Below are 144,179 nucleotides of genomic sequence, written 5' to 3'. Positions count from 1 at the left end.
GGAAGATACAGAGTTATATTTGAGATTTCTCAAGCGGTCGCTGGGCCAGCCACCCACAATCAGTCAGTATCAGGCAGCTGGTGTTCTTGTTTGCTTGTAGCTGTCATGATGTTGGCCTGGGGGTAGGTTTATGACAGTCATAAGTACCTCTTCCCCCCTTTTTCCTCTCTCTACCCTACTGATGTTACATTTGCAAACACCTTGGTTAACATAGAGATTCTGGGAACATCAGAAGGTGGGGGGAAATTAACTATATTCTGGTAATCCGACCAATTGAACATATGCGGTGGTACTTAATGAATATGATGTCAGTTCGGTTGTCATCTGAGACATTCTCATCAATGATAAGATGACATAAACTTATTGGATTCACATGGAATTGTTGTTCAATTTAAATGTTTGAATATGAAATTATTCGTGATGGGATGAAATGTGATTTTAGCTTCTAAAACCGCCCCTGTGAAGGGACATGGGCTATAAAACTTTTCAAACACGCCCTCCTCTCCCTTCCTATATAAAGCCTTGACGATAATATAACCTCCTGTTCCGAGGATGTGAGGACGACGGTCCGATGTCAGAATGGTTCAGATAATAACTACAGAACGAAGTCAACATCAGCGTGAGCTTTGGTTGCGAATGGTATGAACTTTGAACTCTTATTCACTACAGAAGTTATACCTCCTAGCAGTTGAGTTAGCAACAGCAGCTGCAAACGCAGGTTAGGACGGAACAGACAGAGTATCCCGTCTACCACACAACGACGTTACTACAACGTAACCAATTGACCACCAGAGACATTCTTCAAAGGACAAAGGGCTCGGTTGGGCAACACGGCCTTCCATCTACCACCAACCTACCGAAGCGCAGCTCAGAGTAAATATTTATTGCATTTTCCTTTTCCAAATGGGCGGTAATTTAGAATGCATAAGATACTGTATTTACGATAGCAACCTACAAATTAACATTCTTTAAATGCTTTATATATTTGTATATGAGTTTGTATATGAGTTTCTACAATTTAGAGTTGGTTTGAGGTTTTTAAGTAATTGAAATTGGGCTATTGGAATTTTAACATGTATATTGTGTAATTTAACAATGGTCCCTAACTTGCCCCATAGGGATATCCATAGTCAACCCGAATTTACCACAGGCATTACGATTGGGTCGAGTGCAGCTGCACTCCGAATTGATGATAATTTGTGTGCTGCCAGCTGTGGACATGTGGGCAGGATTGAAACAAACCCAAACTTCATTTATGCTGTGATGCCGTCATAAAACTCAGTTTTGGACGAGACTGACTTTATGACCACAATTATCCTACTTACACTTTGTAATAAATGTTTATGGTAGAAATACTCTTTCTGACCCATATCAATGCCACATAGGCTGTTTTCTAAATGAGAAGTTGGTTTGTAAGGACAGTTGCTCTTTGAAGAAGTTTACCACAAGTCCAAACTCAAACACACATTGGCGAGCATCTACACTAGAGGAGTTTATCATTCTACAATACACCTGTCAATCAACTGATCAACCAGTAGTGGTGGGTGGGTAAAAATCCCCCCACGCACTTTTGCTGGTCACCCCCCCCCCCCCAAATGCCATGTCTGCATCTGTCCTCGTGCTCCTAGACCTTAGTGCTGCTTTTGATACCATCGATCACCACATTCTTTTGGAGAGATTGGAAACCCAAATTGGTCTACACGGACAAGTTCTGGCCTGGTTTAGATCTTATCTGTCGGAAAGATATCAGTTTGTCTCTGTGAATGGTTTGTCTTCTGACAAATCAACTGTAAATTTCGGTGTTCCTCAAGGTTCCGTTTTAGGACCACTATTGTTTTCACTATATATTTTACCTCTTGGGGATGTTATTCGAAAACATAATGTTAACTTTCACTGCTATGCGGATGACACACAGCTGTACATTTCAATGAAACATGGTGAAGCCCCAAAATTGACCTTGCTAGAAGCATGTGTTTCAGACATAAGGAAGTGGATAAAGCCCGGATAAAGCACTAAATAAACTTCAGTTAGTGCTAAATACAGCTGCTAGAATCCTGACTAGAACCCCAAAATTTGATCATGTTACTCCAGTGCTAGCCTCTCTACACTGGCTTCCTGTCAAAGCAAGGGCTGATTTCAAGGTTTTACTGCTAACCTACAAAGCATTACATGGGCTTGCTCCTACCTATCTCTCTGATTTGGTCCTGCCGTACATACCTACACGTACGCTATGGTCACAAGACGCAGGCCTCCTAATTGTCCCTAGAATTTCTAAGCAAACAGCTGGAGGCAGGGCTTTCTCCTATAGAGCTCCATTTTTATGGAACGGTCTGCCTACCCATGTCAGAGACGCAAACTCGGTCTCAACCTTTAAGTCTTTACTGAAGACTCATCTCTTCAGTGGGTCATATGATTGAGTGTAGTCTGGCCCAGGAGTGGGAGGGTGAACGGAAAGGCTCTGGAGCAACGAACCGCCCTTGCTGTCTCTACCTGGCCGGTTCCCCTCTTTCCACTGGGATTCTCTGGCTCTAACCCTATTACAGGGGCTGAGTCACTGGCTTACTGGGGCTCTCTCATGCCGTCCCTGGAAGGGGTGCGTCACCTGAGTGGGTTGATTCACTGATGTGGTCACCCTGTCTGGGTTGGCGCCCCCCCTTGGGTTGTGCCATGGCGGAGATCTTTGTGGGCTATACTCAGCCTTGTCTCAGGATGGTAAGTTGGTGGTTGAAGATATCCCTCTAGTGGTGTGGGGGCTGTGCTTTGGCAAAGTGGGTGGGGTTATATCCTTCCTGTTTGGCCCTGTCCGGGGGTGTCCTCTGATGGGGCCACAGTGTCTCCTGACCTCTCCTGCCTCAGCCTCCAGTATTTATGCTGCAGTAGTTTGTGTCGGGGGGCTAGGGTCAGTTTGTTATATCTGGAGTACTTCTCCTGTCCTATTCGGTGTCCTGTGTGAATCTAAGTGTGCGTTCTCTAATTCTCTCCTTCTCTCTTTCTCTCTCTCGGATGACCTGAGCCCTAGGACCATGCCCCAGGACTACCTGACATGATGACTCCTTGCTGTCCCCAGTCCACCTGACCGTGCTGCTGCTCCAGTTTCAACTGTTCTGCCGTATTATTATTCGACCATGCTGGTCATTTATGAACATTTGAACATCTTGGCCATGTTCTGTTATAATCTCCACCCGGCACAGCCAGAAGAGGACTGGCCACCCCACATAGCCTGGTTCCTCTCTAGGTTTCTTCCTAGGTGTTGGCCTTTCTATGGAGTTTTTCCTAGCCACCGTGCTTCTACACCTGCATTGCTTGCTGTTTGGGGTTTTAGGCTGGGTTTCTGTACAGCACTTTGAGATATCAGCTGATGTACGAAGGGCTATATAAATACATTTGATTTGATTTGATATCACAACCTATGTGCTGTGATAATTGCGTTGTTTGCTCTATAACCTGTTAATTCATGATCGTGATATATAGGCCTAAAGGCCAGGACAATAGGAAGACACATTGTCAGAATAAATTCAACCACACCTTTGTTTTAGCACAAAACCGGATAACAACCTCTGTCCAGTGAAGTCAACAAAGCGTGTTGCATGCACAGTAACAGACAGTTAGTTATATGGCCTGAGCATGGTCAAGCAAGTTAATGTTTCTGACATTTTTGGACCACTTAACAACTATTGATTTAGAACCATAGAGAGTTACCACAAGTCACAAAGAAAACAGGAGCTGCCTCCACTATTCCAACCCCATTTACACTTCAACATTTCAACATCATCGAATCCCTTCTGCTTAGTCGAATACAATAATGACTAAAAGATACCAACAACTATTTAGTTAAATATGATGTGGCTGTCCATGGTTCATATTTTTGTGTACGTGTGTGTGTGCGTGCTCATTCGAGCAAGTAGAAAACCATGTTGACTCACCCTATTTGTAGAGAAACGCAAATGTCATCCTCCTCTCTTTCATGTTGACGAAGCGGTCTATCACTCTGTCATACAGTACACGCTTGTATTTTTTGGTTGTCCTAGGATACCTGGCAAAAATGCTTGCTCGATAGCCTAACTTCCATTCATGGGCAACATTAGCTAGTTAACATTAGCCTTCTACATCTAGCTACATATTGAACTTTCATCCTCTTAAGCCAGGGGCACAACAAGGTAAGAATTAATGGTTGGATCAGAATCACTGTTATAATCATTAGCCGGTATGGAGAATTCAGTAAAACCACAAGTCCAAATCCATTTCTCCATCCATGGCTAATTTTGGAAAGGGACAATTTTAGCTAGATGGCTATCTAGCCACAGGAGGACAACAACACAACCAGATGCAACAAATCAAGTTGTTCTGTCAATGATGTATGCTCTCAATGGGACTTGATAGGAGTGACGCCAAATTCAAGCTGGCTTCACTTCACACTTTTCTTTGGTGTGCCAGGACCATTCACAGTTGAGCTCGCTCAGTTTAGCACAACGCTTATTGTCAAATGTGTTACACTTTTTTTGTTAAGGGAGACCAAATGCTCGCTCGTTTGGACCAGACAGCATCAGATAGATGGCCTACACATAGAGAGACAGAGGGGCACTGTTTTGCTCGCTCGGATGCTTTCTCCTGTGAGATACATTCAGCATCTTGCGATTTGAAGGAAAATTATGAAACACAGAGTGACGAAATATCAATTATTTATTTACATTTTTGGGGGGAAGCCTGGCATCCCTGAATACACTCCGCAATTCAGTGCTTTCAGGGAGTGTTAATTGTCATAGTGACAACTGCAAATAATACTTCAAATAATACTATATTAATAATAATTAAAAATAATACAAAAACTCATATTTAAATGTAGGAATTCAACAGCGAATGCCATTTAGCCTGCACATACTGTCATTGCTTGCCTTGTTGCTCAAGTGGTTTGCAAATTATTTTTAAAATATCTAATGCTTGTCAATTCTTTTGGATTTCCCGACAGTTAATTTGACCAATGTTATAGTAGGCCTGTTTTACATACAGCAGGAAACCCAAGCCTGCCTATTTTCCTTCATAGCCTATTACAAGCACAAAACCATATTTGCAAAATCATATTTACGAAACCACATACAGTCGTGGCCAAAAGTTTTGAGAATGTCACAAATATTATTTTTCACAAAGCTTGCTGCTTCAGTGTCTTTAGATATTTTTGTCAGATGTTACTATGGAATACTGAAGTATAATTACAAGCATTTCATAAGTGTCAAAGGCATTTATTGACAATTACATGAAGTTGATGCAAAGAGTCAATATTTGCAGTGTTGACCCTTCTTTTTCAAGACCTCTGCAATCTGCCCTGGCATGCTGTCAATTAACTTCTGGGCCACATCCTGACTGATGGCAGCCCATTCTTGTATAATCAATGCTTGGAGTTTGTCAGGATTTGTGGGTTTTTGTTTGTCCACCCGCCTCTTGAGGATTGACCACAAGTTCTCAATAGGATTAAGGTCTGGGGAGTTTCCTGGCCATGGACCCGAAATATCGATGTTTTGTTCCCCGAGCCACTTAGTTATCACTTTTGCCTTATGGCAAGGTGCTCCATCATGCTGGAAAAGTTATTGTTTGTCACCAAACTGTTCCTGGATGGTTGGGAGAAGTTGCTCTCAAGGATGTGTTGGTACCATTCTTTATTCATGGCTGTGTTCTTGGGCAAAATTGTGAGTTAGTGAGTGAGCTCCCTTGGCTGAGAACCAACCCCACACATGAATGGCCTCAGGATGCTTTACTGTTGGCATGACACAGGACTGATGGTAGCGCTCACCTTGTCTTCTCCGGACAAGCTTTTTTCCGGATGCCCCAAACAATCGGAAAGGGGATTCATCAGAGAAAATGACTTTACCCCAGTCCTCAACAGTCCGATCCCTGTACCTTTTGCAGAATATCAGTCTGTCCCTGATGTTTTTCCTGGAGAGAAGTGGCTTCTTTGCTGCCCTTCTTGACACCAGGCCATCATCCAAAAGTCTTCGTCCCACTGTGCGTGCAGATGCACTCAGACCTGCCTGCTGCCATTCCTGAGCAAGCTCTGTACTGGTGGTGCTCCGATCCCGCAGCTGAATCAACTTTAGGAGACAGACCTGGCGCTTGCTGGACTTTCTTGGGCACCAAGAAAATTAACAAGGCAAGTCAGTTAAGAACAAATTCTTATTTTCAATAACAGCCTAGTGGGTTAACTGCCTGTTCAGGGGCAGAATGACAGATTTGTACCTTGTCATCTCTGGGATTTGAACTTTAAACCTTTCAGTTACAAGTCAAACGCTCTAACCACTAGGCTACCCTGCCGCCCCAAATTGAACTGCTCTCCTTGAATTTCTTGATGATCCGATAAATTATTGATTTAGGTGCAATCTTACTGGCAGCAATATCCTTGCCTGTGAAGCCCTTTTTCTGCAAAGCAATGATGACGGCACGTGTTTCCTTGCATTCAACCATGAGAATCACTGACATGATGTTAGCTGGTCCTTTTGTGGCAGGGCTGAAATGCAGTGGAAATGTTTTGAGGCAAACACTGAGGCAGCAGACTTTGTGAAAATGTATATTTGTGTCATTCTCAAAACTTTTGTCCACGACTGTACATTAGATCACTCATTTCACAAGCCTTGGCCACACTGTAGGCTTAGGCTACCCTTTAAATGTAGGCATACAAATTAGGCCTACACTAATTGTGGTAGTGTGATGTGAAGAGAAGTGCAGGCAAAACCTGTATGAAGATTACGAATACATTTTATGAATAATCGTTGCAACTATAGGATATATTACATAGATTTTAATAATCATCTACTTTGTTACATATGCATTATTGACTTGAGGACTAACAGGGGACTTACCTAAAATAAAAACTTGTGGCCTCCTGAGTGGTGCAGCGATCTAAGGCCCTGCATCGCAGTACTTGAGGCGAGAGACCCGGGTTCGAGCCCGGGCTGTGTTGCAGCCGGCCTTGCCTGGGAGACCCATGAGGTGGTGCACAATCGGCCCAGTGTTGTCCGGGTTAGGGGAGAGTTCGGCCGCATGGGATGTCCTTGTCCCAATGTGCTCTAGCGACTCCGGTTGTGGGCCCGGGCACATGAAAGCTGACATGGTCGACAGTGGTAGGGTGTTTCCTCCAACACATTGGTCCAGCTGGCTTCCAGGTTAAGAGAGCAGTGTGTCGAGAATCAGTGTGGCTTGTCATATTCGTGTTTCGGAGGATGCATGGCTCTCAACCTTTGCCTTTCCCTAATCCGTTCAGGAGTTGCAGTGATGGGACAAGATTGTAACTACCAATTGGATATCATGAAATTGTAGGTAAAAAGTTTAAAAAAATAAAAATAAAGACCTTGCCCCAAGGGGGATTCAAACTTGTGACGTTTCCACCTACTTTCACTTACCGCCGTAATGGATCACGCCACCAATTAGTGATAGCAGTAATGGTAAATTACAGCTTTTTGACAAGACCACATGAATCTTAAACTTTTTTTACGATGTACGAATATAGACATACATGTTGTGTTTTATTTTATTTTAATTTTTAACCTTTATTGAACTAGGCAAGTCAGTTAAGAACAAATTCTTATTTACAATGATGGCCTACCAAAAGGCAAAAGGCCCCCTGATGGCCTGGGATAAAAACAAAAACAAAAAAACAATATAATTATAGGACAAAACACACATCACAACAAGAGAGACAACACTACATAAAGAGAGACCTAAGACAACAACATAGCATGGTAGCAACACAAAATAACAACAACATGGTAGCAACACAACATGGTAGCAGCACAAAACATGGTACAAACATTATTGGGCACAGTCAACAGCACAAAGGTCAAGAAGGTAGAGACAACAATACATCACACAAAGCAGCCAAAACTGTCAGTAAGAGTGTCCATGATTGAGTCTTTGAATGAAGAGATTGAGATAAAACTGTCCAGTTTGAGTGTTTGTTGCAGCTTGTTCCAGTCGCTAGCTGCAGCGAAATGAAAAGAGGAGCGACCCGGTGTGCTTTGGGGACCTTTAACAGAATGTGACTGGCAGAACAGGTGTTGTATGTGGAGGATGAGGGCAGCAGTAGATATCTCAGATAGCGGGGAGTGAGGCCTAAGAGGGTTTTATAGATAAGCATCAACCAGAGGGTCTTGCGACAGGTATACAGAGAGGACCAGTTCACAGAGGAGTATAGAGTGCAGTGATGTGTCCTATAAGGAGCATTGTTGGCAAATCTCATGGCAGAACGGTAAAGAACGTCTAGCTGCTCAAGAGCACCCTTACCTGCCGATCTATAAATTATGTCTCCATAATCTAGCATGGGTAGGATAGTCATCTGAATCAGGGTTAGTTTGGCAGCTGGGGTGAAAGAGGAGCGATTACGATAGAGGAAACCAAGTCTAGATTTAACTTTAGCCTGCAGCTTTGATATGTGCTGTACAGAAGTTTACATACACTTAGGTTTGAGTCAAGAAAACTTGTTATTCAACTACTCTACAGATTTCTTGTTAACAAACTATAGTTCTGGCAAGTCGGTCAGGACATCTACTTTGTGCATGAAACAAGTAATTTTTCCAACAGACAGAGTATTTAACTTATAATTCACTGTATCACAATTCCAGTGGGTCAGAAGTTAACATACACTAAGTTGACTGTGCCTTTAAACAGCTTGGAAAATTCCAGAAAATGATGTCATGGCTTTAGAAGCTTCTGATAGGCTAATTGACATCATTTGAGTCAATTGGAGGTGTACCTGTGAATGTCTTTCAAGGCCTACCTTCAAACTCAGTGCCTCTTTGCTTGACATCATGGGAAAATCTAAAGAAATCAGCCAAGACCTCAGAAAAATTAATTGTAGACCTCCACAATTCTGGTTCATCATTGGGAGCAATTTCCAAACACCTGAAGGTACCACGTGCATCTGTACAAACAATAGTACGCAAAGAAAAACACCATGGGACCACAGAGAAATCATACCGCTCAGGAAGGAGACGCGTTCTGTCTCCTAGAGATTAAAATACTTTTTTGCAAAAAGTGCAAATCAATCCCAGAACAACAGCAAAAGACCTTGTGAAGATGCTGGAGGAAACCGGTACAAAAGTATCTATATCCACAGTAAAATGAGTCCTATATCGACATAACCTGAAAGGCCGCTCAGCAAGGAAGAAGCCACTACAAAACCGCCATAAAAAAGCCAGACTACGGTTTGCAACTGCACATGGGGACAAAGATCGTACTTTTTGGAGAAATGTTCTCTGGTCTGATGAAACAAAAATAGAACCGTTTGGCCATAATCACCATCGTTATGTTTGGAGGAAAAGGGGGCAGAGTTGCAAGCTGAAGAACACCATCCCAACTGTGAAGCATGGGGGTTGGCAGCATCATGTTGTGGGGTTGCTTTGCTGCAGGAGGGACTGGTGCACTTCACAAAATAGATGGCATCATGAGGTAGAAAAATGATGTGGATATATTGAAGCAACATCTCAAGACATCAGTCAGGAAGTTAAAGCTTGGTTGCAAATGGGTCTTCCAAATGGACAATGACCCCAAGCATACTTCCAAAGTTGTGGCAAAATCGCTTAAGGAAAACAAAGTCAAGGTATTGGAGTGGCCATCACAAAGCCCTGACCTCAATCCTATAGAAAAAGCGTGTGCGAGGAAGGAGGCCTACAAACCGGACTCAGTTACACCAGCTCTGTCGAGAGGAATTGGCCAGAATTCACCCAACTTATTGTGGGACGCTTGTGGAAGGCTACCCAAAACATTTGACCTAAGTTAAACATTTTAAAGGCAATGCTACCAAATACTAATTGAGTGTATATAAACTTCTGATCAACTGGGAATGTGATGAAAGAAATAAAAGCTGAAATAAATCACTCTCTCTACTATTATTCTGCCATTTCACATTCTTAAAATAATGTGGTGATCCTAACTGACCTAAAATAGGAAGTTTTTACTAGGATTAAATGTCAAGAATTGTGAAAAACAGAGTTTAAATGTATTTGGCTAAGGTGTATGTAAACGTCCGACTTCAACTGTATATCCACAGCAGCAGCCCAGGGAACTACAGAGACGTACGGATGTAAGGTGGGCTTGCTGATACATGGCATGACATAATCTGAGGGACAGGTTTCCAGCAGTTCTGAAAGAGCTACAGGATATCACAGTTGAAAATAGTAGTGATAGATCAGTGGAGGCAAGGTGCCTTCTTTCTCAGATAGATTTACATTTCATTGGGCTTTTGGTTACTTTTTGTAAAGTGCTTGGTGATGCCAAATGTCTTTCTGACATGCTCCAGTCAAGCTCTCTTGACCTAGCAAGGGCTGTGTATCTAGTAGGTGCCCTTACAGACATATTACAGGACTACAGAAGTGAGGGTAACTTCTTAGAACTATGGAAAGAGGTTGAAGAGATTGCAGAGCACTACAAAATAAGTGTACAAACAGTGTGTAAAAGACAGCCAGCCTAAAATAAGCTTAAGATTTCACGACTCATTGATGATGAGCACTGTAGCACAGAAAAATTGTGACCAGAGTGATGGTAAGAACTTCCAAAGAGCTATCTTTTATCAAGTGCTTGACAGTATCACAGCTGAGCTGCAGGAGATGTTTTTCAAAGAAGAATTGTGAGATAATGCAAGTCTCTAAACCCAAAGAGTACAACATTCTTAAATGAGGAGCCTATGTTTGCCTTTGCTCAGACCTTTGAGTCAGATTTAGAGAACCTCAAACATGAGGTTCTTCAAACCAAGTGGCTTCTTGATAGGAGAGAGAAAAGTTGATTCTGTTGTGTTTCTAGAACCTTATAAAGAGGTCTTCCATAAGCTATTTCGACTTTGTAAGATTTCTGACATCATTCAGCAGTGCTTCTTGCGAGAGAAGCTTTTCAGCTTTAAAACTGTTTAAAACCCACTGTCATGAGGTTGCCCTCTTTGGGTACAGCGAGCACCATCCCCCACTCTCTACAACCAGACTGCTGTGGTCAGAGTGAGGTTGTAAATGAGACCCTGCCTCATGGCCACACAGTATAGAGAGAGAGTGAAGTTTCATAGAGAACATTGGAATTTCTTCCACCTCACAGAACTTGAGGCCACGGTGAAGGAGAGCCCACAGGCTTTGGTAACGGGACGTGTCAGTGGCACTGTGTTGTCCTCAAAGCGAGCAAAGAAGTTGTTTAATTTGTCTGACAGCAAGACGTTGATGTCCGCGACGTGGCTGGTTTTCTTTTTGTAATCCGTGATTGACTGTAGACCCTGCCATATACGTCTCGTGTTTGAGCCGTTGAATTGCGACTCTAGTTTGTCTCTATACTGACGCTTTGCTTGTTTGATTGCCTTGCGGAGGGAATAACTACACTGTTTGTATTCGGCCATGTTTCCAGTCGCCTTGCCATGATTAAAAGCGGTGGTTCACGCTTTCAGTTTTGCGAGAATGCTGCCATCAATCTACGGTTTCTGGTTAAGGAAGGTTTAAATAGTCACAGTGGGTACAACGTCACCAATGCACTTGCTAATAAACCTGCTCACCGAGTCAGCGTTTACGTCAATGTTGTTGTCTGAGGCTACCCGGAACATATCCCAGTCCATTTGATCGAAGCAATCTTGAAGCGTGGAGTCCGATTGGTCAGACCAGAGTTGGATAGACCTGAGCACGGGCGTTTCCTGTTTTAGTTTCTGTCTATAGGCTGGGAGCAACAAAATGGACTCATGGCCAGGGGAGGGCTTTGTATGCATCGCAAAAGTTAGAGTAGTAATGCTCCAGAATGCTACCAATTCGTGTCGCGCATTCTTAATGCTGATAGAATTTAGGAAGCCTTGTTCTCAGATTAGCTTTGTTAAAATCCCCAATTACAATAAATGCAGCCTTAGGATATATGGTTTCCAGTTTATATAGAGTCCAGGGAAGTTCTTTCAGGGCCGTCAAGGTATCTGCTTGGGGGGGATATACACGGCTATGACTATAATCGAAGATAATTATTTTGGTAGAAAATGCAGTCGGCATCTACCCTCGGTGGCGGCTCTGGTTCTGGACGCCGCCCCCCCTTTTTACACTGATCCCTCCGCCTTTGTAGAATCAGGCCGTGGATCATCGCCGGAGGTTATGGACTGCGGATCATCGCCGGAGGCCCCGGACCGGGGACCGTCGCAGGAGGCTCCGGACCGGAGATCGTCGCTGGAGGCTCCGGACTGTGGCCCGTCGTTGGAGGTTCCGGACTGTGAAACGTTGACGGAAGCTCTGGACTGGGAACTGTCGCCGGAAGCTCTGGACTGGGAACTGTCGCCGGAAGCTCTGGACTGGGAACTGTCGCCGGAAGCTCTAGACTGGGAACCGTCGCCGGAAGCTCTGGACTGGGAACCGTCGCCGGGAGCTCTGGACTGGGAACCGTCGCCGGAAGCTCTGGACTGGGAACTGTCGCCGGAAGCTCTGGACTGGGAACTGTCGCCGGAATCTCTGGACTGGGTAATGTCGCCGGAAGCTCTGGACTGCGGAGGCGCACTGGAGGCCTGGTGCCGGCACTGGTGGTACCGGGCTGGGGACACACCTCAGGGCGAGTGCGAGGAGCAGGAACAGGACGTACTGGACTTTGGAGGTGCACTGGAGGCCTGGTGCGTGGTGCCGGCTCTGGTGGTACCGGGCTGATGACACGCATCTCAGGGCAAGTGCGGAGAGGAGGCACAGGACGTACTGGACTGTGGAGGCGCACTGGAGAACTGATGCGTGGGACCGGTACCGGTGGCACCGGGCTGATGACACGCACCTCAGGGCGAGTGCGAGGAACAGGCACAGGGTGTACTGGACTATGGAAGCGCACTTGAGGGAGAGTGCGAGAAGCAAGAACAGGAAACAACGGGTTGTGAAGGTACACTGGAGACCTGATGTGTATAGCCGGCATCAATTGTTCCGGAACTTTAACATACGTTTCAGGACGAGTACGAGGAACTGACACAGGTGGCATCGGACAGCTAACATGCTCCTCAGGGCGAATGCCATGCATACTACGCCAAACCAACAGCTCTCTCTCTTCACTCTCCTCCAATTTGATCAACAGCTCCTCGAAGGTCTCATAATCTCCCCTCCGTTCACTCTCCTCCAATCTGTCCAATAACTCCTTGACAGTCTCTGACTCACCCCTCAGCTTCGCTGACCAACCCTTGTCCCCCCCCCAAAATAAATTGTTGGGGCTGCCTCTCGGGCTTCCGTTGACGTCGTTGCTGTCCTCTCATGCTCCTAGGCGACTCCCGCCAAGAAAGGCGATCCTGTCCTGCTAGGATTTCCTCCCAAGTCCAGGATCCCTTCCCATCCAGAATCTCTTCCCAAGTCCAGGATACTTCCTCCTCCTGGGCACGCGGCTTGGTCTTTTTATGGTGGGTTCTTCTGTCACATTCGTCGTACGAAGGAGACCAAGATGCAGCGTGGTGTGCGTACATTCTTCTTTATTTAAGAATGAACACTGAACAAAATAACAAAACAAACTGTGAAGCTAATATGAGTAGTGCAGACAGGCAACTAAACATAGAACAAGAACCCACAAACACAAAAGGGAAAATGGCTACCTAAATATGATCCTCAATCCGAGACAACAATAAACAGCTGCCTCTGATTGGGAACCATATCAGGCCACCATAGACATTCATATTACCTAGACCTACAAAAAACCCTAGACATACAAAAACCCTAGACAATACAAAAACTAGCATACCCACCCTCGTCACACCCTGACCTAACCAAAATATAAAGAAAACAGAGATATCGAAGGTCAGAGCGTGACAACTTTTTTTGTAAATAAACTATGCAATTTATGTAACACACAAATGCTATCTTATCTACTTGTTGCTTGAGCTGTATTTTCTGAAATATTTTGATGTTCAACACTTATAGACCCAGATTATATATTCATGAAAACAGAGTGACCCAAGTCTCTCCACTATGTGAGTACAGTACTGTGCGTGCGTGCTTGCTTGCGTGTGTGCGTGCGTGCTTGCGTGTGTGCGTGAGAGAGAGAAAGAAAGAAATTGAGCTGCAGTTCTGAGGTAGAGACACTGACTATAAAACTCTAGTTCCGCCACTGGTTACAATGATACGATAATTGTGGATAGTCAGATTAATATAATAGTTTGTTTAAACATTTACATGCTTTACAAAAAAAAAAACGATTTCCCTAATAATCCAGATTAAATAGATGGACACATCTGAAATCAGGCTACTTGATGGGATTTTTGATAAATGCAGAAAATTGTTCTACCACAGTGGCCATGCTATTTTATGAAGACTATTTGATTCTGAGTTCATACATATAACTATTTATAAGATGCATACTTTAAATTGTATTGTAATTTACGCGTAAGAGGGAGGCTTGCGCTAAAGGTGCTGGCACGTGCAGCAGATAAAACACACCGCTGGAATGCCGATTAAAACCAGGTGTTTTAATCGGTGTATGATTACTTCGATTATGACCTTACGAGTAAGGTGTTTACATTACTAATGCTGCAATCGCCTTTCTGCAATAAATCCATTGAATAATGAATTATTAGTCGCGTGTAAACATTCTATCACGTGCAAGTAAATAAACTATTTCAATTGGCTGATGCGCAGTTTGAGACAGAGAAACGGTTTCAATTTAATAGTTTCTATGTTCGCAAGTATGGCCCCTGCATATTTTATCTGGGACGGGATTCAATCCGATTGCGCTTTGTCCGCAATGCAAGTTTTAAAGCCAATGTTCCCATGTTCTCAAAGACCACATTCACGGAAATGCAGCATGATGTAGGCTCAATCTGAAAATACCTTTAAATGACGCATTGTCCAAATCCCGATCAGAGTGGTTACATTTCTCCGGACCCATCCCTCAACTGTTTAACCCAAACATTTGGTGGGGTGACCAATTTGTTTGTACTCCTCTGTTATTTGTCACAAGCTTTCATTGGTAGGACACAGGACAGTCAGTAAGCGAGACAGGAGACGACAGTGTCAAAGATTCGTACCCACACCAACATGGTACATGTGTGCACTGGGGGGCAGTGTTACTAACTGCTAGACCACCACTGACCACATATCCTTATCCCCTCATTTAGATAGGTTAGGCTGTTGCACTTTATAGACAGGATAGAGAAAATAGGACTCTTAATCCTCTGAAATGGCCTTTATCCATGCCCTTTCCTTAATTTCCACAGATTTTTAAAAGATTAGACAGGATTCCAAAACATTGCTTCTTCTGGTCATGTGCTGTCAGATTACTAATCAAGGAGCAGAGGACATGAGGAGGGGAAAGTTTTCAGAACAACCCACCTTTACAGAATTTAGAAATACACTACTAACCATGGTTCTATTCAGTCTACTCAGGGATTGAATTGAAATTCTCTTCATAATTGTTTTATTTGCCTATAATTCTTTTGGAAAATTGTCCATTATATTCTGAGGAATTTTCCATCAGGAAATGAATTTCAATGTTGAATGTCCCCTCTGGAATTCTGAAAACATTAGTGAAATGTTTCGAAAATGTTCTCTTAAACCCTAGCTTTATATTGGAGAATGAGAGATATAGAAGATCAACAACATGTTGTATGGCTTTTGCTATGGCTTTTCCATGCTCAGCCTCAGTCAACTACAGAGAGGTAGGTAGAAAATGACCTTGCATATCACATGGGTGGGATGGCATCAGGTTGCACCAGCGCATACCGCCACCACTTGAGCTTGCTCACACTGACATACTCAAACATGCAGAGAGAATAAACATACGCGTGCACAGCACAGAATTCTCTCTCTCACTCTCTCACACAGACACTCCCTCTTTCTCTATCTCTCACACACAAGTGAGGATTCTTGTGCATTACACACTTTCATTTGACAGGGCACAGATTTCATCTGTGATACAGATCCTTGTCTGTATCACAGACTTTCGTTCTATCAATCCCTCTCCCCAAAACACACACAGCTGGCGCTGTCCTTGCCTGTCACAGATCTGTCCTGCAGTAGCTAGCTTGGTCCACTCACACTGACAGCGTCGTGAAGAAGGCGCAGCAGCGCCTCTTCAACCTCAGGAGGCTGAAGAAATTCGGCTTGTCACCAAAAGCACTCACAAACTTCTACAGATGCACAATCGAGAGCATCCTGGCGGGCTGTATCACCGCCTGGTACGGCAACTGCTCCGCCCTCAACCGTAAGGCTCTCCAGAGGGTAGTGAGGTCTGCACAACGCATCACCGGGGGCAAACTACCTGCCCTCCAGGACACCTACACCACCCGATGTTACAGGAAGGCCATAAAGATCATCAAGGACATCAACCACCCGAACCACTGCCTGTTCACCCCGCTATCATCCAGAAGGCGAGGTCAGTACAGGTGCATCAAAGCTGGGACTGAGAGACTGAAAAACAGCTTCTATCTCAAGGCTATCAGACTGTTAAACAGCCACCATTGAGTGGCTGCTGCCAACACACTGTCATTGACACTGACCCAACTCCAGCCACTTTAATAATGGGAATTGATGGGAAATGATGTAAATATATCACTAGCCACTTTAAACAATGCTACCTTATATAATGTTACTTACCCTACATTATTCATCTCATATGCATACGTATATACTGTACTCTACATCATCGACTGCATCCTTATGTAATACATGTATCACTAGCCACTTTAACTATGCCACTTTGTTTACTTTGTCTACATACTCATCTCATATGTATATACTGTACTCGATACCATCTACTGTATGCTGCTCTGTACCATCACTCACTCATATATCCTTATGTACATATTCTTTATCCCCTTACACTGTGTATAAGACAGTAGTTTTAGAATTGTTAGTTAGATTACTTGTTGGTTATCACTGCATTGTCGGAACTAGAAGCACAAGCATTTCGCTACACTCACATTAACATCTGCTAACCATGTATGTGACAAATAAGATTTGATTTGATTTGATAAATCGGCCCTTTACTAAGCCATGGATGGAGATGGAGATTTGGACTTGTGGTTTTTACTTAATTCTCTGTTCAGGTAAATTATTATGATGGTGATTCTGATCTAATCATAAGTTAATATATTGTGTCACTGGCCTGAGATGATTGAAGTTCAATATGTAGCCTAGATGTTGCCTAGCAGGCAACGTTAACTAGCTAGCTAATTTAGCTGGTTCATTGTTGCCCATGCAAGGAAGTTAGGCTAGCATGCATTTTAGCTCGGTAGTCTTTGACAACAAACATTAAAAGCGTACTGTATGACAGAGCCAAGGACTGTTTTGCCAACATGAAGGAGAGGAGGACGGCATTGACTTTCAACTAGTCTACAAGTAGGATGAGTCCCAAAAAATGTTTTACTTACTGGCGTGAGCACACACACACACACACACACACAAACAGACAGAAATCGGTACCATGGACAGCCACATGATATTTATCAACAATGATCTGTGGTTCTAAATCAATAGTTCTGTGGTTCTAAATCAATAGTTGTGCTAGTAAACTGTTGAAAACCTTATTAACTTGCTTGCCCAGGTTGCAGGTCATTTAACTCTTTTTTTGCCCTTTTTCTCCCCAATTTCTTGATATCCAATTGGTAATTACAGTCTTGTTTCATCGCTGCAACTCCCGTACGGACTCGAGAGAGGCGAAGGTTGAGAGCCGTGTGTACTCCGAAACACAACCCAACCAAGCCGCACTGCTTCTTGACAAAATACCCACTTAACCCGGAAGCCAGCCGCACCAATGTGTCAGAGGAAACACCGTACACCTGGCTACCGTGTCAGCGTGCACTGCTTCCGGACTGCCACAGGAGTTGCTAGTGCACGATGGGACAAGGACATCCCTGCCGGCCAGGCCCTCACCTAGCCCGGACAATGCTGGGCCAATTATGAGCCGCCTCATTGGTCTCCCGGTCACGGTCGGCTGTGACAGAGCCTGGACTCGAACCCAGAATCTCTAGTGGCACAGCTAGCACTGCGATAGACCACTGCGCCACTCGGGAGGCCCGTGTAACTCTTTGTTAGAAACAATATTTGTTTTGTGGACTTTACCTGACAGATGTTGTTCTCCGGTTTTGTGATGAAAGAAACGTATGAGTAGTTCCATTTATTCTGCCACTGTGTGACTGTTGTCTTTTAGTTGTCTCGGCCATATTGTATTTCACCGTGGCGTATGAATAAATGGGTTATAGAGCAAACAACACAATCATCACAACATGGTTGTGATATGGCTTTGTTTTACTGGCTTGGCTTGCCCACTGATTTTACCCACGCACCACTACTGATGCCAACTGGAGCATTGGGCCAGTCGTTCATACATAAATATCACCTGTGCTAGCACAGGTGAAACTAACGACTGACTAACGAGGCGACAAGTGACACACATCCTGACCAACAAGTATGAATCCATTCAGGGCAAGCCACATCCAAACAGAACCAACTTCAAAAACAAAATCGAGCAACACCGCAAAGCCTATAACACATCTGACCATAGCACTGGTTCCAATCCAAGTGTCAATGCCATTTATCAAACTCCAGGGGCCTCATTTATCAACTGTGCGTACATTTCTTAATAAATTCCGCCCTACATGTGCAAAACAAATTATTGGGACTTATCAAACTGTTGCACACACCGTATACGCATGTTTTCATTGATAAATCAGAGCCATACCTTATTTGTGCGCTCGTGAACCCCACCAAGAAAACGCCTTCCATTCACCTATTATCAGACAGCAATACCGTAGCCTACCAATACTCAGTGGCAGCCCATCATTCAGGGCAGGTGGCCCCACCTGTTCTGAGCCCCACATGTTTAGCAAAAAAAATATAATACAGTTGAAGTCGGAGGTTTACATACACCTTAGCCAAATACATTTAAACTCAGTTTTTCACAATTCCTGACATTTAAAGCCGAGTAAAAATTCCCTGCCTTTGTCCCCATGTGCAGTTGCAAACCGTAGTCTGGCTTTTTTATGGCAGTTTTGGAGCAGTGGCTTCTTCTTTTCTGAGCAGCCTTTCAGGTTATGTTGATATAGGACTCATTTTACTGTGGATATAGATACTTTTGTACCCGTTTCCTCCAGCATCTTCACAAGGTCCTTCCTTTGCTGTTGTTCTGGGATTGATTTGCAATTTTCGCACCAAAGTACGTTAATCTCTAGGAGACAGAACATGTCCTGAGTGGTATGACGGCTGTGTGGTCCCATGGTGTTTATACTTGCGTACTATTGTTTGTACAGATGAACATGGTACCTTCAGGTGTTTGGAAATTGCTCCCAAGGATGAACCAGACTTGTGGAGTTCTACAATTATTTTTCTGAGGTCTTGGCTGATTTCTTTTGATTTTCCCATGATGTCAAGCAAAGAGGCACTGAGTTTGAAGTTAGGCCTTGAAATACATCCACAGGTATACCTCCAATTTACTCAAATGATGTCAATTAGCCTATCAGAAGCTTCAAAAGCCATGACATCATTTTCTGAAATGTTCCAAGCTGTTTAAAGGCACACTCAACGGCACACTCAACTTAATGTATGTTAACTTATGACCAACTGGAATTGTGATGCAGTGAATTATAAGTGAAATAATCTGTTTGTAAACAATTGTTGGAAAAATGACTCGTGTCATGCACGAAGTAGATGTCCTAACCGACTTGCAAGAACTATAGTTTGTTAACAAGAAATTTGTGGAGAGGTTGAAAAACTAGTTTTAATGACTCTAACCTAAGTGTATGTAAACTTCCGACTTCAACTGTTTATATACAGTGCCTTCGGAAAGTATTCGACCCCTTGAGTTTTTCCACATTTTGTTGCGTTACAGCATTATTCTAAAATTGATTAAATAAAAAAAATCCTCAGCAATCTATACACAATATCCTATAATAACAAAGCAACAACAGGTTTTTAGAAAACATTTTACAAATGTATTCAACAATAAAAACAGAAATACCTTATTTACATAATTATTCAGACCCTTTGCTATGAGACTTGAATTTGAGCTCAGTTGTCTCCTGTTCTATTGATCATCCTTGAGATTTTTCTACCTGTGGTAAATTCAATTGATTGGACATGATTTGGAAAGGCACAAACCTGTCTATATAAGGTGCCACAGTTGACAGTGCATGTCAGAGGAAAAACCAAGCCATGAGGTCAAAGGTCATCCTGTCTGTGGTCATCCTGTCTGGGTTGCTCCCCCCCCCCCCCTTAGGTTGTGCCGTGGCGGAGATCTTTGTGGGCTATACTCAGCCTTGTCTCAGGATGGTAAGTTGGTGGTTGAAGATATCCCTCTAGTGGTGTGGGGGCTGTGCTTTGGCAAAGTGGGTGGGGTTATATCCTTCCTGTTTGGCCCTGTCCGGGGGTGTCCTCGGATGGGGCCACAGTCTCTCCTGACCCCTCCTGTCTCAGCCTCCAGTATTTATGCTGCAGTGGTTTATGTGTCGGGGGGCTAGGGTCAGTTTGTTATATCAGGAGTACTTCTCCTGTCCTATTCGGTGTCCTGTGTGAATCTAAGTGTGCATTCTCTAATTCTCTCCTTCTCTCTTTCTCTCTTTCTTTCTCTCTCTCGGAGGACCTGAGCCCTAGGACCATGCCCCAGGACTACCTGACATGATGACTCCTTGCTGTCCCCAGTCCACCTGGCCGTGCTGCTGCTCCAGTTTCAACTGTTCTGCCTTATTATTATTCGACCATGCTGGTCATTTATGAACATTTGAACATCTTGGCCATGTTCTGTTATAATCTCCACCCGGCACAGCCAGAAGAGGACTGACCACCCCACATATGCTCTCTCTAATTCTCTCTTTCTTTCTCTCTCTCGGAGGACCTGAGCCCTAGGACCGTGCCCCAGGACTACCTGACATGATGACTCCTTGCTGTCCCCAGTCCACCTGACCGTGCTGCTGCTCCATTTTCAACTGTTCTGCCTTATTATCATTCGACCATGCTGGTCATTTATGAACATTTGAACATCTTGGCCATGTTCTGTTATAATCTCCACCCGGCACAGCCAGAAGAGGACTGGCCACCCCACATAGCCTGGTTCCTCTCTAGGTTTCTTCCTAGGTTTTGGCCTTTCTAGGGAGTTTTTCCTAGCCACCGTGCTTCTACACTTGCAGTGCTTGCTGTTTGGGGTTTTAGGCTGGGTTTCTGTACAGCACTTTGAGATATCAGCTGATGTACGAAGGGCTATATAAATACATTTGATTTGATTTGATTTGAAAGGAATTGTCCGTAGAGCTCCGAGACAGGATTGTGACGAGGCACAGATCTGGGTAAGGGTACCAAAACATTTTTGCAGCATTGAAGGTCCCCAAGAACACAGTGGCCTCCTTCATTCTTAAATGGAAGAAGTTTGGAACCACCAAGACTCTTCTTAGAACTCTAGAGCTCTGTCAGAGTGACCATCGGGTTCTTGGTCACCTCCCTGATCAAGGCCCTTCTCCCCCGATTGCTCAGTTTGGCCTGAATACTTGTGTAAATGTGATGTTTTAAAAAGAAAATCAAAAGATTTCAATTAAATTAGCAAACATTTTTAAAAACCTTTTTTTGCATTGTCATTATGGGGTATTGTGTGTAGATTTATGAGGGGAAAAAACAATTTTATACATTTTAGAATAAGGCTGTAACGTGACAAAATGTGGAAAAAAGTGAAGGGGTCTGAATACTATCCGAAGGCACTGTATATATAGTTGTTGCCTGTTTTACATGTTATTTTGGCATCAATACGTGTCACATATCAGTTTGCAAACAGTAAAATATATATATAATTGAGTTAATAAAGCCTCTTTCTTGAGTAAGGCAACTCCAAAATGCAGGTGTTTCAACCTAACTCAGTGCTTTCTGTGGTGGAGAGGCAGTCAGAGGCAGTCAGTGGAAAATAAAGAGTGTAGGTGTTGGTAATGTTCTCTAGTTGCGCCGTAATTGGCTCAGTGTTCTGTAACTAATGGAGACACTACGTCACTGCAAAATCTATCGAGAGAGCTCAAATTCAAGCCCCCTGGGTGCTGCAATAGAGTAACATTACAAGTGCCCATCCAAGAAGGCTCAAGGTCATTGGCCATAGATAAAATGACGTCAAATCACTTCATATCTACCGTAGCCTTGATTGGACTGATCATGTCAACATCATACTTTCAAAATCTTAGCTATCAAGCTAGACAAGCAGTCATAATCATGAATCAAGTCGACAATCTACTGGCAAATCATTTTCAATCCTTGTCATATGAAGAGAATTTATAGATAAAATGTATCGATGAGCTTCAGCCATTGGACATAAACATTACACAACAAGTTGGAAATTGCAAATTCAACCGTGAGTGGTTTGGAAGGAATCCGTGGCTAACTGCAAGCATTACAAAGCAATCACTAGTGTGCTATTCAGTGGAGTGGGTGTGTGGTCCATGTCTGGGTTTAAGGGTCTCTTCCAAGCATAAAAGGATAAACATTCAAAACCATGGGCCAGAAAAGGATCCAGTATGACTTCTGCCGCATTCAAACACCTGAATATCTCAGACTTCAGTGAATTCACTAGGAAAATACTTTTTGAACGGTCATCCAACTTGGAATTCCAAGTCGGGAACTCGGACCTCTTTCTAGACCTCTGACCTGAAGATCACTGACGTCATGATTCAACCCTGTTTTTTTTCTCCAGAGTTTCCAGTTGTCTTGAAAGCAACATAAATCCAGAGAACGCCAGACTATGATAAAAAAAGTTTGATGACAAAATTTGCCCACAAGAAGGACAGCCGCACCACCTTCCTGTTCATGTGAGCACAGCACAACGAGTCTAAAAATGTATTGTATGCTGCTGCATAAATAATGTAACATGCCACGGAGATATGTATACTGTAGCTAAAAAAGTAATAATAAGTGTATGTTGTGTAGTAAGCTGTTAGTAGCCCAAATAATTTGGTCCCTTTCCCCCTCATAACTTAGCCTACTGTTCTGACTTGGTGATGCACATATAGACTATACATGTTTAGAGAAATGTAATCATCAAACATTTTAAGAGCTGTCATTGTCTGCTTATATGTCCCCTTTATTTATCCGATGGTTCTGACTTGGTGTACAGGTAGAATACTGTAAAAACAGCCCAAGTTCTGAATTCGGTCGCTGAACATTTAAAAAGTGCTGAACAAATAGTTATATTGACTAGGTCTTCCTAGCTAGCTCATAATTGTCTTAATCAAATTACGGATTGCCTCTTATCCACTCGTCGTCTCATTATGCCATAGTTTGTACATCCCAATTGTCAGTAGAAACCACATTTGTTTAAGCAAGTCAGCCATATCAGCTATGTTTTTTTTAAAGGCAGTAAAGGAGGCTGAATGAACTGTGTCGCTGCCAGACAAGGCTCCGCTGATAGCCAGGTGTAGCAGTGGTAAGGATTCACTACATGGTGCTGAAAAGAAAGCTCTGCAGTTGGGAGAGATTTATGTTGGCCTTAACAGTTGGGCACATTTTGTCACCGTTATAGTGCAATTAATGTATTGTTTCAGTTTGTGTTGTGTAGTGGCTTTGCTTGCATACATCAACATTTATTTTTTTGAGTTTGCCCCATCAAGATTTTCATGCTAAAATCGGCAATGTCCATACTGTGAAATATTTTAAATAGGCTACCTACCGGTCTATTTACCTTCGATTATGCTTGGCTATTGAATGAGCGATGTTAGGCTAATATTTTTTTGTGTAGCGGGAATGAACCAGTCATGTCAGAAAAGGAGAGACATATGATTACTTAATAATTACGATATCAACCTATATAATTAAAGTAAACTAAATCTATTAGACTACATGTGACTATGAGATCTCCTTACCAACGTCAAATGCATCCGTTTTTTCATTAGGCCTACATTTTATTATTTTTATTAGCCCACCATTATTAGAATTCCTGTGCATCAAACACTTCCATCCCCCAAAATAACAATATTTGCTTGCAATAGAATTGATCAACCACTAGAAGTTGTGCCGTACGCATGGTCTGATACGCACACTTTCCGTCAAGTTCAGAATTATAAATATCAATCATTGAGGAAGAACTGGAGCATGCAAGATTTAGAGACTTTTTTGTGGGCACGCACTTTTCATATATGAGGCCCCTACATTTTGGCGATTCCACGCCAGGACAGCCCAAAAATATTTTGGTTATCTCAGATAGCCAATTCTCACATATGAACTTAATTGGAAAGAAGTATGTTTGACATGCTTTCTACATTTGTATCACTTTTTTATTTTATCATGATGAAAGTTGCCATTTTAGGTCCTTTTTAGACCTATACATGCTTCCTGTAAAACACTATAATCCATGAACTGTACATGATACTCCTTGTGTAATCCAGTGTGTTCTGAAATATGGAGTATGATTGCAGCAGTGGTGTTTTTCCTGAAGAGACTGATAAAAAAGGTGAAAAAGTTGGAGACCCAGAAAGTAGACATGTTGGCCTCCCGGGTGGCACAGTGGTCTAAGGCATTGCATCGCAGTGCTAGCTGTTCCACCAGAGACTCTGGGTTGGAGCCCAGGCTCTGTCGCAGCCGGCCGCGACCGGGAGGTCCATGGGGCGACGCACAATTGGCCTAGCGTCGTCCGGGTTAGGAAGGGTTTGGCCAGTAGGGATATCCTTGTGTCATCGCGCACTAGCCACTCATTGGTGCGGCTGGCTTCCGGGTTGGATGCGCACTGTGGTAAGAAGCTTGGGTTGTGTTTCGGATGACGCATGGCTCTCGACCTTCGTCTCTCCCGAGCCCCTGTACGGGAGTTGTAGCAATGAGACAAGACAGTAACTACTAATAACTGGATACCACGAAATTGGGGAGAAAAAGGGGGTAAAATAAATAAATAATAAAACAAAGAAAGTGGACATGTTTGTGGAGTGGTTGACTGTTGTGGAGAAGTTCAGGGGGCCTTGGTACCCTGACAACCCCAGCAAAGGACAGGAGTATCCAGAGCTGCTGCAGGCCTGTCAGGAGAGTGGGTTTCAGTACAAGGACCGTGGCCTGCCCAGAAAACTCACTCTGTGGGTGGACCCAGGGGAGGTGTGCTGCAGGTATGAAGAGAAGAACCATGCTTTCACGGTAGCCAGTTTCTTTGGTGATGAGGATGTGACAAAGAAGGTGAACAGCGCAGTGGAGGGTGACATCTCACTACCACTCTGGTTCATCCTCAGATGAGGACAGTGGCATCAGGGAAACCTGTCCTCCCCGTACCTTCCCCCAAAATTGCCACGCATACCAGGTGATCTACCCAGCTGCTCCTTTGTGGCGTCCTCCAGTGCCCCAGCGGCCCTCCACGTCCTCCTCAGTATGTCTTCAGACACCAAGGCAGACCCACCCAGCCCTTCAGACACAACGGCTGGGCTCTGCCTGGCCAGATAGGGGGGCACAGATACTAGTGTGTTACTCCAGGCCTCCAGACCACTGTAGCAAGTGTTGACTTTATTAGAATAAGCATGTTCCAGGTGCCCAGGTTCCCTGAGCTGTTGAGGGTAGCCACTAGAGCAAGCAATAGTTCATGGGCGGCATGTAGCCTAGCGGTTAAGAGTGACATACTCCTATGTTAGAGCACAATATAAGGAGTAAAAAGCATGTTCCCCCCCCAATTAAGTTTCTATGTGAGAATTGCCAGAACAATCTGAGGTACCAAAAATATTTTCAGGCTGTCATGGCATGGAATCGCCTATTTGTTGGTTGCTCTCAATAAAGTTATTTTCTGATAACCATTCAAAAGAGCCTATTGGCATGGAGTTGGCGTCTTATTATAGATTTGGAGACAAGTTATCCATCCGTTGGATTTTTTCTTTGCTTCCCGAACCATCTTCCTCATTGTGCTTGGGAACAAGATACACTTGTGTCCAATACCAGACAAATTTACCACTGTTAAAATGCTTAATTGTTTCCCTAATGTCGAGGTTCCATCTACGATTTACCCCGATATTTTACCCAGAAGGCTCAGAATTTTCTGTTTCCATCTACACGAGCCAGCACCATGTCTCACTGGGACATGGTTCCGGCAGACATGCTCTGACTTGGGGCCAATTCCAGGCCACTGGTACTTTTCAGCTGGCATTTACATGACAAGGGCTAACTGTGAACTTTAATACCTCACAAAGCAACTGTTTTGATGATGCAGAGGTTGTCAATTCTGATCTCCTAAATGGGGGGGGGGGGCTGTCTACAAAAAGTGCTGTAATTTCTAAACGGTTCAATGAAAATTATGAAGATACCCTCAAATTAAAGCTGACAGTCTGCACTTTAACCTCATAGGCATTGTATAATTTCAAATCCAAAGTGCTGGAGTACAGAGGCAAAACCGCTGTCCCATTAGTTTTGGAGCTCACTGTAGCTATCACACACAGAATCAGCCACCCACCCACCCACGCAAACACACTACCAAAAATGGGCAAAGAGGAACTTGCAGCAGAAAAACAACTGTGCAACACCTGGCCTGACATGTCCTCACAATCAAAGTGCCAGGAGTGGAGAACCTGCATGCCCAAACACACCCACACAGTTGAATACTTTTGAATGCTTTGAATTTGTTTTTATCCAGAGTGAAGCATTACTATATGATTAGAAAGGAGCCAAAAATATGTCTGACGTCATGAAGATGCCTTGACTCGTGTGTCAAATAATTAGGCTATGGGGTGAAGTTTCCCCTATGCACAGACCTGGGCACACATCAAGTAAGTGCAGTCCAGTGGCAATAAGATGGAAAAATGTGCATTCTAGATCTGAAAAGTGATCATTCTCGAATCATTCAGGTGTGTCAACATGTCAACCTTGAAAGACTTACGGTCTAATGACTGGTGGAATTCAATCGAAGTACATTGCCAGTTAAAGCCTACTGCATTCTCATTGGCACATGTCCGCACATTTACTTAATTTCATACCCAGGCATGACACAGCCACTGTCAGAATATTGCACAGAATTCCTTAAGATAATGGATCGTTTGTGCCATAGCGTTCAACTGTGGTAAAAACAACAACAACATGGAGTTAGAAGTGGAAATGTACTGAGACGTTTTGGCTTTCGATTCTGCCAGGAATGTGGGTATGTATGGTATGTAAGTTGATTTTACCTATGCTGCAGGTCTAAACTTCACCATAACCCAAGGTGGTGGTGCTACCTGTTGCGGCATGTGCTCAACCCTCTTCGATTGTTCCACTCTTTTTGTTTTAAATCAAGCCTCAAGAGCTACAAATGAAACATAACGATGACTCATGTCCATCAATTTGAAAATAAATATTTTTAAAACGAGAGTGAGTTTGTTATTTTGGGTTATACCCTGCAGACAATTTGCAGTTGCTGGTAGACAATGGAGAGTAGTCTGCCTGTTTGATCAATTTTGAAACGTTTCAGTAATATTACAGCAACATATTCAGAACTTCAGCGGGACACTCTTGAGCTGAAATAAAAGATCCCAGACATTTTTCAAAAGCACAAAAAGTGTATTTCTCAAAAAAAAAATTGCACACATTTGTTTACATCCCTGTTAGTGAGCATTTCTCCTTTGTCAAGACAATCCATCTACCTGACAGTTGTGGCACATGATCATTACACAGGTGCAGCTTGTGCTGGGGACAATAAAGGGCCACTAAAATGTGCAGTTTTGTAACACAACACAACTTCACAGATGTCTCATGTTTTGAGGGAGCGTGCAATGGTTATGCTGCCTGCACGAATGTCCAGAGTTGTTGCTAGAGAATTTAATGTTAATTTCTCTACCATAAACTACCTCCAACATTGTTTTAGAGAATTTGGCAGTACGTCCAAACAGCCTCACAACCGCAGACCATGTGTAACCACACTAGACCAGGACCTCCACATCTGGTTTCTTCACCTGCGGGATCGTGAGACAGCCACCCCGACAGCTGATTAAACGGAGGAGTATTTCTGCCTGTAATAAAGCCCTTTTGTGAGGAAAAACTTATTCTGATTGGTTGGACCTGGCTCCCCAGTGGGTGGGCCAGGCCCACCCATAGCTGCACCACTGCCCCTGCCCTAATGAATTTGTTTCAATTGACTGATTTCCTTATATGAACTTTAAAGCAATTAAATCGTTGAAATTGTTGAATATTGCGTTTATATTTTTGTTCAGTATAATATTTTATATTATAAAAAAATCACAGATTTGTTTTCCCACCACACAAGCATGCATGTTTCCCCAGAAAATCAAACTGTTTCCATCTCTTTGTTGCGCCAGTGTTTACACTCCGTGCCTACCTCAGGCAGCAGAGTGTGGGGGACAGGCTATGCCGCAGTGCCTAGGGCAAGCTCCTGTACTGGCCAAGCCCCTCATCCAATTTAGCCAGCCAGCGCACCATGGCTGGGTGCCCTGCTTTGCTCCAGCCCGTGGTGCCAGCTGCAGCCTGCATGCCCAAGCGTGCCAGCTTATAGCCCAGTAAGGAGAGTTTATGTGTGTGGGTATGTGTTATGTTTGTATGTGTGTGTATGGAGAGGGGGAGGAAGGGGCAAGGGCTTAGCCCCACATCCTGCAACCCAGCTGCCACCACAGTCGGCTGGTCGAAAAGACAGACACACACAATCAGGGTATACATGTGTATAAAACAACAATCTATTCTAGGGGATTTTGTACCTTTCTATTTTGCATGAATTTCTTTCACAAGGTTAGGTATATGACCTTGAAGTATAAACCACTCGTGTAGTGTGTCAAGCAACAGACATGCCCCGCCCACCTGAGGATCTGTCTTTTTGAGCCATCTATTTCCTGTGTTCGAGGGGTGCAAAATTACTCATGTGACTCTTTCATACTCTTGAATGTGCCTGTCGTTTTTCCCCATTAATGTTACAACTGCAGAAATGTTTGTAATGACCTGTCAAACACAAACTGGAAATGGGCTCAATGGAATACATTGTCTTTCATCTATAAGAACGCTAAAGCTTAGTCTGAGATTTATTGCATCATCTCGACGGTTACATCACAAAAAAGAGAGGAAATAAAACTTTATTTTGATGGGTGTTCATTTTTTGTAGACTTGAAAATAGTTATTAATTAATACAGTTGAAATGTTTACAAATTAAACCAACTTCCGATAATGAACACAAAGTGGAGTCGCAATTCAACGGCCACGTATGTGGCAGGGTCTAGAGACAGTCACGGACTACAAAAAATAAAAACTGCCACATCGTGGACACCAATGTCTTTCTGCCGGACAAGCTAAACACCTTCTTCACCCGCTTTGAGGATGACACAGTGCCAACGACGCAGCCCGCTACCCTCCTCCTCTGACGTGAGTAGAACATTTAAACGTGTTAACCCTCGCAAGGTTGCTGGCCCAGACGGCATCCAGAGCCGCGTCCTCAGAGCATGCGCAGACCAGCTTGCTGGAGTGTTTACGGACATATTCAATCTCTCCCTATGTCAGCCTGCTGTCCCCACATGCTTCAAGATGGCCACCATTGTTCCTGTACCCAAGAAAGCAAAGGTAACTGAACTAAACGACTATCGCCCCATAGCACTCACTTCTGTTATCATGAAGATCTTTGAGAGACTAGTCAAGGATCATATCACCTCCACCTTACTTGTCAACAAAAACCCACTTCAATTTGCAATAGCCATTGTACTGCACACTGCCCTGTCCCATCTGGACAAGAGGAATACCTATGTAAGAATGCTGTTCAGCATTCAACACCATAGTATAGCTCCATAGCTCAGCATTCAACACCATAGTACCCTCCAAGCTCATCATTAAGCTCTGGGTCTGAACCCCGCCCTGTGCAACTGGGTCAAGGACTTCCTGACAGGCCGCCCCAGGTGGTGAAGGTAAGAAACAACACCTCCCCTTCACTGATCCTCAACACTGGGGCCCCACAAGGGTGCGTGCTCAGCCCCCTCCTGTACTCCCTGTTCACCCATGCCTGTGTGGCCACGCACGCCTTGAACTCAATCATGAATTTTGCAGGCGACACAACAGTAGTAGGCTTGATTACCAACAATGACGAGACAGCTTACAAGGAGGAGTGTCAACAAAACAAAGGAGCTGATCGTGGACTTCCCAAAACAGCAGAGGGAGCACCCCCCCCCCCCCCCCCCCCCCCCATCCACATTGACAGGACCACAGTGGAGAAGGTGGAAAGCTTCAAGTTCCTCGGCCTACACATCAATGAAAAACTGAAATGGTCCAACTACACAGACAGTGTGATGAAGAAGGCGCAACAGTGCCTCTTCAACTTCAGCAGGCTGAAGAAATTTGGCTTAGCACCTAAAACCCTCAAACTTTTAAAGAAGCACAATTGAGAGCATCCTGTTGGGCTGCATTACCGCCTGGTACGGCAACTGCAGCACCCGCAACCGCAAGGCTTTCCAGAGGGTGGTGCGGTTTGCCCAATGCATCACAGGGGGCAAACTACCTGCCCTCCAGGACATTTACAGCACCTGATGTCACAGGAAGACCAAAAAGATTATAAAGGACAACAACCACCCAGCCACTTCCGGTGTACGCCGCTATCACCCAGAAGGCGAGGTCAGTACAGGTGCATCAAAGCGGAGACCTAGAGACTGAAAATCAGCTTCTATCTCCATCAGACTGTTAAATAGCCATCACTAGCACAGAGGCTGCTGCCTACAGTATGTACCTAGACTTGAAATCACTGGCAACTTTAATAATGGAACACTAGTCACTTAAAATGTTTACATATTTTGCATTGTATATACTGTATTCTATTCTACTGTGTTAATCTATGCCGCTCTGACATTGCTCATCCATATATTCTAGATTCCATTCCTTTACCTAGATTTGTGTGTATTGTTGTGAAATTGTTAGATTTTACTGCAATGTTGGAGCTAGCAACACAAGCATTTCACTACACTCGCAATTACATCTGCTAAACACGTGTATGTGACCAATAACATTTGATTTGATCAGTCATTGTAAGTGTTTGCACCAAGCACTGATCTGAGGACAGTGAAGAGAAGAAAGGAGTGGCTAGAGGGCCTAGGGTCTGAAACCATTGTTAGATCAGTTTGACTCATGTTAAATAATAGTTTGGGGTAGGCACCGATGATTTCAGATCTGTGGTTTGGGGAAACATTGTACCTGGTGTCTATGTCTGACTAAAGTGTGTGTGCCTGACGTTTTCAGTGTGGGACGGACCCTCTGTGTGTTCATAAACGCATGCTGCTCAGACACTCTTGACTGCAGGGAGCCACTCCTCTAAGGAATCCGGTGTCCGCTTTCAACTGCAGTCTGGGATATGGAGACAAGGAGTGCCAACGCATCACACATCTCATCCTGCATGTGGGTCAGGGATGTTCTAAGATTCCAATATTCTAAGATAGGGAATTCATTTACGACTAAGATGTTACTTATAGCCGCAATCAGCATTAGAAATGTATAGCCGCAATCAGCATTAGAAACAAAGGGTGCTTACTGTTTTGGTGAAAAGCTGAGGGATGGGGCTGGATAAATTTAGCCACTCTCAAATTCAGAGCTACAGTGAAGGAAAAAAGTATTTGATCCCCTGCTGATTTTGTACGTTTGCCCACTGACAAAGAAATGATCTGTCTATAATTTTAATGGTAGGTTTATTTGAACAGTGAGACAGAATAACACAAAAATCCAGAAAAACACATGTAAAAAATGTTATAAATTGATTTGCATTTTAATGAGGGAAATAAGTATTCGACCCCCTCTCAATCAGAAAGATTTCTGGCTCCCAGGTGTCTTTTATACAGGTAACGAGCTGAGATTAGGAGCACACTCTTAAAAGGTGTGCTCCTAATCTCAATTTGTTACCTGTATAAAAGACACGTTTCCACAGAAGCAATCAATCAGATTCCAAACTCTCCACCATGGCCAAGACCAAAGAGCTCTCCAAGGATGTCAGGGACAAGATTGTAGTCCTACACAAGGCTGGAATGGGCTACAAGACCATCACCAAGCAGCTTGGTGAGAAGGTGACAACAGTTGGTGCGATTATTCGCAAATGGAAGAAACACAAAAGAACTGTCAATCTCCCTCGGCCTGGGGCTCCATGCAAGATCTCACCTAGTGGAGTTGCAATGATCATGAGAACGGTGAGGAATCATCCCAGAACTACACGGGATGATCTTGTCAATGATCTCAAGGCAGCTGGGACCATAGTCACCAAGAAAACAATTGGAAAGACACTATGCCGTGAAGGACTGAAACCCTGCAGCGCCCGCGAGGTCCCCCTGCTCAAGAAAGCACATACACATGCCCGTCTGAAGTTTGCCAATGAACATCTGAATGATTCAGAGGACAACTGGGTGAAAGTATTGTGGTCAGATGAGACCAAAATGGAGCTCTTTGGCATCAACTCAACTCGCAGTGTTTGGAGGAGGAGGAATGCTGCCTATGACCCCAAGAACACCATCCCCACCATCAAATATGGAGGTGGAAACATTATGCTTTGGGGGTGTTTTTCTGCTAAGGGGACAGGACAACTTCACAGCATCAAAGGGACGCTGGATGGGGCCATGTACCGTCAAATCTTGGGTGAGAACCTCCTTCCCTCAGCCAGGGCATTGAAAATGGGTCGTGGATGGGTATTCCAGCATGACAATGACCCAAAACACACGGCCAAGGCAACAAAGGAGTGGCTCAAGAAGAAACACATTAAGGTCCTGGAGTGGCCTAGCCAGTCTCCAGAACTTAATCCCATAGAAAATCTGTGGAGGGAGCTGAAGGATCGAGTTGCCAAACGTCAGCCTCGAAACCTCCGATACAATTATACGATACAAGGTGTTAAAATTGACCATCATTCATATACTGCTATTTCCACATGCTGTACACAAGGAAATGGATTCATTTATTTGCAAAGAGGAGTGGGACAAAATCCCTCCTGAGATGTGTGCAAACCTGGTGGCCAACTACAAGAAACGTCTGATCTCTGTGATTGCCAACAAGGGTTTTGCCACCAAGTACTAAGTCATGTTTTGCAGAGGGGTCAAATACTTATTTCCCTCATTAAAATGCAAATCAATTTATAACATTTTTGACATGCGCTTTTCTGGATTTTTTTGTTATTCTGTCTCTCACTGTTCAAATAAACCTACCATTAAAATGATAGACTGATCATTTCTTTGTCAGTGGGCAAACGTACAAAATCAGCAGGGGATCAAATACTTTTTTCCCTCACTGTATGGATGCAAGAACTTACCCTCCATGACATCAGCATAGTTTAAAACATGTTTTGGGGCTACAGTATAAGTGTGTTTACATTTACTTTGTTCACAAACATTGAAGTAAAACAATATTATATTTTGGATTCTGATGGGATACGACTGTTGAACTAACATGCTGACCAAACCGGCTCCACACATGCATCTGCGTGCGCATGGTGATTTTGTCTATCCCCACCAGACATGTTCACGACACACAGTGGTCTAAGGCACTGCATCTCAGTGCTTGAGGCGTCACTACAGACACCCTGGTTCGAATCCAGGCTGTATTACAACTGGCAGTGACTGAGAGTCCCATAGGGCGGCGCACAATTGGCCCAGTGTCGTCCGGCTTTGGCCGGTCATTGTAAATAATAATTTGTTCTTAACTGACTTGCCTAGTTAAACAAAAGTTTAAATAAAAAATCAATAATAATAATACCAAAACCAACTGTGAACCCATTATATTAATTTGGGGATAGGTTGAAACACACATGAAACATTCATTGACATTTAGCTAGCTTGCTGTTGCTAGATCATTTGTCTGGGGAGATAAACATTGCTAAATTATTTCAGGTAAAATAACAACCCAGACAGTTTTATGCAAAGTGGCTTAGAGATGGATATTGGATAACACATATATTCAGTATTCTGTAATGTTACTATAGATGACTATCCAAATAAACACTATCAACAAACTACCAACTGCAACTATTTTAATATGCAACCGTTTGCTAGGGGTTAGGTTTAGAGTAAGGGTTAAGTTTAGTAGATGGATGGATAGCTGAAATGTAGACAGGTAGGTGAACATCACTGAACCATCACTGTGGAACTAGCCAAATAAAGTGAGAGGGAGTTTGCAACACTACACCCGCTCAAATAAGACAAGTGATGTGCATGACGGGGAAATTGGTTTCAAAGCACATTTGACTGGAAATCATAATGACCAAACTGACTGGAGATCAGATGTAACTGCATTCCCCAAGTCACTGATGGAATAGGGAGCAGTGAGCATTACTCAACATAGTAAGTTAACCCATGTAAAGATCAACAAAATCGTCATATTGACAGATACACAGCATCAACATTGATTGAAACTTGAGATGTTTTAAAGGTAGACTCAGCGATGCACAAAGTAAACCGCAATATCGGGCCGACTTCCGCAACAACTAAGAGCTTGATTCAATCTCTAGCGCTGAAGATCAATTGGAAATTACCTTCACATTTTGATTGCGCATTAACGCTGAACTTTGGCAATACGAATTTAATCCAGCCCTAAGAGCGCTGAAGCGAGGCTAAACTTCTCTGCCGTTTTGGTCCGGTAGTTACTGACAAAGTTGTAGGAGCATGAAGCGCACCGGTGCACATGCACAAAGAACATGCATTGGCACTCATCTCTATGGCCATGTTCGAGAACATGAAAACATGACGTAACATGGGCAAATTGTGACTGATTAATCTACAAATAACATTGAATAGTTATTTATAATACAAGGTGTCTAGTATGTCGAACGTGCCATCGCCAAAAGGCTGAGTCTACCTTTAATGGCAATATGGCCCTTACACCTGTGTAACAATTCTATTGCTCATCGCTTACGATCATAACTGTCATCCTTCATTTTACTATTGTTTATCCTTACCACCCCTTTCTTCATCAATCCCATTATCACCATCGTTCGAACCCAAAATCATTTTACCAGTCATCACACTCATCTATCGTTCAAGAACCCGACCATCAACATCACTCAATTATATTTTAACTACCGTCATCATCACCACTACCAGGAATACTCATTCATCTTTTTATTTTATTTTTTACAACATTCATTGTCTTTAGCAACATCAACGTTGGCCCTTCTCCATCGTTCATCTGTTGCTGGCCGGAAAAGCCTCCTGCGGCTGGGGCTCGGGCACTTCCTTCCTGGGGTGTAAGCCGATCCAGACTTCCCTCCACAAGAGCGAGGGATGGTCCCATTAACCTCGGGCAGACAGGGCACCCACGGGAGATGGGAATAGCACTGCCCCCCCCCACTCACAGCCCATGAACGATGGGATGGAAACGCCAGCCTCCCATTGGTGGAGCCTCGATCGGCTGAGAACTGGAGACCACGCGCCATTGGTGTGTAGGAGGCAGGGTGGCGTGATCGAGTGGGGCAGTATTGTATCGATCTAGACTCATCCTCAGCCCTTGGCTGAAGCAAGGGCAAACATTACTCCATTTCTTACCTTTGTCATTGATATATTTGCTCAGTTAGGCCCCCAAATGAGACGGTTTGACTTATGTAGGTATTGGAATGGTAGAGCTAGTGAATTCCAGTTGTCCAATTATGGAGCTAATGGGGAACTGAAATCACTTAATGTTGATCCTCATATTTATTAACAAAAGACAGAATTTGATTAACATTCAGCTGTGGAAGACATACTTCTATGAATGCCATGTCAGCGCTGGTCGGAAAAACTTCTGATTCATTCTCCCCTCTTGCATACCAGTAGTGTATAAAATGCTTTAAACCAATGAGTACCACCACAATGCTGGCGCAATTGTACCTTTTTTAAACATTGTGTTTGTCCTACAGACTTCTGGGTAAAACCTCTTGAGGCTAAATATAAGGGCTGGACATGCAGAAAAATGAAAGTCAGATAAATGAAAATACTATTTTTGCGGAGGTCTCGGGACTGAGAAAATAAATCCAAATAATTTATTAACCAATCATTTTTAACAAATAACAAAATTATCCAAATAACTTTTCCAAGAGCAACCCTTTTTAAAAATTTTGTACAAAAAAAAAGAAAGTCAACCTACCCTCCCCCCTTCCATTTGCCACAATCCTCACCATTATTAAGCATACCCAACATTCACTTTACCAGGTAGGAGTTTTAAATTCTTTATTTTGCTGTGTGCCATGAGGAAACATGGCTGTTTGAGACGTTAACATGAATTTGAAGGGCAAAAGAGAACAGAAAAACAAAAGAAAACATCTGTAATTTGCCAACTTCTGAGGTAAATCCTTTTGGATTGAGTTGGTACCTCAAAACACAACTGCATTATAAAAGCAAAATGTGTTCCCTTCATTGAAGCCTTGAACCAGAGCAGGCTAAAAGCAGATGCGAACAACACAGTATTTTTCACATGGTTTGACAAACTAGTCTTGCCACAGGTTAGGAACGTCCATTGCTATTTTCCCAGAAAACTCCATTGACAGCAGAGTGAAACAGGGAAGAGAGAGCTTTACTGAGGCGAACAAAACACGCCACGATACACCACACAATTTTTAAGAGATACTTTCCTTAATAAACAAACCAACAAAAAGATGACCGTTGATTAGATAAATATAACTTTACATTAAGGAACCCTCTATAAAGGCTTTACAACTTGGGGAGTTTTTACACTAGTATACAAACGGGCAGTATTGAATACCAAAATATCGTTCATAAATCATTGTGATAGTGTTCGCCAAATAGAGGGCTGTTATCAATCCTTCACACAGACCCTGGTTCCCATCAGACATTATCTAGAACCCTGGTCATCACAGTTACATTTCCCCGGATGATTTGGTGGCACCCGTAATAATCAGGAGCAGATCTGGGTATATTATGATTTCACCCATTTGCTCACTATCCGGCAAGCACTAAAACAACAGTCACCATTCAATACATTACAACCACTACCCTGTAAATGTGGATTGAGGATGTATAACATATGTTTAAAAGGAAATAACAAGAGTTAATGAACTACTTGCAACCCGTCATAAGTCCTTTATAAGGGGCACCTTAATGCAAATGCTCTTGACTGTGGGACGCTGTATATTCTCCTTTGAACTGGCATAAATAAAAGGAATGGCATTGTAAAAAAAAATAAAAAAGTGAATTGTCTTTAAGTTACTAAATTCAAATATACACAGCGACTCCTTTATTATATACACCTATGTACAGATTTCTAGTTTTTTTAATCGAATACCTTTGAAATGGTGTTGCTATGAGGGCGGACTCTCTGGATACACACCTATCCCTTTGAGTGGTAATCATTGGGGTCAAACTGGGCAGCGAGACTCGGGAACCTCGGCTGTAGTATGGAGTATTACAGAGCTCATAGAAAGGCACTTGCTACCAACTCAAATACTGCAATGCTTTAAACAGAGCTTTCAGCCTAGAAAACCAAGAGATGTGAAAACCGAAAAAATGTGAAGGCCACATAGTAGGCACAGGGGTTTCTTTCCCCCGAGGCTGTGCTCTTGGTAAGGCTGGCGTGGGACGGCTGCAGACGGGCACGCCGGGCAAAGAAAGAGATGGGTGGGTTGCCGCAGTAACCTCTGTTGCAGTGGTCAACCGAGTCCCCCGAAAAGCCCTCCCCCCCAGTCTCGGTCACAACCAAAAGGGCCCACTCACAATTAAACAAAATCACAATCAACAAACAGAAAAAGTCTTTATACAGGTTATTCCCCCCCCCCCCTCCATTTTGGACTTTATCTTCGCTCATTTTAACAGTACAATTCAAACAAAGGCGAGGCCTCACTTTTCCTCGTTCAAAAGTAATACAATTATGCTTCATCTGTACATAAAAAAGAAACGCCCTCCTCGCGTTACCATCCCCCCCAAAAAAAACAAATCATTACAGACGACAGCAAAATAACTGAAAAGCCGCTCTTTTAATAGTACAATATATAGGATCCTCCCCATCTTTCCTCGGTCGGGGCTGTGGAGTGAGTCCGTTTCAGAGTCCTGTTTGTTCATACAAAATGGTCTTTGACGTCTTGGCCAGCCAGGGAGGCGTTGACATTTTTCCAGAGGTTGTCTTTGGTGGTGGTCCGGATGGGTGTTTTTAAGGGCAAACTCCGCAAAGTGCAGATCACATCCCCTTTGGACTGCACTCCGGTTTTAGAGTACTTACAGACGGGCCCCTTGCCTGCTTCCGCTTCTACGTCCTCCTCCTCGAACTCCATCTCTCCCTCTGTCTCCTCCTCCTCTTCCTCCCCTCCATCACGCATCCTGTAGGGGGAGCCCATGAGCTTTTTGCGCTCCTGTTGGGCCTCATTGTTGTCTTTGAGCTGCGGTTGTTGTTGACGTCCTCCAACGGGCCGCAGGGGCTCCCACTGGTTGTTGACGCTCTCGTCGATGGGCACCCTCCTCTCGCGCTCTTTTCTCCGCTTGCGTGTCCACCACACGCACACAATGATGCAGAAGAGCCAGAGTACACAGAAGACCACACACAGAATGGGCACAAGGTAGTCTACGCCACCAAGAGAAAGAGGGAAATACAGAAAGAGAGAAAAGAAACTGGGTTCAAATCGATTGCTCAACATAAAACACAGCAAAATTATAAAGCTGCAATATGTAACGCTTTGGGCAACTCGACCAAATTCATATAGAAATGTGAGTTATAGATCTGTCACTCATTAAAGGAAGTCTATGAATTGGTAGACGTGATTTATTTATATGCTTCCCGTGCTCAAGTTTTGTTTTTGAGTCTTTCACTTTCAGTTCAAACAGCTGCAAATACAATATTTTTGCAGTGGTTTAGATGGTACAATGATGCTTTAACCAATACTTTCTTGTTTTGTCACGTCAACTGAAATTAAGCAAATTATTCAAATTTTAGCAAACAGAAAATAGCAGAGCGATTTCTGAATAATACATCTTTAAGTAGAGCTGAGGCAGCCAAGTTAGAATGCAAGGATGAAATACCATTCTCCCTACATGCAGTTGGTCATCTTAAAGACCCATGACATTTAATACTGTACATGGATGCACTACACGTTGAAGTGTGCAGACTGAGGTTGTTAGTGAGTCACCCCATTAAGGTAACACGCAGGGGTTTTTAAGCCCTGTTTTTGAGACGTGGGGTGACGGCCACTGACACGGTTTATGACCGCGGCTATAAAATCAATTGGCTTCAGCAGGTAAACTTAGTGCCTTTAGGAAGACAGCGCCTCAAATGAGGAATTGAAGGACTACAACAACACAGCCCTGGGGGTCAACCTCAGGCATTTTACTTACCCACTGTGGGGGGCATGACCTGCGTTTCCACTTTGACCTCAATGACAGCCAGCATGACTGTGCTGTTGTGACGCTTAGACAGCGTGCCCACAATGGTGCTGGCCGCCTCTTGGATCAGACTGTGGTCAGGCTGCTCATCCGGCTGGAACGACTGGAAAACAGTAAAGAAAGGGGGAAGGGGTGAGAAAAGGAAAGAGGAAGTGTGTGTGGCATTTCATTTACAGGATTAAACTCCTTGAGTGGAATCATACTGTATCTGTGCGTGTGTCATTAAGTCTACGAAGCTGTGTGTGTGCACACGTGTAATGGGTAGTGAAACTAATCATTTAATGCAAGGCACATTAAAATCACCCCAAAACGGTAACGTGGTTAATGATCATAAGAACCTCTTACACAAACCACATGCCCCCAATTTCATTAATAATAAACCCCTCACCTTAACAGTAACCCCACCAACACACATTTCCATGCATACAGCTCCAGGCAGCACAGTTGTTACCAGACAATGCCCACTCTTTATCCCAATACAATCAGAGAATTGTTCCATGGCCTTTAAGCTCAAATTAAATACAATAGACAACCATCAGAATCAGTTACAACAACCCCAGACCCAACTCATTGGAATACCCCCAACCCAACTAGCAATTCAGACCAGTTCGAATGGTGGCGCCAACGATGCGGGAAAAAGGGGTCCGGGGGGTGGCAGGACTCTTAATATTAGGATGGTATTTTTGAATGGGCGCATCTCTCTGCCTGTCCTGTGCGTTCAGAGCAACAATGTATTGATTGATTCATCACCAGCCACTGAACACACCATCACACTGGGCCGATGTGGGTGGGCATCTATTTTAATAAATCCTCTGAATATACACCATCAAAGAAAAGCCTTTTTTACTTCATATTAGGCAGGTTCTAAGAAACATTGTAAAGAATAGAATATTGAGTTCAGTTATGTTACTGGTCTATGCCTATAGGCTACATGGCCGCGCCATGCAAATTAAATCAGAAGTTTAAGTGATATTTTTAAAACAGAAAAAAAGTGATTCTCAAACAGAGCCCAAGCCCTCTCCTTTTTGAGAGCTTGTAGGCACCTGCATGTGCTTTAGAAACCTTAAACACAAAATGGGGATATATTTGCATATATTATGGTGTTGTGATGGCTGGCTGAATTCTGGCAAAGACTATGTTCTTTTATCTCAGCATGTCTACAGATTGTCCCGGTTTTTGTATGCTTGGAAATGTTGATACTGGAGACTTATCAGAAGAAACTGTAACCTAGCATTCATAGTGGCTAAGAAATGCTTTGCCATTAAGTGTAAGGTTGGTTATCCTCCCACAATGTATAGCAGAAATGTCAAGTTATTTATCACTAGATTTGATTGATTAAAATATTAAGTGTATACTGTGCAACTTTCATAAGGTCTGATGCTTTATATGCAATACTGTACAACAAAGGGAGTCTATTGAAAACATGCCAATGTCAGGGAAGACAGCTATTTAGGCAATCCCTAGCTTCTGTGCTGCTCAGTCCTGGCTCTGGGGATCTTCTGTACTGATTGTAGTCACTCTGGCCTTGGCCTAACACACCTGAAACCAATAATTCATGTTTCACTAATATCCTAGAGCTAAATGGGGTTGGGGTGCTGCAGGGCCGTGGACCCCTAGGGGCAGGACGGGGTGACCCAGCTATAGTGTGTGCAATTAAAAGAGCTTTACAGTATTATTAAGGTCTATGATATGAATTATATGGAGGATATACTGTTTGTGTGTTAATGTGTGTTTTTATTAAACTTATGATTTCCAAACCCTTCCCTTGATACAGCCCCAAAAAAGACTAAGGAAGTTGTTGGGGAGAGAGTCGAGTTATTGACTAGACTGGTGAGGGTCGGCGTGCACGCGGCTCGGGTTGGCTGAAATTTGATAGAGGATGTCATAAAGACAATCAAAAGTTAGGTCTTCATACTTTATTTGTAAGAACTGTTCACTTGTGATGCAATTGGTTAAAGGAGCAACACAATACTGATTATTGAATTATCATTGATCTAGTTCAGTTTAATTACTTAAAAAATATATTTTTTGATGTTTTTATTTCACCTTTAACCAGGTAAGCTAGCTGAGAACAAGTTCTCATTTACAACTGCATCCTGGCCAAGATAAAGCAAAGCAGTGTGACAGAAACAATAGAGTTACAAATGGAATAAACAAGCTTACAGTCAATAACACAATAGATAAAAAGAGTCTGTATACAGTATGTGCAAACGGCATGAGGTGTTACGGCAATAAATAGGCCATAGTAGCAAAGGAATTACAATTTAGCAGATTAACACTGGAGTGATAGATGAGCAGATGGTGTGTAAGTAGTGATACTGGTGTGCAAAAGAGCAGCAAAGTAAATAAAAACAATATGGGGGATGAGGTAGGTAGATTGGGTGGGCTATTTACAGATGGACTACGTACAGCGATCGGTTAGCTGCTCAGATAGCTGATGTTTAAAGTTAGTGAGGGAAATTGTAAGTCTTCAGCGATTCTTGCAATTCGTTCCAGTCACTGGCAGCAGAGAACTGGAAGGTGGCCAAAGTAGGTATTGGCTTTAGGGATGACCAGTGAGAAAAACCTGCTGGAGCGCGTGCTACAGGTGGGTGTTGTTATCGTGATCAGTGAGCTGAGAAGGCAGAGCTTTACCTAGCATAGACTTATAGATGACCTGGAGCCAGTGGGTCTGGCGACGAATATGTAGCGAGGGCCAACCGACTAGAGCATACAGGTGGGAGGTAGAAGGAGCTTTGGTACAGATGGCACTGTGATAGACCACATCCAATTTGATTTTACTAGCGTTTAAGAGCAGTTGGAGGCCACGGAAGGAGTGTTGTATGGTATTGAAGCTCGTTTGGAGGTTAGTTAAGTGTCCAAAGGGCCAGACGAAAACAGAATGGTGTCGTCTGCATAGAGGTGGATCAGGGAATCCACCGCAGCAAGAGCGACATTGTTGATATACACAGAGAAAAGAGTCGGCCTAAGAATTTAACCCTGTGGTATCCCCATAGAGACTGCCAGAGGTCCGGACAACAGGCCCTCCGATTTGACACACTGAACTCTATCAGAGAAGTAGTTGGTAAACCAGGCGAGGCAGTCATTTGAGAAACCAAGGCTATTGAGTCTGCCGATAAGAATACGGTGATTGACAGAGTCGAAAGCCTTGGCCAGGTCGATGAAGACTGCTGAGCAGACTGGTAAATAGGGATTGCAACAATGGCGGCGGATCATTTTAAAAAGAGAGGGTCCAGATTGTCTAGCCCAGCTGATTTGTACGGGTCCAGGTTTTGCAGCTCTTTCAGAACATCTTCTATCTGGATTTGAGTGACGTAGAAGCTGGGGAGGCTCGGACAAGTAGCTGCTGGGGGTGTGGAGCTGTTGGCCGGGGTTGGGGTAGCCAGGAGGAAAGCATGGCCAGCCGTAGAGGAATGCTTATTGAAATTTTCGATCAACATGGATTTATCAGTGGTAACTGTGTTACCTAGCCTCAGTGCAGTGGGCAGCTGGGGGGAGGTGCTCGTGATCTCTACGGACTTTACGGTGTCCAAAAACTTTTTGGAGTTAGAGCTACAGGAAGCAAATTTCTGTTTGGAAAAGCTAGCCTTGGATTTCCTGACTGACTGTGTGTTTTCCTGACTTCCCTGAACAGTTGCATATCGGGGGGACTATTCAATGTTATTGGAGTCCGCCACAGGATGTTTTAAATAACTTTTAAAAAGCGACCAGGCATCCTCGACTGACGGGATGAGGTCAATTAGAAAGGCCTGCTCGCAGAAGTGTTTTAGGGAGCGTTTGACAGTGATGAGGGGTGGTCATTTGACCGCAGACCCATAGCGGATGCAGGCAATGAGGCAGTGATCACTGAGATCCTGATTGAAAACAGCAGAGGTGTATTTGGAGGGCAAGTTGGTCAGGATAATATCTATGAGAGTGCCCATGTTTACAGATTTAGGGTTGTACCTGGTAGGTTCCTTCATAATTTATTTGAGATTGAGGGCATCTTGCTTGGGGTGTTAAGCATATCCCTGTTTAGGTCACCTAACAGAACGAACTCTGAAGATAGATGGGGGGCAATCAATTCACATATGGTGTCCAGGGCACAGCTGGGAGCTGAGGGGGGTCTATAACAGGCAGCAGCAGTGAGAGACATTTCTGGAGAGATTCATTTTTAAAATTAGAAGCTCGAACCGTTTGGACATAGACCTGGAAAGTATAACAGCACTTTGCAAGCGCTCTCTGCTCTCTCTCATATTTAATAATGGTCTCTCATCTAGCTTGATGACTGTGGCATTTCTGCTTTTTTGTTCTAAATAGAGATGGCTAGAAGGACCATGCATCATAATAGATCGCATAGAAATTCAGGAAATGAGCATTAGATGCCACAAAAACTGGGAGGACCATCAGACCAAGCCAAGTTGTCCCCCTCACTTCAAAAACCAAAGTTGCGCGCCCGGCATGAATCTTCTATTGACATCAATGCATGATTTACCAGAATGTCGGAAAAGAACAACAACCTGCAGTCAGTTGTCCCTAATGGCGGAAGTCCGAGATGAGGAATTGATTTCGATTGGCTAGCCAGAGGAGCGGACTTACTATGGCAACTTCTACAGCATCCTGATTGGTGTAGGAGAGGTCACAGAGCACAAGGAGGGCGTGGTCTTTGGCCAGGGATCGGGTGGCAGGCAGGTATCTCAGCTCTGAACAGATGTTCTCCACCGTCGTGCCCTGGAGATTACACATAGATACAGTTTGTGAATGTAGGAGGAAAGCAACTTGCTTGTGATAACATCAAACATCGGTGTGTACAAAGACAAGACACTCACCACTGGCACTTTGGCCCGGTTGAAGATGAGCGTGATGCGGGCACAGCTGTTGTCCAGGTGCCCACTGTTGGGCTGGCACTTGGTGTGGTCATGGGGTGCGGGCTCACCACTGCCGGAGGAGGATGAGCACACCCCCCAACGATGGCAGGGGGGCGAGAAGCAGGCGAGGTAGCTGTGCTCCTGGCACTCATGCCCACCTGGGCCCGCCTGGGCACATTCCTCACCCGTTGACTTTGATGACCCTGGGAGAAGGCACAGCCGCCGTCCGCAGAGGACCTGTGGGGGTCAAAGGTCAGAGGGAGGGGTCAACCACAAGCCTCTGGACCAATAAGAGGCCCCGTTTCAGTGTTGTACGCTCCAGGTATTGAAGTCCCAATTAGTTTAATTTATTACGAGTGAGTGTGTGGACGAGCGATATGCATGTGTGAATTAGGTGCGAGAGTGTACACTCACCTTTGTACACTCCACTTTGCCATCGACACAGTGGCAGTTGTTGCACTCCTCTTCCCATCGACTGCCATGAAGGAACTGCAGGCCGGCATAGTGGCAGCTCTTCCCGATACCAATAACTACAAACGCGCACACACACACACACACACACAGTAACATACTGCTGTCAATCAACTGAAACCTCAGAGGCTAAGGTCAATTGTGTCTAGGCAGACAGTAAGAGCATGTTGCCATAACAAGACATGAAGGTCTTGATTCTCTAATGAAGTGACACTCATCCTCGTGCGCGCATGTGTGTGCATCACGAGGGGGGAGTGAGACTCACACTCTTGGCACTGTGGGCCCGTTCGCCCCAGTGGGCAGACGCAGCGGAAGCCGTTGATCTCATCCACGCAGGTGGCACCGTACGCGCAGGGAGACGACTGGCACTCATCTATATCTGAACGAGAAGAGAGAAGATGAGAGGAAGGGAGATTATAATAATAATAGAAGTAATTATTTGGGGGATTTTCCTCCCCTTTTTGTTGATATGCAATTGTGATCCAATTATCATCTTGTGTATCTTTGCTGCAACTCCCCAACGGGCTCGGGAGAGGCGAAGCGCGAGTCATTTGTCCTCCAAAACATGACCAGCGAAACGGGGCTTTTTAAACACTCGCCCACTAAACCCGGAAGCCAGCTGCACCAATGTGTCGGAGGAAACAACGTTCTCCTGCTGACCGAAATCAGCCTGCAGGCGCCCGGACTGCCACAAGGAGTCATTAGAGCACGATGAGCCAAGTAAAGCCTCCCCAGCCAAACCCTCCACTAACCCGGACGAAGCTTGGCCAATTGTGCGCAACCCTGTGTCCAGGTTACGGCCGGGTGTGACACAGCCTGGGATCGAACCCGGGTCTATAGTGACACCTCAAGCCCTGCCTCAGATCACTGTGCCACTAGGGAGGCTTTACAGAAGTGTTTTTATGCTTACTTAGACAGGCATGAAACAGATGGGAAGAAGGATGGAGAACGATTGAACCATGGTATCCGGTGGGGAGGTATGTACAGTGGGGCAAAAAAGTATTTAGTCAGCCACCAATTGTGAAAGTTCTCCCACTTAAAAAGATGAGGCCTGTAATTTTCATCATAGGGACACTTCAACTATGACGGACAAAATGAGGGGAAAAAAAAATCCAGAAAATCACATTGTAGGATTTTTTATGAATTTATTTGCAAATCATGGTGGAAAATAAGTATTGCTCCTAGCTAGCAGAACACATTCATATTTTCAATGACTGCCTAGGAACGGTGGGTTAACTGCCTTGTTCAGGGGCAGAACGACAGAATTACCTTTTACCTTGTCAGCTCAGGGATTCAGTCTTGCAACCTTGCGGTTAACAAGTCCAACGCTCTAACCACCTGCCTCACGAGGAGCATGCTTGTTACGCGAATGCAGTAAGAATTCAAGGTAAGTTGCTAGCTAGCATTAAACATATCTTATAAAAACAATCAACCATAACTACACATGGATGATGATATTACTAGTTTATCGAGTGTCCTGCGCTGTATATAATCGATGCGGTGCGCATTCGCGAAAAAGGACTGTCGTTGCTCGAACGTGTATCTAACCATAGACATCAATGCCTTTCTTAGAAGTATATATTTTAAACCTGCATATTTAGCTAAAAGAAAAATTAGCAGGCGATATTAACTGTTTATGACTTCAAGCCTATCAACTCCCGATATAACGCTGGTGTTAGAGTGCGCGCTAATAGCGTTTCAAACGTCACTCGCTCTGAGACTTGGAGTGGTTGTTCCCCTTGCTCTGCATGGGTAACGCTGCTTTGAGGGTGGCTGTTGTCAATGTATTCCTGGTTCGAGCCCAGGTAGCGGCGAGGAGAGGGATGAAAGCTATACTGTTACACTGGCAACACTAAAGTGCCTAAATGAACATCCAATAGTCAAAGGTATATGAAATACAGATCGTATAGAGAGCAATATTCCTATCATAACTACAACCTAAAACTTCTTACCTGGGAATATTGAAGACTCATGTTAAAAGGAACCACCAGCTTTCATATGTTCTCATGTTCTGAGCAAGGAACTTAAACGTTAGCTTTCTTACATGGCACATATGCATTTTTACTTTCTACTCCAACACTTTGTTTTTGCATTATTTAAACCAAATTGAACGCGTTTCATTATTTGAGGCTAAATTGATTTTATTGATGTACAAGTGAGGGGAAAAAGTATCTGATCCCCTGCTGATTTTGTACGTTTGCCCACTGACAAAGAAATGATCCGTCTATCATTTTAATGGTAGGTTTATTTGAACAGTGAGACACAGAATAACACAAAAATCCAGAAAAACGCATGTCAAAAATGTTAAATTAATTTGCATTTTAATGAGGGAAATAAGTATTTGACTCCCTCTCAAATCAGAAAGATTTATGGCTCCCAGGTGTTACCTGTATAAAAGACACCTTTCCATAGAAGCAATCAATCAGATTCCAAACTCTCCACCATGGCCAAGACCAAAGAGCTCTCCAAGGATATCAGGGACAAGATTGTAGACCTACACAAGGCTTGAATGGGCTACAAGACCATCGCCAAGCAGCTTGGTGAGAAGGTGACAACAGTTGGTGCGATTATTCGCAAATGGAATAAACACAAAATAACTTTCAATCTCCCTTGGCCTGGGGCTCCATGCAAGAGCTCACCTAGTGGAGTTGCAATGATCATGAGAACGGTGAGGAATCAGCCCAGAACTACACGGGATGATCTTGTCAATGATCAAGGCGGCTGGGACCATAGTCACCAAGAAAACAATTGGTAACACTACGCCGTGAAGGACTGAAACCCTGCTCAAGAAAGCACATACACATGCCCGTCTGAAGTTTGCCAATGAACATCTGAATGATTCAGAGGACAACTGGGTGAAAGTGTTGTGTTCAGATGAGACCAAAATGGAGCTCTTTGGCATCAACTCAACTCGCAGTGTTTGGAGGAGGAATGCTGCCTATGACCCAAGAACACCATCCCCACCATCAAACATGGAGGTGGAAACATTATGCTTTGGGGGTGTTTTTCTGCTAAGGGGACAGGACAACTTCACCGCATCAAAGGGACACTGGACGGGGGCATGTACCGTCAAATCTTGGGTGAGAACCTCCTTCCCTCAGCCAGGGCATTACATGGGTCGTGAATGGGTATTCCAGCATGACAATGACCCAAAACACACGGCCACGGCCAAGTGGCTCAAGAAGAAACGCATTAAGGTCCTGGAGTGGCCTAGCCAGTCTCCAGACCTTAATCCCATAGAAAATCTGTGGAGGGAGCTGAAGGATCGAGTTGCCAAACGTCAGCCTCGAAACCTTAATGACTTGGAGAAGATCTGCAAAGAAGAGTGGGGCAAAATCCCCCCTGAGATGTGTGCAAACCTGGTGGCCAACTACAAGAAACATCTGACCTCTGATTGCCAACAAGGGTTTTGCCACCAAGTACTAAGTCATGTTTTGCAGAGGGGTCAAATACTTATTTCCCCCATTAAAATGCAAATAAATTTATAACACTTTTGACATGAGTTTTTCTGGATTTTTTTGTTGTTATTCTGTCTTTCACTATTCAAATAAGCCTACCATTAAAATGATATCATTTCTTTGATCATTTCTTTGTCAGTGGGCAAACATACAAAATCAGCAGGGATTCAAATACTTTCCCCCCTCACTATTATAGTAAGTTAAAATAAGTTAATTCAGTATTGTTGTAATTGTCATTATTACAAGAAAAAAGAAAAAAAAGAAAATGGACACTGGCCGATTAATCGGCATTGGCTTTTTTGGTCCTCTAATAATCGGTATTGGTATCGGCGCTAAAATCATAATCGGTCGACCTCTAGTATCTGGGGTGGCCACCAGCTGCATTAAGTACTGCAGTGCAGCTCCTCCTCATGGACTGCATCAGATATGACAGTTCTTGCAGTGAGATGTTACCCTTCTCTCCCACCAAGGCACCTGCAAGTTCCCGGATATTTCTGGGGGGGGGAATGGCCCTAGCCCTCAATCTCCGATCCAACAGGTCCCAGACGTGCTCAATGGGATTGAGATCAAGGCACATCGCTGGCCATGGCAGAACACTGACATTCCTGTCTTGCACGAAATCACGCACAGAACGAGCAGTATGGCTGGTGGCATTGTCATGCTGGAGGGTCATGTCAGGATGAGCCTGCAGGAAGGGTACCACATGAGGGAGGAGGATGTCTTGCCTGTAACGCACAGCATTGCGATTGCCTGCAATGACAACAAGCTCAGTCCGATGATGCTGTGACACACCGCCCCAGACCATGACGGACCCTCCACCTCCAAAATCGATCCCACTGCAGAGTACAGGACTCTGTGTAATGCTCATTCCTTCAATGATAAACGTGAATCCGACCATCACCCCTGGTGAGACAAAACTGCGACTCGTCAGTGAAGGGCACTTTTTGCCAGTCCTGTCTGGTCCAGCGACAGTGGGTTTGTGCCCATAGGCAACGTTGTTGATGTCTGGTGAGGACCTGCCTTACAACAGGCCTACTAGCCCTCAGTCAAGCTTCTCTCTGCCTATTACGGACAGTTTGAGAACTGATGGAGGGATTGTGCGTTCCTGGTGTTAATTCGGGCAGTTGTTGCCATCCTGTACCTGTCCCGCAGTTGTGATGTTCGGATGTACCGATCCTGTGCAGGTGTTGTTACGTGGTCTGCCACTGCGAGGACCATCAGCTGTCTGTCCTGTCTCCCTGTAGTGCGGTCTTAGGCATCTCACAGTACAGACATTGCAATTTATTGCCCTGGCCACATCCGCAGTCCTCATGCCTCCTTGCAGCATGCCAAAGGCACGTTCACACAGATGAGCAGGGAACCTGGGCATCTTTCTTTTGGTGTTTTTCAAAGTCAGTAGAAAGGTGTGTCCTTCGGTGTCCTAAGTTTTCATAACTATGACCTCAATTGCCTACCTGTAAGCTGTTAGTGTCTTAACGACTGTTCCACAGGTGCATGTTCATTGTTTATGGTTCATTGAACAAGCATGGGAAACAGTGTTTAAACTCTTTACAATGAAGATATGTGAAGTTATATGGATTTTTATGATTTACCTTTGAAAGACAGGGTCCTGAAAAAGGGAAGTTTCTTTTTTTGCTGAGTTTAGTTCTGTTTACATAAGTCTGTCCATAAGAGATTAGTGCCGACAAATTCAACATTGTTTTGACGTTGGACGATTTTAGGTGGCTTCGTATCATTGAGACAAGGCACTTTTAAAGGACGGTTAAAAGGAGGCTGAAATAAATCAAATAATTTTATTTGTCATATACAGTTGAAGTCATAAGTTTACATACACTTAGGTTGGAGTCATTAAACTCATTTTTCAACCTCTCCACAAATTTCTTGTTAACAACCTATAGTTTTGGCAAGTTGGTCCAGACATACTTTGGGCATGACAAGTCATTTTTCCAACAAACTATCACAATTCCAGTGGGTCAGAAGTTTACATACACTAAATTGACTGTGCCTTTAAACAGCTTGGAAAATGCCAGAAAATTATGTCATGGCTTTAGAAGCTTCTGATAGGCTAATTGACATAATTTGGAGGTGTACCTGTGGATGTATTTCAAGGCCTACCTTCAAACTCAGTGCCTCTTTGTTTGACATCATGGGAAAATCAAAAGAAATCAGCCAAGACCTCCAAAATTATAGACCTCCACAAGTCTGGTTAATCTTTGGGAGCAATTTTCAAACACCTGAAGGTACCACATTCATCTGTACAACCAATAGTATGCAAGTATAATCATCATGGGACCACGGAGCCATACTGAAAAGGAAGGAGACACGTTGTCTCCTAGAGATGAACGTACTTGTGTGAAAAGTGCAAATCAATCCCAGAACAGCAGCAAAGGACCTTGTGAAAATGCTGGAGGAAACAGGTACAAATGTATCTACATCCACAGTAAAAAAAGTTCAATATCGACATAATCTGAAAGGCCGCTCAGCAAGGAAGAAGCCACTGCTTCAAAACCGCCATAAAAAATCCAGACTACGGTTTGCAACTGCACATGGGGACAAAGATCGTACTTTTTGGAGAAATGTTCTCTGGTCTGATGAAACAAAAATAGAACTGTTTGGCCATCACGACCATCGTTATGTTTGGAGGAAAAAGGGGGAGGCTTGCAAGCCGAAGAGCACCATCCCAACCGTGAAGCACGGGGGTGGCAGCATCATGTTGTGGGGTGCTTTGCTACAGGAGGGACTGGTGCTCTTCACAAAATAGATGGCATCATGAGGGAGGTAAATTCTGTGGATATATTGAAGCAAAATCTCAAGACATCAGACAGGAAGTTAAAGCTTGGTTGCAAATGGGTCTTCCAAATGGACAAATACCCCAAGCATACTTCAAAAGTTGTGGCAAAATGGCTTAAGGACAACAAAGTCAAGGTATTGGAGTGGCCATCACAAAGCCCTGACCTCAATCCTATAGAAAATGTGTGGGCAGAACTGAAAAAGCATGTGCGAGCAAGGAGGCCTACAAACCTGACTTAGTTACACCAGCTCTGTCAGGAGGAATGGGCCAAAATTCACCCAATTTATTGTGGGAAGCTTGTGGAAGGCTACCCAAAACATTTGACGCAAGTTAAACAATTGAAAAAGGCAATGCTAACAAATACTAACTGAGTGTATGTAAACTTCTGACCCACTGAGAATGTGATGAAAGAAATAAAAATCACTACTATTATTCTGACATTTCACATTCTTAAAATAAAGTGGGGATCCTAACTGACCTAAAAGAGGGAATTTTAACTTGGATTAAATGTCAGGAATTGTGAAGTTTAAATGTAAACTTCCAACTTCAACTGTACATGTGTTTAGCAGATGTTATTGCGGGTGTAGCGAAATGCTTGTCTTTCTAGCTCCAACAGTGCAGTAATACCTAACAATTTCACAACAATACACACATCTAAAGTAAAGGAATTAAAAATATATAAATATTTGGGCGGGCAATGAGTCATTTTTCTGGCTTGGTCATTAAGAAATTCAAAGGCCATGACTGAAGCCAAGTTGTGTTGGGGGGATTTTAACGTGGGGATCTCTTGTGTGTGTTCGGATGTGGCATGCATTTGTACATTCCCTCTGCAAAAACAGTACATTCACCATTCTAGATAACTTGACAGTTTAACCAAGTCTTGAGTCTTAAAGTCGCATTGGCTAGCTAGTGCTAGCCAACTTCTTTCGCCAATTATCTTCAGCTGGTTGCAGTTCAACCATGGCAAAATTGGTTTGATATTGGAAAGCCCATCTGAGGCTAGTTAGGGAGAGTCAACAAATTACAACATGTAAACTAAACAATATTAACATGTTGGACATATTTAAGTTGTCTCATTAAATGCTTAAGTCATTGAAATTTGGAGCCATTGACTTTAAAATATTGTCGCATGTACGTGGGGTAATTGACTGATTGACATTCGATATCCCTATGGGGCTGGTTGGGGACAAACAAAATTAACCATGGGCATTACTATTAGATTGAATTGATGATCATTTGGGACATATCTGTGGGCAGGATTAAAATAAACCCAACCAAAGGAAAAATGTTAGTGCCCTCCCTTCATTCCATGATATACAATGTTTTCCTATCATCTCATAAATCTGACTATGACCAAAATCTATCTACACTTTGTAGTCCATTTTGACACTATAATAAATGTTTGACTCATATTTATGCCACATTGGCAGTTTTCAAAATGAGAAGATGCTTTTTAGGGGCAGTCGCTCTGGTTAACGCTGACTAAATTCTAACAGTTTCTTGGTTATTTGGATGTCTAATATGCCACAATGTTAGAAGAGCATCTGATCTTTCGCCTAGCCTAGCCAGTGTGAGAAAAACTGTGTAAAAGTCTGAATGAAAGACAACCACTAGTCATCTGACAAAGGCGAGAGAGGAGATAGAAATTTCAGGGTCATTGAATAATTAATCTACTCAGTTTATGTGCGTGCGTGTGCCTGAAAGACAGAAAGATAGTTTGCGTGTGTGAGAGTATGTATGTGTGTGCGTGCGCGCCGAGGGAGGAAAAGAGGAAGGATGACCTCTACTCCCCAATAGGTCAAAGGGACGTGTCGCCCCCCTGTTCTTTCTGTCATTGTCATGGTTACATTTGTGGTGTCCGACAGCTCGGGTAGTTGATGCATTGGTGTGTGTGAGAGTCAAAGGCCTGCTACACTGGACATTTCAATGAGCATAAGCAGCGTGTTTGCTCCAAGATGATTTGGATAACCGTATTGTGACTTACTGATACGACAGTCCGGTCCGGCGAACCCGGGGGCACACTCGCATCGAAACCAGTTGACACCGTCCACACAGATACCACCGTTGTAGCTGTAAAGATCGAGGGACGGAAAAAAGAAAGAGGGAAGAGAAAGTGGAAGAACAGTGAGCATGAGGTTAGATAGGCCAAAACAGAGCGTACCCGTCTTGACTCATCTCACACATAACAGCAAAGAGGGGAGAGAGTGCAAGTGTGTGTGTTGGGATCCAAGTCACAAAGGCTAAATTCTGCTCATCAATACACACCTTTCAAATGCTAATATCTACCCCCCACTCCTCAATCCAACCCCTTCCAGCCTCCTTCCCCTCCTTGTGCTCCCTAGGTCAGCAGTGAAGAATGGAGGGGAGGGCAGGAGAAGAGAAGGGGAGGAGAGGTTGCTCCCCCGTTGTTCCTATATGGGGGAGGTGGGGGGAGTCATTTAAGGCCCCCAGAGCCTCCATTGTCCCCTCCCGTTCATTTAAAACCAACGCTGGGTTTCGGATTAAGGAACATCTTTCCTGTATTTTACGAGTTTTGGGGGGCGTTGAGACAATTCATGGTGGTTGTTGTACAGCAAAAGGGAGGTTCGAAACAGAGAAAAGGCATGACAAAGGGGGAGGAGAGGAGGAAATGCACGTACCAGGGGTGAGGGTTACAGTCGTTGGTGTCTGGAGAAAAATACAAGATAAAGTCATAAGAAAGTGAAAACCAAGCTTTAAAAAAATATATATATGAATCTAAAATGGCAAAATCTTTAAGTTGCATAAGTGCATTCGAGTCAGGACGAGGCCCTTGAAATAGACATATCTACATGGACATGTGCAGGAGTAAGATTGAGGCGCTGAGAAAAACTCTGGGTTTTGTTTATCTTGAAGTGTACACTCGTTCACTATTTCAAACAAATCTAAAAGCATTGGATTGGTGGTGTGGCCTAGGGGGGAGTTTCCACCATACCAGTCATTTCCTTTCAAATAAGTGAAGACGTAGCCTCTGTGCGACACTGGTAGCAGCGGTGGGATCTAAGCCACGACTTACTTTGGGAGCAGGTGGGGCCCTCCCAGCCCTCTTTGCAGATGCAGGTGAAGGAGTCGCCGCCTCCCACACAGGTGCCTCCGTTGGAGCACGGGCTGGACACACACATGCTGTTCTTGGCTGGAGTGGAAGGGACGGCGACAAAAATAATAATAATAAAGTGGTAGACACGATATGATACAGACTGAATACATTGAATCGATAGACGACAGACGGGGATACAAACAGAGATATTCAAATAATGCATAAAAGCACCACCCCCCCCTCACCTGTGTTACAGGTACTGCCGCCCCTCCCAGGGGGGCAGGCACAGCGGAAAGCGTCCCCGTGGTCATAGCAGGTGCCCCCGTTACTGCAGGTGTTGGCGTCACACTGACTCTCACCTGTGTGCGCACACATTTTAGATGTCATACCGAAGATGCTTAGACTCAATAGACCTCGGTCTGTCCAATTTAAATTATGCAATTAATTTCATTCAACACATCTGATTAGCGCACACGCAGACACTGCAGGGCTTGACATGACCTTTTTTTAGCCACTTATCATATACAAGTAGAACAGATTTTTTTACTTGTCAGAAAGCTCAAGTTATTTACACCCCCCCCCCCCCCCAAAAAAGGTTTAACACCATGGGCCAAAAGGATGATTGAGAATTGTATTGTGTGACTAGGGTAGCAAAATTAGATTAATTTTAGTATAATTCCAAATTTCCTACTTATTCTCTCCTGAATCTTCTAACTGGGAATTCTTGATTTTGGAAAGATTACCAGAATTTTGCAACCCTATGAATGATGCTAGGAACAGCTTCATAAAATAATACCTGGATGACATTCAGAGTAGCCTAATTGTTTGATACATATATTTTTTTTCTTCTTGTCCATTCATACAACATAAATCTATAATCTGCTTGTCTGAATGTTTATTTTATTCTTTTTAACTTCCCCTGGGCAAGCGTTAATGTCGAGCCCTACACACACTTACGGGAGTGGCAGGTCTTGCCCTTCCAGTTGTTGGTACACTCGCAGTAGAAGTCGTTGACCAGATCCACACAGAAGCCACCATTCTTACACGGGTTACGGTTGCACTCGTTCACATCTGAGGAGGAAGGAAGGAAGGAAAGGAAAATAAAATGTCAATGGCTGTGTTATAAGGAGGAGGTGAATGGGAGGGAAAGGAAGATGGAGAAAGGGGAGGAAGAGTAGTATGGAGAAAGACGAGAAGATAGGAGTAGGAGAAGAACGACAGGGGGAAAGGGTAGGAAGAAAAAATTATTGGAGCAGGAGGATACAAAAAGTAGGAGGAGAAAAAGGAGAGCTAACTTACTAAGGTCACAGAGCCGGCCCTCCCACCCATCAGGACAGAAGCACTGGAAGGAGTTGACTCCATCGATGCAGGTGCCTCCGTTCCGACACGGGCTACTCACACAGTCGTTCACGTCTAAAATAGAAAAATAAGCATTCTATTTTTTTGCCTTTATTTATCCAGGAAGTCCCATTGAGGTCAGAACAGGGGTTTTAACTATTTGGGCCTGGGATCCCTTTTGTTATAGCAAATTCACCAGGGACCTCCGAGCATGGTGAGAATTTAGCAGAGAGACAGTGTCCAGCTGGAAAACTGGTTGCATTATTATAAGACATTGTAATCTTCTGCCATCATGGTCAGGTTGTATACCGGATGTATAAGGACGTTAACAGCTTTTTTAGCAACCAGAAGAATTGCTGTAATTTTTCAAATTTGTGGTTAGATATATATTTTTTTACCTTTATTTAACCAGGAAGGCTAGTTGAGAACAAGTTCTCATTTACAACTGCGACCTGGCCAAGATAAAGCAAAGCAGTGCAACAGTTTCACATGGAACAAACATACAGTCAATAATACAGTAGAAAAAGTCTATATAGTGTGTGCAAATGAGGTAGGATAACGGAGCTAAGGCAATAAATAGGCCATAGTGGCAAAATAATTACAATATAGCAATTAAACACTGGAGTGATCGATGTGCAGAAGATGTGTGCAAGTAGAAATAATGGGGTGCAAAGGAGCAAAAATAAATAAATAGATAACAGTATGGAGATGAGGTAGTTGGATGGGCTATTTACATATGAGCTATGTACAGGTGCAGTGATCTGCTCTGACAGCTGGTGCTTAAAGCTAGTGAGGGAGTGAGTCTCCAGCTTCAGTGATTTTTGCAGTTCGTTCCAGTCATAGACAGTAGAGAACTGGAAGGAAAGGGGGCCGAAGGAGGAATTGGCTTTGGGGGTGACCAGTGAAATATACCTGCTGGAGAGCATGCTACGGGTGGGTGCTGCTATGCTACCGGGGCAGGGGTAGCCACATGGAAAGCATGGCCAGCCATAGAAAAATGATTATTGAAATTCTCAACTATTGCAGATTTATTGGTGTTGACAGTGTTTCCTAGCCTAAGTGCAGTGGGCAGCTAGGAGGTGCTCTCATTCTCCATGGACGTTACAGTGTCCCAGAACTTTTTGGAGTTTGTGCTACAGGATGCAAATTTCTGTTTGAAAAGCTAGAGTGTAGTCAACCCAGAAAACATCATTTTCAGGCTGTCACCTGGTTAAGACTTCATGTCTCAAATGTATATACTCTTGGCAGTAGGTGCCACTGAAAATTAGAATTGAAGAAAACCTGCTGTAAGGTGAAGTAATCTCCCATTGTCTGGTGGAAACAAACAACCAGGTTTTCCTCTAGGACTTTGCCTGTGCTTAGCTCCAGTCCTTAACGATTACAAGCATACCCATAACATGATGTAGCCACCACTATGCTTGCAAATATGGAGTGGTACGCAGTAACACTTTGTATTCAGGATCAAAAGTGAATTATTTTGCCACATTTTTTGCCGCATTACTTTAGTGTCTTGTTGCAAACAGCATGCACGTTTTGGGATATTTTTATTCTGTACAAGCTCCCTTATATTCACTGTCAATTATGTTAGTATTGTGGAGTAACTACAATGTTAATCCATCCTCAGTTTCTTCTATCACAACCATTAAATTCTGCAACTGTTTTAAAGTCACCATTGGCCTCATGGTGAAATCCCTGACCGGTTTCCTTCCTCTCCAGCAACTGAGTTAGGAAGGACACCTGTATCTGTGTAGTGACTGGGTGCATTGATACACCACCCAAAGTGTAATTAATAACTTCACCATGCTCAAAGGGATAATCATTGTCTGCAAAAAAAAAAAAAAAAGTAATCTGTGCCCTTCTTTGCGAGGCATTGGAAAACCACCCTGGTCTTTGTTGTTTAATCAGTGTTTGAAATGGATTGTTTGACTAAGGGACCTTACAGATAAGTGTGTGTATGGGGCACAGAGATTGAGGCAGTAATCTCAAAAAATCATGTTAAACACTTATAGCACACAGAGTGAGTCAGTGCAACTTACGTGACTTGTTACATTTTACTCCTGAACGTATTTGTGCTTGCCACAATACCAGGGTTGAATACTTATGGACTATTTGTAAAAATAATAATAAAAAAATAAAAAAATTCCACTTTGACATTATGGTGTGTAGGACAGTGACTAAAACACATTACATTTAATACATTTTGCATTCTGGCTATAAAATTTTGAAAAAGTGGTATTAATACTTTGAAGGAACTGTACCTACAGTCGTAAATGAGATCCTAATTGAGCAAATTACACTCACTGAAGTATCTGACATAGCGAATAGGCTACCAGTGCAGCTGGCTAGCTACAGATTGAGAGAAGACTTGAAATACACAAGATGGTGGCGGTCACACATTGTTGGACTACTTCATGGAGCAAAAACTATTCATTTTAATAACAGAACACTTTTCTGAATTCATAACAGACCCCCCTGCAACTGGACAGTGCCAGAGACTCCTGTTTCCACGAATCGAGGACAAAGACCGTACCGCCAAGTTAAGGTAGGTCAAAAATTCTCCATGCTACACCAAACAGTACCTAACCTGTAACTCCCAGTATAATGGATACCAATTTTTTGGGGGGAGGGGGGTTAAATCACATTATCTGGTGTTACAATCTATTGCTAGTTGCTGGTAACTTTCTTGACTTGAAAACTAAATGGTTGCCAACACATGGCTAACATTTGTTTAACCAGCTAAACAGCTGCTCTAAGCGAAAGTGTTCGGAGTTACCTTTCTAGCTAATAGGCGGTGTTAAAAGTTTACACACTTCCTCTTCCAATTATGTGGAGAGGTCAAAATAATAAAAAGCGATCTACCAAATCAATTAATTTTAAAGTGTTGATTACTTCTCCTTTCCATTATCATTCACCTGATAAGTAAAATGTTTTATTAAGTATGTTGGGGGTCCCTGGGTTACCGGTTTGCCTGGGAGGGGGTACCTTGGCAAAAACAAGTTGAAGACCACAGCCTTAATACAACGCAGGCTTGCATAAAACATTGTGCTACTTTACAGAGATCAGTTTAATTCCAATTGGAATCCAATCAGAGAGAATATCTAGGAATTGGGAAAGTACACCATTCACCTCATGTGGAAGGTATGGAAAATTAAAAATCAGTACAACCATTTCAATAACGGATGCAATAGGGATGTGCACGGTTATTTGAATAGCCAAACAGACTTATTCAAATACTAATACTATACAATTTATAATTATAAGCCTCTTAACACTGAAATATTTTTTAAATAAATAAAATATCCATATAACATAACATTTCAAATGATTAATTTAATAAAACAAACCTTCAAAATGTAGTTTAGGAAGAAGACAGGTAGATAACCGGTAGCTTTCAGGTGTGTAGCTTGTTGTTTATGTTGGCCAATCAAAATCGTCAAAGACGCTCAACGTGTAGCAAGTGGAGTGAGTTCACTAAAACAATGCAAGACAGCGTACAATTACAGAATTAAAAAGTTTGAGAAATGAGGAGTAGGCTACAAGCAAACCGGTAGGTTTTTAATCGGAATGCGGTTTACGGGGAGCGCAAAATGTAGCCTCAATTGGCCTAGCAAGCTATAGCTGGCTTAGCTAGCTTCCCTAGGCTACCCCATGCACTGTTATATGGGGTAATAAATAACATTGTGGCTGCTTCAAGTTGGCTAGTCTTGGCTGTAGACGAGTTTCCTTGGCGTTCTCGCTCCCCCTCAGTCTGCTCGCTCCCATCTCACACACAACGCCCCCTCCGTCTGCTCGCTCCCATCTCACACACATGCACACAACGCCCCCTCAGTCTGCTCCTCCCATCTCACACACATGCACACAACGCCCCCTCCGTCTGCTCCTCCCATCTCACACACACAACGCCCCCTCCGCAGCTCCTCCCATCTCACACACACACACACACACACAACACAACGCCCCTCCGCAGCTCCTCCCATCTCACACACACCGCCCCCTCCGCAGCTCCTCCCATCTCACACACACACAACACCCCTCCGCAGCTCCTCCCATCTCACACACACACAACGCCCCCTCCGCAGCTCCTCCCATCTCACACACACAACGCCCCTCCGCAGCTCCTCCCATCTCACACACAACACCCCCTCCGCAGCTCCTCCCATCTCACACACACAACGCCCCTCTGCAGCTCCTCCCATCTCACACACACACACACAACGCCCCCTCCGCAGCTCCTCCCATCTCACACACACACACACAACGCCCCCTCCGCAGCTCCTCCCATCTCACACACACACACACACAACCCCCTCTGCAGCTCCTCCCATCTCACACAACACCCCCTCCGCAGCTCCTCCCATCTCACACAACACCCCCTCCGCAGCTCCTCCCATCTCACACAACACCCCCTCCGCAGCTCCTCCCATCTCACACAACGCCCCCTCCGCAGCTCCTCCCATCTCACACACACACACAACGCCCCCTCCGCAGCTCCTCCCATCTCACACACACACACAACGCCCCTCCGCAGCTCCTCCCATCTCACACACACACAACGCCCCTCCGCAGCTCCTCCCATCTCACACACACAACGCCCCTCCGCAGCTCCTCCCATCTCACACACACAACGCCCCCTCCGCAGCTCCTCCCATCTCACACACACACACACAACGCCCCCTCCGCAGCTCCTCCCATCTCACACACAACGCCCCCTCCGCAGCTCCATGTGTGAAGTTACTGTCTTGTTGATTTATGTATACCCTGTATTAAAATTTACACAGACTAAACGTCAATTCCACAAATGTTTAGTGACCAATGTCTGTTAATACTTTCATTTAAAAAAAATACAAATAATAACAATAGAGTAGAATTCCACTCTACCGTTTGTATTTTTGCTTAATTTAGATAAACAGATTGGGTGAGAATAAAGAAAGAGTCATTGAATGAAAGGTACAGACAGGAATTTAAACCTGGTCTCCAGTGGGGAAGTATTTTGCATTTACAGCATTATCCCACGCTGTTCAAATTAAAACAGCTTTTACTTGGTCAATAGATTTGCCTAATAACAGATGTGCATAAAAAATGGACATCTTTATTCAGCTTTCCCATAGGATGGTTTAATATTGATAATGTTTTACAGCTTTATGATTATCTTTTAATACAGAAAACATTGTATTATTTTAGGTTTATACAAACTTACAAACTTCCTGAAAAGTGTAAGTCAGGGTACATTTAAGGTTTCCAGGAATATTACCCCAAAATGTGTAAAGGTCAACTCTTTCAAACTTGCCATGCATTGAGGTAGTTGGGTTGAGTTTGGCTTGAGTTGAAAGAAGTAAAGGAATTTAAATTCAGGGAATGGGTCAAGAGGGAATTGTATGGAATTAATTTTTGTGGCAGAATATTGAATGAAATTAATTTACTCAATTGAACTACTCAGGGTAAGAAAAGCTAATTGGAATTTAATTTGTGGAATTGACCCCAACCCTGGCCACTGAAGCCCAGGTCACATGAACAGACATACAGACAAAGACAGGAGACAGACAGACATACTCTTGTGGCAGTAAATGCAACTGAAGCCCTGGTCTAAGTTTGGGTGGCATCTTAATTTTCAGACAGTCATACTGTATCTGTACCATACTGGGGAATACGGTATTACCGGAAGTGCACACAAGGGGATAAATTCTTTATTTTTGACACACTAAACAATTTAGCCAATAGGGATCTTGATCCAGGGAGGGGACTGAAGGTCTCATATGCCCACACTTTATATAGACTTTCTTTTTCCACCCTATTGTGTTGTTTATTCCATGTGTAACTCTGTTGTTTGTGTCGCACTGCTTTGCTTTACCTTGGCCAGGTCGCAGTTGTAAATTAGAAACTTGTTCTCAACTAGCCTACCTGGTTAAATCAAGGTGAAATAACATTTAAAAATTGCCCAAGTCTACTGGTCACAAGGACAGATGGCAGCCATGCGGACCGACAGAGAAAGACACAGTGGTACGTACTTTCGTGGCAATAGGTGCCGCTGAAGCCGGAGTCACAGAAGCAGGTGAAGTTGCCGCGGGGCTGGCTGATACAGCGTCCCCGGGGGCCACACACATTGGACGAGATGTGACGAAAGCCACCCTCGCCCGCGGAGTCATTGGTCGCCACGACAATGGTGCAGCTGTCAATTACTGAGAGAAAAAAAAACCAGGAGGGATGAATGAGGTGTCTGCCTCTACCTGATCCAGTGTCTAGTTCCCCTAGGTAGATCTAAAAAAAAAAAAAAAAAAAGCTTCACCTAGTAGTGGGGGGGAAATGCAAAACAAAACGACCCAAGACCTGAGTCTTGGGGAAACTTCATAATACTCTGGGGCTCTGGCAAGTTCAATCTTAGTAACTGATTTGGAATCAGCCTTTTCAATTTCCATTCAGCCATTATGTATAGGGAACAAAACAAAAACCGGTCCAGAATCAGTCACGGTGTGTGGCTCTACCTTGGCAGGGGGTGGTCCTGCAGTGGTCCCTGAGGTGGGCACAGGTCTTGCCCTCGTAGCCATCGGGACAGGCGCAGTAAAAGTCACCCGTTAGGGCGTGGCACGGTGCCTCGTTCTCACAGGGGGTTGGCTCACATGGGTCTGAAGGAGACCAACCTGGGACCTGTGGGGGAGGGAAAGAGAACGTTCACACATGCAAGCATGTACACAAGCACGAATGCACAAACAAGTACTACACATTCACATGTAAAAACAAGTTTTCCATTTGTACTTGGTTTCATTTATTTTATCCACTTTATGCAAGTACTTCAGATAATGAATCCTTGCCACCCAGTATGGACAGAAATGGTGAGTGTGAGTGCGGGAGAGAAAGAAGGTGTGTGAGAGGCCTTGCAACACTTCACACAAGTTGTTCTTTAAGTATATAGATAAACACAAAGGGCTAAGCTGTGGAAGCCTGGCATAAGGTCAGAGGTACCTGAAGATCACCAACACATCTGTGTGTGGAGGTAGTTTGTGTGTGTGCGTGTTTGTGTGTGTGGTTTAAATTAATCTCAATTTCATTCAACCAGATAGTCCTCGGTGACATGGCAGCGGCTCCAGTTTCTACATTTTCTCTGTTCTCAGGGCATCAAGTAGGGAAAATTCACAACAAAAAACGCAGTGTAAACCATGGGGTACAACTCGCTGCCATTTAAGGCACTGAATCGGTCAGTAGTGTGGTGCAACGGGGTGGGCTGATCCACTTGGGTTATGGTGCTCTCCTGGTCATGGTGCTCTCACACAGATGAATACACACGCGGACACACAAACTCAGCCTGCGCAGACACACACACACAGACAGATACATGCACCCAACTTGTTCATTTGACTTTATCTGATGGGGCAGAGACGTATTTATTCTATTCTGTTCTGTTTAAAGGCTTCTCTGAGTGCTGTGGCCATGAAAAGTATGTGTGGGATGTAAACTGAGGGGTCTGAGGGCTAAAGGCTGGGACAAGTCCCATAAATCTAAGCCCCTCCACAGAAGAGGAAGAACACTTAAACACCCTGTCTTTCAAACAGCCCACCCAAAACCACCTGTAATGCACGTCTCAAACGCCCGATCCCAAATCAACTCAGTCAAATTGGTGTGCAGAAGGACATAGGGGTGTTAAAAGGATGGGATAGGTGTGCTAAGAGATTGTGTGTCAGGCATGCCAATTGCATAGATGTGTCATAGCAGTGCCTCTGCATGCCATACGAGTGTAGTAGGAAGGCAGGGAAGAAAGTAAGCCGGTATGTCGTCCTGGCAAAATTAATAGTGGGGGTACGCAGTACCGGTATAAACATGAGCCTATCACAATAATTAAAACAAAATGTCAAGAAAACTGTAGGCCATTATTTAACATTACCACGTCAGCCACATGAAATCTGAGCGAATTGTCTTGAAACCGGGTTGTATATGCTCAAAATTGCGTTGTGGTTCGATAAAAACTAGTACATCTGGCCAAGGCGGAAATGAGTTGCCGATACAGAGACGTACGGACAGCAGTGGATGCATGAAGTATAGGCCTAATGACAATCACAAAACGTCATTACAATACACGTTGGTGTTTTGTAACAGAGGTCTCTTTCCATTCATCAAATTGTGAGTGCACAATGCACTGTTTGGATGTTGTAATCATTTTGTGAGTGCACAATGCACTGTTTGGATGTTGTAATCATTTTGTGAGTGGACAAAAGTGCACGGGTAGCCTACAGGAGGGCATTTTTTGAAAACATTGACTGGTTGTGTTTATGTCACATTAAAATATAATGTTAAGTTATAATAGGCCCATAGGGATCATAGGACATAGGGATTCTAGGCCTATGTAATTCTATGATTAGCTAGGCTAACAACAACAAAAAGTACGCAAGCACTTGCACACATAGGGATTCCCGTATCTGTAAGAAACTGAACAGGAATGTCATATGTACAATATGTTGAACATGTGCAGGAGTTTATAGTGTCATCATGTATGCGGTCTGAGTTTAGCAGGAGTGCATAGGGAAGTCATACGCATGTTGCGTTAGTGTAGCAGGAGTGCATTTGTGGCATATCAATGCAATACAAGTGTAGTAAGTATCATACGCATGTCACTGGTAACAGGAGTGTAAGAATAGAGCCACAATTCCACGACAGGCATAAACTTAGCTTCTCAATGCCCTGGAGTGACTGAGTGGGCACAGGGCCATAGTAGAGTTGCCTCATTCAAGAGGGTTCGTATTTATAGCTTGTTACGCCAAGTACAGGAATGGGCTCACAACCAGTACAGTTTGCCGTTCAGTCAAAGCAAAACAGTACAGCGCTGTCTGTGTGTGTGTAGTTCTAGGAGTGCGTGCGTGTCAATTCTCTTATGCGGGAGTTTTGCTTTGACTGAATTCAGGACATACCGTTGTTTTTAATCTCACCGTAAACAGACTGTGCGCACGCATATATACCAAAAGGACCAACACTTGAAAGCAGCGCAAACTGGTCCCGAGACTTCGGCCTTTGAACTAAAGGCTCACCTCACACAGTTCCCCGGAGAACTTGGTCGGGCACTCGCACACAAAGCCGTCCAAAACGCTGTGGCAGCGCCCACCGTTCTGGCAGGGCCCACTGGCACACCTGTTCCGCTGGATCTCGCAGTGCGTGCCCACAAAGCCTGACGGGCACTGACAGAGGTACCCCCTGGGCCCTTCCTGAAGGGAGATGGTGGGAAAATAGATATATCTGACATAGATCTAACACATGAGAATCCTATAGGACAGGGTATGACCTGCTAACATGTAAAGGACAAGTAGAATGCAAGTAAGGACTTGACAGTATATGATATGGATCCATGTTAACAGGATATCTAGGTGAGCATGTCCTCTAGGGTTCAGTCTAAGAGCCTTCTTAACCTCCATTTACATACTACCTCTTGGTCATAGAGTACCAGTCAAAAGTTTAGGACACGCCTACTCATTCAAGGGTTTTTATTTTTTAACCATTTTCTACATTGTAGAATAGGGAAGACAACAAAACTATGAAACATATGGAATCATGTAGTAACCAAAAAAAGTGTTAATTAAACAAATCCAAATAATTTTATATTTGATTCTCCAAAGTAGCCACCCTTTCTCTCAACCAGCTTCATGTGGAATGCATTTCAATGAACAGGTGTGCCTTGTTAAAAGTTAATTTGTGGAATTTCTTTCCTTCTTAATGCGTTTGAGCCAATCAATTGTGTTGTGACAAGGTAGGGGTGGTATACAGAAGATGGTCTTTTATCAACTATGGCTAAGTCCATATTATGGCAAGAACAGCTCAAATAAGCTAAGAGAAACAGTCCATCTTTACTTCATGACATGAAGGTCAGTCAATCCGGAACAGTTCAAGAACTTCTAAAGTTTCTTCAAGTGCAGTCGCAGAAACCAAGCATTATGATGAAACTGAGGACCGCCACAGGAAAAGACCCAGAGTTACCTCTGCTGCAGAGGATAAGTTCATTAGGGTTACCAGCCTCAGAAATGTAAGCATTTATTTGGGCTGCAGAGTTCAAGTAATAGATACATCAATTGTTCAGAGGAGACTGAGTGAATCAGGCCTTCATAGCCAAATTGCTGCAAAGAAACCACTACTAAAGGACACCAATAATAAGATGACTTGCTTGGGCCAAGAAAGATGAGCAATGGACATTAGACCTGTGAAAATCTGTCCTTTGGTCCAAATTTGCGATTTTTGCTTCCTACCGCCGTGTCTTTGTGAGACGCTGTTAGTGATTTCTTTAGAATTCAAGGAACACTTAACCAGCATGGCTACCAAAGCATTCTGCAGCAATTCACCATCCCATCTGGTCTGCACTTAGTGGGACTATCATTTGTTTTTCAACAGGACAATGACCCAACACACCTCCACAGAGTGATTGAGTGCCGCATCAGATGACCTGGCCTCCACAACCCAATTGAGATGGTTTGGGACGAGTTGAACAGCAAAGTGAAGGACAAGCAACAAACAAGTACTCAGCATATGTGGGAACTCCTTCAAGACTGCTGGAAAAGCATTCCAGGTGAAGCTGGTTGAGAGAATGCCAAGAGTGTGGAAAGCTGTCAAGGCAAAGGGTGGCTACTTTGAAGAATCTAAAATACATGCTGATTGTTTTAACACTTTTTTGGTTAGTACATGTTCCATATGTGTTATTTCATAGTTGATGTCTTCACTTATTCTACAATTTAGAACATAGAAACCATTAAGAAAAGCCCTTGAATGAGCAGCTGTGTGCAAACTTTTGACTGTTACTGTATATAGTTCAGAGTTGAACGTTTTACATGAAATAATTAAAGAAATGGTTGAGCAGATTTTTTTTTTTTTTACATTATTCATTTATTGTCTGTGTGGCATCGAGTCACAAGGTCCAGAGAAGGGCGCATACCTTACACGTCGCTCCATTCTGACATTGGCCGTGGCAGCCCTTGACATCTGAGATAGGTGAGAGAAAGATGGTTACACACAGAAGGGTTTTTAATAACTATTGCAAAACTGACCCACCATTTTAATGTGCAATCAAGGCAGGTAATGTAGGTGTTTTGTTAATAAATTGAAGACGGAAAGTTAGTCGTCTTTATGAACAAAGCAAACAGTGCCTTTAGAAAGTATTCACACCCCTTCACATTTTTTCCACATTTTGTTAACGCCAATTTTTTTTTTTTTGTGGCCTACAGACACGCGCCTCTAAATGGAATTATGTTTTTAATTTTGCTCTTTTAAGTCATAGGAAACCTATAGTTCACAAGTAAACATTTAAAACAAGTCACATAAGATGCATGGAGTCACTGAAATGCTATTTAACATATTTGAATGACTCCCTCATCTCCATACCCCACACACAATTATCTGTAAGGTCCCTCCAACAGTGAATTTCAAAACAGATTCAACCAAAGACCAGGGAGGTTTTCGAATGCCTCAAAGGGTACCTATTGATAGATGGGTAAAAAAAAGAAGAAAAAAAAAAGAAACTGACATTGAATATCCCTTTGAGCATGGTGAAGATATTGATTACACTTTGGATGGTGTATCAATGCACCCAGTCTCACTACAAAGAAACAGGTGTCTTTAACTCAGTTGCTGGAGAGGAAGGAAACCACTCAGTGATTTCACTATGAGGCCAATGGTGACTTTACAAAAGTTGCAGAGTTTAACGGCTGTGATAGGAGAAAACGGAGGATGGATCAACAACATTGTAGTTACTCCACAATAACCTTTATTGACAGAGTGAGAATAAAGCCTGTACAGAATAAAAATATTCCAAAACATGCATCCTGTTTGCAATAAGGCACTAAAGTAATACTGCAAAAAATGTGGCAAAGCAATACACTTTTTGTTATGAATACAAAGCGTTGTTTGGGGCACATCAATTACAAAACATTACGGAGTACCACTCATATTTTCAAGCATAGTGTTATGGATATGCTTGTAATCGTTAAGGACTGCCGAGTTTTTCATGATAAAAAAAGAAACTGAACGTAGCTAAGCACAGGCAAAAATCCTAGAGGAAAACCTGGTTCAGTTGGATTTCGACCAGACACTAAGAGATCAATTCACTTTTCAGCAGGAAAATAACCTAAAACACGAGGCCAAATCTACACGAGCTGCTTACCAATTAGACAATTTTGACTTAAATCTACTTGAAAATCTATGGCAAGACCTGAAAATGTTTCACAATCCCGGTGTGCCAAACTCTTAAAGCCAATTTATGCGCCATCCGAAAATGTGTGTCGAGGCACTGTATGGATGGACGGTTGGTGTGATGCAATTACGGAGCATCCGGGGGCACGCAGAGGCCAAATGGAGCTCTGTACCGCATTGGCATGCGCCGGCCCAAAAAATTAACAATGCGGAGGGCTCCTTAAAGCTCAGCATTGACATGATTGCGTATATACTGGCACTCCCGCGCAAACTCACTTCCTTGACAACTTCCTTCACAACAACTCGGCAACGCGCAAGTATAAATGCCCTGACTTCTGCACAGGCCGTATCGCAGTAAATGCTGTACGTCCACTGCAGACAGATTAACCAATCAGCGCCTTTTAGAGACTTACCCAGAAAGACTCACAGCTTTAAATCGCTGCCAAAGGTGCTTCTACAAAGTATTGACTCAGGGGTGTGAATACTTAAGTAAAATTAGATATTTATGCATGTTCATTTTCAATACATTTATGTTTGCAAATTGTCATTGTGAGGGTAGGGTATAGATGGGTATTTTTATATAGTTGATGCATTTTGGCTGTAACAAAATGTGGAGTAAGTCAAGGTTATGAATACTTTCTGAAGGCACTGTATGCAGTTGACAAGAAGCTATACCCAACATGCAATAAAAACCACAGAGGCAAAGTTGGTGAGTTTTACAGAGACAGCTACGGAGATGGTGGCCTCTTTAGAAAGTGACAATGCTAGAAAGTGCCAATGAGACGTCGCCCAAAGCCTAGAGAGACCGAGAGGAGTGGTAGAAAAACACGGATCAGTAGCAAGAGTGAAAATAACGAGAGAGAGCGAGAGAGACGGTGACGACAATAAAGGGGAAAGGAATACTGACTGATGTCACAGTTTTGTCCAGACCATCCTTGAAAGCAGTCGCAGTGATATCCGCCAATTAAGTTTTTGCAAGAGTAAGCGTTTACACACGGTTTCCCCACACACTCATTCGCATCTGTGGAGGCAGGACATGGGAGTCAGAGTCAACGGGTAAAGGGAGGAAAGAAGGAAAGAGAGGTAAGAGGGATAGAGAGTAGAGGTCGACCGATTAAATCGGAACGGCCGATTAATTAGGGCCGATTTCCACTTTTCATAATCGGAAATCTGTATTTTTGGGCGCCGATTTTGCCGATTAAATTATTATTATTTTAAAAACCTTTATTTAACTAGGCAAGTCAGTTAAGACATTCTCATTTTCAATGACAGCCTAGGAACGTTCTTACCTTGTCAGCTCAGGGGATCCAATCTTGCAACCTTACAGTTAACTAGTCCAACGCTCTAACCACCTGATCACATTGCACTCCACGAGGAGCTTGCCTGTTACACGAATGCAGTAAGCCAAGGTAAGTTGCTAGCTAACATTAAACTTATCTTATAAAAAAAACAATCAACGACTGTCGTTGCTCCAATGTGTACTTAACCATAAACGTCAATGCTTTTCTTAAAATCAATACACAAGTATATACTTTTAAACGTGCATATTTAACTAAAAGAAATCCAGGTTAGCAGGCAATATTAACCAGGTGAAATTGTGTCACCTCTTGCGTTGATTGCACGCAGAGTCAGGGTATATGCAACAGTTTGGGCCGCCTGGCTCTTTGCGAACTAATTTGCCAGAATTTAACGTAATTATGACATAACATTGAAGGTTGTGCAATGTAACAGGAATATTTAGACTCATGGATGCCACCAGTTAGATAAAAGACGGGACGGAACGAAAGTTTTGTTTTCAAGGTGATGTTTCCAGATTTGACCTAAGGCTCGTATTTCTGTGTGTTTATTATAGATAAGTCTATGATTTGATAGAGCAGTATGACTGAGGGGTGGTAGGCAGCAGCAGGCTCGTAATAGTCAAAGGTATATGGTTTAGAGAGAAATAGTCGACGCGTTATAATTCCTGTAATACCCTGCGGCTGAACTTGAAAGGGGTTCCTTTGTTATTTTACCGTTCATGTCTTCCATAGAGAATGTCTTTACTTCAAATAAGGTCAGTTTCGTGCAGGCTTAAACCGCCTCTGCGTTTTGGTACCTGTGTAAATCTCACTAGAATAAGGAAACTTTTGTCAACATATTTTCATAAATACACTCTACAAAAAAACTTTGCTTATATTTAGCCAATATTGAACAGTCACCTTGTCCTATGGATATCTACACAGTTATAAAATTGGCAAGGTGGTGTAAGCCTACACGAAACAGACCTTATTTTAAGTGAATCTAAAAATATCCTATGGAATAAATGAATGAAGGAACTGCTTTTCAGATTTTGCTAGGTGTCATGGGAATTATGACTCGCACTTTGGTAGTCAATTCTTACCATGCCCATTATTAAAATAGGATTTCCTGCATATAGAAATTAGTTTGTTTTCAACATTCATTTTATGTATTATATAAAGTTTTATTTTAAGTGTTCATTCAGTATTGCAGCAATTGTCATTATTACAAAAATGTATATACAGTGGGGCTAAAAAGTATTTAGTCAGCCACCAATTGTGCAAGTTCTCCCACTTAAAAAGATGAGACCTGTAATTTTCATCATAGGTACACTTCAACTATGACAGACAAAATGAGAAAAAATCCATAAAATCACATTGTAGGGTTTTTAATGAATGTATTTGCAAATTATGGTGGAAAATAAGTATTTGGTCAATAACAAAAGTTTATCTCAATACTTTGTCATTGCCAACAAAGGTTATATAACAGAGGTCAAACGTTTTCTGTAAGTCTTTCACAAGGTTTTCACACTGGTGTTTTGGCCCATTCCTCCATGCAGATCTCTAGAGCAGTGATGTTTTGGGGCTGTTGCTGGGCAACATGGACTTTCAACTCCCTCCAAAGATTTTCTATGGGGTTGAGATCTGGAGACTGGCTAGACCACTCCAGGACCTTGAAATGCTTCTTACGAAGCCACTCCATTGCCCGGGTGGTGTGTTTGGGATCAATGTCATGCTGAAAGACCCAGCCATGTTTCATCTTCAATGCCCTTGCTGATGGGAGGTTTTCACTCACAATCTCACGATACATGGCCCCATTCACTCTTTCCTTTACACGGATCAGTCGTCCTGGTCCCTTTGCAGAAAAACAGCCCCAAAGCATGATGTTTCCACCCCCATGTTTCACAGTAGGTATGGTGTTCTTTGGATGCAACTCAGCATTCTTTGTCCTCCAAACACAACGAGTTGAGTTTTTACAAAAAAGTTATATTTTGCTTTCATCTGACCATATGACATTCTCCCAATCTTCTTCTGGATCATCCAAATGCTCTCTATCAAACTTCAGACGGGCCTGGACATGTACTGGCTTAGGCAGGGGGACACGTCTGGCACTGCAGGATTTGAGTCCCTGGCGGCGTAGTGTGTTACTGATGGTAGACTTTGTTACTTTGGTCCCAGCTCTCTGCAGGTCATTCACTAGGTCCCCCCGTGTTGTTCTGGGATTTTTGCTCTCCGTTCTTGTGATCATTTTGATCCCAAGGGGTGAGATCATCAGTGGTCTCGTATGTCTTCCATTTCCTAATAATTGCTCCCACAGTTGCTTTCTTCAAACCAAGCTGCTTACCTATTGCAGATTCAGGCTTCCCAGCCTGGTGCAGGTCTACAATTTTGTTTCTGGTGTCCTTTGACAGCTCTTTGGTCTTGGCCATAGTGGAATTTGGAGTGTGACTGTTTGAGTTTGTGGACAGGTGTCTTTTATACTGATAACAAGTTCAAACAGGTGCCATTAATACAGGTAACGAGTGGAGGACTGAGGAGCCTCTTAAAGAAGAAGTCACAGGTCTGTGAGAGCCAGAAATCTTGCTCGTTTGTAGATGACCAAATACTTATTTTCCACCATAATTTGCAAATCAATTCATTAAAAATCCTACAATGTCATTTTCTGGATTTTTCCCCCTCATTTTGTCTGTCATAGTTGAAGCTTACCTATGATGAAAATTATAGGCCTCATCTTTTTAAGTGGGAGAACTAGCACAATTGGTGGCTGACTAAATACCCCCTCCCCACTGTGTGTGTGCACACACACACACACAATTTTAAAAAAGCGTTTTTTAAATTTTTATATTTAAAATCGGCCGATTAATCGGTATCGACTATTTAGTCCTCAAATAATCGGTATCGGCGTTGAAAAATCATAATCGGTCGACCTCTAATAGAGAGGTGAGAGAAAGATGAGTGAGAGGGGGAAGAAAGAGGTGAAAAGGCACATTGAAGCCCCACCACCAACACATCAGCACAAAAGGAGTCCACGAATGGGTCTTCTTGTCAGTCTCTCCCACTTATAACAAACTACAGTAAAGAACTGTACAAAATCCATTTAACATAAAGGTTTGGGTAAAGCTCCCCTTCATTTCTGGCAAGTGGAGGGAAATGTATAAGCCTATACTATTGGTGGGAGCATTACACTTATTATCCAGTCAGCCATTTTAGTCCAACAAGAAGGAGGTTCCACTCTATCCCTAAATCCTAAATTGATCCCTAGTCCCTCCTCCTCCTACACACACTACATGAGTGGCAAAGAGTTGAAAAGGAGGTTGTGGACTGCATCTCCTCCACCTGTCCTCTCTCAACTCCCTCAATCCAGCTACCCAGATAACTTGTTTGAGCCTATCACGTCAAAAAAAAGCAGATGACACCTGAGACGCTAATCTTTTTAAACCACCTCCTCCTCCTCAAAAAAAAAGCCCTGCTGCTTATTAGCACATTAAATATTCAGGAGGGGGGCTGTGCCTGGGAGCATGGCTAGTCCACTCGCACACCTGTACTCTTCGAAACCCAAACATCCAACACTCAGGTAGTAAGGGGAGACCAGGTTACGGTTCCAGCTTTGTAAGGGGAGACCAGGTCCCACCCCGGAGCTTGTTTCCAGGTCATAATCCTCTTTCTGGCAAACCACGCTTCCTCTCAACAGGTACGAGTGGATAAATAAACAAAGATAAAAGAAAAATGTGACACGGGACTCTGGTCATAGACAATAGCACTCATGACTTGTGGTCATTGAGGTTCGAGTGTAGCGGTTGCCAAGCAGTTTCCGGTGTACATCGCTGTGCTCTGAAGGCACCCGCATCGTGTTGCGGACAGTAGCCATCTTAATTTGAGCGGCCCAGTGTAATGACCACAGGAGTAATGTAGACTCAATGGGGTGGAAGGAAGTACACACACAAAAACACATATACAAACCAATCATACAGGATTGTACGGCTAGCGATAGCATTGCTCATTGTAATGTGATTGGATGTACACATTTTATTCCTGCAATGTCAATGGTTGCAATCTGAATGGACATGGCATTACTTCCTGTAATTTGAGTGGAAGGGAGGGAGAGCTGAGAATCAGTAAAGCACAGTGCACTACTTTTGAGAAAAAAAATATAGCAGTCTGTAGCGCAGGTACATCGGTCCATTAATACAGGACTAGCAAAGGCCCAGTACACTACTTCAGTGAAGAAAAAAAGGGTGTGCAGCAGCACCCTCCTTCCTGGGATTATGGAAGAAACTATTGGTAATTGTCATGCGAGTGGACTCTCCACTGATCAATGGTGTACTTAAAAGGATAGTTCACCAAAAAGCTAATATTAGCGGAAGTAGCTAGATTCACAAATCCAAAGAATGGATTGCCGTCTCTCGAGGTCGATAGACTTCCGTCATGGCAAGTAAGCAAATATGTACATTTGTAATTTGGATGAACTATCCCTTTAATGTCAGAAAAAAAAGTAAATTTGACCTAGTGTCACGTTTTTTGACCAATCGATTCTTTATGTAAATATATATTAGAGTTGTATTTAACCCCCTTTTTCGTCGCTGCTCAGCAGTCCCCTGAAACATGACCCGCCAAACTGAGCTTCGTAACTCGGAAGCCAGACGCACCAGTGTGAAACACTGTTCACCTGACAAGCAGTCAACCTGCAGGTGCCCGGCCGACCACAAGGAGTCATTAAAGCGTGATGAGCCAAGTAAACCCTCCCTTAAGCCAGACAACGCCGGGCCAATTCTGTGCCACCCTAAGGGACTCCCGATCATGGCCAGTTGTGATACAGGCTGGGATCGAACCTGGATCTTTAGTGACACCTCTAGCACTGTGATGCAGTGCCTTAGACCCCTGTGCCAATCGGGAGGCCCGGGGTCAACATTTTTTACAATGTATTTCACCCTATATATAGACATACCCTATGTGTTTTTTCTTTTTTGGGGGGGTTCCCCCCTTTTTCGCCCCAATTTCGTAGTAACCAAATATTAGTAGTTACTAACTTGTCTCATCACTACAACTCCCGTACGGGCTCGGGAGAGACGAAGGTCGAAAGTCATGCGTCCTCCGAAACACAACCCAACCAAGCCGCACTGCTTCTTAACACAGCGCGCATCCAACCCGGAAGCCAGCCGCTCCAATGTGTCGGAGGAAACACCGTGCACCTGGTGACCTTGGTTAACGTGCACTGCGCCCGGCTCGTCATAGGAGTTGATGGTGCGCGATGAGACAAAGATATCCCTACCGGCCAAACCCTCCCTATGCCGGACGACGCTAGGCCAATTGTGCGTCGCCCCACGGACCTCACAGTCGCGGCCGGCTGCAACAGAGCCTGGGCGATACACTATGTGCTTTTAATAAAATCAACTATATGCCTGATGTTTTAGGCACACTGTGATTAAATAATTAGAACACACAAGTGACTCAAGAGGGAGCCAAAGATCAAGATCCCCTAAAAGGAAGAAAAAAAAAGGAAAAGAAAAATGTTCCGGACTCTCCTCCAGCTGCTGCTGGCCTTTGCAGATTATGCCATTAAGCTCCTAAAGTAGCCGGTAGGTAATAGGCTACAACTGGGGTGGTCAAACTTTTCCATTTGGAGTGCCAATTTATGATTTTCATATACACATTCAGGGAACAGTTTCATTTAATTTATAATAAAATCTTTGTATCGCAATCATTATGGGGTAAATCAAAATTCTAAAGGTCACTTTATTGCTAACTATGTAAAAATTGCCTACATAAAGTCAATAAACAAAAACATTGCAGCCTGAAGGTATAAAATACCCTGATAAATTATCCTATAAATAACATTGTTTATGCATAGCCTGTCTGCAAGGAACTTTAAACATTGTATCAACTGACTTGGGTCTGGCCTGAAGCGTGCACTAGCAAACTTGCAACATTGTATAAAATATTGTGGCCCCTCAGTTTCCCGTGCCACTGAGCTCTGAACAGAGACCGCTGTAGGCTATTTGCACAAGAACTATATCAGGTAGCCCTATTTTATGTTTCCACTGGATTAGAGGATACTTTTTTCCCCCCTTTTCACACTGGGAGCTGGAAAGATTTTACAAATAGGCTACGTTGAAGAACTATTGTCATTGTCAATGGACATAAAGACAGATTTAGTTTACTTGCTGTTTGAGGTGAAGAAAACATCTTTGAAAAGCTTCAGTGGTGGTAAGCTAAGACAAGTCAGAAATACTAAATCAGACCCACAAATGGGCACATTTATAGACCTACATTTGCACACAGGCCAGGTAGCCTAGGCCTACTTCTATGCATAATCAGGTGCGTGTCCTTACTCAACTTTGTCTGTAGAGCTCCTGTCAATCAATAAATTGACAATTTGTAAATGGAAAGAAAAAAACTACAACTTTTACTCACAAGTGTAGCCTATGTTGTGTGGGTGACAAACAACGTGTCCACTGACAATTATAATAATAATAAATGAATGCATTAACAAATGATCGTAACCAAATAAACATTGTGCATTAGATATTATGGGAATTAACAGTAAATGTACTACTGGTGAGCCATCCCCGTTGCCTCCGCAATGGATTAGTCCACTGAGACACGTCTGAATCAAGAAAGGTCTCGTCTGCCATATATATATTTTTTAAATAAAATAAAAAATAATGCTATATGACACTCACTGCTTGATAATAAAAAAAAAAATCTTGGTCGATCAACAGGACATTGACAAATGTATTAGTCGACTAAATGGGGTCAGCCCTACTTTAATGGATTGTTGTAAAATCATGTCTGGATGCACCACTGAGACACTCATGCAGTCTGATTTGGGTGGGGTGTGTGATCAGGGGGTCTTACCGATCTGGCAGGTCTTCCCACCCCACTGTGGGGGGCACACACACTCAAAGCCGTTCTCCAGATCGATGCATGTCCCGCCCTGGGCACAAGGACTGGACGCACATTCGTCCAAGTCTGAGTAAAACCAAAAACACAAAATTAAATAAACAGCACAAACACATTGCCACATATTTGGCATACTATACTAAGTCAGTGTTCAACATTTAACAATACATCACGTTTAATATGAAATATTGTGGTGACCGATTTCGATTTAATACAACCTCTACTTTGTTATCCAGTAACAATTTCTATAAACACAATGGCCCGGTGTGGCTCAGATGGTTGAATTGAATGCATCTTTATTGATTTGCTGAAGGCATTTGACACAGTGGACCATGCTTTGTTGGTGCAAAGATTAATGTTGTGGAATTACTGGTCATGCTCTAAATAGGTCATTTATAAACCAATCAAATTGTACACAATGTGTAATGGTGGATGGTTGTAAATCTGAGTCCATAAAGTTGTGCTCAGGTGTTCCGCAAGGTTCTATTTTGGGCCCACTGTTGATCATTGTGTATAACATTGGGGATCATATTGAAACAGTGGATGTTTGTTTTTATGCAGATGACACTGTTCTTTATTCAAGTGGTAGTAGTTTATCTTAAGCATTTGAAAATGCCCAACAAGCATTTAACACCATATAACAGAATCTGTATGATTTGAAGCTGGTCTTGAATTCAGGTAAAACAAAATGCATGCTATTTTCTAATGCCAGGCATGTTACTAATCATGTCATTGCTACATTGGATGGACATACTATAGAGCAAGTCAAAGGGTACAAATATTTGGGTGTGGGGGTTGGTGACAAGCTGAGATTCACTGTTCATGTGGAGAACTTGATAAGGAAGCTCAAGATAGGTTTTAATTACTGGCATAAGGCTTGTTTTTCTCTGAAGGCCAGGAAGGCGCTGGTACAATAAACATTACCGGCAGTCTTTAGTGAGATATATATATATAATATGTATATATATCTATATATATGCCTCAACCACTAACTACCCTGAGCACACTTGATTCAGTATATCATGCGGCCCTCAGGTTCATTATCAATCAAAAACGTCTAACACATCCTTGTGATTTCTACAGCGCCGTCGGCTGGTCGTCATTGACCTTGCAGTCTTAAACACTGGTATATACACTGAGTTATAAGGCCATATTGGGTAAAATGCCACTGTTATTCTTTAATCAGTTCAGTGAATAATTATTAAAATTACAGTCCCATTCTCATTTGCTTTTAAGAGCAGCAAGAATTAGAACAGGCCATGGTAGAAATAGCTTTAGTTACTCAATTCCATGGTCCTGGAATTCTCACGTGTACATTTTAAAAAGTCACATTGGTAGAGTTTAAAAACACCTGGTCAATGTAAATATCATAGAAGAGTAACTGTCTTTAGATCAGTTGTTTTTTAGTTATGACATGTAACTGTATGTGTCTATAGTTTTGTTCAATGTGTTAGTGCATGCAAGTTATTGTCTGAAAATTTGTTCCCCCTGCTGCTGTTGGACCAGGTTTCTTGAAAAATAGATTTTCTCAATGAATAAAACCTGTAGGCCAAGGTTGTGGGTTCAAATCCTGCAGCGATCACATAAAAACACAGGCACTCAATGTACTGTTAGTCACTTTGGATGAGATTGTCTGCTAAGAGACATGTATGACTTTAGATAATCACCTCCCCTATAAAACAAAGGTCGCAAAATTCCAGTAATTTTCTCAAAATAACCAGGTTTAGAGGATTACTGAGTGTCCTGCTAATTCCGTCCCGATTCCAGTAAACGTCTAAAGATTGATAGTATATCAAAACGCTACCCTTCGCTACAATTCACCTCCGGCATCTTGTTAAAGCGTACCTGAGGTCACTAGTGCAGAGGTGTTGGCTAACTGCATTTCATTATTTTAAAAGTGACCCACAAAGCCTATTTTCAGGAGCTTGTTGCCAGAACGCATCAATAACTTATAGCAGCACCACATGCTAAGAGTCTTACGCAGTAGTCACTGAGAAAGAGGAAGGGAGTGAGAGAGCAATAAGATAGTTAAAGGGGAGTCCAAGAGATGCAGTTGAAAGAGAAAGAGCACAAGAAACATGGAGAGATGTTAGAGGTAGAGTCAGAGATGCAAGAAAGAGAAAAAATACAAATAAAGCAAGAGCAATAGAGAAAGCAAAAGAGCAGAGAGAGAAAGCAAAAGAGAGCGAGAGGGAAGACTGTCATGGTAGCATAACACGATTAGCATAATCCAGGCCCCAGCAGATTAGTTGCTATTAAAGCCCTCTCCTTGCACTTCTGATACAGGCATGGAGAAACAAACACAGGACTTCTGCAATCATACAGTCACTCTCCATTACCAGTGCAATACTTTAGGCCAGATAGCTACACACCTTGGGGGACTAGGGAAAGCACCTTGATGGGACAGGTAGGGGTGGGGCACACATTGTGTGTATGTGTGGAAGGTGCAGCGTATTCTCCACACCATGCCACCAATGCGGCCTGGTTCAAAGAGAGGGCAGGTTATGCAAATCACCCTTCCGGGTGAGTCTTCTGCCCGAAGGGTGTCTAATCCTAGCCCCTATGAAGCCAGGGCCCCCCACAGTAGCACACACACTCTACTGCAGGGATGGCCAGCAAGGAGAGGGAAGGGGTTAAAGGAAGAAGAGTGGGATGGGCTAGCTAGATGGACAGAAAACAAGTCACAGGCCCTATTCCAATACTTTCAAAATGCATGATAAGAGTAGGATAAGATTGGCGCTATAAAATATGATCCTAGATCTGTGGTTTAGGGGCAACTTCCACAGGAGCTGTTGGAACGAGGCCAAGGTTCACTGTTTGTATCAAGCTCGGAGGGAAACGCAAGCGTCACAAAGGAAAGAGTCGGAGACGGTACAGATATGGAGGGAGATGTTTAAGACAAAAAGGGGTGGTGTTCTCACCGTTGGCGCAGGTGGGCCCCTCCCACCCCGGAGGGCAGTGGCACTCGAAACCAGAAGGGACCTCGTGGCACGTGCCGCTGTTGGCACACGGGTCGGACGCACAGGCGTGCTCAGCTGTATAACACACACACACGTGGAGATACACAAACACATCACTATACAAACGAGCAGGTCAAAATCTGGGAAAAGTCCTAAAGGGGTCAAAATGCAACAGGACCTTTAAGCCCACCTGGAGTGGTAACTAGGGTAAGAGGGCAGAGGTCAAATGGGAACAGGCCTTTAAGCCCTTCCAAAGTATTTGTGAAAAACATGGATGTGGCCAGCGCAGAGCTCAGATCTAGGGGAAGAAATAGAGCTGGGCCTTTAAGCCTTTTTGAGTGGTAGCTTGTATTCTGTGTCTCACCTATCTCGCAGGTCTTGCCAGAGTAGCCATCGGGGCAGGCACAACGATACTCATCCGGCTCCGTGTTCATGCAGGTGCCGCCGTTCACGCACGGCTGGTGTCTGCCACAGTAATTCAGATCTGGGCATAATTACACACACAGATTAGGAACACTAAATCAAGCCCCCCCCCACCTCTCTTACACTATAATTCTGGTTCTCTACAGCACCCCACCAGACACTGTGTGCAGATGTGAAATGACTGGAAAGGTGTAAGCCTATCCTGAAGGCAAGACAGAGCTAAACGTATTCCCATATAGCGCATTTTTAAATACTGTTCAGTTCTAAAAAAAAATGTTTTTTTAAACTTGTCTGGAGGCTAGGGGAATTTAGATTTGGTAAGCACACACTGCCTGCGTCCCAAATAGCGCAAAAGGGGTGTCATTTGGGACGCATTCCAAAGTCAGCCAACATAGTACTATGGAAGTGTACGATGTATCAAGCCCTGAGGCTGTTCTGTTTCCCCCCCTAAAGGCCTTGTGAATAAATAAAGAGGGACTGGACCCCACTATCCTCTCATCCTAGAAAGTACACAGTGACTGAGGGCAGAGGGAGGATTGGGTGTCCCTATGGCCACTACAGTAAGGTCTTGACACTAGTATCCTATCACCATGCTAACTTCACCCTAAGAAGCACGACAGACTGAGTGTAATGCAGTACGAGAACGTCATTTTTCATCACAAAATGGGTGGCTCCTTGTAGTTCCGCCTATAGGCTTTGCATCATATAAGCAGTCTACTGTTCAAACTATAATTCAAACATTGTAGCCTACTGGCAGGCACAAAACAAGGTAATGTAAAACAAACCTCACCTTTCATTACAAGTAGCTATTATGTAAATATGCAGTTGGTTCTTTTTCAAATTAGCTTACAGTAGTTATTTTTCAAAGTATTTCTTCTTTGTCTTTACCACAAAATGGGAAGACAATGAGAATCTCTGCCATTGCCCCCTTGTGAATGTTGCCATTTGGGAGTTCAGGAATGCATGCAAAAAATATAATAAGACTCCACACCCAAGTATAATAACGGCGTGAAGTGGAGCGATTAACACAAATATACAATTACTACTATGTGTTAGGTGTTTATGCTAACAGCTAGAGGGATTTCCTCTGCTGTAACCATCAGTATCAACTCAAATAAACACCCTGTTAGCAGTTAACGCTAACAAAAAAGTAGCATTACTACTATCACTATGTACTAGCCGTGTTGTGTGTTTATATAACTATGCCAACAGCTAGAAGGACGTCCCTTTGCAGTAGCCACAAGTTTCCATCTCCACCAGTCATTAGCGGGGCCCGATTGTCAGCTCTGGTTAGAGGTTTCCTCTAGGATCAGTTTTCCCTTGCCAACTCCAAAGCTTAAGTATTACAAAGAGTGAAGAGACCAAATTGATCTTAGATTCTTTATCTGAGGCAACAAAAAAAAAAACAGTCAGGCTTTGGGCCCGGTGTCCCGATAGCGATGGAACTTAGGGTTACTAATTGTTAAAACAATGCATTTTTCCCACAACGGCCAAAGATGTAACATGCGTTCCCCAAAACGCAGACAGAACTTTGCCTAAGTGAGTCGTTAAGGCAGTGTCGATACTGATAGGATCGAAAGAAACGCAACCCGGCTCTCAGATGAGCTTTCAACATTGAATTCTTACCTTAACATAATTATTCCATAATACTGATGATGGATCAGCTCCTAGAGAGATATTAGCTATGGCTGCAAATATTGAGGTGGCTTATCCGAATGCTTAACCTATAATAACACATTAACTCAAGATTTGGCACATTGCGCACGTGGTTACATATCATGAAATACATTGAGGTAGAAATTAGATTGCTAATTGTAGGCTAAATACATTTCAATTGAATGAACAACCTATGTAGCCTATACATCTGTTAATTCAATCATCTCGATTTTCATTTGATGCATCTTTTTATGCTTTGCTTGTAACAATTGCAATGACATCAGCAACTTCGTATTTGTAGTCAGCTTCATTGTGAAGTTACCGGTGGTCACAGAAAGACATCTCGATTCTGTGTTTAGTAGAGATTTTTGGTGTACAAAATGAAGCGGTAGGGGGAAAACGCATCTAGCGACAGACTTAGCCGTTCTACGAGTGGTCTGAGAGTCTGTAAATAACAAGCTATTTCAACTGCAACTTTAGTAAATGGTTTTGGGAAACACTGCTCCTAGGAAAGTCCTCACAATGAACTTAGCCTTAAGACGCATTTGGGAAATCAGGCCATTTTCTACTTTCATTTGTGCATTATGAATAGGGAACAAAGAAACAAAAACAGGATCAGTTACTAAGGGGATTGGTTTGTCTCCACAGCAACCAGCAATGCTGACACCGCAACAAGCAGCAAATCTGCTTGTTGTAAGAGGCAGTAATGCTATTTGTTACAGTGCAATGGTTTTGCGTCTCTGGAACTAGTGGGCATGCTCTGGTCACGGCAGCAATGTTCCAACATCTAGTGGAAAGCTTTCCCAGAAGAACGGAGGATGTTATAGCAGCAGAGGGGGACCAACTCAATATTAACACCCAAGATTTTGGAATGAGATATTCAAAGAGCAGGTGGCCAAATACATACTTTTGGTAATGTACTGCAATGCATGCATGTACAGTTGAAGTCGGAAGTTTACATACACCTTAGCCAAATACATTTAAACTCAGTTTTTCACAATTCCAGACATTTAATCTTCGTAAAAGGATCACCACTATTTTAAGAATGTGAAATGTTAGAATAATACTAGAGAATTATTCATTTCAGCTCTTATTTCTTTCACCACATTCTCAGTGGGTCAGAAGTTTACATGCTACCAAATACTAATTGAACGTATTGCCTTTAAATTGTTTAACTTGAGTCAACCCTTTCAGGTAGCCTTCCACAAGCTTCCCACAATAAGTTGGGTGAATTTTGGCCCATTCCTCCACAGAGCTGGGGTAACTGAGTCAGGTTTATAGGCCTCCTTGCTCACATGCTTTTTCAGTTCTGCCCACAAATTTTTCTATAGGATTGAGGTCAAGGATTTGTGATGGCCACTCCAATACCTTGACTTTGTTGTCCTTAAGCCATTTTGCCACAACTTTTGAAGTATGCTTGGGGTCATTGTCCATTTGGAAGACCCATTTGCTACCACGCTTTAACTTCCTAACTGATGTCTTGAGATGTTGCTTCAATATATCCACATCATTTTCCTACCTCATCATGTCATCTATTTTGTGAAGTGCACCAGTCCCTCCTGCAGCAAAGCACCCCCACAACATGATGCTGTCACCCTCATGCTTCACGGTTGGGATGGTGTTCTTCGGCTTGCAAGCCTCCCCATTTTTCCTCCAAACATAACGATGGTCATAACAGCCAAACAGTTCTATTTTTGTTTCATCAGACCAGAATACATTTCTCCAAAAAGTACGATCTTTGTCCCCATGTGCAGTTGCAAACCGTTGTGTTTTTTTTATGGCAGTTTTGGAGCAGTAGCTTCTTCCTTACCGAGCGGCCTTTCAGGTTATGTCGATATAGGACTCATTTTACTGTGGCTATAGATACCTTTGTACCCATTTCCTCCAGCATCTTCACAAGGTCCTTTGCTGCTGTTGTGGGATTGATTTGCACTTTTCGCACCGAAGTACGTTCATCTGGAGGAGACAGAATTCGTCCCCTTCCTGAGCGGTATCATGGCTGCGTGGTCCCATGGTGTTCATGCTTGCGTACTATTGTTTGTACAGATGAATGTGGTACCTTCAGGCATTTGGAAATTGCTCCAAATGTGTCCAATAAAATAACATCAAATTGATCAGAAATAAAGTGTAGACATTGTTAATTTTGTAATAGACTATTGTAGCTGGAAACGGCAGATTTTTTATGTAATATCTACATAGGCGTACAGAGGCCCATTATCAGCAACCATCACTCCTCTGTTCCAATGGCACATTGTGCTAGTGTTGTAACTTTGTGTTACAGAGTTAATGTTTAAGTTAATTCATTGAGCTGTATCTAAAGACATTTCTTTACAGTTATTTACATATGTAATTGTATTGTTAGTATTGAATTACGCTTTTGACTGCAAGTTCCAGAATGCCTTGCAACAGGAATGAGAGAGAACACGCCAGTTATGTGCAGGTGCAAGGTGAGTAAGCTGATTTTCTGTTAGCATCTTACCTGCATTGCTCTGTAGAATCTAAAGTTGTTAAATGTAACGTGAACAAGTATTATTACTAAAAGAAGCTTTTATATCAAACCCGACGTCCCGAGTCATTACTTTGAAGACAGTTAATCTAAAAGTTAGCTAATCCAAGATTATTTTAGAAGGCAAATTGATCATTAGAAAAGCCTTTTGCAATTATGTTAGCACAGCTGAAAACTGTTGTTCTGATTAATGAAGCAATACAACTGGCCTTCTTTGGACTAGTTGAGTATCTGGAGCATCAGCATGTGTGGGTTCGATTACAGGCTCAAAATGGCCAGAAACAAAGACCTTTCTTCTAAAACTTGTCATTCTATGCTTGTTTGCAAAAATGAAGGCTATTCCATGCGAGACATTACTAAGAAAAACACTTGTCTCAACGTCAACAGCGACTCCGGGATGCTGGCATTCTAGGCAGAGTTCTTCTGTCCAGTGTCTGTTCTTTTGCCCATCTTAATCCCTCTCTTTTATTGGCCAGTCAGATATGCATTTTTCTTTGCAACTCTGCCTAGAAGGCCAGCATCCTGGAGTTGCCTCTTCACTGCTGACGAGACTGGTGTTTTGCAGGTACCATTTAATGAAGCTGCTAGTTGAGGACTTGAGGCATCCGTTTCTCAAATTAGACACTAATGTACTTGTCCTCTTGCTCAGTTGTGCACCAGGGCCTCCCACTCTTTCTATTCAGGTTAGAGACAGTTTGCGCTGTTCTGTGAAGGCAGCAGTACAGAGTTGTACAAGATCTTCAGTTTCTTGGTAATTTCTCTCATGGAATAGCCTTCATTTCTCAGAACAAGAATAGACTGACGAGATTCAGAAAGGTCATATCTGGCCATTTTGAGCCTGTAATCGAACCCACAAATGCTGATGCTCCAGATACTCAACTAGTCTAAAGAAGGTCAGTTGTATTGCTTCTTTAACCTCTTCAACCTATGGGGGCGCTATGTCATTATTGGATAAAAAAACGTGCCCGTTTTAAGCGCAATATTTTGTCACGAAAAGATGCTCGACTATGCATATAATTGGCAGCTTTGGAAAGAAAACACTGACGTTTTCAAAACTGCAAAGATATTATCTGTGAGTGCCACAGAACTCATGCTACAGGCGAAACCAAGATATAACCTCAAACAGGAAATGAGCAGAATTTTTGAGGCTCTGTTTCCCATCGTCTCCTTATATGGCTGTGAATGTGCCATGAATGAACCTAAGTTCTCTGCCATTCGTCCAAGATGTCTGCAGCATTGTGACGTATTTGTAAGCATATCATTGGAAGATTGACCATAAGAGACTACATTTACCAGGGGTCCGCCCGGTGTCCTGTGTCGAAATTATTGCGTAATCTCTAGGTCCATGCGCGTTCCATTTCTTCAGAAGAGAAAGTCAACTGCCACGATGGATTTATCGTCGATAGATATGTGAAAAACACCTTGAGGATTGATTCTAAACATCGGTTTGCCATGTTTCTGTCGATATTATGGAGTTAATTTGGAAAAAAATTCGCGTTTTAATTACTTAATTTTCGTTTTTTTTCTTACCCAAACGTGATGGAGAAAACGGAGCGATTTGTCAACACAAATAATCTTTTTGTAAAAACTGAACATTTGCAATCTAACTGAGAGTCTCCTCATTGAAAACATTGAAGTTCTTCAAAGGTAAATGATTTTATTTGAATGTTTCTGGTTTTTGTGAAAATGTTGCTTGCTGAATGTCAGGCATAATCCTATGCTAGGCTATCAATAGTGTTACACAAATGCTTGTTTTGCAATGGTTGAGAAGCATATTTTTGAAAATCTGAGATGACAGTGTTGTTAACCTCTTACTCCTACCCCCTACTTTTTCGAACATTCTGTTAAAAATCGCGCAACAGTTCAGCGCCCTGCTACTCATGCCAGGAATATAGTATATGCATATGATTAGTATGTGTGGATAGAAAACACTCAGACGTTTCTAAAACTGGTTAAATCACGGCTGTGACTATAACAGAAGGTGCGTTTCATCGAAAAGCGCAGGAAAATCTGATCACTGAAAATGGGAAAATATATCCATGCGCCACATGAACCTAATGTTGAATAGAAACCACATTAAATGGGGCCGAGGTTGCAATACCTACAGCTTCCACACGATGTCAGTCTTGTCATTTGCCTGGGCTTTGTTTCTTGGTCAAACGGACATGAGGCAGCGCATTTCTTCCGGTCTCCGACCGGATATTTTGGTTGAGATTTACCGGGACATTATTTCAAGACGTACAGCTATAGAATATACATCGCCTCGTGATCAATTTGATCGATTATTAACGTTTACTAATACCTAAAGTTGCATTACAACAGTATTTCGAAGTGTTTTGTGAAAGTTTATCGACGACTTTATTAATTTTAAAAAATGACGTGTTATAAAACGCTGTTTTTTTCCTTGATTACACAGTCTTCATAGATCGATATCTAGGCTATATATGGACCGATTTAATCGAAAAAAATACCCAATAGTGATGTTTATGGGACATCTAGGAGTACCAACAAAGAAGATTGTCAAAGGTAATGAATGTTTTATATTTTCTTTGTGCGTTTTGTGTAGCGCCGACTATGCTAATTATTTTGTTTACGTCCCGTGGGTCTTTTGGTGTGTTGCATGCTATCAGATAATAGCTTCTCATGCTTTCGCCGAAAAGCATTTGAAAAATCTGACTTGTTGGCTGGATTCACAACGAGTGTAGCTTTAATTCAGTACCCTGCATGTGTGATTTAATGAACATTTGAGTTTTAACGAGTGCTATTAGCATTTAGCGTAGCGCATTTGCATTTCCAGATGTCTAGATGGGACGTCTGCGTGTCGGGGGGACGCAAGAGGTTAACAAAAGGCTAAGCTTGAGAGCAAATAGATTTATTTCATTTCATTTGCGATTTTCATGAATAGTTAACGTTGCGTTATGCTAATGAGCTTGCGGATAGATTTACACAATCCTGGATGCAGGTTTCTTTCAAAGCTAAACGTGACGCAGAAAACGGAGCGATTTGTCCTAAACAAATAATTTTTTTGTAAAAACTGAACATTTGCTATCTAACTGAGAGTCTCCTCATTGAAAACATCTGAAGTTCTTCAAAGGTTAATTATTTTTATTTGAATGTTTTTCTGGTTTTGTGAAAATGTTGCCTGCTGAATGCTAACACTAAATGCTACGCTAGCTATCAATACTGTTACACAAATGCTTGTTTTGCTATGGTTGAGAAGCATATTTTGAAAATCTGAGATGACAGTGTTGTTAACAAAAATCTAAGCTTGAGAGCTAGCATATTGATTTTATTTCATTTGCGATTTTCATGAATAGTTAACGTTGCGTTATGGTAATGAGCTTGAGGCTGTATACACGATCCCGGATCCGGGATGGCTCGTCGCAACAGATTAATCAGCAAAACAGTTTTCAGCTGTGCTAACATAATTGCAAAGTGTTTCCTAATCATCAATTTGCCTTTTAAAATTATAAACTTGGATTAGCTAACAACATGCTATTGGAACACAAGAGTGATGGTTGCTCATAATGGGCCTCTGTACCCCTACATAGATATTCCATTTAAAACAAAACTCTGCCGTTTCCAGCTATATTAGTCATTTACAACATTAACAATGTCTATACTGTATTTATCAATTTGATGTTATTTTAATTGTTTTGCTTTTCTTTCAAAAACATGGACATTTCTAAGTGACCCCAAACTTTTGAACAGTAGTGTATACACACACAGTATAATATGCGCATGCATCCAAACTGGTCATGGTCAGTCCGTATTCCACGCTACCTTTGTTACATGCACCAGGTATTGTCGTCAGACCTCAATCACAAATGACTGGGAAAGACTGGCATCTACCTGGGTGGAAACGTCCCTTTTAAAATGTACAGTATTTGACTTGATTTCACTTAAAATGCAAGCCATGGTGTGCATGTGCGCCTATGCCTTACCTTTGTCACACAGCAGGCCTCCCCAGTTGCGCTCACAGCTACATTGCCAGGGTATGACACAGGTCCCGTGAACACAGCCTGGGTAGGGGACACACTCGTCACAGAACTGGCCCTGCCAGCCATAGTTGCACCTATGGACATCAAGGGCAAGCGTCATCAACACACACATGGTCATTAGGGCACGCAATGGAAAACGGTTGTCACAGAATGAGCATGTCTCATGGGACAAGTCCAGGTAGACAATGTTTCAGTAAGTTTTCCGCTGAAAAAGTCAGGCTATTGTCAATCGCAAACCAATCCGTGAACCCTTTGGCTGCACTTGTGGATCTGAGAGGATTGAATAAGTGTAAAGCATTGTATGAATAAGCTCACCTTTTCCTTGTAATAGGCGAGGTGGAATTGTAGACAATGCTTAGAGCTATACAACCCTTTCAAATCGTGCATAGGGGGTAGGAGCTTAGTTGGGATTGGGCGAAAGAGCAAGTAATTCTAAATGAATCCAACCTCTTTTCACCCATCCCTCCATCCATCAAGGCCTTATGCCAACTAATCTTAGCAGAACATTCCAGGGCACTAGAGGTTAAGAATACTTCCATAGTTCCATAGGGGCCAATACCGTTGGGGGGAGGTTCCTAGGCTGTTGTGGCGGTACGCGGTGTGTGTGGTGAGTCAAAGCATCAGTGCGTGTGTGTGCACCAATCATTTCACACAGCAGCACCCTGCTATTCCAAGGCCAGTGGTTTTCCGATACGGAGCAGTCAGTCAGCCCAGCTGTCTTGTCAGTTTTGGAGCGGCTGGGGGTATTTTGAGCCTTGCTCTCCTGCAGCACCGGCACGTCCAGCTGCTGCTCCTCTCACAGGCAAGGTCTCCATAACTCTGCTAGCCGCATACCTAGCATGCTGCTCCTCCACTGTATAGGAGGCTTGAGAAGTGTCCTGTTAGCAGTAGCTCAAACACAAGTACAACATGACCAATTGCAGCTGTGCGAATATTTATGCTAACAGCTAGAGCAGAGTTGCCAAACTAATTTTGCCACGCGGGCCGCATGGCACCAATGTCTGGAGGGCTGCACTTAAAATGTATTATATTTCCTCAGTGTCAAAATTTGCCTAAAATTGTCTTTAGCTTTCATTTTGATAACTGTTAGCAAGCTAAACAGAGTGAAAAGACTATCCTTTCTATACATTTTCAATTTGTTCATTTCAATGTGGGACGGATTGAATGGGCTTGCATGTTTGACACCCCCGCCAAGGATGTGCACTTGCTGTAAGGCTAATGCTACGCTAACAGGGGTAAAATTCCTCAGGCTAACAGTTCGTTAGATCTTTTGCACGGTTGAAGTCAGTTAATTTGCATCGGAGGCCAGTAAACGGTTTCCATTCTTCCATTGTTGTCATGGTAAGAGCATAAATAGCTTCAATCTTACTCTGTATTTCAAAGGTTTTAGACATTTAGGCCCATTCTCCATTTATACTCAAACTAAAAAGACATTTCTGCATAAAGTATAGCCATTTAAAAAAAAATCCAGAATCAAATTCAAATGTATTTCCACACTCATTATAAATGTGCTTTACAGTAGTAGACCCTAAAGAGCAAGAAACAAACTATGCTTAGCTTCACTATAGCTGTGAATGTCTCCAGCCTACACATCAAATATGGCTCCAGTCCAAATCCACCTCTAATGACTCCTTTGAGGTATCCAAAATAGCCCCTGCCTCCCCTTCTCCCACTGGAGATCTTTCCAAACTCTCTGTGCCTACGAGGCTGCCCAAGGGCGATTGCGTGTATATTTAAACTTAAGTGTACACTCGGCTCATGGCGTTGCCAGGTTACGCGTTTACTAGTAATATCACATAGTATATTTCCAGAACCCTATAGACCAATTTTTCACATTTGTTATTTTTTCCCCCAGAAATGAATGCTTATGGGTACCTTTGTGTCTGTAAAATGACTATTATTAGATTTTAGATTAAAATGGGTTGTCAAAACATCTATACTTATCCATTGTGAAAATTACATTCCAGCTAAACGTGTATTTTACATACAGATCTTATATTACTGTGTGTGAGATAAACGTCTCTCCCCGCAAAAAAAAGAAGAAATGTCCTCACTGTCAACTGCGTTTATTTTCAGCAAACTTAACATGTAAATATTTGTATGAACATAAGATTCAACAACTGAGACAAACTGAACGAGTTCCACAGACATGTGACTAAGAGAAATGGAATAATGTGTCCCTGAACAAAAGGCAGGGGGGAGATCAAAACCAGAAGTCAGTCAGTATCATTAGGTACTGCAGTGCATCTCCTCATGGACTGCACCAGATTTTCCAGTTATTGTGGTGAGATGTTGCCCCACTCTTCCACCAAGGCACCTGCAAGTTCCCGGACATTTCTGGGGGAATGGCCCTAGCCCTCACCCTCAGATCCAACAGGTCCCAGACGTGCTCAATGGGATTGAGATCCGGGCTCTTCGCTGGCCATGGCAGAACACTGACATTCCTGTCTTGCAGGAAATCATACACAGAACAAGCAGTATGGCATTGTCATGCTGGAGGGTCATGTCAGGATGAGCCCATATGAGGGAGGATGTCTTCCCTGTAACGCACAGCGTTGAGATTGTCTGCAATGACAACAAGCTCAGTCCGATGATGCTGTGACACCACCCCAGCCCATGACAGACCCTCCAACTCGATCACCCTCCAGAGTAAAGGCCTCGGTGTAATGCTCATTCCAGCGACAATAAATGCAAATCTGACCAACCCTGGATGAGACAAAACCACGACTCATCAGTGAAGAGCACTTTTTGCCAGTCCTGTCTAGCGACGGTGGGTTTGTGTCCATAGGCGACGCTGTTGCCTGGTGAGGACCTGCCTTTACAGGCCTACGGCACGTTCATGCAGAGGAGCCGGGACACGGGTAATCTTTCTTGGTGTTTTTCAGAGTCAGTACAAAAGCCTCTTTAGTGTCTTTAGTTTTTATAACTGTGACCTTAATTGCCTACCGTCTGTAAGAGGTTAGTGTCTTGACGACCGTTTCACAGGTGCATGTTCATTAATTGTTTATGGTTCATTGAACAAGCATGGGAAACAGTGTTTAAACCCTTTACAATGAAGATCTGTGAAGTTATTTGGATTTTTACGAATTCTCTTTGAAAGACAGTGTCCTGAAAAAGGGCCGTTTCTTTTTTCACTGATATACACGCATACTTTTAAATAATTTTAAAAAACTTAAAATATTTGCATAACTTTAAAGTAATTTGTGACATTTGACTGTGTCAAACATTGCAGTGCTACTTTTTTCTCTGCAAGTGAGGCAGATATAGCATTTTCAAAAGAGACTATGATTGTCGCTCTGAAATTAAACTTGTCTGTCACTAAACAATCCCCATGCCATGATTGGATATATAGGGTTTTGGAATTAAACTTCACAGGTAGGCGCATATGCTCAGGGTGGCACGTTGGGTCCAATTTGAGCCTCTGTTACACTTTGACTAATGCTAGAGTCCGTTTAAGAACAGAGGTTGCAAAATACCATGAGTAGTCGAGGAGCATTGTAAGGGCTCAACAATGTGTCAGGAAAAGTCTATTGCTTCGACCAATATAACATGTGTATCCACCAACACAGTAAACCGCTGCAGCTCAAGACCTCGTCTTGAGGTCTTATTTTTTTATATCTGTACTGTCGGAGCCCGCTGAGAGATGCCTCAAAAAAAATTTCTTTGGATCAAGTACGATGAGGCCTTTCAATTGGATTCATTACAGAGCGAGGAAATGAGGTTGCCGCTCACTCAACCCCGGCACATTCTGAGTGGCCTGTTAGCAATAATGTGGCTCGTACCAGCGCTCCCTTCCTGATGACGGCAGGGAAGCTAGTCAGTCCATCCGGTAAGACGGGGGAGTTGGTTGGGGGAATGTGGGAAGTTTAGGTGATTGACAGGATATTGTGTAATATCCTCCCTTCACAGGGAAACAAATACATCAGGCTCTCCATTCCATAGCCTTTTACACACGAACCCTTATATGGATTGAAAATGGCAGATTGGGATACTGATAAGCGCCTAAATTGGAGCGCAGTGGCTGTACAGTAACATGCTATACATGACGTCAGAGCTCACGGTCTATGCATCACATCTCTGTATGGGTCTTAACTGACAGTCATTCTGAAGAAGTTGCCCTGATCCCTACCGCTAATGGGAAACTTTTGCAAATTGTCAGATTGAGGGAAAAGCTGTAAATTATCAGGGCTCCATCTATTTTGAAAGATGACTGAGGATTAAAATAAATACCACTTTGATGTCATGCAAGCAAGCCAAACACCCACGAGTCCAAATGTGCACTTCACATTTCCATATCATAAAACTCAGTGTCAACGTTTATGATCACTATGTTTGATGTACAGTTACAAAGTGACATGGCGTTATACCCTGAGTTGCCCTGAACAGAATGAGTCAGTTGTACGTGAACACAAAATGCCGCAGGCTATATCTCAATGCACTCATGACTCCATTCTAATGTTCAGCTCAACCACAAATATTGATATCATATTTCTAAGTTACATCGTAGGCAGAAAACCTTGGTCATAAAACAATATGACGTTGTATCGCTTAGCTCAGTGCAAATGATTTGTGATAGGGAGATGTTAAAGGAGCTTACTTGCATTCCCCCGGGACTGAGCAGTCTCCATGTAACAGGTTGCAGCCTTGCTTGCAGATCGCTGTGAGAGAGAAAGAGAGGGAGTAGAGAGGGTGAACGAGAACAGAGTATTAACCTCTTGAACCTCTGGGGGCAGTATTTCATTTTTGGATGAAAAGCGTTCCCGTTTTAAACAAGATATTTTGTCAAGAAAAGATGCTCGACTATGCATATAATTGACAGCTTTGGAAAGAAAACACTGACGTTTCCAAAACTGCAAAGATATTGTCTGTGAGTGCGAAACAGGCAAAACCAAGATGAAATTTCATACAGGAAGTGAGCCAGATTTGAGGCGCTGTGTTCCAATGTCTCCTTATATGGCTGTGAATGCGCAAGGAGAGAGCCTACACTTTTGTCGTTTCCCCAAGGTGTTTGCAGCATTGTGACGTATTTGTAGGCATATCATTGTAAAATTGACCATAAGAGACGACATTTACCAGGTGTCCGCTCGGTATCCTCCGTCGTAACTATTGCGTAATCTCCAGGTGCGTGCATGTTTCCATTTTGAACAGAGGAGAAACCAAACTGCCACGAGTGACTTATCATCGAATAGATATGTGAAAAACACCTTGAGGATTGATTCTAAACAACGTTTGCCATGTTTCTGTCGATATTATGGAGTTAATTTGGAAAAAAGTTTGCGTTGTAATGACTGGATTTTCGGGGTTTTCTCAGCCAAAGGTGAACAAAACGGAGCGATTTCTCCTACACAAATAATCTTTTTGGAAAAACGGAACATTTTCTATCTAACTGAGAGTCTCCTCATTGAAAACATCCGAAGTTCTTCAAAGGTAAATGATTTTATTTGAATGCTTTTCTTATTTTTGTGAAAATGTTGCCTGCTGAATGCTAGGCTTAATGCTATGCTAGCTATCAATACTCTTACACAAATGCTTGTGTAGCTATGGTTGAAAAGCATATTTTGAAAATCTGAGATGACAGTGTTGTTAACAAAAGGCTAAGCTTGTGAGCCAATATATTCATTTCATTTGCGATTTTCATGAATAGTTAACGTTGCGTTATGGTAATGAGCTTGAGGCTATAATTACGCTCCCGGATACAGGATTGCTCGTCGCAACAGGTTAAGAGAGAGCAAGAAAGAGTAAGCAAAGGGGGGGCAGATGGAGAAGGGCTCGTTTATTTGCTTTCACTCAAAGTGCAAAACATGGACCCCCAAAGAAAACTTCTCCACCCTCCTCTAACCCCTTGACTACTAAGGTCAAATGGGGTGATTTAGTGAGCCCCGCCATCTCCCCCAAACTACCACCAACACCCGCTACCGCTTTTACACTGCAGCTAGCCCATTCTAAAAAGGCAGTCCACACCAATTACGGTAACATTTTTAAAATTAATTCTAATTCAAGTGAACAGGAGTGTTCACACTACAGTGATAATTACAGAAAGAGTGGAGAACGATAACGAGAGGTATCGTTTGGATCCCTTTCAGAGCAATTTTTTATATAGGATGACTTCGGAGAATGATAATCCACGACAAACAGCGCATCAGGCCATATTTTGACAAAACCTACTGTCCTGCTGATGTGGCTCTCTGGACATTGCAGACTGTCGAGAAGAGACCATTACTGCTCCAAATGGTTGCCCAAATCAGGCCTAGGACAGATTATTTTGCAATGAAACATTAAAACGCAGGGCTTTTAGCAGTTATTGAAATGGCATATCCACTGCAGTTTACAGTCTAGAATTCTTTACTCAAATTTTTTAAATAAAAAAATCTATAAATAAAATGCATTATTGCATTGTGGTGTTATAGCCTGGGTATGATCAAAAACCTTAATTTGGGGAGATTTGCGCTGCGTGCCGGCGGGGACTGGAGCGAAGTAAACTATCTATCGTAGGTTGTCATTTCATAATCTTATTAAAATATATACTTCACTGTAAATTCATTAGGTATTCACTCTACTGTTAGGGCTAATATTTAGCTAATGCATGATGGGTTGCATACACTTTAACCTGGGCGACACCGTCATCACGGTTCACTCTGCGCATCTATGCACCTGGCCTCTCAGCTACTTGGAATCCTCGGAAAAACTAGACTACAATCGCTTATTGTAAACTTAATTCATAGCATTATAATTACTACTACCCTATCGAGGAGAGATTCCAGCTTCCTGAATGTAAAATAGGGGTGTTTGAAAGGAGAGAGCGCACGTGATGGTGTGATCACGTTCGCCAGTGACAACATTGTTGCACTGATGCATTGCAAAATGGTTGCACAGGACAGAGGAGCACAGTGAAAAAAAGAACCCCCAAAAAATACTACCATTAGAAAAATGTAAAATCCCTTGCAAACCACTTGAGCTACGAGGAAAGCAATGGCTTGATGTAAAAGACACGCAGGCTAAACAGTGTTTGTTGTTGAATTGCTACATTTAAATATGAGTTGCAATATGTTTTCATTAGATGTACATTAAAGTATTCATTGCAGTGTCACTATGACAATGAATACACCCTGAAGCACTGAATGGTCGGTTAACACCTTATTGATAGGTCTACAGCATGGAGTAGGATGCGTCCACCAGCTGACTGACAGGTGTAGCCTACTACAGAATGATAAACACCCAGTCCTGAGACAGCCTCTGTGCCAGTGTGTGTGCATGCTATTTTCACATGACAGCTGCAGCACGAGAGGGAATACACGAGAGGGAATAGACAGGGGTGGCTAGTCTAACAAGCTTTAAAAAGGTGATCTCAGTAATATCTCTTCTCCACATAATGTCTATGATAAAGTAGTAAGTAGTAAGGGAATTTCAATCTTTGAGGTGAAATTAAAATGGACAACATGCTTTAGAGACCGTTCAACTAGCAGCTGCCAAGCATGTGCCCTTTTGCCCTACTACGAAAAATGTGCCTTCGCAGATTAAATGGATTTTTGGAATTTTCTGAAATACTTTATTTTATGAATTGCACATTAAAATGCCAATTTCTTGAATCTCAGAAAAGACCACCTCCCCAAGAGTGCACTCGTCAGACTTCATGTAGTGGCCACTGGGACACTTGAATACTGGTAGGAAGCTACTTTGAGTTGGATGTGTCACACTGTTAGGGACAAAGAACGGCTCAATTTGACTGCTTGCCAGTAAGAGATATCAGCAACAGAGCAAATTCAAATCAAGTAAAAAACACGTTTGTTTCAAAAGCATAGCTAAATAGCATATCTACATCATTCACTCGGAGTCACTGGCACTAGCTTGCGGTCTCAGTTGTAGAAAATAAAATAGGCTTATATAAATGTTGACATTTTGGCTGCAGAGGCTGTTGGCATGTTATGAATTTTGAGTTGTGAATAATGAAAGTCAGGGCACCTGCCTCCCTTTAGGTCCCTGATGGACATTATTTATGGTCAGAGTGGCCTAGCCGGCCATCTTCAGTGTATACAATTTTTCTTTTAAAGAAATAGAAGGTACTCTGAGGTCAAAAATAATATAACAGTAGTTTAAGCATCTGAAATTACTTCTTTCAAGAGCATGATCAGGAAAGAAACGAATGCAGTCATAGACTAAAACAATTGGAATTTAATGTAAAAATAAATAAATAAATAAAAAAATCGCTGAAATGTTACAATATAGCAGCTTTAAACTGACTACATTCTATCGGAAGCATGTACTCCGCAGATCAAAGAGGATTACCAATGGACTATAAAAATCAGGGGAGCGGGCCATTTACATTTATCAAGCAGCAGAGGCCATAGAGCGGCTTTTAATAAAAAGGCCACTGTTTATACCTATAGCACTTGGACTAAAGAGCTCAGAGCTTGCTAGCATGCGCAGTACCCATATACAATTGCCACCTGATGGAATTTGTCCCCTCCCCCGCTGAATTGGGATCACATGCTAACGTGCCAAGATCGCCAACTCACCCGTCTGGCAGTCTTCGCCCATCCATCCCTCCAGGCACACGCGGTTGCCGGACTGCTCGCAGCGGTAGTGGCCGAAGTAGTCGTCACGTGGCCGGCACTGCTTGTTGCACTTGCTGCCGTAGTAGTTCTCGTCACACTTGAGACGGATGCGGTACTCGAGGCGCGCCACGGGCCCATCGTGCTGGATGGTCTGCCAGTGGTCGCCAGGGTTGATCATGCCTGTGTGGATGCTCCGCTCAATCAGCAGCTCCTCGTCATCTGCCAAAAAAGGAAGATTAAAATGAAAGTTTCAGGTTATGAAGAAAAACATTTTAAATGGTCCTGACGGTCAATGGAATTGTCAACAGAGAATGGCATTTGCACGGGTGTAAGTGTAATCAAGGTATAACATGTTAGTATTCATTAAAATTGAAGTTTGTTAGATCAGGTTAAATTGTCAATTTGCAGTCTGATTTACTTTATTATAGTCATTATAAAATCAGAGGCATCTGAGAAGATGGGCAAGCCAGCGGTGGCAAACTAGCCCAGCAGGCAGAATCTGAGCCCATTTAATCACACCCGTGAGAGGTTAAAGTAAAGAAGAAAAACAAAACAAGGAAACTCAACATTAACTAGACAGAAAGTACGTAGAATTTCTAATGGACCTATACATTTTCAAATTGATTTTTGATTGATTCAAATTGATTTTGACAAACAAAATTGGTCCGCCAAAAAATCTGTGCAGCCCTCCATTGAATTTCAAAACCCCAATATGGCCCTCGAACCAAAAGGTTAGCCCACCCCTGGCCTAAAGCTTAATATAGTTGGTGACCCTTGACCTAGTGCATTGTCATTGATGGTTGCAAGAATACACCAGGACTGCGCATCAATAAAATTGATTCCTTGTTACCATTGGTAAATAGGATTCTACTTTATTGCTTCCAACAATTCGATCAGTGATAATGAGACTGGAAAGGAAGCCAACTTTCACAAGACACAACTTGCCCCGATTAACCTGGGAAGACCTGCCACATCCAATTCAGCAGTGTCCAAATTATTATCTCACTAGCTCATACAGAAACAACCAACAAAGAGTAGATTAAAATCTGTGGTGTGAGGGAGATGCTCACATGGTGGTCCAGTCGGCAAATGACCACCTGAATTTGAAGTACCCAACTCAATCTATAGCAAAACAACCATTTTGCTATCCTCAGTGGTGTATGCTAATACCGCTATGCTCTTTGCATCCAAACAGGCATTGCTGTTTATTGGGGGGGGGGGGGTGGTGGAAAGGTGCTAGCCCGCAGCATGCTACGCTCACAATTACTATTCAATCTCCCTGCTCGGCCAACTCCGACAATGAAGGCACTATCACAGTGGGATCAGAGACGACGAACAGACGCTGTGGAAATAGGGGGCCTGCGATTTCCTCTGCCCCGGGCTGCCCCGCCTCCCTTGCGTTCCTTTACAACACATATCCCAATCTCATGAGCGCGCGCACACACACCTTCCTCTGACAACATCGGACAAATTAAGCAACAATAACAGAAATAACCCCCAGTGCTTCCAGACAGAGAACAATGGCCCCCGGGCAGCGCTGTTCAGTGTCTAAACACTGAGCCGTCCACAGCACATCCTGCTTGATAAACAACGCAAACAGCCTTTCAGGCTCTTTCCTGAGGTCCCCGGGGGCCCTACTGAATGACATAATGTTGGTGAGTCAACACACACGCTAAATCTTATTGTGCCTCTGGTCATCACATGCATATATACATACCCTTTGAAAGTCAAGACATGGCAATAGGTGACATGTCTGGTGAGTATAAAAGCCATGGAAGAAGACATTTTCAGCTTCCAGAAATTGTGTACAGATCCTTGCGACATGGGGCCATGCATTATGCTGAAACATGAGGTGATGGCACAACAATAGCCCTCAAGAGCTAGCGTCACCATCTCGGTGCATTCAAATTACCATTGATAAAATGCAATTGTGTTAGTTGTTCATATTACCACATTACATCGAGGTGGCTTTTGGTAGAGAAATTAACATTAAATTCTCTGGCAACAGCTTTGGTGGACATTCCTGCAGTCAGCATGCCAATTGCACTCCCTCAAAACTTGAGACATCTGTGGCATTGTGTCGAGTGACAAAACTGCACATTTAATTGGCCTTTTATTGTACCCCCTGTGTAATGATCATGCTATTAAATCAGCTTCTTGATATGCCACACCTGTCAATAAACTAATTCACCCCACCACGTTCATTGAACGTCTCATTACAAAATGCCCAGTGCTGCTATAACAGCCTCCACTCTTCTGGGAAGGCTTACCACTACATGTTGGAACATCGCTGAGGAGAATTGCTTCCATTCAGCCTCAAGAGCATTAGTGAGGTCGGCAGTCCAATTTATCGCAAAGGTGTTCGATGAGGTTGAGGTCAGGGCTCTGTGCAGGCCAGTCAAGTCCTTCCACACCAATCTTGACTAACCATTTTTTTTAATGGATCTCGCTTTGTGCACAGCGGCATTGTCATACTGAAAATAGGAAAGGCCCTTCCACAAACTTGGAAGCACAGAATCGTCTGGAATGTCATTGTATGCTGTAGCGGTACAATTTCCCTTCACTGGAACTAAGGGGCCTAGCCCGAACCATGAAAAACCACCCCAGACCATTACTACTCCAAACTTTAGTTGGCACTATGCATTGGGGCAGGTTGCGATCTCCTGGCATCCGTCAAACACGGATTTGTCCGTCAGACTGCCAGATGGTGAAGCGTGATTCATAACTCCAGAGAACGCGTTTACACTGCTCCAGAGTCCAATGGCGGCGAGCTTTATGCCACTCCAGCCGACGCTTGGCATTGCGATCTTAGGCTTGTGTGCAGCTGCTCGGTCTTGGAAAGCATTTCACGAAGCTCCTGACGAACAGTTATTGTATGGATGTTACTTCCAGAGGCAGTTTGGAACTCAGTAGTGAGTGTTGCAACTGAGGACTGACGATTTCTACATGCACTCAGCGGTCCCGTTCTGTGAGCTTGTGTCGCCTACCACGTTGCGGCTGAGCCGTTATTGCCCCTACACCTTTCCACTTCACAATTATAGCACTTACTGTTGACTGGGGCAGCTCTAGCAGGGCAGAAATTTGACAAACTGACTTGCTGGAAAGGTGGCATCTTATGTAGGTGCCACGTTGAAAGTCATTCTACTGTCAGTACGGGACATTCTACTGCCAATATTTGTCTATGGAGATTGCATGGCTGTGTACTCAATTTTATACACAGGTCAGCAACGGATGTGGCTGAAATAGCCGAATCCACTAATTTGAAGGGGTGTCCACATAGATTTGGCCATGTGTACTTAGATATCTAGTGTATTCCAAAAGTTCAGACCACGTGACGTTACAGCTTTATATATTTTTTTATTTTTTATTTCACCTTTATTTAACCAGGTAGGCTAGTTGAGAACATGTTCTCATTTGCAACTGCGACCTGGCCAAGATAAAGCATAGCAGAGTGAACAGACAACAGAGTTACACATGGAGTAAACAATTAACAAGTCAATAACACAGAGAAAAAAAGGGGAGTCTATATACAATGTGTGCAAAAGGCATGAGGATAGGCGAATAATTACAATATTGCAGATTAACACTGGAGTGATAAATGATCAGATGATCATGTAGAGGTAGAGATATTTGTGTGCAAAGGAGCAGAAAAGTAAATAAATAAAAACTGTGGGGATGAGGTAGGTGAAAATGGGTGGGCTATTTACCAATAGATTATGTACAGCTGCAGCGATCGGTTAGCTGCTCAGATAGCTGATGTTTGAAGTTGGTGAGGGAGATAAGTCTCCAACTTCAGCGATTTTTGCAATTCGTTCCAGTCACAGGCAGCAGAGTACTGGAACGAAAGGCGGCCGAATGAGGTGTTGGCTTTGGGGATGCTCAATGAGATACACCTGCTGGAGCGCGTGCTACGGATGGGTGTTGCCATCGTGACCAGTGAGCTGAGATAAGGCGGAGCTTTGCCTAGCATGGCCTTGTAGATGACCTGGAGCCAGTGGGTCTGGCGACGAATATGTAGCGAGGCCCAGCCGACTAGAGCATACAAGTCGCAGTGGTGGGTAGTATAAGGTGCTTTAGTGACAAAACGGATGGCACTGTGATAAACTGCATCCAGTTTGCTGAGTAGAGTGTTGGAAGCCATTTTGTAGATGACATCGCCGAAGTCGAGGATCGGTAGGATAGTCAGTTTTACTAGGGTAAGCTTGGCAGCGTGAGTGAAGGAGGCTTTGTTGCGGAATAGAAAGCAGACTCTTGATTTGATTTTCGATTGGAGATGTTTGATATGGGTCTGGAAGGAGAGTTTGCAGTCTAGCCAGACACCTAGGTACTTATAGGTGTCCACATATTCAAGGTCGGAACCATCCAGTGTGGTGATGCTAGTCGGGCAAGCGGGTGCAGGTAGCGATCGGTTGAAAAGCATGCATTTGGTTTTACTAGTGTTTAAGAGCAGTTGGAGGCCACGGAAGGAGTGTTGTATGGCATTGAAGCTCGATTGGAGGTTAGATAGCACAGTGTCCAATGACGGGCCGAAAGTGTATAGAATGGTGTCGTCTGCGTAGAGGTGGATCAGGGAATCGCCCGCAGCAAGAGCAACATCATTGATATACACAGAGAAAAGAGTCGGCCCGAGAATTGAACCCTGTGGCACCCCCATAGAGACTGCCAGAGGACCGGACAACATGCCCTCCGATTTGACACACTGAACTCAAAAGTAATTGGTGAACCAGGCAAGGCAGTCATCCGAAAAACCGAGGCTACTGAGTCTGCCGATAAGAATATGGTGATTGACAGAGTCGAAAGCCTTGGCAAGGTCGATGAAGACTGCTGCACAGTACTGTCTTTTATCGATGGCGGTTATGATGTCGTTTAGTACGGTGGGATTCGAGATGGTCAGTGACCTGTCTAAAATGAATTAAAAATAACTTATTTCCCTCACCAATCTACACACAACTCCACCATAATGACAAAGCAAAAACTGGTTTGTAGACATTTTTGCACATTAAAAAAAAAAAAAAAACAGAATACCTTATTTTACACAAGAACTTTTGCTATTAAACTCTAAATTGAGATCAGGTTTCCAGTGAACATCCTTGAGAGGTTTCTACAACTTGGAGTCCACCTGGGGTAAATTCAATTGATTGGACATGATTTGAAAAGGCACACACCTGTCTTTATAAGGTGCCACAGTTGACAGTGCATGCATGTCAGAGCAAAAACCAAGCCATGAGGTCGAAGGAATTGTCCGTAGAGCTCCGAGACAGGATTGTGTCGAGGCACAGATCTGGGGAATGGGACCAAAAAAATGTATGCAGCATTCAAGGTCCCCAAGAACAGTGGCCTCCATCATTCTTAAAACGGAAGACGTTTGGAACTACCAAGACTCTACCTAGAGCTGGCTGCCCGGCCAAAATGTGTAATTGGGGGAGAAAGGTCTTGGTCAGGGAAGTGCGCAAGAACCCGTTGGTCACTCTGACAGAGTTTCAGAGTTCCTCTGTGGAGATGGGAGAACCTTCCAGAAGAAGGACAGCCATCTCTGCAGCACTCCACCAATCATGGTCGAGTGACCAGACGGAAGCCACTCCTTAGTAAAAAGACACGACAGCCCGCTTGGAGTTTACCAAAAGGCACCTAAAGAGTGTGTCAGACCGTGAGAAACAAAATTCTCTGGTCTGATGAAACCAAGATTGAACTCTTTGCCCTGAATGCAAAGTGTCACATCTGGAAGAAACCTGGCACCATCCCTATGGGGAAGCATGGTGACAGCATCATGCTGTGGGGGTGTTTTTCAGTGGCAGGATCAAGGTAGCGATGAATGGAGTAAAGTACAGAGAGATCCTTGTTGAAAACCACTATTCAGACCTTTTCATTGTTAATACATTTGCAAGAATTTCCCCCCAAAATGTTTTTGTTTTGTCATTATGGGGTGTGTAGGCACGTGAAAAAAAATCTAAATCAATTTTAATTGAGGCTGTAACAAAAATGTGGAAAAAGTCAAGGGGTGTAAATACTTTGAAGGCACTGTACATATGATTATTACATTTTGCTATATCAAAGTGTCTTATAAGATGCATGAAACTAATAATAAAATAAATCAAATCATAGCAGCAGCTCTGTCAGTGAGTTAATTAATGTGGATGCCACATACTTTGCAGTTTGGCAGCCATTAGAGCATGGTGACATTAGCATGGGGCTAAAGGGCTAGCGCCGCAGCGCTACTTAGCCAGTAGCTAGCCAACCCAGTCAGCTTATATCTGCCTTAATGGCTTACAGCCACACTATTTTAATTTCAAGACAGGACCAATGTCCCGTTTGCATCGTGATGCGGTATGTCAACGTCATGCAATATTGTTGTTTCACAAAGCAAGACAAGCTGGAGGAGAGTCTGTCAGAGGTTTAATTTGGGAGAATGTTAAAAGGGCATTTTCATTTAAGACAGGAGAAACATATCGTTTCAGTTGATAAAATATGTTTTGTTTAGTTACTTTTTCCTCAACTTGTTTCTAAAAGCTAGGCTTTACTGTAGCTAGCAACCTCCACCTAATAATCCTCAAACAAAAAACACCACTACCATCACAATAATCTAAAAAGGGGGAGGCAAACAGAAAGTATAAATTGGCTTAAATGTCAATGTGTATTATTTTTTTTAACAAAACAATATTCACTTACAGCAACAGGTAATTGTTTACAAGTTGCTAGCTATCCCGTAAACCCATCGTGGAAAACCACAAATGTTCTTCTGTGGTTTGGTAACTTCCTGTTCTTCGATGGACTCTGGACGGACTGAAGACGCACAGTATACGTTTCGAAACGGAGCCTACAACTACAAGGGGGCATTGGAATTCCTCTCCATTGTGGAGAGCGCCCATTGAAATGATTGACATCCGGCGCAAAGTAATGGATTGCCTATGGTTAATGTGAATGACGCACCAGGCCGTGGCCAGACACTTATGAAAAACAGATGAAATTGACATTAGTTCATCAAAAGTAACAAGTTGCATAATAAAAACAAGTGTGCATGCTCTTCCGTACTATGTCCGTCAACATATGAGCCACTGAAAAGCCATTGGATGATACATTTGACAGATTTATACAAGCTCTGTGGCCGCTGCCTAAACACAAAGTCAGTACCTGCAGCATTCACCAGGATACACAATCAGAATGCATTCAGTAGTCTGCAGTTAGTAGTACATTCAGGAGGACAGCCGTGGGACCATGCGCACAGACACACACTAGCATCCATCACCTCTGCTCACAACCTATATTCCTCCATCAGTTCTGCCTCTTCCTCACAACATTTCCTCAAGCAGTAAAAAGGGGAGATGGGAGCACACCCAGAGGACGGCCCAGGGAGAAAACAGGATACAGCTGCCAAGTGGCAGACCCTCGGAGCTAAAAACCCACACAAGTTTTTCTGAAGCCATTTCCACCAATAGGCCTATAGATTGTTATGCAGGGTAGGAGCAGACCAGTCTGTGCGAGGTGGTTAACAGTATCTGACAAAATGTTCTACAACCACTTGATTTGTGGTCGGGACTTGGAAGTAGTGCCGAGTGGCATATGACCCCAATACTATCAAAAAAACATTAAAAAAATAGTTTGTGCCCATGTGGCAAAAGTGGGGCAAACACACACACGTGTAATTGCGCACACACTCAGGATGAACGCTTTGTTCAATTATCATATATAAAAAAAGTAGAACTGTAGGATTTATTACGCAAATAAAAAGTGAATGAATTTAGATTTTTGTTTTTTATTGTGGAGCCCATGGCACTCCATGTGTTTTCGTCGAGGCAAGCCAGGATATTTCCAGATATCTGAACCACCCATTGCAACACACCTAACCCTCTTATCGCCCTAGAGGAGTGGTATATTTCATCTCAAATTGCATCGCTTCTATTAATCTAAACTCTGTGGGACTAAAACAATGGCCACCTAGCTACCCTCGGATGTTCCCTTTGATCAGGTAGGACTATTACGATTGGAAAGTGGAGACGTTACAAAATCTTGACAAACATCACTAGAGATACTTTGCTAGCATTAAACTCAGTCTCCAAAATGGCAGATATTTGCAATGGCTAATCAACTGCTAATCAACAGTAAATAAGAGAATTGTTTTACTTCCCACAGTTAGCCATGATGATTAACTAGCCAGCTAATACAGTTCACCGTTAGCAAATGCGCCAACTCTATTCCTCCAGTTACAGTAGCGCTAACGTGTTAATAAAGTGTCTCCAAAAATTGAACGGTGGTAACCATGGTAATGGCAAAGAAAGGGTGAGTGGCTGTATGCAATTCTGTACTCACTGTTGCGGGTGGAGTTGTCCCAGTCCCAGGCCTCCACGATGAGGGAGTACGCCCGCTAGATAGAGAGAGAGAGTCAGAACTCATGACCATCGGGGCTCTAACATATGTACATTCTGCCAAAGAGCATTATTCCTGAACTAGGAATGTGACACAGGAGCACCTTGCCTAGAAAAAGAGCCATGGGAGACACATGGCCTACGCACAGTGTGTGTGTTGAAAAATAGGGGTGTCAAATGATTAAATAAAATTAATTAGTTAACTACATAAAACCATGTGACGAAGAGTAAATCACATTTTTGTTCACGTTCAAAATGTTACCCTAATTGTGTTTAAAGATTTAAAATATTGGGTTGTAGGTACAGTGGGGAAAAACATTATTTCATCATAGGTACACTTCAACTATGACAGACAAAATGAGAAGAAAAAAAAAATCCAGAAAATCACAAATTTATTTGCAAATTATGGTGGAAAATAAGTATTTGGTCAATAACAAAAGTTGCTCAATACTTTGTTATATACCCTTTGTTGGCAATGACAGAGGTCAAACATTTTCTGTAAGTCTCTTCACAAGGTTTTCACACATTGTTGCTGTTATTTTGGCCCATTCCTCCATGCAGATCTCCTCTAGAGCAGTGATGTTTTGGGGCTGTTGCTGGGCAACACAGACTTTCAAAGACCAGGGAAGTTTTCCAATGCCTCAAAGGGCACCTATTAGTAGATGAGGGATGCAGACATTGAATATCCCTTTGAACATTAAGTTATTAATTACACTTTGGATGGTGTATCAATACACTCAGTCACTACAAAGACACACAAGTCTTAAAACCTGTTATGGCTGCGATCTCCGTACAGGGACCAACATCAGGGGAAATTTCAGAGTGACAACTAAAAATACAACTTCGTAACATTAAACATTCTTGAAAATGCAAGTGTCTTACACCCTTCAAAAGATTAGAATCTTGGTAATCACACTACGTTTTCCAAATTAAAATAGCTATTACAGAGAACAAATCCCATGCTTTTGTTTGAGAAGAGCAATCAAGAACAGAAACATTTTCCCGTCATGACAGTTTACACATTCACATCTGTAGGCAAAATGACTTACATTCTGATATCTTGCTCTTATTTCTCTTCCCGAGTGTCCCATTGATCAAATGAAGTGCCGTTTTCTTTGATAAAATAAATTTTTATAGCCTAAAATCGAAACATTTTGTAAACCGTTTGTGCTGTGAATTCCATCTCTTTCAATTTTTTTACGGAGCATTCGGCGTGATTGCCCTCTGTAAACAATCGTTTATCTAGTCATGGTGGGTTTCAGTGCATTCCTCTGGATGTTTGCAACACAGCCAAACGTCATTGTTTTTTTTGCAGGGAGTATTGACCGAAGTGAGCTGATTTGAAGACAACGATAAATGACTACCTTACGCACCAATAATTTTAGCGAAGCTTCATTGATTGACTATATTTCTGCCCAATGACCACTGATCTTCTTAATCTAGCTGGGTAGATAGCCAATGAGCTGAGGTAAACGCCAGTATGTAATGGTTTGGGGTTGGACCACAATTCCTTGTTTGTAATCGCACGCGCAGGGAACTCCATTCTCGCCTTGACGATCAGAGGAGTTGCTGTAAGGCTTTTTAAGTGCAGCTGTATTTCGGAAAGTTGTAGTTTCAACGATTTCATTGAAGATATCATGGCGAATAAATCATGTAATGCAAAGTCAAACTCAAGTGAAAGTGAAAAAGTGAAAGTGAGAGATTTTTTGTTTGAGGAATCTTGGAGTGTTATGATTCAAACGAACTGAGGAGCTGTTTCTGCAAGGACAGGACGTACTTCTGGACAGGTAAGTGCTAATGCCGTTTTATGAAATATAAAAATATATATATATATTTTTTTTAATTTAAAAAAGTTTTTTTTTTTGCAATGAAATGTGTGTGTGTGTGTGTGTGTGTGTGTGTGTGTGTGTGTGCACACATATATACACACACAACAATGGCCGGAGTTGAATGGAACACCTTAGTGACTTCCCTCTGCTCTATACAATACATATGTGTTTATTTTATGTGATGATAAAAGGCTCATAAAATACAATTTTTTAAAATGTTTTCTTTCACAGTGATAGCGACTCCGACTGGGAGCCCCCGGTACCAAGCTGCCCACTCTACCTGTGCCCCCAGTGGTGTTCATATGCCACAGTTCATTACTGCAGGCATGACTGCGCCTCAGGGCCAAAAGGGCACAGCATGGAGGCGTCGTTGTGTTCTGTGTCGCATGAAATGCACCACTTGTTCAGTTTGCCTCTGCTTTACATCAGAAAGAGACTGCTATGGGACATGGCACAGGCAACAAAATATTATGCGAGGACTTCCAAGGGGTGTACTGTTTTTTTCTTTTTTTTTTCTAATATTTTTTAAAACATTTTCTTTTGTGTGTGTGTGTTAGAATTGCTTTTTGATATGTTGTATATAGTTATAGGTCATTTCGCCAATTCAGCCACTTGGATATATTTAGGACACCTGGGTGACTTCATGCTAAATGTCATGTAGCTCACCCATTTCTGAAGTCATCAGTCTGAAACTTTGCACACCTACAGTTGCCCTCTTGTGTTATCCGTCAAAATTATCTCCAGCATCCTATTCTAGTACATGTGAAAGATGATACTACAACAATAAAAAAAGAAAAAAAGTATGCTCTTTCTTTCTCTTTTCTTCCACCAGATCTGTGTTATATTATCCTACATTCAATTAACATTTCCACAAACTTCAGAATGTTTCCATTCAAATGATACCAAGAATATGCATATCCTTGCCTCTGGGGCTGAGCTACAGGCAGTTAGATTATGGTATGTCTTCAGGCGGAAATTGAGAACAAAGGGATGCAGCCATAACAGGTTAACTGCAGGAGAGGAAGGAAACTGCTCAAGGATTTCACCATGAGGCCAATGGTGACTTTAAAAACAGTGAGTAAGGTTACACAATGTGATTACTGTCAATAGTCAGTCAGATTAATATAATAGTTTGATTAAAATGTTTGCATGCTTGGCAAGAAGGATCTCTAATAATCCTGTTTACATGGACACATCTGAAATCAGCCTACCTGATGGCACTCTGATAAATGCAGCAACGTTATTTTTGCTTAGCATATTTTAATGATTGTGGAGTTTTAAAATCGGCCTATTCTTACTTCGATTTTGACCTTATCCAGATTATGATAAGCAAAGTAAGGTGTTAGCATGACTATTGAATACTCTGCCTGCTGCCATAATCAGTTTAAATATTGAATTATTACTGTGCATATAAACACTCATTCAGTGTTTAACTTCTCTAGGGTAGGGGGCAGCATTCGGAATTTTGGATGAAAAGCATGCCCAAATTAAAACGGCCTGCTACTCGGGCGCAGAAGATATGATATGCATATAACTGGTAGATTTGGATAGAAAACACTAAAGTTTACAAAACTGTTAAAATACTGTATGAGTATAACAGAACTGATTTGGCAGGCAAAAACCTGAGAAAAATCCATTCAGGAAGTTTTTTTTTTTTTGGTTTTATAGTTTCTATTCAATGCCCCTAACTTAGGACATTGACTTAGGACTCAATTTGCAGTTCATATGCCTTCCACTAGATATCAATCTTTAGAAATTGTTTCAGGCTTGTATTCTTATGAGGGAGAAAGACCAGTCTGAATGAGTGGACCCTGATGTGTCAAGCTTTTCATGCGCAATCCCGAGAGAGTGCATTTCTTGTTTACCTTTTATATTGACGACGTTATTGTCCGGTTGAAATATTATAGATCAATTAGGCTAAAAACAACCTGAGGATTGAATATAAACATTGTTTGACATGTTTCTATGAACTTTACAGATACAATTTGGATTGTCTGCCTGTTTTGATTGCGTTTGAGCCTGTGGATTACTGAAGAAACCGCAAACAAAAACGGAGGTTTTTGGATAAAAAGAGACTTTATCGAACAAAAGGAACATTTGAGTAAATGAATGTCTTGAGTGCCACCATATGAAGATCAAAGAAAGGTAAGGGATTAATCTTCTCTATTTCTGAGTTTTGTAAAGCTTCTGCTTTGCTGGTTACTGTTTGTAATAATTTGTCATCTGGGCTACGTTCTCAAATAATAGTAAGGTATGCTTTCGCCGTAAAGCATTTTTAAAATCTGACATTGTGGGTGGATTCACAAGTTAATATTTTTTTAAACAATATAAAATATGTTTTGTTTTCTGAATTTTTATAATGAGTATTTCTGTATTTGAATTTGACGTCTGCAATCTCACTGGATGTTGGCCAGATGGGACACTAGCATCCCACATACCCTAGAGAGGTTAATGGTTGTGATAAACTGAGGATCGATCAAAAACAGTTATTCCACAATACTAACCTCATTGACAGAGTGAAAAAACAGAAGCCTGTACAGAATAAAAGTATCCCAGAACATCTATGCTGTTTGCAACAAGACAATAAAGTAATACTGCAAAGAAATTTGGCAAAGTAATTCCCTTTTTGTCCCAAATACAAGGTATTGATCTGCCCCAAACATATTACCACTCTCCATATTTCAAGCATAGTGGTGGCTACATCATGTTAAGGGTATGCTTGTAATCGTTAAAGAGTGTGGAGTTTCTCAGGATAAAATAAAAAAAAGGAAAGGAGCTAAGCACAGGCAAAATCCTAGAGGAAAACCTTGTTCAGTCTGCTTTCCACCATACACTAGGAGATCAATTCACCTTTCAGCAGGACAATAACCTAAAACAAGGCCAAATCTACACTGGAGTTGCTTACCAAGAAGACTGTGAATGTTCCTTAGTGACCGAACTACAGTTGACTTAGATCTACAAGACCTGAAAATGGTTGTTACGCAATTATCAACCAATTTGACAGAGCTTGAAGAATTTTTTAAATCTTACAATCTAGTTCTGCAAAAGCGCTTCGAGACATTCCCAGAAAGACTTACAGGCGTAATTGCTGCAAAAAGTGATTCTATCATGTATTAACTCTGGTTGAATACATACCTAATCAAGATGATATGGGATATGAACTTGCAACCTTTCGGTTACTAGTCCAACGCTCTAACCACTAGGCTACCCTGCCGCCCCAGTATACAGTTGACAAAATTAAAATACAAATTTAAAATTCTATTTGAATGAAAAGTCACTATTTTGATTACAGGGTAGGAAAAGTACAACATCTAAGTAAACACTTTTCTAAGTAATAATAACAGATAAACCAAATCTGGGTTAATGTAAAATGTCATACAGCCATTAGATCTAGCCTAGGCTACTTCTTATCCACTAGTCACAATTTGATAGAACTAAAATCGGAGTCATTTGCTTAAATCTTTTGACCTGAAAACTACAGAAAAAAAATGCGCAAAAAATTGAATGGATGTCATGTTCTGATTAAAATAAATGTTGGAAATTAAGACTTGAATCTAGAGGCATTCAGCCATTGCATTCTGAACATTCTCGTTTGGTTAACTAGCTAGCTACTTCTGAGCAAATTAAGTGTTTGCTGTTATCTAAAGAAAACACCAGGGGAATGGGGTTAATGGTTGAACGTTCTATAAAATGTTCCTTAATTGTTACTCAAAGCGGTGCATAGTGACTGTCTTAGCACCGCAAGAGAGCTTGCTATACTGGGGCTGCCGCCCGAGAGCACAGTGCGCATTGTTTACCGAGCTTAAGGGTCCGTGCGGGAAAATATTTTTGGGGTGAAAAAAAAACAACTTGCGATTAAATGAGTAAAAAAATAAATAAAAAAAGTTACATCCAAAAGAGAATTACAGTTAACGCGTTAAATTTGACAGCCCTGGCTGAAACGTGTCAGTATCAACATCAGGGTTAGTCAAATCCAACACCTCAAGGTACACAGTCCTGCTGGTTTACTTTCCTCCCCGGTAGGTACATTTATTGACAGGCAGGGTTTCCCAAACTCAGTCCTGGGTTCCCCTCTTAGTGCATGTTTAGTTTTTGCCCCAGCACCACACAGCTTATTCAAATAACCAAATCATCATCAAGCTTTGATTATTTGAATAAGCTGTGTAGTGCTAAGGCAAAAACCAAAACATGCACCGGGGGGACCTTAGGACAGAGTTTGGGAAACCCTGGATTAAGGACACTGATTGGAAGGAAGTACCAAGGTCGTGTTCATTGGGGCGTACAACAGAAAGGGTTTCAAAAGTTTAAAACGTTTTGCAGGTCCAGGTAGTCCCCCGCCCTCCCTGTTTGTCGGTTTTATTCCTTTTGATGTCAAATGAATACAACCCAGTTGTACTGTGGCCTTTGAGATATCAAGAACTTGTCATTGTGAGTGGTCGCTGTATATTCCGGTGATTCCGTCCATCTTTCCTTCAATTTTTTGGAAAGAAAAATAGTAATCCTATCATGATTCTGTTCCTCCTCCTGTGAGGCATAAGATCCACTTGTCATGTTGATATTCACAGAAAGTACAAAACATTAGTAACCCCTTCCCAATATTGAGTTGCACCCCTCTTTGCCCTCAGAACAGCCTCAATTGGGGCACGGACCAGAACGCGTGCCACAGGAATGTTGGCCCATATTGACTCCAATGCTTCCCACAGTTGTGTCAAGTTGGCTGGATGTCCTTTGGGTGGTGGACCATTCTTCATACACACAGCAAACTATTGAGCGTGAAAATCCCAGCAGCGTTGCATTCTTGACAAACAGGTGCACCTGGCACCTACTACCAAACATAATTCAAAAGGCCTCTGAATGGCACACATACAATCCATGTCTCTATTGTCTCAAGACTTAATTCTTTAAAACAGTCTCCTGCCCTTCATCTACACGGATTGAAGTGGATTTAACAAGTAACATTCGCTTTCACCTGGTCAGTCTGTCGTGGAATGAGCAGGTTCTCCTAATGTTTTATACACTGAGTGTAGGATATACCATGACTGAGGATACTGTACTATCAGTCAGGCGATGGAGAGCAGAAACGGAGTCAGACTCAAAGACCCATCCCTTCCCCCTGGGAATGAAATCATGACATAAACGGAGCAACTGATCCAGGCTACTTCCCCCTTTAGGCATTTAATAGAAAGATTGGTTGTTATCCAAAGTGGAGTTGTAACTCCACTTTGCCCGCTGGTAGGAAAATTGGACATTTTCATATTTCTTACACCTATGCAATGCTTTCAAATCTACACGTGCCTCTAGGGACTGTCGCTGTCTAGACCGGGCCAATAACACTGCCACCACTACATTCAACCCTTGTCGTTAGTCCTACTACCCTCCACCATTTCCAATGTGATGTAACATAACTTCACAAGCAGTCTCATTAGCTGACAATAAGCAACAGCACACACGTCATAACATGACCACCGCTGGGGTAACAATCTAGCTGGCCAGCAGGTCACACTGCTAGGCAACCAGCTGACCTAAATAGCCACTTTGCAGGACTCACACTATCATGTCAGTCATCAAGGGCAGATCTCCACTATTTATGACTACCGGCTGTGGCTATGCCACTGATATATGCACTATATGTTTAGTGAGGGAGATTGTAAAGTTCGTATGACGGGGAGAGGCACAGAAGGAGAGAACGGACTGTGGTGTGTGTGTTGAGGGTGTGAGTGTGTAGAGAGATTGGGCAGAGGCTGGGGATGGGGACAAGGAGCTTGGCTAGGGCATGCCTAGGATGCCTGCCTGCCTGTCTGCCACCCTCCTGTCTGATGCAGACGCACAACAGATGCCTCTCCAAAGATGGATTATTTGACATGGATCATCCCATGACACGCAGTGCAGTTTCTGACCACCCCCACCCCCCACGGGTGGGCCGGCTGCCCCCATCTGTGTGTGTCCATGCCTCATATGAATGTGTGCATTTATGGGGGTCCTGAATAGTGATTGTTTAAGATGTGTGCATCCATGTGGGGGGGCTGCCCTGCAAGTGACCAACACATCTGTCTGGGTGTGTGGAATCTGAGCGTGTGTAGCCTTTACATGTGACAAAATGTGCGTGCGCATGTCTACACATGCATTTGTGTTTGTTGTGTGTGTGTGAGAGAGGCAGTCGTTAGCGCTTGAAAGGAGAGTATTTCTATCACTTTTGTGTGCATGAGAAAAAAAGAGCGGTAGCACGAGAGGGTGTCTGTATTCTTGTGAGTATATGATAAAGAGTGATGTTAGCATCAGGAGAGAGGGCGTCAGTAGCGCGCGAGAGAAGAGGGGGCCAGTCAGTCTCATTTAACACACACCCTCTCCCTCAGTGATTAGGTGGATTAAATGACAGCTGCCGCAATGGATGGTTTGGGGGGGATAAAGGAGGAGTGTGGGCAAGCGATGGAACAAAGACTCAGGTCCCCAACAGTGTCAACCACCCTCCCCCCAAAGAGACACCGGTGCTCCACATTCCAGAAAAACACACTTTGAGGGCTCAAAATACCTACAAACACCAATAACCCCACCCACATGCTTGTGGGCCTACATTTGATTTTTTTTAAATAAAAAAAACAAAAACAAATGTCACACACCAGATAGGTGCAATGAAATGTGTTGTTTTACAGGGTCAGCAATAGTAGTACGACGCCCCTGGATTACATTAGGGTTAAGTGCTTTGCAAGTGCATTACACACACGCCATTATAAGTGAGATGAACTTGATGTTCTCCCCATATTGTACACCCCAGGCAATAGGAGCCGCTTGCTGCTGATCATATGACGCCTAAACACGTCTAGAGACAAGTCTGAGAACCACAATACGAGACTGCTGTTCAAAAGTGTTGTAAGAATATAGGTTCACACGCACAACAAAACCTTGGACCATAGTTCACATGCACAAGTGCCCTTGGATGCTAGACACCCACCCACCTAGACCCTTAGAGGATTACAGGATTTAAAACCGTATAGGGGGATATGGAGAACGAGACACGCCTTACACCCCTTGACCAATAAAGCATTAGGACTATGTTAACAAGGAAGTCCACCACTCAGACTTAGGCTAAATAGGGAGGTCTAATTGGCTCATGCCTTGTCAATCGGGGGGGTCTGGTGGCTACAGGCTGAGAGCAGACAGCATGGTGCGGGGGGGGGGCTGAGACTGCCACAGGTTCCCACACCAGGGGATGAGGGGCAGAGTTGGCTGGTGGGAGAAGAGGATTGGAGGGAAGTGGCCTTAAATTATAGTGCTGGGGAGTTGAGAACGGTGGCAATTGAGTGGTGAGGTGGTGGGGGGGTTAAGTTTCCCCTGGGTACAGATGTGGATCAACATTCACTCCCCAATCCTAGGGCTGTGACAAGACCAGTGTCGTAATATTTTTTTCTATGGCAAATATGAAAATACGAAGCAGATCTAACTTTGTCCTTCAAATACCTGCTGAATGTACAACTGCACGTGAGAAAGTTTGGAAAACAAATCAAATGTGACTCTGGATGATAACATGTTTTCAAAAAGAACTTAAAATTTGCTTCTGGTATCATCCCTACTAAATCACTTTTTTTTAATTATTTATAACCATTAATGGGGAAGAGCATAACTGACCCAAGATCAGCATCTAGTGGCAGGGTTGAGGGAGCCTTATAATTATTTTAATAATCAATAAATTACAAAAACAGAAGAAAAATATAGAAATGCAACGTGTAAAGTGTTGGTCCCATGTTTCATGAGCTGAAATAAAAGATCAAAGAAATGTTCTATACACAAACACTTATTTCTCTCAAATGTTGTGCACCAAGTTGTTAACGTCTGTTAGTGAGGAAAGCTCAATTGCCAAGATAATCCATCCACCTGACAGGTGTGACATATCAAGCAGCTGATTGAACAGCATGATCATTACACAGGTGCACCTTGTGCTGGGGACAAAGGGCCACTTAAAATGTGCAGTTGTGTCACAACAATTCCACATTAGTCTCAAGTTGAGGGAGCGTGCAATTGGCACGCTGACTACAAGAATGTCTACCAGAGATGTTGGCAGAAAATGTAAACGTTAATTTCTCTACCAATGTCAGTTGAGAATTTAGCAGTACGTCCAACTGGCCTGACAACGTGTAACCACGCCAGCCCAGGCCCTCCACATCAGTCTTCACTTGCAGGATTGTCTGAGACCAGCTACCCGGACAGCTGATGAAAGAAGTATTTGTCTGTAATAAAGCAATTGTGGTGAATAACTCATTCTGATTGGCTGGGCCTATGCCCTCCAAAGCTCACCCATGGCTGCTCCCCTGCACAGTCATGTGAATTCTGTAGATTAAAGGCATAACGAATTTATTTAAAATTGGCAGATTTCCTTATATGAACTGTAACAGAGTATATAGTTGAAATTGTTACATTTATATTTTTGTACAGTAAAAAAAATATATATTTTTAAAATAATTACAACAAAAAAATTGCACAATAAATATAGATAGCCGACCAAGAGGTCCCATCAAGCCAGGTAGTTGAAACCCAGACACTGGGATTGGTTAGCGCCACACTGCAAGGCATTTTGGGAAAGGGAGTTCATGCAGAAGTAAAAAAGAATATTGACATGCCACTTTTTATGATGTTGATATTTGCATTGGGTGGAACTAAGTTAATCATTCATTTTGATAGCTGAAAGTGTCCAGGCAACATCTCCCTTGAAATAAATTGCGTGGGTACTTATCCCGAGAAAATAAAGAATTTACTTCTGTGAAATGCTTAAGAGGTTAACAAATAAACCCAATCAAAAAGTTGCGTATTCAAAGCCTTCAAAGTCTCGAAAGTCAGCCATTAAAATTATTATATATATTTTTTAAAGTACCCCCTTTTGTGACTACAATCTTGTCTCAACGCTGCAATGCCCCAACAGGCTAGTGAAAGGCGAAGGTCAAAACATGACCCGCCAAACTGCAATTTTATCACCCGCCCTCTTAACCCGGAAGCCAGCTGCACCAATGTGTTTGAGGAAACACTGTTCAACTGATGACAGAGTCAGCCTGCAGGTGCCTGGCCCGCCACAAGGAGTCGCTAGAGCACAATGATCCAAGTAACGCCCCCCCCCCGGCCAAATCCTCCCCTAACCTGGACGACGCTGGGCCAATTGTGCACTTCCCTATGGGATAGAACCCCAGGCTGTAGTGACGCTGCATCACTGCAAAGCAGTGCCTTAGATCGCTGCGCCACTCAGAAGGCGAAATATATATTGTTTACATTTCAAAATCAACCCCTCATCCCTATTAGGCACTTCATTTAGTGCCTTCATAAAGTATTTCAAACCAAGAATTTTACACATTTTATGTTACAACATGGAAATAAAATTGATTTAACTGTCTGTCCTTTGTCAATGACCCACACAATACACTATCAAAGTGGAAGAAAAATACATACATTTATGAAAAATAAAATATCTTGAAGTATTCAACCCCTAGTCAAGACATGTTAGAACAGCCTTTGGCAGCGATTACCGCTATGAGTGTTTTGGGGTAAGTCTAAGAGCTTTGCATAACTGGATTGTACAATATTTGTCCATTCTTAAAATTATACAAGCTCTGTCAAGTTGGTTGTTGATTATTGCTAGACAGCCATTTTCAACATGATTTAAGTCAAAACTAACTAGGCAACTCGGTAACATTCATGTTGTCTTGGTAAGCAACTAGTGTATATTTGGCCTTGTTTTAGGAAATGGTCTTGCTGAAAGGTGAATGTCTCCCAGTGTCTGATGGAAAGCAGTCTGAACCAGGTTTTCGCCGTGCTTACTTCACTCCAGTTCCTTAGATCAAATATAACCTCATCCTTGCCGATAACAAGCACATGCATAACATGATGCAGCCACCACCAAGCTTGACAATATGCAAAGTGGTATGCTGTGATGTTGGATTTGCCCTTAAACATAACGCTTTGTATTCAGGACAAAAATATAATTAATTTGACATTTTTGGGGGGAATATTTTTATTCCGTATAGGCTTCCTTTTCACTCTCATTTAGGTTAGTATTGTTGAGTTAGCCCATCAACTCCATTTGAAAATCCCCATTAGCCTCATGGTGAAATACCTAATAGTTTCCATACTCTGGGTGTACGAGTTAGGAAGGATATCTGTTCTTTGTAGTGACCGAGTATACTGATACACAATCCAAAGCATAATTGATAATAGCTCTAAGCATGGTGAAGTGTCTGCTTTTTCTTTTTTCACCCATCTACCAATAAGTGTGCTCCTTTGCGAAGCACTGGAAAGCCTCCCTGGTCTTTGTGGAAGAATCAGTGTTTGAAATTCACCTCAACTGTGGGGACCTTAAAATGAAGGGGTCCATACAATTTAAGCACATTTTTACTCCTGTACTTATGTAGGCTTGATTTTAAAAAAGGGGGTTGAATATTTGACAATAAAATTCAGGCTGTAACAAAAATGTGGAAAAAGTCAACCTTGGCTTCTGATATGCTAAACAGAACATGCCCAATGCTTTTAGATCTGAAAAATGCCTAAGGTTTAAGCGGCCCCTAGCCTGTTCCACCATTCGCAGGCACATCTGTAGAGTTCAGACGATTGGATAGTTAAGAACGATGGTAATGTCGCCATCTTGCTTCCAACTATCCTGATTCTTTCAGGGGCCATATTCATAAAGCGTCTCAAGAGTTAGGAGTGCTGATCAAGAATAATCTCCCCCGTTAGGGCTGCACAATTAATCTAATTCACATCAAAAATCACAGTATTGACATGTGCAATATCCATGTTGCAAGAGATCCATATTGCATGCAATACTTTGAACAGCCACGTTACATCCGTTTTTATAATTTACTCCATTTGTCATCTCCTCCCCCCCCTCCCCCTCTTGCAGCTGCTTCCCACACACCAAGCCCCACCCCTGTCACTCAAGCAGCGCAGTTCCTCCTCCTCGCTGTTACATTCACTAAGTCTGCATCCTGCGCTGTTAGGTCAAATTCAGTTCTGTTCCAAACAAGAACGATGCCGTTTCCACTTTGCTTCTTAATATAGATAATTAATTTATGATTCCAAACAGTTCACCCAAGTGTTTTGATCTATCACAAGTCAAATCGCAATTGCAATATTTGTAAACATTTTTTAAATGGCCCATATCATGCAGCCCTACTGTCCATGTAGTCTTATTCATTGTGATCTAAAAGGCAAATCTGACACTAAAATCTTCACTTCTACTCTGAGTAGCTTGATACATACAGCCCAGATCTACAGGAGTGGCTAGGGGTTGATATGGAATTCAGCCTGCTCTACCCTGCTTTGTGATGCATCGATCACCGGATCTCAGGCTGATTTGGGACACAGAGAGGGAGGACAAGCTACTTTCTGTGACCCACTGTCAGCTCAGGCTGACCTAAATCCCCTCGCCATGGACACCCCTGAAAAGGTTGCCATGACCCTGTCAGTGCAAGCCACTCTGCGCTCCGAGAGCTCTGTCACACACCTCGTCTGCAGCCACAAAGTGGTGTGTGAAAGGGCAAGAGAGCTTGGATGGTTTCTTTAAAGTCTGTCAGCCACTGCCCTTACAGATGGAGGGAGACAGCACCAACTTCCTGCTTTGTACTTTCCAAGAGAAACATCAGGAAAATATGCAGACTTATTTTGAGAGCCCCCCCCCCCTTCAGTAAAGCACAGAGTCACCAAAACAGCTGGGGGACATCCCTTAGTTCCCTGCTAAGCACCAAGGTGAAGAGTTTTTCCAAGGGAATGAGGATTCTAGAATTAGCCACTCCCTCAAAGAATTAGAGTGACAGCCCCCTCTGATGATTTATTGCCCTCCAGGGGACACAAAGTCATCCATACAGCTGGTGGCCAATAATGGCTGTGCATGTAATCTTCATTAATCTGTGATGTCAATCCTGGCTTCGGTTTTACCAGGGCTGAGTCTATGGGATGGCCTATCGCTGCAGAAAGCTTTGGTAGCCATGCTGGTTAAGTGTACCTTGAATTCTAAATAAATCCCTGAGGTGTCACCAGGCAAAGCACCGAATCACACTTCCTCCATGCTTCACAGTGGGAACCACACATGGAGAGATCATCCTTTCACCTACTCTGCATCTCACAAAGACACTGTGGTTGGAACCAAAAATCTCAAATTTGGAATCCGATCAAAAGGACAGATTTCCACTGGTCTAATGTCCATTTCTCATGTTTCTTGGCCCAAGCAAGTCTACTTATTGGTGTCCTTTAGTAGTCGTTTCTTTCCAGCAACTCGACCATGAAGGCCTGATTTCACGCAGTCTCCTCTGAACAGCTGATGTGTCTTACTTGAATTCTGAAGCATTTATTTGGGCTCCAATTTCTGATTCTGGTAACTCATGAACCTATCCACTGCAGGAGAGGTAACTCTGGGTCTTCCTTTCCTGTGGTGGTCCTCATGAAAGCCAGTTTCATCATAGGGCTTGATGGTTTTTGCGACTGCACTTCAAGAAACATTTCAAAGTCCTTGAAATGTTCCGGATTGACTGACCTTCATGTCTTAAATTAGTGGACTGTAATTTCTTTGCTTATTTGAGTGGTTCTTTTCAAAATATGGACTTGGTCTTTTAACAAATAGGGCCATCTTCTGTATACCTTGTCACAACTGATTCTTTCAAAACGCATTAAGGAAAGAAATTCCACAAATGAACTTAAAAGCACACCTGTTCATTGACATGCATTCCAGGTGACCACCTCATGAAGCTGGTTGAGAGAATACCAAGAGTGTGCAAAGCTGTCAAGGCAAAAGGGTGGCTACTTTGAAGAATCTGAAATAAAATAAAAATTTTGATTAAGCAATTGATCAGTGACAAGTGAGGAGCAGAAAGCCCCAAGGCACACTCCCTCATGGCCTATTTATGAGCCCTAATTTGTCCTCCCAAGGATAGAGGGAGTCTGGCCCACCATGTACTTCCATAGGCAGAATGTAACTTCATGGCCTGTATAGTACTAATGAGTGCGGTTTGTACTGAATGGTGCCCCTGTGCAAAGAGTTTAAGGAAGGAGCCACTACCAGCCACTGGGTCAAAAACATTAGCGATTGAAAACAACCACCATTGGAGTCTAGACTTTGTCCCAAACTGCCAACGAAAATCACGTGTGTGTGTGGGGGGGGGGTGACATTATGTCCCTCTGACGGGTAGGAGAGAGAAAAGAATGGTCTGCTGCCCGATCATCACCCACTCCCCAAGTGCTCTCTCCTCCCATGGGGGGGAAAGAAGAAAAAAAATCACAAAGGTCCCTGCTGTGGGTGCAACCTGGTGGTGGACAGCTACGCCCAACATCCATCCTTGCAACATTGAGGTTTCCAAAACCCACCAGAGACCAAGGCGAACTCTGATATCTTCCCTTCACAACATCTCTGAACTTGGGTTACGGGACATCAAAACTCTTGCAAACATTCAGCTGTTAATACCGTCACAAGACAGACAGACATTAGGTCAACTACCAGGTCTTGGCAAAGAATGACAACGGTCAAAGCCCCCCCCCCCCCACCCCCCTCCTGTAGGAGAAGATTTTAAGCCGGAGTAATGACAGGGAGCAGGGCGGTGGTGAGAAGAGAGCGGGGGTGTCAAAAAAAATGCAGAGGCCTGTTCTCAGGCAAACAGGCAATGTCAGTGATATTTGCTCTCCTGCACCCCACCCCCAGTCTTCCCCATACTGATGCTGCAGAGGGTGCCTGTCAGGCTTCGTTAACTCCCATTCACAAGTCTTCAGAAAGCCCCCCCCAAAAAAAAAATAAAATAAAATAAACATCGGACAGGATGACCCTAACCGCAACAGGAGCTTTTGTACCTCTGGGGTTCTTCCCAGGAACCCCCACCCGAGCTCTGTTGTCCCTCAACCAATCTCCCCAGGGGGTAGGCTAACCCTCCCACCAAAATGGACAACACACTCCTTGCAACAAACCTGCGTGGACCATTTCAGAAGAAGACACTGCTTGTGTCGTCATTGTACAACCGAGACAGCACCCCACTTCTTACACAATACCAAAGACCCCTCTGTTAAGAAGTCGTCTTGATGCGGCTCGCATTTCCTCCACCACAATGAGGATTTTTTTCGCTAAGATTTTGCTGTGACAAAGCAAACAATGGCTTTGTGGTGGGGCATTGTGGGCCTTGGAGGCACTGAGGTCCATAGAAGCTGACATGCACTTTACACCTCGCCTAGGAAAGGAATCCAGACATTAAAACCGAATTCAACAACTATTGAATTTATTAGAAAATGTATTCATTTGCATAAGTTAATCATAGGACATGAACAAAATGCATCAGTGATTCGTATTTTCCTGTACCTTTGAAGTGGCACAGGAATGCCCCTGCCTGCACACACAGGCCCAGCCAAAAGTTGACACCTACTCATTCAATGTAGAATAGGTAAGACAAAAACTAAGTAACATATGGAATCATGTTAAATGAAAATATATACACTGCTCAAAAAAATAAGGGAACACTTAAACACAATGTAACTCCAAGTCAATCACACTTCTGTGAAATCAAACTGTCCACTTAGGAAGCAACACTGATTGACAATAAATTTCACATGCTGTTGTGCAAATGGAATAGACAACAGGTGGAAATTATAGCCAATTAGCAAGACACCCCCAATAAAGGAGTGGTTCTGCAGGTGGGGACCACAGACCACTTCTCAGTTCCTATGCTTCCTGGATGATGTTTTGGTCACTTTTGAATGCTGGCGGGCTAGTGCAGCTCATCCAGGATGGAACATCAATGCGAGCTGTGGCAAGGTTTGCTGTGTCTGTCAGCGTAGTATCCAGAGCATGGAGGCGCTACCAGGAGACAGGCCAGTACATTAGGAGAAGTGGAGGAGGCCAACAACCCAGCAGCAGGACCGCTACCTCCACCTTTGTGCAAGGAGGAGCACTGCCAGAGCCCTGCAAAATGACCTCCAGCAGGCCACAAATGTGCATGTGTCTGCTCAAACGGTCAGAAACAGACTCCATGAGGGTGGTATGAGGGCCCGACGTCCACAGGTGGGGGTTGTGTTACAGCCCAACACCGTGCAGGATGTTTGGCATTTGCCAGAGAACACAAAGATTGGCAAATTCGCCACTGGCGCCCTGTGCTCTTCACAGATGAAAGCAGGTTCACACTGAGCACACGTGACAGACATGATAGTCTGGAGACGCCGTGGAGAACGTTCTGCTGCCTGCAACATCCTCCAGCATGACCGGTTTGGAGGTGGGTCAGTCATGGTGTGGGGTGGCTTTTCTTTGGGGGGGGGGGGGGGGGGCGCACAGCCCTCCATGTAGCCTGACTGCCATTAGGTAGCCTGACTGCCATTAGGTTCCGAGATGAGATCCTCAGACCCCTTGTGAGACCATATGCTGGTGCGGTTGGCCCTGGGTTCCTCCTAATGCAAGACAATGCTAGACCTCATGTGGCTGGAGTGTGTCAGCAGTTCCTGCAAGAGGAAGGCATTGATGCTATGGACTGGCCCGCCCGTTCCCCACACCTGAATCCAATTGAGCACATCTGGGACATCATGTCTCGCTCCATCCACCAACGCCACGTTGCACCACAGACTGTCCAGGAGTTGGCAGATGCTTTAGACCAGGTCTGGGAGGAGATCCGCCACCTCATCAGGAGCATGCCCAGGCGTTGTAGGGAGGCCACACACACTACTGAGTCTCATTTTGACTTGTTTTAAGGACATTACATCAAAGTTGGATCAGCCTGTAGTGTGGTTTTCCACTTTAATTTTGAGTGTGACTCCAAATCCAGACCTCCATGGGTTGATAAATTGATTTCCATTGATCATTTGTGTGATTTTGTTGTCAGCACATTCAACTATGTAAAGAAAATAATATTTCATTCATTCAGATCTAGGATGGTGTTATTTTAGTGTTCCCTTTATTTTTTTGAGCACTGTATATTTTATTTGGGATTCTCCAAAGTACCTACCCTTTGCCTTGAAGACAGCTTTGCACATGCTTGACATTCAACCAGCTTCACCTGGAATGCTTTTCCAACGGTCTTGAAGGAGTACTTGTTGGCTGCTTTTCCTTCACGCCGCAGTCCAACTCATCCCAAATCACCTCAATTTGGTCAGGTGATTGTGGAGGTCAGGTCATTGATGCAGCACTCCATCACTCTCCTTCTTGATCAAATAGTCCTAACACAGCCTGGAGATATGTTGGGTCATTGTCCTGTTGAAAAACAAATGAGCCCAAACCAGATGTGATGGCGTATCGCTGCAGAATGCTTTGGTAGCCATGCTGGTTAAGTGTACCTTGAATTCTAAATAAATCACTGACAGTGTCACCAGCAAACCACCCTATCACACTTCACGGAGGGAACCACACATGCAGAGATCATCCTTTCACCTACTCTGCATCACAAAGACAAAGCGGTTGCAACCAAATATCTCAAATTTGGACTCCGATCAAAAGGACAGATTTCCTCCGGTCTAATGTCCATTGCTCGTGTTTCTTGACCCAAGCAATTCTCTTGTTCAAATATGTCCTTTAGAAGTGGTTTCTTTGCAGCAATTCAACCACGAAGGCCTGATTCACGCAGTCTCCTCTGAACAGTTGATGTTGAGATGTGTCCGTTACTTGAACTCTGAAGCATTTATTTGGGCTGCAATTTCTGAGGATGCTAACGAAGGGACTTATCTTCTGCAGCAGAGGTAACTCTGGGTCTTTTCCTGTTGTGGTCCTCATGAGAGCCTGTTTCATCATAGCGCTTGCAAAGTTATTGAAATGTTCCGGCTTGACTGACCTTCATGTCTTAAATGAATGGACTGTTGTTTCTCTTTGACACAGTCTTTTACCAAATATCTTCTGTATACCACCCCTACCTTGTCACAAATTTATTGGCTGAAACACATGAAGGAAATTCCACAAATGAACTTCCAGGTGACCTCATGAAGCTGGTTGAGAGAATGCCAAGAGTGTGCAAAGCTGTCAAGGCAAAAGGGTGGCTACTTTGAAGAATCTAAAATATATTTTGATTGGTTTAAAACTTTGATTACTACTTGATTCAATATGTTATTTCATAGGGGATGTCTTCACTATTATTCTACAATGTAGAAAATAGTAAAAATAAAGAAACCCTTGAATGAATAGGTGTCCAAACTTGACTTGTACTGTATGTTTACACTTTGTGTAGCATTAGCAATTATGCTAACAATAACCATCCTCTGGTAGAGATTTATACAGATATACATATTATATATATATACACACACACACACACACACATACATACATACATACATACATACATACATATATACACACATACATACACGGCAGCTACAAGTTAGCTAGTCGTGGCTCTAGCCTAGTCAGCTACTGCGCCCCCCACCCCCCCTCTTTCTGCTTGCTCCGGCACACATTGCCCTTCGGTAGCTGCAGCAAACGAGCACCAGCCTCGCTCCCTGGTTGTAGTTTAAGCATTGTTGTGTACTTAAACAAAATTGAATGTTCTATTTCTAAAAACATTTTTAGATTGAGTGAATACCAAGGCAAAACTGAATCGGGCAAAAAAATACAACTGATTTTTTAGGGCCCAAGACCTCCCACAAACACACACCAAAAGAGAAATTCCAACTGGTTTTCTTTTCAGCCGCAGGACAAATGAAATGCTGGGTCATGTTCATTAGAGCACCTTGTAGCAAAACGCAACAGAACGAGCATGGACAAGTTCAGATAATAGCCCACCTTCCTGTTTCACCCAGTTTGAGCTGTTTTGTTCATACTTAATATAACCCCGTTCTGAAACATTACAAAAAAAATACAGCCATCTGTAGTGTTCTACGACTCACGAGACAGAGGCTAAATGGCAGCCCTAGTGCCTGGCCATATATCCTTGTACAAGAAAAAAAAAGTAGACAAGGCCATTTACTGGAGCAGTGTGCCAAGAGATGTGGCGCTTAACGCTGAGAACTTGGCCGGCACGCACACACTCCGCTGTGTGTAAACACACGGCCCATTGAGCATGCCGCAACTATGCCAACAAAGTCATTAGCCATGCACCAACAATAAAACAAACACCTCCCCTCTGGGGTGCTAATAAACCAGTGTAGGGTTCAAGGGTAAGCACCTAAATGAAAGGGGGGGGGGGGGGGGGGGGGGGGGAGTGCACACGCAAATATACACTGACATGCGCCCACAGACACAATGTTCATTATTTTATTTGCCCGAAAATCACTTCGGAATCATAAACCAACACAGGGCTCTATGCTGACATTATCTTTTTACAATTAGCGTGTGTACCTCAGTTGGAAAACGTAGGCGTTTAAAGAAATTTAGGAGCACAATTAAAAATATCTGAGGTAATAAAGCTAGAATCCTTCAATTTTCCTAGGCGCATTCCTAAAGAGAAAATTCCAGGTCGACAGAAAAATATTCAGACGCATATGTGAGTTAAATGGTAGCACTGTAAAGCCCTGCAACAGTCAAATGCATTTCATTGGGAATTCCCAAGTTCCAGATCAATAAAAAAGTATGAGCAAGGATTTACGTACATTTTAACTGATTTAATTCCAAAATGTAAAGATATTCATACAATTTAGGGCCTACCCATTTTAAGGAAACAAATAGAGGAATCCACTAGAGACTATTGATTAACCCCATGACAGACCAGAACGATGACATAGGCTAACACCAGTTTCAGACCGGGTGCATCTCAACAGCCTCGGGCCAGTGGCTTCCTCCACTCATTCCCTTCATCTGCACTGATCTGAGGAGACAGGTTAGGTGAGAGAGCAATGCGTCTGAATGACTGAATCCTAACTAGATGCTTTACCACCCTTCTAAATCATTTAGATTGCCGACAGTGGAGGAAAACGAGACAAGGAGAATGTCTGATTATGGAGTGCACTGGTTAGCCATGGGTTGCGATGCAGCCCACCGTGACCACCAATTCCCAACCAACTTAATACACTGAACAAAAATATCAAATGCAACAATTTCAAAGATTTGAGTTACAGTTCATATTAAGAAATAAGTCAATTGAAATCAAATTAGGCCCTGATCTATGGATTTCACATGACTGGGAATGAAAGACATGCTCCCGAGTGGCGCAGCAGTGTAGGGCACTGCATCTCAGTGCAAGAGCCGTCACTAGAGTCCCTGGTTCGAATCCAGGCTGTATCACATCCAGCCGTGATTGGGAGTCCCATGGGGCGGCGCACAATTGGCCCAGCGTCATCCAGGTTTGGCCGGGGTAGGCTGTCATTGTAAATAACAATGTTCTTGTGACCACCAAGGCAATAGTTAAATACAAATATGCATCTGGTGGTCACACACACACATACATATATATATACATATATATTTATTTTTTTAAAGGGATGGGGAATGGATCAGAAAGCCAGTCAGTATCTGATGTGACCACCATCTGCCTCATGCATCGCAACATCTTCGCATAGAGTTGATCAGGCTGTTGATTGTGGCCTGTGGAATGTTGTTCCACTCCTCTTCAATGGCTATACGAAGTTGCTGGATATTGGCGGGAATACTCTGTCGTGCAGGTCAATCCAGAGCATCAATGGGTGACATATCTGGTGAGTATACAGGCCATGAAGAACTGGAACATTTTCAGCTCCCAGGAATTGTGTTCAGATCCTTGCAACATGGAGCCGTACATTATCATGCCGAACAGGAGGTAATGGGGGTGGATGAATGGCACGACAATGGGCGACAAGGTCCCGTCACAGTATCTGTCCATTAAAATTGCCATTGATAAAATGCCATCGTGTTCTTTGTCCATAGTTTATGCCTGCCAATACCATAACCTCACCATGGGGCAACTCTGTTCAATGTTGACATCAGCAAAACGCTCACCCACACAACCGCCATGCATCTGCCATCCCGGTACAGTTGAAAATCGGGATTCATCCATGAAGAGCCCATTTGTCCCGTGTGCCAGAGGCCATCGAAGGTCAGCATTTGCCCACTGAAGTCAGTTACGACACCAAACTGCAGTCAGGTCAACACCCTGATGAGGACGATGTTGGAGGCAGCTTATGGAAGAGAAAGGAACATTCAAATCTCTGGCTACAGCTACACAAGGTGCACCTGTGTAATGTGCATGCGATTTAATAAGCTTCTTGATATGCCACACCTGTCGGGTGGATTATCTTGGCAAAGGAGAAATGCTCACCAACAGGGGTGTAAAACCAATTTGTGCACAAACAGAAATTTGCTTTTTGTGCACATAGAAAATGGGATCTTTTATTTCAGCTCATGAAACATGGGACCAACACTACGTATTTATATATTTTTTAGTATATAATAAGCCATTTAACAGACTTCTCCAAAGCGACAGTGCAAGCATACATTTCTCGTATGGGTGGGCACCAGCGGCACCAGCGGGAATCAAACCCACGATATTGGAGTTACAAGTGTAATGCTCTAAAAACTAAGCTAAAACATTACCACCCTTCATAGCCAGGTCAATAGCACATCTCGGCCTGCCTGTCGTCAGAGGAGCAGCCAAACTAGTCTACACCGGCCTAGGGCTACATCTACCATACTGCACCTGGGGCGCACCAGATAAAGCAGCCATCCCACAAGCCGGGGAGGAGGGGATAGAGAGAAAGTGCTTTGGAAATTATGATAGCACTGTCCCATTTGTTGCGCTCCACCTTCTACACATACCCTATGGAGCCACTGATAAGTTTAGTTTGTGGCCCCCACCCCCATCAAAGTTGCCCATCCCTGCTCTAAGCTATAGCCGCTGCAGTACGGACATGCACATCACGTATATTGTGGGATTCTGGCATTACAAGTTATTTGGTTTACATCTCTGCACAGCCACACATTCCCAGGTACTGCAGCAGCCCTACCTAGCTCACACTCAGAAAGCTCCAAACGTGCAAAATGTCAGGTGTGCACCAAAAACAGACCAATGGGAAGAAGCTCATCCATAACTTAATCTGCTCATTTGCACCATTTGAATAGACTAGTGGACAGCTATCTAAATTTGTAGCAAGCATGGTCAAATTACACCCTCTACTTTAACAGCCTTGCGAAGCCTAAATCAGCATGTTTAGCCACTAGTTCCTGACGGAGCCCCAGCAGAGGGTCAGTTCTTGGGATCTTGGGTCAGTTTAGCATTTTGCCCATTAAATGGTAAAGGTTAGGATTGGTCCTAGATCTGTACATAGGGGAAACTTCACCCTGGAGCTAGTGCAAGAGGATGCATGCCTAGTGAGTGCTTATGCAGCAGCCAGGCCACCTCAAGCTGAGGCCCAATATTATTTCAAACATGTTCAAGAGTCAAGTGACAATTCAACTGGCCGTGTAAAAACACTTTAATTACATAAGGAGGACCGGAGCATCTGCACGCAACTAATTTACCAAGTTGCATCCCAAATAGCCACAGATTCCCTTAAGGGCTCTGGTCAAAAGTAGTGCACTAGAGAAAAAAATAATAATTGGGTGCAATTTGGGATGCACTCCAAGAGCGAGGAAGAAAAAGAAGGCCACATGACTGGGTTTGAATAGAGAAACAAGTAGGCTAGCTGCTACAATCACAGACTAAACACCTACACATATGCACGAGAGACCCACACCATCTTGCACGAAGGGAGTTTATGGAAAATCAGAGAGAGCAATCAAAGCTTTAGGTGCGTTCACCTAGCTACGGTCACCGTTTAGAATTTGAGCCGACTAGTTGAAAATACTGCCGACGTGCCCCTTGAGCAAGGCACTTAACCAGAGTGACTTACGGGAGCAAATAGGGTTGAGAGCATCAGCTAAAATGTAATGTGCAATAAAATTTTCTAACCAAAGATCAATTGAAGTCAATGTACCCCAAATTAGCATGCCCAAATAATCTCACTGATTTGTTTAATGAATGGTATATTGTGGGGTCATGACCTGGTGGTTCACAAATAAGAATTTAAAAAATACCTGTTGAAACCAGTTTGGGAACCTCTGATATGGTGTAAAAAGCAGGGGGAAGCTTGGGAAGGGGTTTCATAGTTGTTCACCTTAGGAGCACTTGACCTTGCTAATTGAGTGTCTTCGGTTTAGGGCTGGGCGGTATACCGTATATTACGATATACCGTTATTGATGCACTGATCCGGTTTCAGTTTTTACTTTATCCTATATAACAGTCTTTGAATGTTTAGTTTGTTAAAATGTGATACGCTGTGTGTAATGTCCATTTTTAGTTTCCTTCATTCGTTGTTCCTCAAAAACACAAAACACTTGCGTTCGTTCAGTCAGGCAATGCAACAATGTTGATGACAACAATGCTGTTTTCACTTTGCTATATCCACTAGCATTCTATAATTACACTATTAGTTTGTGTTTCTTACATCTGCAAACAGCTAGTTTGTCTTTTCTTCGCAAGTGGGCCTAAACCTTGTTAGCCGCTAATGCTAATTAGCTGGCAAGCTAGCTAAGAAATGTACTGAGTCAGAGCAAACGTAATTAGCTATACAGCCTGATAATACCAGTGAAGGCATAGACCTACATCAGCATGTTTGTGCAATAGCATCTTCTAAATCAAGAGGAATATGCAAAGCATGAATGTTAGCTACATGAAGTAGCTAAGATAATACATTCTTTGTAGACAAAGATTCAAGTTCCCTAGGAAACACACTGATTCCTACCCTGTCATTTTCACTTGTCGTCATGTCAAACACTATTTAAAAAAGCGCCCACTATTATAACTATCGAATTAGAATAATCAGTCTATTTCCATGATTCCAAAGTGTTGTTCAAAATCAGAAGTCAAATCGCAATTGCAACATTTGGTTAACAATAAGGCTTAGATTGTCTGCCCATATCATACAGCCCTACATGGCAGTGTGGAAATGCTCTCAAATGAGTACAGGAAATGCAGAAACTAATGAAAATGCTGAACAAAATGTTTTTGGTTGAAGTTGAACCGTCAAACAAAATCAGAATGGAGAAAGCCATTGAAATCACTTAGGATGTATGTGTTGCCACCCTAGGGTCACGCATCACTCAAAGCAAAAAACGTACAATAAATAGAATAGAAGTAAAACTGTCCATTTATGACAATTTTGGCCATATCACCCAGCCATACTTCTAAAAATACCTTCCTCCCATGCCCGGTGGGTGCATTGATGGCTGGGGAGAGGAGAATGCGGCCTCTTAAGTGTGTCCATTCCTTCCCCTTTCATGGGAAGATGTTTCAAAAAGCCCCACACAGCCTCAGGGTCAAAAGAGTGAAAATCTTTATTGTGCTGGCAGACAAAAAGCGATTTGTTTGTGTCAGAGGAAAGGGGAAAAAAAGGCCAGAGATAGATTCTCCGGGTCTTTGTCGACAAACTTCCTGGCAAACTCAACGACAGCTCTCTACACAACGTCACGACAACACAACTGTAGCGATTGAGGACAACATGTCCCCGAGTCTGAACGTCCACTGACATTACATCTGTGGACTGGCATAAGAATAAAGAAAAAAAAACACAGTATACGCTTCATAAGGTTGAATTGGATTTGACCTTGTTGAGTTGTCACGTGTGCTCTATTCTTAAAAATATATTTATTTTATGGCACAATACTGCAAATGGATTGAGTCCCACTCCCCAAAGCTTATTAGTTATAAAAATCAGTATGAAAGGCATATTGTTAAACAAACACACTATACAGCTAAAAATAGTAAGTGTAATTACAAATAGACTATACTAAACAAGTTAAACATTTACCAGTGATGAAAGGTTTCCCCACACACACAGCTATGTCTAGCCTACTTGGAAATGTGGGGATCTGGTGTCCCCCACCGAATAGCCTGAAGCCACAGGGCTCTTCTCACAGGCTCCATTACCCTAAATCTGGAGCATTGCGAACAGTAGGGTGGGATTTTTTACTGGGTTACATGTACATTGACCAACACTAGGTCTATCCTCGACTAAGAAAACTCTTGGTCGACCAAAACGTCTGTTCTTTAAAAAAAAAATACAATTCCATGTATAGACATGTGTTTTTATCAAATATATGCACGGAGCTTGTCTGATGCTTTAACCTGTTGCTCCTACCCTCTACTTTTTTGAACATTTTGTTAAAAATCGCGCAACATTTCAGCGCCCTGCTACTCATGCCAGGAATATAGTACGTTCATATGGTTAGAATGTGTGGATAGGAAACCCTCGGACGTTTTTAAAACTGGTTAAATCACGACTGTGGCTATTACATAACGTGCGTTACATCGGAAAGCGCAGGAAAACCTGATCACAGAAAATGGAAATAAATATCCTTGCGCCACTTCCAGCAATTGTTAACAGTGAGCCGAATTAGATAAGACCGAGCATTCAACTCCCACAGCATCCCCATGTTGTCTAGAGTCTTGTGAATTGAATCCTCTTTGATTCTTGGTTGAACCGAAACAGGGGCACCACTCACCTCCGGTCTCCGCCCAGATCATTCCGGAAGAGCTCTCTCGTGAAATTTTTTCCAAGACGACAGCTAATGATTTTGACATCGCCTATGGATGATTTTTATCGCTTATTAACGTTTACTAATACCTAAAGTAGCATTACAAACGTATTTCGAAGTGTTTTGTGAAAGTTTATCGTCTACTTTTTGAATTTTAAAAAATGACGTAACGTTGTGAAATCGCTGTTTTTTTCGTTTATCACACAGTCTACATATAACGATATCTTGGCTTTATATGGCCCGATTTAATCGAAATAAAGACCCAATAGTGTTTATGGGACATCTAGGAGTGCCAACAAAGAAGATGGTGAAAGGTAATGACTGTTTTCTATTTTATTGTGCGGTTTGTGTAACGCCGAAATGCTAATTATTTTGTTTACGTCCCCTGCTGTGCTTTTGTGTTGAAGTGTATTGGTGCATGCTATCAGATAATAGCTTCTCATGCTGTCGCCGAAAAGCATTTTAAAAATCTGACTTGTTGCCTGGATTCACAACGAGTGTAGCTTTAATTTGATACCCTGCATGTGTATTTTAATGAACTTGAATACTATTAGCATTTAGCGTAGCGCATTTGCATTTCCAGAGCTCTAGTTGGGACGCAAGCGTCCCAAGTAGAGGCAAGAGGTTAAGTGCACTGTTTGATTAAATAATTAGACACAAATGACTAGAGGAGTGTTAATTCACCCGTTTCCATACGTTTCATTTTAAAACATTTCTTACAAAGGAGTTGTTTAATCTAACTGCTTTACTATTTATCTGTAATTGTATTATATATATTTTTACTATTCTTTACAGGAAAATGCCACAGACACTATCTGATGTGTGGAGACATTTCACTGCAGCTAATGTGGAAGGAAAAGCTGTATACATTTGCAAATACTGTGCCAAATCATGTGTGAAGAATGCAACAAAGATGGAGAATCATCTGGCCAAGTGCATCAAGTTCCCTCAGTGCTACAGCAAGCAACCTGACAAAAGCCCCTCTGATTCATAATTTTCACCACAAATAGAAGTAGACACCTTATCGATAGCAACAGCTCATGGGCCTCCTGGAATTAGCTTTTTTATTCAATGGAGGAACGTAGTCAGAGAAATGATGAGGAATGTCTTGCTCGAGCTGTGTATGCAGCTGGTTCACCTCTGATGCTCACAGGCATGGGTATTGGAAGAGATTTCTGAATGTTCTTCGCCCAACGTACACCCCTCCAAACAGACATGCTTTATCTACTCATTTGCTGGATGTAGAGTTCAACAGAACTCAAGTGAAGGTCAAGCAAATCATAGAGAAAGCAGACTATTGCAATCATCTCTGATGGGTGGTCGAATGTTTGTGAGCAAGGAATAATTAACTACATCATCTTCAACTTGTATTCTACAAGAGCATAGACAAGAGACAGACACACTGGTATCTACATTGCAGATGAGCTGAAGGCAGTCATCAATGACCTTGGACCACAGAAGGTATTTGCACTGGTAACAGACAATGCTGCGAACATTAAGGCTGCTTGGTCTAAAGTGGAGGAGTCCTACCCTCACATCACACCCATTTGCTGTGCTGCTCATGCATTGAATCTGCTCCTCAAGGACACAACGGCCCTGAAAACAATGGAAACATTTTTGCGAAGCTCCTGACAAAGTTATTGTGCTGACGTTGCTTCCAGAGGCAGTTTGGACCTTGGTAGTTAGTGTTGTAACCGAGGACAGGCGATTTTTACACGCTTCAGCGGTCCCATTCTGTGAGCTTGTGTGGCCTATCAGTTCTCAGCTGTTGCTCCTAGACGTTTCCACTTCACAATAACAGCGCTTACAGTTGACCGGGAAAGCTCAAGCAGGGCAGACATTTGACGAACTGACTTGTTGGAAAGGTTGCATCTTATGTCGGTACCCCTTTGAAAGTCACTGAGCTCTTCAGTACAGACCATTCTACTGCCAATGTTTGTCTGTGGATATTGCATGGCTGTGTGCTCGATTGTATACACCTTTCAGCAATGGATGTGGCTGAAATAGCCAAATCCATTCATTTGAAGGTGTGTCCACATACTTTTGGCAATGTAGTGTAGCAACATGGTCTAGGAAAAGTAATTTCAACAGCACAATGAGTTTCAGAACCGTGGACAGTGACCACTATCCAATGCAGGAGAAACTGCATAATATCATATTTATTACTGTTGCACCATTGTTCTTATGTAATAACCATATACAATTCAGGAGCAGGTCTTAAGAGTGATTGACTGTCCCATCCCCACAGCCTTCACAATGGATTAGTCCACTCTGACACGCGTGAATCAGACAGGTGTCTTTTTTTTTTGCTACTGCTCGTCTAAACAAATCTTGGTCGACCAACAGACTATCAGCCCTAAACACAGCAGCTTTTTTGGCCTGTTTTGTCATTTCTGTATAACTAAAAATGTACTACGAAGTTAGCTCTTTTACAATAGGGATCAATGGGAAAGAATGTTTGTTGTCCCCAATTTGTGGGTGTGGTCGAGGGGGATTCTTTATTATGTGAATATCGACTCGGTGTATAGCATGAGCCATATCAGTTAATTAAAATGCCAACATTGTACATACCGTGGAAATTATGGCATCACAATAGCAGGCAGCCATTGCAAGTGTACCCATAAGTTTACCAGTCAAATTGCCAGGGTTAGAGGTTCCAAGACGAGTGTATTCATTCTATTTCTGCGTGCTGCTGCATTGTGGAAGACTGATTTGCTACAACACCTTCCTTGTTTCAACAAGGTACAACGTTTTATGTGATGAAGAGTCCACGTTGCGGCAGAAACGGACTCAACACGAACGCCGGCCGTCCTGTCTTCTGTCAGCTGTTCATTCCACACATTGTTTTCTTCATGATTGTGCCAGCCCTATAAACCCTTGATCTTTTTCCTGGTTAAATAAGGCATTTTGGTTCAGGTGACTTGCACACATCGTACAGGTAAATCAGATCTAGTAGTCACATTTTCCAACCCCTTCTGAAAATAACCATTATTACACCTCAACCTAATGTAAATTATGATTTTAGCACATTTGAACATGAGCTATACACTCCATCATTACTGTAGTCCAATAGATAGCCACCTGTTCTCTAAATTCGCTAAATGCACATTCAGTAGTGTAATCAACATGGTGGCTGGGACCCTAGCTTCCCAGGTGAGCCTCATACGAGTGTCTCTGTTCGAAGGTAGTGCACTATATAGGGAATAGGGTGCCATTTGGGACATAGAACTCTGCTTCTCCACTGAAAGCACCATAGGGGGCAGGAGAGAGGGAGCCACATTGTTTACTAAAGGCCTATCTAACCGTTGCCTGGCGACGGCCCCGGCAAGCTCCCAATCAGGTGTGGCTGTGCTTGCTGGTTAGCCTTGGATCAACTGTTCCCCTGCCAGGCCCAGGGAAGTCTATCGACAAACGGAAGCCTTCCTCACAGTATAGATCAAGGGAAAGATAATTTATTGAATAGGGCAGTTGATAAAGTAAAAAGGGAAGAGATTAAGAGAAGAAAAGAGAAAGGGGGTGATAGAACATTTATCAATTGATTAAGTGACAGAAGTTAGTTCTATTGTATCCCCATCTGATAGCAAATGCAGTGCATCACCCTAGAGTGAACCCCTCCCTCCAAGCTTACCTAAGATCTGTGAGTAAGGGCAACTTCATCAACTACTGCTGGTAGGCTATATGGGCTACTAGAAACCAGGCATAGATCATGGACCGTGTGCGCGTCAGCCCGCAACAAGGCTCCAACTGGACATCTGGCCACGGCTGACAGTCAATACTACACTATCTTTGTTGCTTCAGTGAGCAACCTGTAACACACAGCAGTGAGTAGACCAGCTAGCTGTGACATCTGCCACTGGAGTAGTAGGGCACTGTGCCCATTTCAATAGTCTAATGTGGCTTCCACAACACTGACAGTCCAAATCTATACTTGTGAGGGCAACTACCTAGGAGGCGTCCTCCGAGTGTTTCATTGAACCTAGCTTGTGTTTTAAGAGAGGGGAGGAGCGCTACTTGAGACTATTGAGATGCGCCTGTGGAAGCAGCTGCTGGGCACTTAAGGTAATGACAGGGGAGAAGGACAAGAACAGGTCTCTTTGCCGGTGTTGTAAAGCATACATGTTGCATAGGGACTTGAGACATATCCCTTTCAGCTCCCTCAGGATGATCAAGGGAACGAGGAAGTTAAGTTAGTGGATGAGAGAAAAAAAAACATTTCAGATCTGCCTGTGGTGGTGAGGGGGGGGGGGGGAAATAGGTAGCATTAGCTAGCACTATTCGGTTCAATCTCTACAAAAAAAAAAAAATATTTCTCAACCTATAGCTTGTTCTCTTTTTAAATAGTGAAGCAACATGTTTCTCCGCCCTTTCATTTCCATGACTGATAAATATGGAAATAAGTAAATGGAACCTGACTTTCTAATGGTGAGCGAGTGGCATGCCTTTTCTTGTGCTCTTGTCTGCAGCAGACAGTGAGCAATACACATAGTAAGTATCCTGATAGGCTGGGGAATTTCCAGAGTTAATTGCCCATTTTTTAATAGATTAAGTTGTGTTTTGTAAGGGATGCTAATCTTAACCTAATTTTCCAATTAATAAAATGTGCCGGGGGGGGGGCATTGGCCTACTGAAAACGCAGACAAACTCATTTGAGACTGCTATTCTCTATACACCTTTACATTCAAATACAACTGTTTTCTTATCATAGTGGTGAAAATAAGTATGCACTTGCCTAATCCGTATGCACACAGACAGACACACGGTGAGGCACACGCAATTGCGCCCAAGGTGCCACCTGCCACCCACTCAGACAGCAGGGGAAGCTGCGTGAGCTCTATGCAAAGAGAGCGGGATCAAGAACGTCACCTTATATGCACTGCCTCGCTTGCGTGTAGGCAGCTGTAATTTCGTTTTAATAAGAGCTCGCCACAAACTAGTGCACTCGGACGCTCCGAATAACGAACCCACGTGATAATCGAAGGCGACACTAGCCTTGTGTAGTGCCGTTGCAATTGAGGTTACTGCTGTGACGTGGACCCAAGGGGATTCGGGTCTAGAAAATCAACAGGGAGCTACAGCAGTCACCCCAAAGCACACGAATGCATCATCATGACTCTAGAATAACAATCGTATAAACTCTAGTATTTCGGTGGCAAACGCTACCTTGGAAATTATGGAGCCCGTCGACAGGAACCTTATCCAGTGCCTGATAGTAGTATATGGCACTGTGTATGGCACTGACAAAGATAAAATAAAACATTGGATTATCCTAAAATACACTATGGTTTATTAAAACATTTAATGGTGGTGGATTGATTAGGAAAGATGTACACTTACCGGCCATGCGTACTGAAAAGAGATGAGAACCTTGCCAGCATCGTTGATTTTGTTTTGGTTATTCTTCGTATTCTTAAAAGAAAAAATATTTCCACCAAGAACGTGTGTAGATCCAACTCCGTAGGTGCAAGAGCCAGTGGTTGTGACCTCAGTTTGGTACTCCTTTAAGCAAATTTTTAAGTAAGTATCACACTCGTCCCGACTACAGCGCAGATCCTGTGAGTTCCTTGTGCCGTCGCAGCATTCCCCGTCCGACAACTCACCGTTCACATTCTGAACGGTAATCAGTTGCAGCTCAAAATAGCCAGAGCACTTGGACACCTAAAAATATTAAAATAGAAAATAATTACTGAAAATTCTTTGTTTGGTCGGTCGACTATATGCGTGCGTAAACCGATAGTGGTGCACGCGACCACCGGGAATTTGATGGAAAGGCTACGAGGACACGCCTGACGCCCAAACCGATATTTAATTTCAGAATAGGTTAGAGTTAAGGTCAGGTTTAAAGTAAAGCTCCGTTTTACGTTTTGGCTAAGTCGGTTTATGCGTCAGTTGTGTCCTTATAACGTTTAGTATCCCCCGAGTTTGATAAGCTTGTTTACCAAGTAATTAATAGTTGGGGGATAATTGGGTCAATAATATTACAATGTGTTGTTTACTCATGTAGCCTACCTTTGGCACAACATGTTCTGTCATTAACCTACAAAAAAAAAAAAAAAATAGGCCTTTCTTTCCAAGAAAATGCATTGGCTAGTAGTGCATTTGTGTAGTAGCCTATGCATGAGGATCCTTTGCCAATGTCGTTAGAAACAATTAACTGCAATGAAACTTAAAACATGTAACGTTAGGCTATTTAAAATATAGCCAAATGACAAGTGCATGACAGCAAAATGGAGTGTAACAATTCCTCACACTTCAACCTCGTCATGGTTACAATGCATGATCACATGATTCAATTGACGGCTGCGTAATTTAATTATCGATTAATATCGGAATACGAAATAGGTAAATAAATAGGCCCACGCCCACTAACTTTTGACAACGATTGTTTATAAATCAACATTTATTTGGCGTAATATTTGACAACAGCCCTCTTACCTCCGTCCATATCGTCAATATGAGGCACAGTATTGAGAGGCAATTCGTAATCCTTGTACAATTCCACATGCCTGCGAATAATTAGTATGTCATTGGGAAAAAACGATCCAAAACGGAAAAGAGCCGTTGACCGGCGACACAGTTCTCCGCTCCTGACATGCAAAATTCACAGCGTGCTTTTTTTCCTCCGTATATTTCCAAAATTCACCGAAATATTAGCCTACATGCGTGTGTAGCAAGCAGCCGACGCAGCGTTGTGATGGTCCAGCCACAAGAACCTCCGTCAAATCACTCCACAGCAACTGATATGTTTCCCAGCTACAGCACGCCTGAGGATGTATTTTTGATTGGCAGTTCAACAAACCACTCACAAATCCGAATTCTTGCAATTGGCAAGAGCCGTCCCTGAGCCAACCAAAGGCACCTGGGGGCGGAGTATTTCCAAAAACCTTGAATTACATGGCTTGGGTAAATGAGAACTGAGAAACCGCATAGACAGACCTATTGGACATTGTGTGTAATAGGCTATGTCTATCAGGTTACAGGTTATTTAAATACAACATTTGAGAAATATATCCAAATACAGGATAATATGTCCACCGTGGTTTTGGCTGTAGGTTTGCAATTGTATTATCAGGGTTGGCCTACGTCTTAATTCCGCCGCTCACAGCCAATTTACAACGGGCAATATGCATTTTGTTTGCACTAGACTAATTGTTGTGAATCTAAGTTCCCTTTTCAAATGTCGAATGGGGATTAAAATTTTCGGCGAATAGCCCACAAAATTGATTTAACTTTACTCTAAGCATGGGCTTTACCTATTGTTTTTAAAATAACGAGGTTATCGATTTATCACAGCATAAATTGACCCACACAGACGGTGGGCTTTGCTGAATTAATGTAGTTGAGAGCGCCCTCTTCCGTATATCGGCGCATTAGGCTACCAGTGTGGATAATGTGCTTCAATTTTTGCAGTATACTGTGTGTTACTTGTGACTTCGTGATATTGAGTTACTTAAGGAAAGCCTCTAATTTTTTGTCTGACAGGAAATAAGCAATAAAGGCCCTCCTTCAGCAAACGTCATTGACATCCATTGCTTGTTCTGGCACTGCCAAACAATCTACTCATAGCTTGAGAAATCCTGACATCCTTTTAGGTGACCACTTCCTACAGAGGAGTCATAGCACAAGTTTCTCAACACCCCACCATCATTCTGCATTCAGTCACACAAGCATCTTATCGAGCACCTCAAAGGGAGCCTGGAGTGTGTGTGAGAGAGAGAGATAGTGTGTGTGTGTGTGTTTGCATGCACATGTGTGTATGAACGTGAAGACGATTGACAAAGGCTGTGTGTGTGCCAGACAAGGCTTCCCCCCCACCCGCCGGGCACGACCCTCTCCTTTCACCAGTCCAGCGGCATCATGTCATCAGATAGGGATGCAAATAAGTGCCCGGATAGCCCCAGCAGCAGCATTGGCTCACTGGTGGAAGTGTGTGTAGATGAGGTGGGTGGGGGCAGTGGTGAAGAATAGGATTATGAGGTTGGGGTGGGGGCTGGAGGAGGAGGGTGTTGGGCACTGTGGGGGGGGGTGTAGACCTCAGGGTTGGGGGGTAAAGTGGATTTCTCTCCTCATCCATTTTTCATGGGTTCTTCCTTTGAGATTTGAGAGAGCACCCCTGCCTGAATGTATGACCTCTTGCTTCGACTCTCTTTTATCTTTAATCATTGAGGAAAGAGGGTGGGGGAGGGCGGTTGTGAAATTGTTGGTGAGGCACACGTTGGTGACGTTGTCAACCCACCCATGTATATGATTACATGGACAGGGGGGACCTGATCCTAAAGCACTCCTACTCTGAGGCGCTTTACAATGTCAATGGAATACCAACGTTATGCTACTGATATTCTTAAGCCAATGTATACATTCAATTACTTTCAGATTACACCAAGTGCCTATATAGGGGGCAGGGACTAGTGGTTACTGCTGGATGGGGCCTGTTCCATGCTTTGCTCTAAAGGGGTCTAAGATTGAGGCCAGTTCCAGTACTTTGGATATTATTCATCCTACCTTCCTTCCTCCCTTACAGTGATTTCTGTTCTACATGTGACTGGATAGGTGAAAGCAAGGTTCTTTATATCCCATTTACCAGACTTTTCAGATAAGTCCTGTGTTCCAATTCTGTTTCTGTAGTATGAGGCATCTTGATGTACAAGTACATCCCCTGAGTGCTGAGCAGAGGCATCAGGTTCCATTTTTAGTCTTTGGTATAACTCAACTGGGGTTGGAACTCCCAACCTTCCAATGTCAGGCCAAACACTAACCACAAGGCCACTGAGTTGAGGAAAAATATTCAGCTATTTTACAATGCTCATACCCAAGAACCCCTTAGGCATTTTTAAATAGGGTTGCCAACGCACTACATAGCAGACGATTTAATGTTTGTTAAGCGTAGCATGGGGCTGAAATGGAATAGAGCAAAGCAGTCAGATTCTCCGACTAAGCGAGAATAGGCTTTCTGGTCCAGGTGGATTTGGTTGACTTTTGGGCTCATCTAGTAAGATGTCACGGATAGAAGGGAGTGACTAAAGGGATGTCAAGCCAATTTATAACCCTGACACTAACTCATTAGTTAATTCAACAAGGGTTTGCTGGTCAGTCATACCCCTTTCCCTTTTCCCTAGATATAAACTTAATGTATAGAACGTACATGATTCCTCCATTATGTGGAACACACAACCGCATCCACCAACATACATTTTTCGGCAAGTAATCAAATCAAATGAAGTTTTATAGGTCACATACACATATTTAGCAGATGTTATTGCGGGTGTAGCGAAATTCTTGTGTTCCTAGCTCCAACAGTGCAGTAGTATCTAACAATTCATAACAATACACACAAATCTAAACGTAAAATAATGGAATTAAATAATAGGCTGAACATACCGGCAAATATTGCTTGGGATAAAAAAAATTTTTACATTGAAGAGTAAGTGAATTTAAATTATGAAAACTATCAATGAAAATCCAACATTATATGTGGTCATGACATACTGTATGTGGGCTGGTACCAAATAACATATGTGTGCTATGTATAATTTTTGTCCCAGTTTCTCTCAACCTAACACTGCTAAGGTCCTAATTTTTGTCCAAAAATGGTTTCCAGAGGGCAAGAATATTCATTCTGCAAATTAACTATTCGAGACCAAAGCCCTAGGACTGAGAACAGTGTGAAATAAACTGCTTAGGTATGTTTTGGCTGCCTCCCTGAAATCAGAAAAATACATTTGCTCACGTAGGATATCCTATCCCGCGACGATCTAAAAGCGGCGACTACTCCTGTCTTCCTTTTGACTTTGTTTTGAATCGGTCGCGAACCCTCACATCCTCTCTGAAGTTCAAAAATGGTTCATGGAGGCATGCAGAAGAACAGAACTGAAATAATGGGTGTGTTTGAAATTGACTACATTACAGTTGGACTATGTGGAAACAAATCGACAAATCACTTTGCATAAAAATGCAAAGACTTCATAAAGACTTCACAAAAACCAATAACCAATGCATGGTAAAGGGAACCCACTGGGCACTGACGTCAGTTCAACATTCATTTTGATTTACATTTGGTTGAGTTTTCAACTAACATGAATTCAATGTGAAATCAAAAAAACATTTCACAGTTTCATTGAATTCAGGTTAAAAGTTGGGTGGAAAAAAACCCCCACAAAATGCCATTAAATTGATTACTTTTTTGCAAATCCAATCAGTTTGTCAGGTTGACTCAATGTCATCAAAGATTTTTGGGGGTTGAAATTAAATGGAAACAATGTTGATTCAACCAGTTTTTTCCCAGCGGGAAGTGTTGCAGCATCTGAGTTTGCAGGTCCTATACGTTGTTACCATACAGACCTCTTTGGCCCAGGATCCCATGATAAGTGAATGCTTTTTTCCATGCAGCCTCCTCTTTTCCCTCACTTCCTCCATAATAGGACTAGGGTAACCACATGTCCCAGATTGTGCGGGACAGTCACGCATTTTGGGCCTTTGTCCTGTGTCCCCAAACGAAACCATCCCACATTTTATCAACATTAAAACACCACTAAGTTGATCTGTCCCATATTTCACTCAAACTTCACATTCATTTGAAGATAATTGTCTCTTTTGCAATCTACCAATAGGTGACCTTCTTTGCGAGGCATTCGAAAACCTCTCTGGTCTCTGTTGTTGAGTCGGTGTTTGAAATTCACTGCTCGACTGAGGGACCTTACAGATAATTATATGTGTGGGGTACAGAGATGAGATAGTCATTCAAATATCAAACGCTATTATTGCACACAGAGTGAGTGAGTCCATGCAACTTATGTGACTTTTTAAGCTAATCTTTACTCATGAACTTATTTACACTTGCCATAATTAAGGTGTTGAATACTTATTGACTCAAGACATTTCAGCTTTTCATTTTTAATTCATTTGTAAAAATGCATAACAAAAAAAATCTAATTTCACATTATGGAGTATTGTGTGTAGGCCTGTGACACAATCTCAATTGAATTCACTTAAAATTCAGGCTATAATGCAATAAATGTGTAAAAGGTCAAGGGGTGTGAATATTTTCTGAAGGAAATGTACAGTATATCATAAGAATGTGGTACTGGTGATGTTAAACTTCTCCAATCGTTGTTGAGATCTTCTGCCAAAAATGTAAACTACACTGTTCCGCAAAATCATCCTATTGTCCAGCATTTGGGTATTTTAAATGTGATCACCCTAACTAGGACAGACACAGGAAGCATGTGAGGCACGGTTTACTTGGGCCCACGAGCCGTCACAGCAGGGCATAAGCATGACAGACCCCTAGGTACCAGATAGGGGTCGCGAGGTCAACCAAGCTCTGCCAGATTCTAAATCAGAAGCCAGGTAATCCTTGTCATCAAACATGATGTCAGCGTTAAAGAGGGATATAGGTTGGTAGCTTGCAGTTGGTTCTGGTCCGACACCATATCAGCATTTGTAATAAAAGTGGGTATCCATCTGGTATATTGTGTTCGGTATCTGACAGACAGTAGTGAAATAGTATTTGTTTTCTTTTAAATACGTAAGCTGAGCTTGATTGAACTTGGCTGGCGTGATTGAACCAGGGAAATAGTGCCAAGAAAGCAACCCTGCTCATCTGGCACTCCAGGCAGGCTGAATCAAAGCTCAAAGCATTTAAAAAGTAAACAAACACTATTTGAACCCTGGGCAGCGGAGAAGATAATATCTGTGCTCTGGAATACAGGCAGTCATGGTAGTCTCTAATTTTAGTGCAACTATTGCTCAAATCTTTTTGTGGCACACCAAAATTAAGAAGCAAGAATTTGTTGGATTTTGGCCTCCCGAGTGTGGCAGTGGTCTATGGCAGTGCTAGCTGTGCCACCAGATATTCTGAGTTCGAGCCCAGGCTCTGTCGCAGCCGGCCGCGACCGGGAGGCCCATGGGGAGGCGCATATTGCGCAAGCGTCGTCCGGGTTAGGGAGGGTTTGGCCGGCAGGGATATCCTTGTCTCAACGCGCATTAGCGACTCCTGTGGCAGGCCGGGCGCAGTGCACACTGACACGGTCGCCAGGTGTACACTGTTTCCTCCGACACATTGGTGCAGCTGGCTTCCGGGTTGGATGGGCATTCTGTCAAGAAGCAGTGCGGCTTGGTTGGGTTGTGTTTCGGAGGACGCATGGCTCTTGACCTTCGCCTCTCCCGAGTCCGTACGGGAGTTGCAGCGATGAGACAAGACTCTAAATAATACCAATTGGATACCACGAAATTGGGGAGGAAAAAAGGGGTGAAAAATACAACAAAAAAATACAAAATTGTTGGATTTTCTAGATAGTAAAAGCATGGAGCAGGTATTTTGATCCAATGTGAAGAATTGTGTCAATCCAACAAAATCCATATAATTTTAAATCCACATGGAACATGAAAATATATCCGAATCAGGATTTAAAGAACAAGACGGGTAACATTTTAACTTCCTGCAATGTATTCAGAAACAGAACTGAATCCTAAACTGCCTCATCTCACTCCAATGAGTTTTTGATGTAGGGCAGGGTTCCCCAACTGGTGATTTATTTTGTACTTTTGTATTTTTTGGGACATACAAAAATGCTTATTCACGTCTGTATAAGGTGTGAAATGCTTATTCACACCTTGGATAAATAGGTCTGTCTAAACGACAGACGCGCTTATATGTTATTGTCCACACAGATAGGTGCATTTTGAGATGCTATAAGACATGCATTCAGCCCTTCTCTATGACGAACACTTGCGTCACAATAATATATTGTCTCCCTGCACTTATTCACTTCCCTTTATGGATGTCAAAGGAAATATGGAAACTGCAGGAGTGATCCACTTTCGTGAACAGGGTGATGGAAGTTATTAACTGTCTGGTGTATGTGATCATATACAAATGTAAGCAAGGTTTGAAATTATGTTTTCGTCAAATATATATGTTTTGGCTTCTTGCGGTCAATTTACAGTCTACAAATTATTTGTAATTATGTTCCAGCCCCCTGACCACAAAAAAATTGTCCCCCTGAATCTAATTAATGATCCCCGGTTTAGTGTGAACTCTCCCCAGACACTGATCTGGGATCGGTTTTGTATTTCCCACACTCATGGTTAAGGTTAGGATTTGGGGAGGGGCGGGAAGCTGATCCTAGAGGAAACTTCACCCCTGAGCCAACGGGTTCCTCTTGGGGTTGGCGCCAACATACTATGTTTACCAGGCTTCTCCAGTTGCTTCTCCTCTCACTGGCCGAGGATCTCATTTGCATACAGGTGGACAGTGTAGTGTGCTGGAATCATATTGGTTGTCGCCCATGCAATGCCTTTTGTCCTCCCAGCCTCATAATTCCAGAGGTGGACACAAAGTAGCGCTTCACTTCAAAGAGGCTGGCTTGGTTGCACCTCGAAGTTCACCCAGAATGAGGAGGGAACGTGCCTGCTATGGCCACCGCCACCACAGATGGCCCATCTGGGACAAACACAGTAAGTAGGCCTGTTACGGCCCGGTGTCCAATTTCAACATGAAAGTGTCGGCACCACAATGTAGTTATCTTTCCACACTGGCAACACAAAGTGCATGGTGGGAGGGGGGGTAATTATTAATTCATTAGCGGGGGCTAAAAAGTGGGACTTGCATTTCAACTTTCCCCCCTCTGGGACGTGCTCGGATGGTGGCCAGTGCGCGACCAGGTTTTGGCGTTCCTTTGTGTGACTGTCTGAAATTTCTCCATTGATTCGACAGAGCCTTTGACTTTGTTTGTGGAGTAGGGGAGAGTGGGGTAAGTTGAGCCGCCTCTTGTTTCTAGGAAACCATGCACAAAATGAATCATGTGACCAAATATTTAGGAAGAGGGCTTCATATCAGCATGAAAGTGCATCCTTGTAGCTGTGTGGGCTAATATAGTCAAAATGTTTGCCTTGGGGTAAGTTCAGCCAATGGCCACCATACCCCATACAAACGATGATTAGATAGCACAGGAGGTTGGTGGCACCTTAATTGTGGAGAACGGGCTTGTGGTAATGACTGGAGCGGCATAACTGGAATGGTATCAAATACATGGTTTCCAGGTGTTTGGTGCCATTCCATTTGCTACATTCAGGCCATTTTTAT

General features: G+C 43.0%; 1 protein-coding gene and 1 pseudogene across 2 annotated transcripts; one reads left to right on the top strand and one right to left on the bottom strand.

Moving 5' to 3' along the window:
- The first annotated feature begins 11,936 nt into the window (after positions 1–11,936).
- Positions 11,937–25,330, top strand: LOC115107489 (protein BTG3-like; annotated as a pseudogene).
- A 12,383-nt stretch (positions 25,331–37,713) lies between these two features.
- Positions 37,714–136,871, bottom strand: jag2b (jagged canonical Notch ligand 2b). 2 transcript variants are annotated; one of them, XM_029631569.2, is made up of 26 exons: positions 136,532–136,871; positions 135,434–135,754; positions 103,814–103,868; positions 95,471–95,728; positions 91,555–91,615; positions 86,901–87,031; positions 78,736–78,855; positions 78,333–78,446; positions 75,367–75,480; positions 68,142–68,255; positions 65,982–66,028; positions 64,096–64,269; positions 61,564–61,726; positions 61,090–61,260; positions 55,046–55,159; positions 54,704–54,817; positions 53,992–54,105; positions 53,726–53,842; positions 53,331–53,358; positions 52,676–52,761; positions 44,708–44,821; positions 44,386–44,501; positions 43,933–44,208; positions 43,703–43,834; positions 39,077–39,227; positions 37,714–38,309 (listed from the first exon to the last, which is right to left on the bottom strand). In XM_029631569.2, exons 1-26 carry the CDS (start codon positions 136,598–136,600, stop codon positions 37,810–37,812), a joined length of 3,774 nt encoding a protein of 1,257 aa, XP_029487429.2. In that variant the 5' UTR covers positions 136,601–136,871; the 3' UTR covers positions 37,714–37,809. The 2 variants fall into 2 exon arrangements, with proteins under 2 accessions (XP_029487429.2, XP_029487430.2); XM_029631570.2 differs by lacking the exon at positions 68,142–68,255 and having other exon boundaries at positions 136,532–136,870.
- Positions 136,872–144,179: the final 7,308 nt, after the last annotated feature.

This window comes from Oncorhynchus nerka, linkage group LG24 (genome assembly GCF_034236695.1).
Source record: "Oncorhynchus nerka isolate Pitt River linkage group LG24, Oner_Uvic_2.0, whole genome shotgun sequence".
In the NCBI taxonomy this organism is placed as follows: domain Eukaryota; kingdom Metazoa; phylum Chordata; class Actinopteri; order Salmoniformes; family Salmonidae; genus Oncorhynchus; species Oncorhynchus nerka.
The sequence above is the reverse complement of the archived record's forward strand: the minus strand, read 5'-3'. Positions and strand labels throughout refer to the sequence as shown.

Bases quoted from the DNA above. Each gene is read 5' to 3' on its own strand.
- jag2b (XM_029631569.2), bottom strand. From the start codon at position 136,600: ATGTGGAATTGTACAAGGATTACGAATTGCCTCTCAATACTGTGCCTC. The intron at 135,755-136,531 runs GTAAGAGGGCTG...TAATATTTTTAG, and splicing joins TATTGACGATATGGACGGAG to GTGTCCAAGTGCTCTGGCTA. The intron at 53,843-53,991 runs GTGAGGGGGGGG...CTTCCACTCCAG, and splicing joins CGGCAGTACCTGTAACACAG to CCAAGAACAGCATGTGTGTG.